A 116,877-nucleotide genomic window follows, 5' to 3' on the forward strand; every position below is an offset into this window, starting at 1 on the left:
CTGGCCGGGGAACCCGAGAGCGCACGGCGCCCCAAGCTGGCAGGCGCCGCGGGACCCCCCACCCTCGCCGGCTGCCCTTCCCCGGGCGCCCCTACCCTCCTCGCCCGCAGGAGACCCTGGGCTTCACCGGAGGAGCTCACCCCAAGGGGCCAGGACTCCCGCGGGCCCGCCACCGTCCCCTCCAGTGCCGCCGCCACCGCCGCAGCCGCGGGAGCAGCACGGTCCAGCTGGGGAAGCTGCTCCGCGCCCTGACTTTGATGAAGTTTCCCTGCTGCGTGCTGGAGGTGCTTCTGTGCGCGCTGGCGGCGGCGGCGCGCGGCCAGGAGATGTACGCCCCGCACTCCATTCGGATCGAGGGGGACGTCACCCTCGGGGGGCTGTTCCCGGTGCACGCGAAGGGTCCCAGCGGAGTGCCCTGCGGCGACATCAAGAGGGAGAACGGGATCCACAGGCTGGAAGCGATGCTCTACGCCCTGGACCAGATCAACAGCGATCCCAACCTGCTGCCCAACGTGACGCTGGGAGCGCGGATCCTGGACACTCGTTCCAGGGACACTTATGCGCTCGAACAGTCGCTCACTTTCGTCCAGGCGCTCATCCAGAAGGACACCTCCGAAGTGCGCTGCACCAACGGCGAGCCTCCGGTTTTCGTCAAGCCCGAGAAAGTAGTTGGAGTGATTGGGGCTTCGGGGAGTTCGGTCTCCAGCATGGTAGCCAACATCCTGAGGCTTTTCCAGGTAGGGGGGCGCTCCCTCCGGGGCAGAGCGCGCCGTAGCTCCCCGCGCTCTTTATCCTGAAGGCTGGCTTGGACTCCAGGGGTGCGGGGTCTGGTCAGCCTTCGCTCATTTCCACCCTGGAGATCCTGCCGAATCCCTCCCACCTCACCCGAGGAGGTACTTTCCCTGCTTGATTCATTTCCCTTCCATCTCTCCCCTGTCCGCGCTCCACTCCATCCGGCTTGACATTCTGGATTTATGGCCCCATTTAGAAGAAACAGTCTCCGAAAAACAAGGCGATGATTTAAATGGGTTTGCATTCGAGTGAAATATGGTTCCAAAACAGGCTTGTAAAAGTGCCGGGCTCCTGTGAGAGCCACCTAGGCGCAAGGAATAGGAAAGATGAGAAGACGCCTAGAAACTAGGCATTTCTCAACTCCCCAGCTTCCCTGCCCCAAGCCGCCCGACAAGCTGCAGCTGCCTTGGAAAATTTCGAGAAGAGCTTAGGGAGGCAGTTCTTAAACCGAAGGCTAGGTCTTCACCTACATTTGGACGTGAATTGCCCATTTCGCTCGGGTTGGATTTCCCGACCTGTAACCTGTCTCTGCGAGGGCATGGGGCGGAAGGCGTGGGGACTGTCCTCAAGCGGGGAGAAGCCACCCGCAGACGTGCCCCCAGGTGATTTGCTCTGGGCAGTTGTTTGCACCGTCTAAACTGCCTTTGCGATCTGGCCACTGGCAGGAGCCGGGCGATCAGCTTTCTACTCCTGCTAACTGCGAAGCACAATCGCTTTCTCTGCACCCACCCTGTGCCCATCCTTTCCCACGACCTCCCTAACGCAGCCCCCAGCCCCAGTCCTGGGTTTTGAGGACGATTCTCAGAGCCAGACAAGAAGGCGCCTGGAGGGAGGCAGTAGGGTGCGCTGAGCAAGGCCGGGCGGTCCTCTAGCTCCGGGTGCAGGCGGGCAACGGCGGAAGATGCGAGGACGGCGGATCGGGCCAGCTGAGCCGTGGGCGGTGCTGCAGTGCTCTCTCACCGCCTGCTCCCGCAGCCTCGGCCCCACGGCTCCTGTGCCGCCCTGGGTATAGATGGATGGCTTCTGGATGAAGAAATTGAGTTTCAGGGTCTGCGTGACTATGGATTCTCTTGTTTCTCTGTCTTTCTTCCTGTGTGTCTCTCTCCTTGTGTCTCTTTCTCCCTGCTGTTTGTTTTTTTTTTTTTTTGTCTCTCTGTTTTTACGTTCTCCCTTTCAATTTCTGCCTCTCTTTTCCTTCTCTACCCCTATATCCAAGTTTTTTGTTCATCTCTGTCTTGAAGTGATCCTTTCCTAATGCATAGCTCTCTCCCTGCCTGGTAGGACCCAAGCTCAGTTAGTCCCTTCTCCAGATGTTCTGGCTGACCCTTATGCTCCCCGTAGCTAAAAAGTTGGCTCCCTCTCAAGTGCCTTTCCTGAAGCATGTTGGGTTTCTGGAGGGGACTCCTTGTGATTCAAGCTGTCACTACATCAGCACCCAGGAGTATGAAGCTTGTGTTTGTGCCAGAAGGAGGGGTGCCTGTCTAAAGCTGCAGCCTGGTATGGCCCCTCTGAGCCTCTGAGCATCTCTAGCACCTCTTGAGTATGCCACCATGGAGATCTCTAGATGTTTGCAAGGCCAAAAGTGCTTCTGGGCAGCCTTCACTTTGAGGTAATGCTTTCAGGAAGAGCCTGGGTTGTTGTAAGCAAAACCCAGAAGCACTTCCTTTACCTCTGAGCTTAAACTAGAGAACCTGAGGAGGCAGCGCTGCAGGGAGGATGAGGCCAGAGGTCACCTGAGAACCACAGGGGCAACTCACAGTAGTTTTACTGGAGCTCTGGGGGTTGAAGGCACATTTGCTGTTTGACATTTTTAAAATTATTTTGGTGCCTTCACTTGGAGCTTGGGCAGTACTGCAGATGGGCCTGCCTGTCGAAAAAAGAGTGAAATCTTAAAGTCAAGAGAGAGCTTGCCGACTAGGCTGAAGGATTGTGTTTGCTGAAAAAGATTCCAGGGGGAGCTGATTCCTTCTCTGGTGTGTGGATCTGAGGCACTTGCAAGAAAAGAGAACGCTTGCCTTATGCTTAGTTCCCCCGTTCCCTGGGCTGGGAAGGAAAGGAACTGAATGCCAACATTAGCAGTGTGGGTTGGGACCAAAACCATTCAGAGAAAACACTGTCATTTTCCTCTAATTTGCAAATTGCAGCTATTCATGTTGGATTGAACAGCTGAGGGAAAAGAGCCCCCAGTTTTCACCTGCATTTATTGAGAAGAGGCTGGTAGTAGGAGGGAATGCACCAACTTGTAGCTTGTGCTGCAAGCTGGATATAAGCTTGGTGTGAGCATCCTGGTTAACCACTGCCCATGTTCAAATATACAGAGATAGATTCCAACAATCTCTTCCCGTAGCCTTATTTTTGCGTGTGATCTTAGAAGCTCCTGGCATGTAAGTCCAGTCCCCAGTTTCCCAGCCTCTGTAAACCTGCAAAATGAATAGAGAGAATAGTGGAACACAGACCCATTGTTCAAAGACACAGTCACTTTAGGGAAAGAAGAAAAGAACGGGTAGGTGAATCTTCTCTGGGATTGCAGGGTTCAGCTCAATGAAGACTGTCCTGTATAAAAGAAACTCCTCTAAATGGTTGAATTCTTAGCTCTCCAGAGATCTGAGTTTTCTTTTCCCCAGTCCCTGTGGGTTGCTGTGGGGAATGTGCCAAACCTATCATTTGAGATAAAAATTTATGGTGAGGTAAGCTTCTAGGCTGGGGGAAGGAAGACTTAGTGACTGAAATGGGGGATGCTAAGCACTGGGGGGCAAGAAGGAACAAGGAGCTAGTAATGGATGTAACAAATGCTGCAGCTGCCAGCAAAGCCTGGATTGAAGTTCCTTCCTGAAAATGAGGACCCGGGCAAGAATGACCATTCAGATGTAAACAGTGTCTCTGACTGGGAATTCTCATCTGCCTGCCGGTGGGCCAGAGCTGAGCAAGTCCTTTCTCTCCTCTGTATGCACACTGAATTGGTTAGTAAGTGACATGTCAGAGGACAGGAATCATATTCAGTGGATCTTTCAAATCCAGGAGTTTGAGGCTAATGAAATTAGTGTGTGGCCAGGGCTCTGCCAACTAGAAGTAAGTCACTGCAGCCACCCTGCAATGCATTTTCAGCCTGAAGGGAGCATCAGGGAGGAATTTCGGGAGATTTGTTTCTGAGCCTGTACAAAATAATACTCTCCTAATGCTAAGAAAGATTAAATGTAAATTAATATTGACTACGAGTAACATATTTAAAAAATAATCGCCGAGTGGGGGATGGCTTAAAGTGGAGAGATTATATAATATGGTGTCCAAAGAATAAATCTCCCCTGACCACTGTTTCATGGGCTATAAGTAAGATATATTACAATGGAAATTAATGGGAACGTTTTTAGTCAAGGCTTCTCTGCTATTGACTTGAGAGCAAACACTCTGAGAGTATAAATTACTCTTGCTATGTGCTGACTCTGAATGAACAATATTTCATGTGCAGTGACATGGTCTAAGCTATAGACTTGGAATTGAATGGCATCTGTTTCAATTGTTTTGTTCTCTCAAGAGCAACTAGATAGAAAAAAGTGGTCAATTTGACCCTTGTGGGAGCGTGTTGCAAATCTAAACCTGTGTCCCTCATACCATAAATGAAATACATTTGTAAATTTGTAAGTGTTTTCCTTCTGTTCATTGATGCTTGAGTATAATCTCAAACTTTGGGAGCAACATTTTATACATAAGTACTTGGTTTTCTTCCTTTCTTCTTTCTCTTTCTCCTCTCTCTCTCTGTTTCTCTCTCTCTCTCTCTCTTTCTCCATCTTATGTAATTGGATAGAACTGGGCACCTAGGATGATGTGGTGTTACTATAGTGGGATTTTTTTTTTTTTTTTAAATCAACTCTAACTTACCCTTTTAAAAATTTCATAAATACAGGTGTCGGTGCCATTTGGAATAGTCTCTATAACAATTTCTGTCTCCACATTTACTGTGTTTCAGCAAATTTACCTAACAGATGGTGAGTGGGCAATTTTTAAAGGGGCATTTTTTTACAAGAGCGGAGAGGGAAGGAATTAGAGACAGGCACATACTATATTTGAAGTTACCTCCACGTGTATTTTATGTATGTATACCCATACAATTAAGAAGTCTTTGGATGTTTTATCTTCAAGAATAATTCAGATAATGGATTACTTGAATATCATAAACATTTAGGGTTTAACAGATTTGTTACATACAGACGTTGTATCATGGATTTAAAAGACCATAGCCAGCGGGCAGCGGCGGGCGGAACGACCGAGGGGCGGCGCGGGCTGGGCGGCGGGTGCGGCGGTCCGTGCTTCCTCGTGGTGGAGGGCTGGGGTTCGCCGGAGACGCCGGGTTGCTCCGCGTTGCCCGGTTACCGAGCGCGTGCCCCGCGCCCGCTCTTCCGCCCGGGCCGCCCTCGGCGCCGCCTGAGCCGTGGTGCGGGCTGCGCGGGGCGTCGGTTCCGCGGAAGCCTGGGTAGGGCGCTGCGTGCGGGACTCTCGTCGCTCGTGGACGGGGCGCGAGCGCGCGGGGGACGTAGGGCGCCGACCTGGGGTTCCCCGGCGCTCCGGCTCCGCTCAGGGCGCCCGCTCAGGGGCCTCCGGCGCGAGGCCCCTTTTCCGGTCAAGATGGCGGCGCCCAGGCGGGCCGCGCCGAGGTGAGCTGGAGCTGGGCCCGGAGAGGGACGAGTCTGCCACGCCCAGGACCTGGACCCCGCGCTGGTCTCCAGTCTCCCGGGGAGCGGCGGGTGAGTGGGTGCGGCCGCGCGTAGGTCCTTCTCGTGGGGTGGTCAGCTCTCCGTGCGTCCGCAGACTTCTTTCCTCTGATAGTCAGATCTGGGGTGGCCCAGGTTGGAGGCGAGGGTGCTTGATTGGGGAAACCTGAGGGGTTTAAGGACTCTGTTGGGATCGTTTCAGACCCCAGCAAGAAGCTGAGCAAGTTTTCTCCTGACTCTCTTCCCGGCTAAGTTTTCTCCCTTCTCTGAAGACGCTAGCTTTTCTGAATCACTTTGTTACCCGGGGGGGATACAGTTGGTGGTTCTGACCGTGGAACGTAGAACCCGGCGCGGGGAAGCCTGAGCTGGTTCTAGTTACTTTGTTTGCAAAGCACTTGTCTTGTCTTTGGAATCTTTGTGTATGTAACCAACGTTGGGAAGAGCCAGCGTTTTCTCCTCCAAAACACTGCGAGGGGTAACTTTATACGTAAGAAACAAGTGGGCGTTCACATCCATCTCTTTTCCAACCACTGAGCCTTGGTTGTGTTTCCTTTCTTTAAGTTTGTCTCGTTTTGAAGTGATAACAAAAGCAAACAAAAAAGACCATAGCCAATTACACAAAGTATACTCTAGTCTCAGTCCTGCCATTAATTAGCTATGTTACTTTAAGTCATTTAATTTTTCTAGGCCTCATTTTTCTCATGTGATGTTTTTTCTTTGAAAAAGTATAGTTTCTAGAAGCCTCTAATCTCTGTGTCATAGTTCAGCTTGGAGAAAACCTGTTCTTATCCAAACTCCATGACATTGTATTTCCAGCTCCAACTTTGGACTTTGAGTGAGTTGGGGGCAACTTTTTAAGGATATTTTCACACAGCTTTTTTAGTTAATATCAGTCTAGCTGACTTGTCATACTCAGACTTTCTCCCATATTCTTTTACCAGTGTGTTCCTTAGTCATAGATATAAAGACTGTTGTGGGAAAAATGACCTCCTGGGTCAGCTTACTGCATGGTCATCGACACAGGGCAGGGAGTAAGATTCTGTGGATTTTACAGAAGCAGATACAGGTTTCATTATCCATGTCCTCTCCCCTTTCATCTTACAAAAACAGCAGGCTTTTCTTGGAGAACTGCCAGATAATGCCATCCTGCCTCCTCACGGGCCCCGGGGATGAGTCGCCCAGGGACTGAACTCCAGTAAAGCAGGTGATTGGCTCATGGGTAGGCATCTGACCTCGGCTAAGTCTATCAGACTCCTTCCCAGGACTTTTCTCTCAGAGAAACGTGGAAGAATTGTCTTTTCTCTCTGGAATTTCTAAGCTGGGGAGATATGACTCTGGGACTCCCAGTTACCATCCAGCACAAGAAGAGACTTTCTGTAAAATAAAGTCTTGCAGAGGTAAGCAGGGCTGAGCGATGGAGAGAGAGCTGGAACCCTGCTGATACTCTGGAACTTCCAGATCCAACTGTATCTGAATATGGCTGCATCCCTGAATTTCTAGTACTTGTTTGTTGAGGTTGTTGTCGTTGTTTGGTTTTTGTTTTTAAATTTCCTTTGACTATTTTGAATTTGTTTTCAGCCATGTGCATTTGAAAGCATCGTAGCTAAAAGAGCTAATTTCCTACATTAATGTCAGGTTTGCTGAGTGGCATTCCTTAAGTGAAAAATAATATCCGCTATTTTCTTTAAATAAAATCCTTCTAGCTCAGGTTTGAGATATTCAAAACTCTGCCTCCTACCCCCCTCTTTTCCAACATTTACTATGTCACCTTGAAGCATTTGTGACCACATCTTTCCCATCTAGACGCAGTTGAGAGAGAGAGCAAAGACTTCTGATACAAACTGCAACCTATATGCCTCCTACCTGGAAGCTTTAGAACATACTTGATTCTTGTCATTAAAGCAAATCTTTTGTTGTTGTCTCCAGGGCACAGAAGCATTTTCATGGCATAATGGAGTACAAAGTACATTAAGCCTAACTCTACTTCTCACCCTCTTTTACTTTAAATAGGCAGAAAAGAACAATCTCAAACACATTTTCCCAACAAATAAAATACATATACGATTATGTTTAGAAGACGTTTATGCAGCATATAGTTAGACTGATTAATTAATGGACCTTTCGCCAATTGGCACAGTAAATATATATGTTCAATGTGCTTAATTAAAAAGAAGACAATAACATATTTTTACAGGTTAATTATCTGAGAAGAGTATTGTGCCAGCACACTTGATGCTACAGTATTTCATGTTTGACAGGTAATCTTCTTTCAATTATATTTACTGCTAAATGTTTCTTGGATCGAGCTATTAAATTATAAGGTCAAAAGTAAAATGATATGAAATTACAATGAAAAGGGACACATATCCCACTTTATGAGAATAGAAGTTCTAATTTCTTTTCAATGCTACTAGTAGTGACCACAGTACTAATTTGAGCCCTTACTATGAGCCACTGTGCCCATATACATTTAGTTCTTACCGTAGTTCTGCAAAGGGCATATAATAATCCACACTGTAAAGCTGAAGAAAGTGATTCTCATAGCTGAAAGTCACATAGCTGGTGAGTGGCAAAGTCTAGATTCAAACTTGGAGTCGTCTGACAATGCCCAGGTTGTTGACCACTATGTACACTGCTCAATTGTTGCACCAATAAAGAAGTGCTTGAAATAATTATAGATTTGCCTACCCTGAAACTGCAGTGATTTAAAGACATCAAAGTTGCCAGTTGCTTAACCACATCTACTTACAGTAAGAAATTACATTTTATTTCATTTCTCAAACAAGATTAATTCTGCAGGCCCATAGAAACTTGAGCACACAAATCCTACCTCCAAATGAAAGATGCTTGTTTTCCACTATTCAACAGATGGCCCTGTACAGAGGCAATAAATATATAGTAGAATTTTCATTCAAATAAATGAGAAGAGAGGTTTCTTCTTGTCCTGATTCAGTGCCCATCATTATGGATTATGATGGCTCTTCCCAAACTTTACTTCATTCACTCCACTCTTTCTACAAAACTCCAGTAATGGAATCCATCATTCAGATATATGTGCAAAGCGAAAGGACTGTATTAATACAGTTGCTGAAAGTCAAGTTGATAGAGCACAGGAAATACATCCTAATAAATGCAACATTAATGTTTGTGTGGGCCTTGGAGTGAGGGGTAGAAGAATTTTCAGTTTAATGGAATATTTTGCCTCTTGCTATGAAAGTGTGGCTTAATAGTCTTGTAATTGGTCATTTACAGAATCCTCCATCTCTGGGTTTCATGCTTTCTTTACTCTGCAGCTGTTGATTCCGTCTCTTGTTCTGGATGGAAGATAGCAACGAAGCCACTTCAAGGGGCTCAGCCTGCCTTTTTGTGTTATTGTTTAGATGAAGATATTTCCATTTATTAAAGCACACTATTTAAACATTTTTATCATGTTTCAAACTTGACTGTGTTCTGAAGGTATGAGCACAGGCAGACATAATGGGGGATGTTTTCCAGGAGAGAACATAGACCATACCCTTATCAAAGGAATTATCAGAATTTTCATGTATGGATTGAGAATCAAATTCTGGAGTTAGACCTGAATTTAAATTCATACTCACAACTTATTACCAGTCTCATCTTGATTAAATGGTTACCACACTTCTCATCAATTTCCTTATCTTTGAAAGCGGAATAAGAGAAGTATGCCTGGTGGAGTTACACATAAAGCTCATCTGATAGAATATTCATAAGGATTTTGCACAAAATATACATGGAAATATTTTAGCACCGAGTTTAGCATGCGATTCGTCTTCAATACATTTAAGAGCTATTATTTTATTATTATTATGCTATCATTAAATATCACTATTACTTAAATGTCATTATTGCTAAAATTGCTGTAAAACTACCGCAATAACCCATGATGAATTGCCCTCTTCTGTTTCCTTTGTTTAAATGGAAAATATATATATAAATCTAGACAGAGAACACTTTGGTGATCCTATTCAGTGGAGTGAGAATTTCCATGGCCCTGATTAAAACAAATCCTGAATTGCATGGACTTAAGATAGCAGAGAGGGGCTTCCCTGGTGGCGCAGTGGTTGAGAGTTCGTGACCCGATCCGGGAAGATCCCACATGCTGCGGAGCGGCTGGGCCTGTGAGCCATGGCTGCTGAGCCTGCGCATCCGGAGCCTGTGCTCCGCAACGGGAGAGGCTGCAATAGTGAGAGGCCCGCGTACCGCAAAGAAGAAAAAAAAGATGGCAGAGAGGCTAAGAGATTTGAAGTTAGACATCCCCAAGTGTGAATTCTACTGTGACCCTCTTCTAGCTCTAGAACCTTGAGGAAGTTACTTAAACTTTCTGAGCTTTACTACTAGTTTCCTCATCTGTATCTTTTTCAGGACTATTTATCAAGGATCTTCCTGTTCTCTATGCTTGGACGTATCAATGAATAAATCAGACAAGAGCCTTTGCCTGCTTGCTCCTTCTTGCACGCTTTCTCCCTCCTTACACTCTCGTGTGGAAACGGATGTTATAAATAAATTCTATGCTTTGTCACAAGTTGATGGACGCTACGGGATAAGGAAAAGGATGTGAAGCTCACTGAAGAGGCTTGGGTTGGGAGTGCTGGAGGAGTGTACAGGTAGGTTCTGATTTTAAATAGGGTAGTCAGGGTGGATTTTATAAGTTGACATTTGAGCAAAGACTTGAAGTGAGGGAGTTGTCAGAATGTATGATGGGGAGACCACTCGCTGGGAGCAAGAATAACCAGAATCCTCCATCTCTGCCAGAGTTTTCTGCCAAAACTCTAAGGCAGAAATATGCCGGGCAGCTTGGAGGAATATCAAGGAGGCCACCCTGGCTGACTTAGTCAGTGGGGAGGAAGAGACAGCAGGAGGGCTGGAGGTCGGCTATGTGATGGGATGGATTGGGTAAGTCCTGGGAGGCCATCACATGCATTGTGTCTTTTACTCTAAATGTAGGCAGCCAGGGGCAGGATTTTAGCCGAGGTGTGGCATGAACTGTCTCTTGTTTGAAAAGCACAACTCTATCTGTGGCCTTGAGGATGTGGGGAGAGAGTGGAGTCAGGGAGAATCTCGGGAGGCGACTACCGGATCCTCGGGGTCTATGTTGGTGGCCTGCACCAGGCTGCTAGCGGCTGGTAATTCTCAGAAGTGGCACATTGGGAAGGTTGTGACAGCATTTCGTGGTAGATTGAATGCAAGAATGGAAAGGAAGAGGGGGTCAAGGGTGAATTCGAGATTTAGGGTCTGGGGAACTGGAAAGGTGTGGTTACTGTCACCTAAGATGGAAAAAGTTTGGGGTAGAGCATGTTTGGGGGATTAAAGACCAGTTTTGGAGGTATAAGATTGGAGATGTTTTCGTGACGTCCAAGTAGAGATGCTGAGTACACAGTTGGATACACAAGTCTGCAGTTCTGAAGAAAGGTCTAAACTAGAGATACACTTTAATACAATGGAGATATTAAGAATAATTACATGGAAGCGCTATTTTAAAGATAAAATGAAGTAATGCAATTAGCACTCTGTCTTCTCAAAACATTTAATAACTGTTAGCTAAAATAATTACCTGAAATGAAAAAATACCTATAGTTTGTTTTGTTGTTTGCAGTAAAAGTGAATAAAATGTCACAATTATTTTAGTAGTATTTGTGACACAGTAGTTTTAGTTAAGACACCATGACTACAAACATTTACAATAAACCTTTCAGTCTCCTACTTTTCACTCTGATAGGGTACTTGGAACCATATTTTGTAAGGTTTAAGTTAGTTGTCATAGGGTACCTCTTTAATTAGAAGTAATTCTGAACTGTCTAGTTCCATGCAGTTTTATATACATATATGTATAATTATTATTTTATGATTTATCAAACTCAGTTGAAAATTTGCATCACTGATATACATTAGAATTTAAGCATTTACCCAGGTATTCAAGGAAAAAAATGTACTTGTCTTGTAATTTCCATAGGGGTACTTACTTTCACATCTTCCCTTCACTTTGCAATCGAAAACATGGCAGGGGAAATATTATCTTACTGGTCTTTGAGTTCCCCTTAGCTATCTGCAAGTCCTTAAACAGCCTTTGTGGCTTAACCAAAATTCTCTTCCATCTTCATTCCGCTAACAGATATTGGTCTAAGCATGTACTTATACTAAAAAATGCATGACCACGTTGTCTCTACACATCTATAATTTTATGTTAACACTATCATTATGTAAGCTATACTTTAATTGTAATTGTAACAGAGTTTATGTCAACACACATCCATTTCTAGTGTTCATCTGGTGTTCAAGGGGAGAGCAGCATCTCGTAAATGTTATCAAAATATAACATCTGAAGAATAGAACAGAGGGTAATTGTGTAATTCTGTATTCACTCTAATTAAGTTCAGTGGAGTTGGCATAATAGAATTAAGATGAAAAAAAAAAAAGACATCGAGGTACCATGGCTCCCTCTCCTAACACACCCTTTTCGTATCCGAGAGCAGAGGCTCAGCACCTTTCTGTACAGAAATGGAGACAGGAAGAGGCCAGAGGATGAATGACAGGCACGAATGAGGTGGAACTTTGAAGAGCAACATGGAAATGAAATACTTCTTTTGTATTTGGTAGGTGGGGAAAATGTACCAGCGTGTATGCCTACTGGGACCACGTTTTCCAGAACAGTTAAGCCCAGTGTCAACTATGCTGTCCCACCTTCCTCGTAAGTAGGAACGTACTGTTACTTGAATCTTTGCTTCCTGTTTCTTGATACCTGGTTGAGAAGATTATCACAGGACCTGCATCTTGTTAGCAAATACACTGTTTTGAAATGATTGACACTCACTGAAGAGTGGCAACTCCAAGCTTGCTCTCTCTTGATCTTGGACTATTTAAGTCTGGAGTGCAGGAGTGGGTTATGGGGAAAGACCATTGGAATTCTTATGTCTTCAGCATAATGGTTATAGCATAATGGTTAGGAGTGTAGGTGCTGGTTCAAATCTCTGCTTTCCACTTGCTAACCATATGAGCTTGGGCAATTTACCTGATTACCTGAACCTCAATACTCCTGCCTATAAAATGATGTTAATAATATTTCATCCCCATAGACTTGTTTTCAATGTTAAAATGAAGTCACTTACACCAAGCACTTAATACAATGCCTAGAGCATAGTAAAGTCTATTATTATTACTATTACTACTACTACTACTATTATTATTATTACTATCACGATGCCAGGTGCTATTTTTCCTATGCCTTATTCCATTATCTTCTGCCCTGTCCCCCCATTTCTGTCTTGTGACAAACCTACAAGGGTAGGTTTGTCACAGAGCATTTTCTTTCCCTAGTGTCTGACTCTTAGTCATCAAGGTGACTGGTCCACGACCCGGCATTCATTGCTGCTCATTGAAGCAACCCATTTTGAGAAGGGGAGTTGGATATTGATGCCAAGTTGGGTCAAGGAGAGAGAATTTTCTCTCTTCTGCACTCAGAGAGCTAAGTGAAATATTCAGCCCTCAGAAGGAGAATCAGGCAAAGGGCAACATGCTTAATTTCATACCTTAGTGATTAAGAACAAGTCAGACAGGCTGGATTTGAACTCATTTCCGTCATGTACTGACAACGGGATCTTAGGTGCTTTTGTAACCCGTCTGAGGCTCAGTCAACATCTGAAAGAGACGAATAACATTATCAGGACCTAGCGTATAGCCTCGTTGTAATAAGTGAGTAAATCCTTTTAAAACGTTCAGCACGTTGTTTGGCATATAAACACTTAATAAAATTTAGCTTCTTTGACTACTACCGCTGCTAATATTATTAAGTAGCTGAGCAGATCCGAGGCCCATTTTTTTCTTAGATTGCACATAATCATTTGGACAACCAGCTCACATTGATCAACCGTTGCTTATATATAAACCCCCATGAACCCAAAGGTGCTTTAACTCTCTCCCAGTCAGAGCCTGTTCTGGGGGCAGAAGCAACACCGGCACTACCCCCATCATCTTTGCCTTATTGTCACTACACTGGCCTGCCGTACTGAGCACTTTCTGTTTGCCAGGCACCAAATTTAGCCCTGCGTATGCACTATAGCATATAGTTCTCACACTCAGGTGGGAGACATTATCATCATCCCCAATTTTCAGATAAAGACGCCAAGGTGTTGGAAAGGTAAGAAACTTGACCCACAGCAAGAGATGGAGCCGGAGTATTCAAACCCTTCTCTCTGACCTCAAGAACCCTTAAATATTAGCATACTACTACATCCTGGTAAGAAAATCTGCTTCCAGCCACTCTGGTGAGAGTAGAAATGATTCTCAGTCCCCACATTCCTCTATTGCCCATGCCACCCTAGCCTCAGGACTAGGGGGGAAAGGAAGTGATCTCTTCAAAGAGCAGCCAAAGGGAACCTACTCCCTTCTGCCTTTTCGGAATCAACTAACCAATATTTTATTTCCTTCTTAAGAGTTCCCACATGTTCCTTTTGGTACTTAGCTTGGCCTTTTAGAATTCTGACATTCTGTGCATGGCTCATCCACTGTATTTCACGTTAATTTATTGAGGTCAAGTATAGGGTCTTACTCATCCTGAAGTCCAGTTATCCCCTGTCACATCTAACTCTGTTCTTTTCTTCTTGTAGGACATCTGCAGGTATTTATTTGAATTTTGTTGAATTGTTCTCATCAATAGTACATTAAAAGTTATACAGAAAGTGCTTTCTTATAAGGAAAACCATCTAAATAGATTTCTAGCTCTTTACTTTTTATAGCACTATTGTAGAGATTATAGATCTCCAGGTAATACTTTTTAGATTGAGTTCTTCATATCATCTTATTTTTACATATAATGATAAATCTGAATTTTCTCTATCAAACCTCCGAGACTTCACTGGCTTGTAACTTAGCTTGTTGATTATGTGTTGTTGACTTTTCCATTTACAATGATATTTGATCCTGGTAAGGATGGGGCTGGGTGGGAAGGTACATCTTAGGGCCATAAATTGGTTTTGTAGAGAACTAACATAAAGATCTAAAGTCTCATCATATTTCTGCAGAACTCATGAATCATTTTATTATAATTCCATTCATTCAGGGAGTATAAAACCATTTTCAAATTGTTATTCCTAATGTGTTCATCTTCTCTTCCTTAGTCGTAGTGAGAAGAGAGCAGGCTGAATGGAAGAAAGTCATTATGACCACTGGGGCCACTAGGGTAGGCATCAGTCCCAGAGTTTTGTTTTCATCTCTCCGCTATTAATATTGGCTAATGTCTTGAGTGCTTACTTGGTGCAAATTACTTAGCCGACCATGGCAAATGGATTGTGTCATTTCATCCCCTGATAGTCATACAATTAATGTATGTATTATTATGATATCCCATAATGCATACATGGAACAGAGCCTCAGAAGTAGTTATTTGCTCACGAAAATATGGTAGATGTGGAATTTGGACTCAGGTGTGATAGACTCCTAAATCACTCCTAGTGATTTTTACCACTAAATTAAAGTTGTATACCTCTGGAGAGTAGATAGTTTCTAAAATTTCCTCAGCTCTAACGTTTTATAATTAAATTTTTGTCTGATGGCAAGCTTAACAGTTAAGATGGGTAGGAAGGAATGCCAGCCTGTTGAATGGAATTTCCCTGAAATAAGCCTGTTTTATGACACCAGCTCACTCATTCATTCACTCAGCATGTATTGAATGTTTGCTCTGTGCAAAGGCATTTTAGGCATCACAGTGGAGTGAGCGCCCCTTCCATAGACTCTCCTGCAACACTCAGAGAAGTCTTGGACTGGTTTGCCTGTTATGGAATGGGGCTTGGTGATAGAAGCCTGGTTTGTCCTCCACTGATAAAACTAAGACATACTCATATGAGTTTATAGGCATCTTGAAGCCGTGGGATAGTAACACACATGAATCTTACCATTTTTGCCTGGGATTAATGATATAAAGGATTTGGATTTGGGTATGGAAAATGGGTGCAATTATGGGTGTGTTGGTTCTACATATATATGGACATCACGTGTCATCAACCTGCAGCTACCTGCCATTCCTCACTACTCCTTCTTTTCACAAACCAAACAAGTACCTTCTTATCTCTCCTGTGGATAAGCTCTTGACAGTGGCACTAGGGCCTCCCTCAATAAGTACATCATTGGCTAAACCAGTGGTTTCTCAGATATGCTCATTGAACAACCCTTAAGGTGGATTGACATTCCACTGCCTAGAATAGAATATGGTGTTCTTTAGAAATCGGGGGGAAAAAATAGGCCACCGGATGTACTTTCTTTAATTTAAATTGTGTGTGTGTGTATATATATATATATATATATATATATATATATATATATGAACAATTGTTATATATGTGTATGTATCCTTGTTCATATATATGAATGATTTAAAATTGAAGATATATATATACACACACACATATATATATGTATATTTAAATTTTGGCTTCTGTTAGCAAGTAGTAAATTAAATTATTAGCAGATCCATACTGCAGGGAAATAACCAATCAGATTTCATTCAATAGCTTGCTTTTTTGTAGATTTATGGTTATGATTTTATATCTGCAGGTATGTTTGCTGAAGAAAATATTTCTACCACTTTACACAAAATTAAATTCATTTAATACCAATGCGGCATGTCTCAAATGTCTTAATACAGTTTTAATCTTTAATCGCATCAGAAGTATGAAATTAGAAACATACCCCAAAATCATTTGAAGATATAATTACTTTCATTTCCCTTATACTTTTGAGACTTTTGAAAAATAAGTATTTAGTTGTACTTATCTGTTTCTGTCTCTCTAAGGGATAGCAAACACTGAAACACAATTCTTTTTAAAAGTCAATATTAAAAATATATTGTCCAAGATGATCAAAACTAAGGAAGTGGCAAAGAAATTCAAAAATTTAAACTTTCAAAGGGTACTTTTTTTGTGAATGTGTAGTACTTGTTCTTCTGAAGGAAGTAATCTCTTTAAAAATTTAATTAACTTATTTTTTATTGAAGTATACTTGGTTTACAGCGTTGTGTTAATTACTGCTGTACAGCAAAGTGACTCTGTTATACATATGTATATACATTCTTTTTCATATTCTTTTCCATTATGGTTTATCACAGGATATTGAATGTAGTTCCCTGTGCTATATAGTAGGACCTTGTTGTTTAGCCAATCTATATATACCAGTTTGCATCTGCTAATCCCAAACTCCCAGTTCATCCCTCTCCCACCTGCTTCCCCCTTGGCAGCCACCAGTCTATTCTCTATGTCTCTGATTCTGTTTCTGTTTCATAGATAGGTTCATTTGTGTCATATTTTAGATTCCACATATAAGTGGTATCATGGTATTTGTCTTTCTCTTTCTGACTTACTTTGCTTAGTATGATAATCTCTAGTTGCATCCATGTTGCTGCTGCAAATGGCATTATTTCATTCTTTTTTATGGCTGAGTAGTATTTCATTGTATATATGTACCACCTCGTCTTTATCTATTCATCTGTTGATGGACATTTAGGTTGTTTCCATGTCTTGGCTATTGTGAATATTGCTGCTGTGAAGATCAGGGTGAATGTGTCTTTTTGAATTATAGTTTGGTCTGGATATACGCCCAGGAGTGGGATTGCTGGATCATATGGTAGGTCTATTTTTAGTTTTCTGAGGAACCTCCATACTGTTTTCCACAGTGGCTGCACCAACTTACATTCCCACCAACAGTGTTGTAGGAGGGTTCCCTTTTCTCCACACCCTCTCCAGCATATGTTATTTGTAGACTTTTTAATGATGGCCATTCTGACTGGTGTGAGGTGGTACCTCATGGTAGTTTTGATTTACATTTCTTTAATAATTGGCAGTGTTGAGCATCTTTTCATGTGCCTATTGGCCATCTGTATTTCTTCTTTGGAGAAATGTCTCTTTAAGTCTTCTGCCTATTTTTTTTTGATTGGGTTGTTTGCTTTTATTGTCATCAAGTTGTATGAGCTGTTTGTATATTTTGGAAATTAAGCCCTTGCTGGTCGCATCATTTGCAAATATTTTCTCCCATTCTGTAGGTTGTCTTTTCATTTTGTTTATGGTTTCTTTTGCTGTGCAAAAGCTTGTAAGTTTGATTCGGTCCCCTTTGTTTATTTTCATTTTTATTTCTATTGTCTTGAGAGACTGACCTAAGAAAACATTGGTATGATTTATGTCAGAGAATATTTTGCCTCTGTTCTCTTCTAGACGTTTTATGGTGTCATGTCTTATGTTTAAGTCTTTAAGACATTTTGAGTTTATTTTTGTGTATGGTGAAAGGATGTGTTCTAACTTCACTGGTTTATATAAGGCTGTCGAACTTTACCAACACCACTTGCGGAAGAGCCTGTCTCTTTCCCATTATATATTCTTGCCTCCTTTGTCAAAGATTAATTGTCAAAGATTAACTGAGGTGTGTGGGTTTATTTCTGGGCTCTGTATTCTGTTCCATTGATCCATATGTCTGTTTTTGTGCCAATACCATGCTGTTTTGATTATGTGACTTTGGAGTACTGTCTGAGTCTGGGGTGGCTATGCCTCCAACGTTGTTCTTTTTCTTCAGGATTGCTTTGGCAATTCTGGGTCTTTTATGGTTCTGTATGAATTTTAGGATTATTTGTTCTAATTGCGTGAAAAATGTCATGGATAATTTGATAGGGATCGCATTAAATCTGTAGATTGCTTTGGGTAGTATGAGCATTTTAACAATGTTAATTCCTCCAACCCAAGAACATGAGATGTCTTTCCATTTCTTTGAATCATCTTCACTTTCCTTTATTAATGTCTTACAGTTCTCAGCGTATAAGTCTTTTGCCTTCTTGGTGAGGTTTATTCCTAAGTATTTTATTTTTGGGGTTGTGATTTTAAAAGGCATTGTTTTTTTACATTCCCTTTCCGATATTTCATTGTTGGTATAAAGAAATGCAACCAATTTCTGTATGTTAATCTTGTATTCTGCTACCTTGCTGAATTCGTTTATCAGTTGTAGTAGTTTTCATGTAGAGTCTTTAGGGTTTTCTATATATAGTATCATATCATCTGCATCTAATGACAATTTTACCTCTTCCTGAAGGAATTAATCTTGAAGTTCTACTAAGACTTTTGGGATACCTGTTTTAATGAGCCACTACTTCCTGCCTGAGATTGCACTATGCACCAGAGATTCTAGAATTAGCATAATAAAACTAATAATGCAAACAACAGCAACAAATCTTCACAAACCTTCCTTGTAAGGAAGTAAAGTCCACTGGAAAAACAGACAAGTGAAACACACATTCAAAATGGCAGTGATTCTCAAACATTTATGTGCTGAAAAATCATGACAAGCATGATAACCAGGGCAATTACTAGACCCCTTCTCCAGCTGGTCAGGTGTAAGGTCCTGTAACACTATTTTTGGTGAATGCCTCCAGGAGAGTCTGAGACAGATGTTCTCAGTTGTCGTCAACCTTTAGTGTGCATCAGATTTGCCTGAGAATATTGTTAAAACACAGATTGCTGGGCTCCAGTGCCAGGGTTCTAACCAGTTCCCAGGTGTGGCTGATATTGCTGGCCCAGGGACCACATTTTGAGAACCACCTTTCAAAACTCTGCAGTATGCGGTTGTGTGTGTTGTGAATGAGACGGGCCCAGAGAACCAAAGGAGGGCAAAGGGACTCTGCCCTAAATTAGTCAAAGGTAACAATAGCAGCTAGAATTGACTGACCCAAGAAAAAATTACAAGAACTTTACCTGCATTTGCTCATTTAATCCTTTCAGTAAGGTACATAGGTGCTACTTAGTGTTCCTCTTTTACAGGGGTGTCCAGAGAAGGTAACCACTTTGCCCATGTCCTAAACTGGTAAGTAACAGATTAAGAATTCAGGTCTAGGAAGTCTGATTCCAGAGCCCACACCTCTACCCTTTCTGCATGTAGAGAGGAGTAAAGGGTTGTCAGTGAAGCCTTCCTGGGGGCCCTGGCCTCTGAGTGTAGATAGAAGGATGAGTGGACATAAAGATCATTATTTGTGTGTGGTGGGGGTAGGGGAGGAAGTATGAGGGCTTCAAGAAGAGCCCACCCTCCCCATACATCTGCTATAAGCAAGTCTGATGATCAGGAGTCCGGAACATGAGTATGACTATGGGATACTGAGAAGGGTTCTAGAACCCTGAGGTTAGAGTTCTGGATCAGTTAGTAGGTAACAGAAAGTGAATGAGTGATTTACCTTACTTTCCACGGGTAGCAGGAAGTTTGGAGATAGTCCCTCTAGCGTTAGTCCAGCTGCTGAAGGGCATCACCAGGGGACTGGGTTGCTTCGCTCTTCCAGCTTCCACATCTCTAGCACGTCCACATAGCTTCAAAGTGACCCCAGAATCTCCAATAGTGTTCCAACAATTTGGGCAGGAAGAAAGAAAAGGAAAAAAAAAAAGAAAGTAAGAAAAAAAAGGCAGTGTCTAACTCAGAGAGCAAATTTTTTACCACAGATGGTCAGCAGACTTGCACTTAGATCTCATCAGCTCGGATTTTAAACTGGCCACCTTAGCCTTAAGGATAATGGGGTCTCCTAAACCAGGGCTCTGATAGTAAGGAATAAGGAGAGAGTGGTACTGATTAGCAGTGCCTGCTGTCCCAAACAAATATTATCCCCAAACTATTTTTTTTTATCCTATATTTTACTTTAAAGAATGGAGGGGAAACATTATGTATCTGTAAATAGCCTTTTAGAAAGGGTACAATTATATAGTTATACAACCCCCTGGAGGGCTCCTTTCTTCTAAAATCTCTTTAAAAACTGTTCAAGGTTAAGGACATTTTTATCTTAATTTAGTAACTCGCAGTCGATCATCTTGGAATGACATCCTCTCTCTGCAGATGTTCTGTCAGGCTTTAGAAAATTCTAGAAGTGGACAGAGAAGTGTTATGGTACGTGTATTTGCAATATGCACGTCTTTGAAATGAAATCCATTTAGGGACCAAAAGGCATTTCGTGTCTTTGCTATACATTTTCACATATATGCCTTTCCAGAATTCCTTTGAGCAAATCTGTTAGATGTAACCCATCCGTTTCTCCCATCTGAATTCTTTATTACTAAACATTCTTCAGTATGCTCTCACTCCCCTCTGTCAAAGGCGTTTCTCTGGGTCCTCACCCTTCTCATCTCATATGTGAATGCGTATCTTAAACTGAAGCAACAGTCTGCTATGACTTCTCCATCACTTGAAGAACCCGTCTTTGTGGGAAAAAAAGTAGACTTACTAACTTAGAAGGTAAAATGCACGCAATGTTTCTGAGAATTAAAAACTAAGATAAAAACATAAGCAATGGAAAAAACTTCCAGTGGATCCTTTTCAAAGACTTTATTTTACAGAGAAGGCAACTGAGGTTTAAAGAAAAAATGCGTTAGTTAAACACTAAATAATAAACCTTAAACCTCAGTGGAGCAACACATGGACAGTTCATTTCTCACTCACTCAGGAGTGTAGTATGGACTTTGGTGGTCTGAGGGTCAGTTTTCTGCTCAGTTATTCAGGGACCCACCACCTTCATCAAGTGGCTCTACGTTTGTCCTAAAAAGGAAAGGAGAGAGGAAGCTGCAAGCTACAATTATCAACTCGTTATCCTTCAGACATAAACTCTTCAGGTCACCTCTGGTCACGTTCTTTGGGATAGAACCATACCCAGATGCAAGCAGAGATGGAGAATGTTGTTCCTATCTTGGTCCTAGTGATGCCTCTACAGGCTGGAGGAGCTAATTAAAGTGTAGTCAACAGCTCGTTGTTTCTGCCACAATGAGTGATTAGCCTAAGACTGTGGATTAATTATGTGTGTGTGTCACATATACATATAATACACACAAACATATATATGTGTGTGTATATATACATTTTTTAGCATGAGTTGACACATGGGGCTTCTGCCGTATCAAAAGAGTACAAACTGCCTCTTGTTGCTTTTTCTTAATTGAAGTTGACTACTACTATCTATTTCCCTTCATTTTGCTACCTCCCCCCCGCCTTTCAGTATTATATGAAAATTCTGAAAGAAAGAATTTCAAAGTTTCCAGTGCTTTTAAAGGTAATAGAATACTCAGACCTTAACAATTTTCCTGTGTGAAACTTTTGCCAGACTAAAATAGTTAACTTATGAAAAGTAAATTTAGATTGATACAAAAGAGAAAATAAGCTGATTTTTTTTTTTTACACAAATGCCCTGAGTCAGGGTGGAAAATAAATGGAAAAGTGGAGGAATTTAGATCCTTTTGTTGTAAATTTAAATATTTTTAATTGTAAAAATAATACAGGCTCATTGCAGAAACTCCAAAATTGAAAGGATTTAAAGAAAAAAGGAAGAATAACTCAAAATCCCATTTCTGATAAATCATCTCTGTAACATTTTTGAGGGTATCTTTGGAAACTTTTTTGTGACGGGGTGCATATAAATACAATGCAAGTGTAAAATACCTTTAATTATTATATCAAACTACAAAACAGTTCTATAACATTTTTATTTAGTAATATAAGTATGATTACTCATCACCTAATAAAAATCTGCAGCATCATTTTTAATGGTTGAACAGCATTCTATTATTTATTTAACCAGTCCCTACTGTTCAACATTTAGATTATTCCTGTTTTGCTTTGCTAAGCAATGAGACAAGCATCCTTGTTCATGTCTTTGAGCATTTGTTTATTTCCTTAGAATGGACTTCTAGAACTTGAATGGCTGGTTGTCAGTTCTGGTACATACTGACATATTGTCTTCCAGAAAGGTTACCGTGCTTTTTATTTCTACCAAGAATTTAACATCCAGTGTGGTTTCTTACACACACTCATCAGTACCAGTATTATCAATATCAATACCGGTATTATCAAGTTTTTTAAAACTTTGTCATTCTAGTCAGTAAAATATGACACCTGAATTATTTTATTTGTATTTCTTTGATTAATAATAGCAAGGTTGAACATATTTTCATATCTTTATTGGCTGTTCATACTTTTTAGTTTGTGACTTTATGACATCCATTTTTCATCGATGTATAACAGCCTTTTATATATCAATGTGTTTATTTTGTTTGTTGTAAATGCAATTTTTTCTCTTCATTTATTAATTTTTATTTTGTGTGTGTTGAACTTCTTTAATACTGTCAAGTCTATTCAAAAACCCTTTAATGAACACAACAAATGTGGAAAATCAGTCATTCTCCTGCATTTTGTAATCAATTTATTTCCTTTTGGACAGTACAGAAATGTAAGTTCTTATTTCATCTTATGGTTGGAAAGAATCTATTCCCTCGGAAAGGGATTATAGTCTCCATGATGCAGTAATGGGAGATTTTATAGGGTAGGCAGGGTCTACAGAAGAAAAAACCCTAAATCACACTCCATTGGTGGTTGCCTTATTTATAAAAATGGCATTTGAGGTTGTGTGACTGCCATCAGGTAAGCAAAATTAATTTTTAGCATGAAGTACTCCTATCAGCAAGAACAGCCTAGGATAGGCTAGCAGTAAGAAGTGAGGGGTTATGGGATTGGGGCATAGCCTCTGTTTCCTCCAATGCAGCTGGAAATTTAAACTCTGGGGCTCCTGCTTGATCCAATCAGCCCAGGTAGTATGTGTTGCCAGGTAGGGTGAATAGACTCAGAAGTACAAGAGCTCATCCTTGGTCCCCTCTGGAAATGAGCAGAGAATACTGTGTCAAGCAGAGGTGATCAGTCCATGGTCTGGAGACTTGGATCTCCTCACATAGTCCTTAAAGTCAGGGTGAGACAAAATGCCAATACAAATTATATTGATGACAGTATCAATGAGGTGACATTGAGTCCTTTGACCCAACGTGTGTCTGCAGCGTGCCATCCATTAGTAAATGGGCAAAGCCATTTGACAGATCTATCTGATACAATGAATGAATCTGACACTCATATTTTGAAAAACTGAAACTGTATCCATTTGTCAAGAACAGTGGCTACTTGTTCTGCTTTATTCCCCCTGGTAGAACTAGGTAACATTGCAGGCAGTAAGACGTTCCGGCATTTCACCCTGGAGTAGCGCCAAAACTGAAGAAGCTGTCTTATCGGTAGTTAGCTCCTTGTCACCAAGAATGTTAAAGTAGATTTGTATGATTAGCAAATTAAAGAGACTGTAGTGCCTACCACTACTGTATTCACTAAGGCACCCAAGTTATTCTAAAGAAATCCTAATAATACATTAGGACCGTTCTGAATATTTTTATTTGATTAGCCGTAATCTTCTAGTTATAACATCCATCACCATTTTGACCACTGAAACTTGGCCTTCTTTTCTTACAGCCTAGCCCTGTGGTCTTGGGCTAATCACTAACCTGCTTAGATACAATTTTCTTCTCTATGAAATAGAAACAATATTATATACTTTGAAGGACTGCAGGAAGATGAGCTGTAATGTTTATCAAGTGCCTAGTAAGTAGCCTGGCCCATAACAAATACTTGGCTAATTGTAGATGTTAGTTTCATTTTTAGTTTTATTTCCAAACATTGCTCTTTACTTTTGGAACTCTAAAATTTGTTTTGAGAGTGGAGGACTTGTTGTTTGGATTCCTCCAACACTCTCTGTATATTCTGTACTTCTATCCCTACATCATTTATATTAATGGAATAAATGATCTTTGGTCTGGTGATTCCAAGGTGACGAGGAGCTAAGTGGAGGTTCAGTATACACCTGGAAGTATGGATTTTCATGCCCAGTGCAAATGTGGGAAAGGCATTATTCCCACATTATAAAGGGGGTAAAGACCTCCAACTTGAGGAGACTCTGGGTTGAGAGATGAGAGATTTACAGGTACTGTGTTTATCCTACAGGGTACCACAGGGGCTTTTATGTTCTGTAGCAAGAATTTGCACCTTATACCCTTGTAGTTAGATGTAAAGCATACCACATAACTAATATCTAGTAAGCATTAGAGTTAGAATAAATACCATTTATTTAACGTTTCCTTTGTGTTAAGCATTTTACAGTTACAACATATGGATGGATACTATATTGTAATGGTTAAGAGTGTAGTTTTTTGAGCTGGATAATCCTGGATTGGAGTCTCATCTTTATTACCTCTTTTTTTTCTGTTTTATTGAGGTATAATTGACAAAATTGTAAGATAGTCAAAGAGTATATCATGATGATTTGATATACATATCTGTTGTAAAAGGATCCTTCCCATCACGTTAATTAATACATCTAACAGCTCATGACACCTTTTTCCTTTTTTTTCTTTTTTTGGTGAGAACACTTAAGTTCTATTCTCTCAGAAAATGTTAGTTATACAATACAGTATTATTGACTGTAGTAACTATGTTATACAGTAGATCCTCAGACCTTATTCATCCTGCAGCTGAAAGTTTGTACCCTTTTACCAGTCTTCCCCCTTTTCCCCACCCACACCCCAGCCCCTGGCAACCAGTTTTCTACTCTGTTTCTATGAGTGTGGCTTTTTTTCTTTTTAGATTCCCTATATAAATGATATCATTCGTATTTATCCTGTCTGACTTATTTCATCAGCATAATGCACTCCTGTTTCATCTATATTGTCACAAATGAAAGGATCTCCTTCATTTTTTTTAAGGCTGAATAATATTCCATTACCTCTTAAATGAGTGACTTTTGGTACATTGTTTACACTTTCTAAGCCTCAGGGTTTCTTTTCTTCTGTAAAAAAAAAAAAAAATATATATATATATATATATATATATATATACACACTAACAGGTTATTTTCTGATATGTGGAATGTTTGTTGAATCAACAAATAATTAGTTGAGATCATAAATGTGACACTTAGCACTGTATTAACATTTATTAATACTCTCCCTGTTAATTTCTACAATAAATTGTATAATAAGTAACAATAATAATAGTACTACTAGTAGTTTTAGAAAATGCATAGGATGTGCCAGGCATCATATACTGTACTACCCTCCTTCATGTGTACCACAGGTTACATGTGGATATCATCTTCCACGTTGTTTCCTTTAAAGAAAATTGAAGCTCAGCAAGATTGAGTAGCTTGCTCCAGATGTGAACTCAGGTCTGAATCACTCCACATATAGGTTCTTAATGACTCCGTGTCTTTAATTCCACATCTGCATTTGTTTGTTGTTGTTGTTTTTAACTTTCCAAGCATCTGATCTGAAATTCCTTTCTCTTTGGGGAATTTTCCACTTTGTGGGTCTTGGTGTGAAACAGAGCCTTCCTCTCGTTATACAAGGTGAACATGTCAGATACACTGTTTACTCACATGCTCAGTCTCCCTTACAGATGGAAAACAGTCGGGCGACCTCAGGTTGGCCAACTGCACCCCTCTCTTGGATTTTGAATTACAAATAAATGATGTAAAGAAGCAAGGCCAGCAGTGCTGGGTCAACCTCCTGTTTCCTGTTCCTGCTTGGTAGCAAGGCCAGCTAGGACTTATAACATCACTTTGGCCTGATCCTATAATTGCAATAGCATAGCCTTGGCTTTCGGTTGTTTAGTCTGCTTCTAGTTACTGAGACCTAACCATAAACTTCCAAAAGTTTCCTTTTCTGCTCAAATTAGCCGTATCTGGTTCCTGATGATTACAAATAAGACCTTTCCTGATATACAATGGTGACCTACTTATCCAGGCAGATGTAACATCGTCCTGGCAGGGACAGAGGGCAGGCAAGTTCCTTGAACAGCTGAACAAGAAGAAAAAGACCTAAGAAGCAAGAATTGAAGCCAGTTCTGCTTGTGTTATAATTCTACCCGCAGCTGCCTCTGTTTCACAGACCACATGCTAAGGACCATGTCCCTTCCCCTGTAACAGACGAGCAAAGTAGACCCAGGCCTTCCAACCCAGAGACCAGCTGAGCTGTACCGTGGACAATCTAGGATGTGAAAGACTTCACTCAATGTCTTTGTCACTTGACACATTGTTCCTCTCTTTGGGAAGTAGCTTCTTTGTGTGACAAGAATATGCTAAACCAACACTTAAGTGGACAGAGGTGAAAGATGCCAAAATTAGCTACAGAAAAAAAGGCGTAAAGACTTGTATTTTCTGTTATTTGAAGGTGTTAAGACCCCACATAGAATATGAGTCCTTTAAAGGAAAGTTGTGAATGGCCCAGGGAATGTTGAATTTCCATGTGGCAATATGTTCTTGATCAGTCATGATGATGATGATGATGGTAGCATCAGTAGCATTTATCAGTGTTTCCTGGGTGAGAGGCACTTTATCCTAATGACCTTTTATCCCCATGACGACCCTGTGAAGTAGGAAATACTGTTTCAGCATCTCCAGGGTTTTTCTTTTTCTTTTTTTTTCCATCAGGAATTTACCCTAGATCACAGTTGGGTGGTAGAACGACCAGAACTGGACGCTAGCCTTTCCTGAATTCCCAGCGTGTGATCTTAGCAGTTGTATTGCCTGATGCAGAGCCATGTAAATGTTGCCAAAGCAATGAAACGTGTACCTATTTCTAACAGATTCTAACTCAGAAGCTCTGGGGTTAAGTGCAGAGCAGTTGAGTGTGATTGTCTTTACAGACAGTAGATAACTTAAGAGAAGTTGTTTAAAAGTATATTTGCATATTGCACTACACTGTCATATCTGTGATTGGTTAGCTATTGAGTAACTAACACAAATCCCAATCCCATCTCTAATCTCATTCATCTCTTGTATGATATTTGACCTAATTGAGGCAGGTTTTTTTTGTTCTTTCCCACAAACACACATCGAACATCCAAAACATGCTTACCATTTGTGAGCATATTCTCTTAGTTATTTAGGAGTTGAGTAAGAGTGAGAGAGAAGGGCTTCCCTGGTGGCGCAGTGGTTGAGTGCTCTGCCTGCCGATGCAGGGGACGCGGGTTCGTGCCCCGGTCCGGGAAGATCCCACATGCCGCAGAGCGGCTGGGCCCGTGAGCCATGGCCACTGAGCTTGCGCGTCCGGAGCCTGTGCTCCGCAACGGGAGAGGCCACAACAGTGAGAGGCCCGCGGACCGCAAAAAAAAAAAAAAGAGTGAGAGAGAAAAAGACACATAAATATGAAATACGGTCATCATTTTTTTAATATCCTTTATGTTGTTAATCCCTCTTAGCATTTACTGCCATTCACTCATTTGTATTATTTAGGGTATAGCAGTTTATTCACACAGCATTTTTACATATGGCTTATCATTTGTATTCTATTTTAATAACACTAATAATTATAGACTATTGACAAACTCATCAGACCCTACATATTCATTTCAAAATCATGAAAATAAGGTGGAAAATGAGGTGTAAAGTGGAAAACCTATGTGTATGTTTTCATTGGTGGAATGAGGAGCTACCTGAATACCACTCCTTTAGCTTTTCCTTCAAATGGTGCACTTTTTCCTCCATGCATAGGAGTCCCTTCCATTAGGTCAACAGTAGTCTTGAGGGCAAACCTCAGAAGTAGAAACAGGAGAACTTTTCAGTTATGGTAAAATCAAACATATTTTTCTTCAGTAGTGAAAAAAAAATTCTTCATGAGAAGTTCAACCACCGTGAGTTCCATGGTGAAAAACTTTCCACTTATAGATGCAACTTCCCCCAGAATTCTGAGAAATGTCGGTAGTAGAGAGGGGTGTTGCATACACCTGTTTCATTTCCCTCTGACTTTTCCTTCTCCTTTCTCTATTGACATTAAAATCTATAGTGAAAGCACATAGTAAGCAGTCTAGGACAATTGATATGACATTTGATCTAAATCTCCAAAGCCTATTTTAGATGGGGATGCTATGAGAGTCACAGGAGGGGAAAAAATCTAGAATTATTCTTATGTGATCAAATGTGCTAAAATAACAAAAGCAAATCTTATTTCTAGCTAATAAAATCACATTCCTTATATGATGTCATATTATGGCAGAAAAGAAATATATGCGTCTATTTTCTTCTATATTAAAACTGCTAAGGAGTGGGGACCAATGAACTAAATCAATTGTTTTGGGTTCAAGTTGTAGTTTTTAGTAGCCATCCTTCTTAGCAAGTTTTCAGAAGCAAATGTAGTTCGTTTACTATCACCACTAAATGTGCAATTGTGTAGATTTGTGGAAAAAAGTATTATCAAATATATATACTTCAAAATGATTTGTGTAAATTTATCTATTCATATTATTATTCTCCCCAAGTAAATCAAAATCTACTATATACTGTGTTTTTCTTCTATAGCTTAAAAGGGGAATGTATGTTGAAACTTATTCACATATTTATTAGGTGTCTACTAAGTGCCAGGCACTCTACTAGGCAGTAGAGATGTTGTATTAGAGGTGGAAAATGTCCTTGACCTCCAGAACTGATACTCTTGTAAGAGAAATACTGGGTCAAACTAAGTCAACAGTTTCTTTGCTACAGAGCTTTTTACGAGTCTTGTGAATTATGAGTCTCTGATAAGGAGATGTAGTGGACAACAGATCCCAAATTTATTTGAAATCTTTTCCTTCATGGACTGTCTCATAGGATTTATGATCCACTGAACACACCTTGAGAGACACTAGTATTCTGCAGTGGTTAGTTAATTGTTTTCTATTAAACAACTATATACTGAATCCATGATATTATTATCTGGATTTTTTGGAGGATACAATGATGTACATGGCCACTGTGATGATAAGGGGGTCCAGTTTAGTTAAGAAGAGAAACCACAGGAGTTATAACTTAATGTAACAAAGAAATACACACACATATACATATATTTATATGTAAATTACTATTTATATAGTATACAATGTCTTCTGAAGAAGATAGAGTTGTTTGTAACTTGGGATCTCACAGGAGGTTTCACAGAGAAGGTAGACCCTGAGCTGGGCAGAATTTCAGTAAGTTAATTTGGTTCTGACCGTACGATAAAATCGGGTATTTGCACTGGTCAATCTGACCTTGATGGAACAGCATTCCATTTGCAGGGAATAGTGTGATCAAACATGCAGTGGTGGAGATTGCCAGCTTGTAATATTCCAGTACCTGGAAAGTGTTGGAACATCTGCTTTCTCCACGGTCTAGAAAAGTGAATCTCGAGTGAAATGCAAGTATAATGGAGGCCAGTGCTCTTTGCTTTGTACACTGCTTTGATTCTACAACATGCAACGATGTAGTGATCTGTTTCAGATTGTCATTATTCGAGAGGGTTCTTAGTAACAGGAGTGGAAAAGGAAGACCTCTCTTCCTGTGTTTCTGCCCTATGCTCTTAAGCCAGAAAAGGTACCAACATCACTGACCTGACCTTGTCTCAGGTATCTATCAGGATCTACTAGAATCATTCTAGTGAAAGGTAAATAGACGTCCAAAGGACTTAAAAGATACACTATAACCTTTGTATACTTTATATACCTGGTGAAACAAAAATGTCACCTGAGCGGTCCCCTTCCCTAGAAATACCAGTATGTTTTTCCAGTGCATGGCAGAACTTTGCAGGTAAAACTGGGATAAAGGTGAAGAACAGTCTTAAAATTCTAGTCCTTGAACAGCACCTAACACACAACAGGTTTTCAATAATCTTAGCAACAGTATTCACAAATAATGACCATCAGCGTAACTGCTCTTTTGTGCCAAAATACATTACCATATTACTTTTTTTTCCTTCAGCTTTACAACTTGGGTTCTATTATTGTTTCCATTTTACAGATTAGGAAAGTGAGGCTCAGAGATGCTAAGTCACTTGGGCAAGGTCACAGAGCTTGTAAGAGATAAACCTGCACCCTTACTGTTGGATCCTACAAAGCAGACCATAATTTAAGTCCTTCAAAATATACCTCAGAACATTTGAGTAAATTAATGAATAAATCCTCCTAGTCAGACTGACCAGATCATTATATTAGGTTCAGCTCTAAGTGGAGGAAAGTCATAATCATAGTTGGACAGTTAATACAGTAATTTACTTGCTTTGAATTTTCTAAATGATGTTTAGCTGGTAGTTTCATGATGATGACCATCGAATAAAAACAGGCATATTTTGGTGTTTGGAATAAGATCTCATATTGAGTAAAATACATATTGATTCCTAGACCTATATGATGTGAGTAACAGATGACATTGAGATGTCATCTAGAAGTACTCCTGTGCAGTTCATCATGTCAACCCAGCTAATAATTTTAGAATGTTCAGAGTGAATAATATATGCAGCCATAAAGCATATTTCTAATCAATGCAAATAATATTTTTCCTATGCTAAACCCAGAGTTAAGTTATAACACGCATCATAAGATTAATGGGCCATTTTTTCTTCATCACTTTGCTAAATGACTTAGTCTGGAAACCATTCAGAAGGTTGCGAATTGGAGCTGAGCAGTAGTAGTGAGACTGTGCCTCTGATGATGAAACTATTTCCACCCCGACCCCTACCGCTCCCTTCTTGGGAAAGAAGGCAACATTTCTCCTAGAAAAAGTCACAGGTTCACAAGCTGCCTTGTATAATACGTTTGGAGGAATAGTGTGTCTTTTAAGTAGAGCCTATCTCGGCATATAAAATAATTTTTACCTACCATTTAATGAAATTAACACTCACTTTGAGGCTAGGTCTTTTGCCATTTGACTCCTGGATCACGTCTATGGATATATTTTTTTCTTGAGAATATATAGTATCCATCCAATATAGTATCCATCATTCAGTCTATCTAGCTGATGTACATCATCTGAAGCACAAGCTCCCTGAGGCCAGGCACTTTATCTGCTCCATCAGTGTAGCCCTGATGCCTAGTGTCTAGCTTTTGGAGATTCTTAATAAACATTTGTACTGAGTAAGGTATGTATATGGTGAGCAAAAGTTGGCTTCCCATTTTACAGTCAAGAGTATCCCACTCATGTTCTGTGAACACTGGATAGCAGAATCTTACTATGTTATTTTTCTGTTCCCTTTGCAAGTTTCCTGAAAGGGCATTCCTGTCCTTAGAATGTCCATCTCCTCCCATCTTCCTGGAGAATAACTCTTCTTTCTTAAATACTTAGCCCCATTATTGACTCTTTAAGATTGAATTTATTACCTCCTTACAAACAGGAAAATGCAGTGCTTTTTTTTTTCGACATTTATCACCAGAAAATTATTCTAACACCTGAAATTCTGGACCTAAAATGCCTGGACTAGTGGTTCTCAAAGTCTGGTAACCCAGACCAGCACATCAGCTGCACGTAGGAATTTTTAGAAGTGAAAGTCTTGGGCCCTGCTCCAGACCTACAGACTCGGACACTCTGGGGGTGGGGCCCACTACCTGTTTCAGCAAGGTCTCTTGGTGATGCTGATGCATACTCAAGTTTGAGACCCACTGCTTAGACCTAGAACTTAAGGTTTAGGCTTTGGACAGATCTGAGTCCTAAACACTACTGAGACACTGGAGTGACCATGAGCAAGTTACTTCTGGGAACCTCTTAGCATCTGTGTGCCTTGCTTAGCTAATAGTGATTTAAATTAATTAGAATAATGCACACGGTGTACTCAAGAGAGTAACCAAAGCATGCTTTATGTTCCATAAATTCTAGCTGTTTACCATTATCACCAATCAGAGCTTACTGACACATCCTGAAGACATTCTTCTAATAAGTGTAATAATGTGGTTTGTAAAATTAACAGCTTAGAAGAGCATATTACGAAGTTCATCAGACAGGGTCTCAGCAGGAAATCAGGGGTACATCAATAAGGATAAATGGAGCCCAATGTAGAGAATCAAGAGATAGTGTAGTGCCCTGGGTTCAGTAAAAGTGTGGCTACTTTATAGGAGATGAAAGAGAAAGGAAGGCTTGCTGGAGAGCGAGTCCTCCCCAAAGATGCTGTGACGCCCCACAGAGAAGCACTATATGTTAGCTGGGGGATGCAGCCAACTCCCAACAATTTGGCAAGAATTAATACCCTAACTTCACTCCCCTCCTTCGTTCCCTACAATCTTCTATTGGTACTCTTCATTGGTGAGCCAAACAGAAGCCAGAGCAAGGACACTTACTAAGATAGGCCATGCAAGCCATCCATATAGAGTTGGGTGGAGAAAGGATGTGGAAGGGCAAATAGGACATATTTCCCGCAGGTGGTGAGCGAGCTGTAAAATCACTCGCCCTTCTAACATCATTGCCATTGCAGGAGCACGGAGGAGCAAGTGGTTAGTTCTGACTTGGCAGATCCAGGAGACTGCAGGACAGAACTGGTATATGAGTTGGGCTTTAAAGGTAGATTTGAATTTTAATGGAGAGTATGGAGTAAGAAATGGTGAAGAACCAAGGGAAAGGGAGATTCATTGCAAATGGAGAAAAGAAAAGTGGCATAAAGACAAGAAAAGTCAAGACTTACGGAAGAGATAGCAAATACTCTGCGTGTGACTGGAGCAGAGAATGGGTAGACGAAGGCTGGAAGTTAAGATGAAGTCATCCTTGAATAACATTAAAGTTTCCTCCTTTAACCTCAATTTCCACCTTCTACTCCCTTCACTAACATTGGAAAATTAAAAGTGAATTTGACTGGGTTGGTGGCAATGGTAGTATGAAGCAAAGAGAGGAGAATAAGAGTAAAAAATTTAGTAGTACCTTGGTGAAGCTGGGTAAATGATGGGTGGTGGTGTCACGTCAAAGCATGGGCAAGTGATTGTGACAAATATAGGCTTATTTCTTGACTATATGACTTCAGTTAAGGTACTTAAGCCCTCTAGGCTGCAGTCTCCCAACCTGTAAAATGGGGATAAAACCTCGCTTCCTCCAAGGTTTCTGTGAGGATCTAATGAGAAATGGAAGTAAGAGTTGAGTCCAGTAATCAGTTTTTAATACATATCAACTAATGTGAGGATAAGGGTAAGAATACTTGCTATCATTTATTGAATACTTATTATGTGTCCAATATTGTGCTAGTCCCTTTACATATCTTTTCTCACTTAGCTTTCTTTTCTCTTATCTGCCTTTCTATAGGCAAGAGATAACTGATGGCTCAGTTATGAGGAAACGCAGTTGTGAGGAAAATGTCAGAGGGAAAATGTACCAGAAAGTTAATTCCTAATGGATCTGTCAGCCTTAAACAGAGCATGTCTGTGCTAAAATGTGTAAAATATCTGTGCTAAAACTACTCAATTGGACAAGTTTTGATAAAGTATTAACTTAATGAATAGGCATAAACAGCTTGGAGCTTTTTGGAGGGTATGTGATAATATTAGTATTGGTGTGATGACTTTTCAAAGTTCTATGGCGTATAGAAGTCAAAAAGAAGACCCGGAAAGGGGGAAAACTCTCTCTGAAAGTTATTGGGGAAGTGTGGCTAGGAAGACTCCAAAAGGGAGAATCAGTAAGAGGCCAGGTTATTCATAGGCCTTCTAAGAATGTGTCCATGAGAAATATTTACAATGATTGGATGCCGGAATAAAGGAGAACACTGGCTCCATAAATGGTAACTTATTTTATACAAACAGGCTAATGATAAAAATAATGAAAATCTGATGGATTTTTGAGAGTTTCATTGACCAAACTGAGACAAAAGTACATAACAGCTAGATGCTCATAGTTTTAATCAGTTCACTTTGGAGTCAAGCAAAGATAGCACCTGAAATGGTAAGGGACGTTTATGCAAGGTCACAAAGATTTTTGGTGGTGCATTTGGGATATAAACCCATTTCTGTAAGAATTCTTTCAGAAGTCAAATGTTTGCTTGTCAAAAATAGCATGAACTTACTTCCAGGAAAAGTTCCTAAGAAAAAATAATTTGAGTAATGAAGAACACTGATGTAACAGTTAATTTAAGAACCCAGAAATAGAGGTAAAGAGTAAAGCAATTATGGGTTAAGAGTCTGCATAGGCAGAAGGAGCGGAGTGGCTGCTGCTCAATGGCGGAAAAGCCGCCGGTGTTCTGACCGCTTCGTCCCCCTAGCAGTTGCGGGGGAGTTTCCTGCCGGCGCGGCTGGAGTCTCTGTTTCTCAGGGTTCGGTGGCTGGAAGATGCTCCAGAGAGACGAGGCTGCGGCGGAGGAGGTGGCGGCGGCCGAATCGGCAACGGCGCTAGGGTGGAGAGAAGGCGGCAGCGGCGGCGGCGTGCGGGGCCCAACGGTGTAAACAGCCCCGGAGGCGGCGGAGGCGGCGGCCAAGACCCCGAGGGGGAAGCGGCGGCCGAGCCAGGGTCGCGCCTCCTTTGGAAGCCTGGGCTGAGTGCAGCAGAGGGGTTCTGCGGCGGGCGCGAGCGGACGCCCTAGACCTCGCCTCCCTCCCTCGCCCCAGGTAAGGCCGCTGGGCGCCCCGCCGCAGGGGGAACGGCTCGCGGGCACCGCCGAGGCCCCGGACCGTTTTCGGGGTGCCGCCGAGCTGCGGCCGGGACCTCTCCCCGCTTAATCCTTGCCTCTTTCCCTCGGCCGCGGAGCCCAGAGGAGCGGGACGCCGGGCCTGGCTCCTGGCTAGGCCCCTTCCCCAGCCGCCGCCTCCGCGCTCGGCCGAGGCTGGGAGAGGCTCGGGGCAGGGAATTTTAGTTTGCTCCAAAGCCTGGAAGTAAACTGCTTGTCCCTGTTCTCTGCGAGCATCTCTTTCACCTGAAAGCACTGGGGCTACTCCAGGCGGTAACTCGTCCCTTCCTGGTGCATGCCCGTTTGAAAACACTACCTTTTCCCATTTGTTTCCTCATTAGCTTCTGCCTTCCTCTGCGCTCCATTTCACTTCTTCGTTAAATCTTCTTTCTCGCTCTTCTGTCTACGCGTCTCACCACCTCCTTCCTCCTTAGCGACTTTATTTAAGTCGTTTCTCTTTTTCTTCTCAGGAGACTCCGGTCTTCTCTTCCCTGTCTTCCCCAGCAGTCCTTTTCGGATGTCATTCTTTTTAGTGAAGTTCTTAAATCAAACTGCTATCGTCAGTATCCCAAAGCTACCAGAAGCCCATTAAGAATAGACTCACCAGCTTTAAGTGGCAGATCAGTTTCTGATTTCACCGAGCCTAACATCCTTTTTAAAAAATTGTATTATTAAATGTAGAGTGTGGAAATAGCCCTGAAGTTATTTTTAAAATGAAGGGCTCAATGAGTGTTGGAAATAGTTATTTCATTTTTTCAAGTTGCATGACCTCTAATGTCAGATTGAGCAGATCTAGAACATTTTTGCCCATCTTGTCTGGCAGAATGCTTCTTAAGCGTTTTGATAGCGGCTCACGTTCATCACTATTCAAGTTGGCTTAAAAACAGTTTGAAAACTTTAGAAAAAAGACATTATGAGAACAACTAGGAAGCTGTTTTGATGAAGTCACTGTTAAATACCTTTTAAAATAGGCTTCACATGTTTAATGTATCAAAATAAAGTTGGCGGGGGTCTTGTAAAAAGGATTATTTAGGAATTTGAGTAGTCTTAAGAGTTATGTAGCTATGTTGGGAAAAACATTCTTTTTCTGTTAACAAACGTTTACAACTCCTGTGATGTGAGGATTACCGAGGTTTACTGTGGGATTAACACAGGAACTCATTTTATTTGAGCTACTACATGGATGTAGAAGTGGTAAATTGCTCAGGTTAGCGTAAATCAGTATGTAGAAGGAAAAAAAAAAGAGTCTGCATAAATTCCCCTGGAAGGGGGGGATATGGTCAGAGATGGCAATTTGAAAACAGTGAATCACCAAAAGTAAAAGTAAATTACAAGCTGTTTTGGGGGTCTTCAAGAGAGATTTTATAGATTGAACAACAACAGCAGCAAGGATAAAATATAACGCTGTCATGTAGACTGCAGCCTGAAAAGAAAGCATCGCAGAAAAGCCACATCATCCTGAATTAATATTTCCGTGCATTTGAACAGATTGGAGAGCAGTAAAGTTGCTTTAAGAGCGAGTGATTTAAGTCAGCCAGCTTGTGAATAATACAAGATATTTTTGCATTTACATTAACTTATGTCCATAAATAACGAACTTTAACAATGAACAAAATCCATAATCCTGATAATGCTAAGAAAACTGGAAAGATACCTTTACCTTGAAAAGACAGGATAAAGAAGACAGCATAGAAATTTAGGGAGATTGCAGTTTTGGAAAAATTAATATTAACATTTATTAGCTGCTACAGCTTTGAAATGTGATGATTTAAAGAAAGAAGTAGACTGTTGATTTCTAAAAGGTAATGTGTTGGCTGAAAGAGAAGAGAATCTTGTTGAGACCTAAAGTGTTCTTTTAAGGATATATTTCAATGTCATTTCAAAAAATAAACACATTTCCCATAACAAAACAGTGAGGTTAATGGAATAATGCAGGTGAAAGCTTTTTGGCCCAAAGGAGTTCCATCCTTTGGAACAAAGTTTTATTGTTGAACACACCATGACCCGGGCCTGTGAGTGCCAGCACAGTGGCTGTTTTTACAAGATCTGGTACAATATTCACAGTAGTTCTGGCCTTAGCGCTAGGCAAGGATCATTCTTTTTGTATCTTCCTGATTGCTTCCTCTACAGAAATGGGATAATCCCTCCTCTTCTAAACTGGAAAGTAGTTTCTTCCCTCAATAAAACTAGTTTCTTCTCCAGGTTGAGCTTTTCCAACTCCTGGAGGTCTAAAATGAATGATATGAAACATACTATATTTGCATCTATTTTTATTTAAGAGTTATCTAAGGAGATTTATCTAATTAAATAGGAATTTCCTAACAGATGCCAAAATAAACAATCAACAAGTTTTCTTTAGAGATCATATATATTATATAACAAGATCCACCTAAGAGTTAAAATATAAGTAGGTATACAATTTAACTATTTGAAGATAATTTTTCTTCTTACCACTGAAGCAATAAGCAGGTGGTAGTACAGTTTGGGGAAAACAATATTTCTGGCTTTTGTTTTATTTTAATTTGTGATATTCATGAGATCTTTTGCGAATCTTTTGGGTATATAGTAAAATTAATGGGTTTTTAACTTTGTATTGACTCGTATTTTTGTAGGTTTAAAATTTTTCTTCTGGCTTTAACTTATACTATCTCCTTTTACTTTTTCATTTAGAAATAATGTATTTTTCTCAGAATTGCAATCTCAGTGCAGTCCTCTACTTTTCTATTTGTTGGACGTTCTCTTAGACGTCTACATTTTTGTCTAGTTAGTACATTTCTAGTTTTTTATACAATTGATAAGAACTCTTTAATCTTACGAATTCTTTATATTTTCTCTTTGGAGACAAGACTTATAGGGATTTCCTTGGGCTTAAACTAGAAAGAAAAACGAATTTGCATATGAAATGTTGAAGGCTTTGTTACAAAGTGGGTTAACATTATATGTATGTTTGAAATAAACTACTTCAACCAGAGCACCTAGCTGTTAACCTCCAGATTAATATCTATCATAAAATATGTGCATGCTTCCAACACATGGCATTGCCTCCTATCACTGCATGTCCAGGAGAAATTGTTTTGTCTTGTAGCAAAAGGCATTAGCTCTTTGCACATTTTTTTTTTTTTTTTTAATGACAGCTATCCAAAAATCAAGCTGAACCCTTGTATATGAGGACAGAAAAGGACAATTTTTGGACAGGTCTAATATCCAGTTGTACCTTTCAGTCACTTAGAGAGAAGGCTTAGACCCCTGAAGCCCAAAGTCACAGGTTTTTTAGGATTATGGTGGTATATACCTCCAGTTTATAGAAAAAAAATGCGTTGTAGAAAGTCCAAGTTAAATTAGGACTAAAATCCAAGTTAAATCTATAACTAAAGTTTTACTGCCCCAAATACTTGTAAACTCTAGGTTACTGCTCTGTTGTCCATTTCATCAGTTGCAAAATATTCAAGTTAGTCTTTCAATGCTAACAAGAACATAAAAATGCATTATATCTAAAAGCAGAACATGATTGCCAAGCCAGATCTGCGCATTACCTGAGAGTTTGGGGGGCCACCCAAGCGGCATCTACTTGTTTGCTACTGACCTTCAGTTAGACTTGCTCAAGAAGTGTTACAGTGTAATAACATACACCCTTATGTACTCTTGAGTTTATTGAAAACACACAGCAAATGTGCACACACACACACATACACACCAGCACACCAGCACGCACCTACTCTAGAGCCTAGAATTTTAAGAGTCAGAACTTTTTACTTGCTTCTGGATTAAGATGGACCCTGTATTTCCTCAGCATGCTAATTAGAAACTCTATAAACAATTCAAAACCAGCTTCTTAAAATTCTGTTTTAAAAAAATCGATGTTAAATAGTATCCTCAGAGAGTTCTACTCTGACTTTTCAAATTGTTTTTTTCTCCCTTCATGGGATAAACAGTTAGGGTTTCTTTTTGTTTGTTTTTTTATCTCATTGTAAAAAATTCTATCTTAAAAGCTGATTTATTATTTCTTCCTTAGCATGGATGACATGGGAACAAAGATGATATTTCATCAGTCTTGTTTTTGTTTAAGTTGAAAGGTTATATATTTCTACTATCTACTGCAATAATGCTAAATATTTTTATAGTGCTTGTAAATCTTATGACATTATTTTTTTAGTTTGTATTTAAGGCATTTACTCAAAAGGGACCATATGCCTCAGTTCACGTTACTCTATCATCAGTGTGTACGGTCACTCTATTTTCTAATACTTTTAGATTGGTTTTGGCCCCGACGTTCCTCTGCCAGATTTATTTCCTTTATTTTCCCCTATATAGCACCATTTGGGCCATTTAATATGTAATTTCCCAACTCACCTTTCATAGTTATTTTAAACGTGTATATATTTGAAACACCGAATTGTTTTGTATTTTCTAATTTTTGCAAAAGTAGTATCGACTAAAAATCACATCCTATTCTTTTATTTTTTCTACACAAAATTATTGTTTTAAAATTTGTCTGTGTTGCTCCATGGAAATGATTGCTTTTGGCCACTGTCTAATATTCCACCATATGTTAATACCACGTTTTGCTTATCCATTACCCTGGTGATACATACTTAGGCTATTTTCAACACTTTATGTCCACCATAAAGCATTAATACACTCTTTCCACATGTCCCCTTGAGTAACAGTGCAGAGTAACAGTGCAGCCGTGGAATGGCTGAGGTAGAAGTCATATATATGCCTTATTTCACAGATTCCTCCCCAGAATAGCTGTACCATTTTCCCCTCACCAGCAATACTTGGAATTTCTCTCTTGCCATATCCTTTGTCACCACACGCTGTTAATCTGCATTTTTTAAAATTAATTAATTAATTTATTTTTGGCTGCATTGGGTCTTCGTTGCTACACTCAGGCTCTCTCTAGTTGCAGCGAGAGGGGTCTACTCTTCGCTGCGGTGCGCAGGCTTCTCATTGCAGTGGCTTCTCTTGTTGCGGAGCACAGGCTCTAGGCACGCGGGCTCAGTAGTTGTGGCTCCCAGGCTCTAGAGCGCAGGCTCAGTAGTTGTGGTGCGCAGGCGTAGTTGCTCCACAGCATAATTTGCATTTTAACTTCTGGAAATTTGGCATGTGTGGATTCATAGGAAGTAAGGTGTTTTAATTCTGCATTGCTCTGATTCTAGAAAAGTTAGGTCTTCATATACTTTCTTGCTATTCATGTTTTCCATTCTATGAATTGCCTATCATGACCTTCGCTCATTTTTCTATTGAGTATTCTGTGTCTTCAGAGATGTAGAAGTTTTTGTATTCAGATGTTGAGTCCTTTATTGGGTTTTAGATAATGTATATGTCCTCTACCCATCAACTGTTTTTCAGTCTGACTTTGGTATCCTTTATTGTACATAAAATTCTAATTTTTTATTAAAGTATAATTGATTTACAATATTATGTTAATTTCAGGTGTACAACATGGTGATTCAATATTTTTATAGATTATGCTCCATTGAAAGTTATTATAAAATATTGGCTATATTCCCCATGCCCTACAATATATCCTTGTATCTCGTTTATTTTATACATAGTTGTCTGCACTTCCTAATTCCCAGTCTGTATCTTGCCCCTCTTGCTTCCCTCTTCCCACTGGTAACCACTAGATTGTTTTCTATATCTGTGAATCTGTTTCTGTTTTGTTGTATTCATTCATTTGTCTTATTTTTTAGATTCTACTTATAAGTGATATCATTACAGTATTTGTCTTTGTCTGACTTATTTCACTAAGCATAATACCCTCCAGGTCCATCTATGTTGTTGCAAATGGCACAATTTAATCATTTTTTATGGCTGAGCAGTGTTCCATTGTGTATACATGGCACGTATTCTTTGTTCATTCATCTGTTGATGGACACTTAGGTTGCTTCCATATCTTGGCTATTGTAAACAATGCTGTTATAAACACTGGATGTGGGTGCATGCATCTTTTCAAATCAGTGTTTTTGTATTCTTCAGATATGTACCCAGGAGTGGAATTACTGGATTATATGGTTGTTCTGTTTTTGTTTTTTTGTGTTTTTTTTTTTGTGGTACGCGGGCCTCTCACTGTTGTGGCCCCTCCCACTGCGGAGCACAGGCTCCGGGCGCGCAGGCCCAGCGGCCATGGCTCACGGGCCCAGCCGCTCCGCGGTATGTGGGATTCTCCCGGAGCGGGGCACGAACCCGTGTCCCCTGCATCGGCAGGCGGACTCTCAACCACTGCGCCACCGTGGAAGCCCCTGTTTTTGTTTTTATTAACATCTTTATTGGAGTATAGTTGCTTTACAATGGTGTGTTAGTTTCTGCTTTATAACAAAGTGAGTCAGCTATACATATACATATGTCCCCATATCTTCTTCCTCTTGTGTCTCCCTTGCACCCTCCCTACCCCACCCCTCTAGTGGCTACATCAGTTAACATCCCCACCAACAGTGTACCAGGGTTCCCTTTTCTCCACATCCTCGCCAAGGCTTGTTAGTTTTGTTCTTTTTTATCATAGCCATTCTGACATGTGTGAGGTGATCTCTCATTGTTGTTTTGATTTGCATTTCCCTGATGGCTAGTGAAGTTGAGCATCTTTTCATATGCCTGTTGGCCATCTGTATGTTTTCTTTGGAAAAATGTCTATTCAGCTCTTCTGCCCATTTTTTTAAATCAGATTTTTTATATTAATAAATTTATAATTTTAATATAATTAAATTCATCACCTTTGCTTCATACAATGTATGCGTCTTTATTTTTCAAAGATCTATTTCATCTCTTACCCTGAAATCACAAATATATTCCCTTGCAATTTCTTTTACTCTCTCTAGATTTTATTTTTCACATTTAAATATTAAAACTATTGTATTTTAGTTTTGTACATTAGGTGGAATTATATAACATAATGGTTAATAGAATGATTTCTGTGGGGTTTAAGTTCCAGCTCCACCATGTACTTCTTAGGCTAGTCATTTTATCTCTCATACCTCAGTTTTTCCACCTGTAAAATGAGGATAATAGTTTATGCCTTGTGGATTTTTTTGTGAAGATTAGGTGAGCTATATAGGACTGGGTACAACATAAGTGATATCACTAGGTTAAGATCCAGTCTCATATCTCTTTTGAAAATGAGACTGTTTCCCCAAAAGCTGTAATTCAACTTCCTCCATTGGACTATGATTCCATCTCTTTCATGTGCCAACTTTCTATCTGTATACAGCTCTATTTCTAGGCCACCTGTTTGATTTGTTTTCTTGTTTGCTGTTTCTTCCAAGGGCATCACACAGTTCTTATCTATCATGACTTCCCAATATATCTTAATGTATAGGGCACATTCTCCATTTTGAGCTTATTTTTCAAAACTACCTTAGCTGTATGGAGAACTTTATTCTTCCAGGTACATTTTATTTTACTTTATTTTATTTTAATTTTTTTATAGGAGATAGAGCAATGTGCTCTTTTTTTTTCCTTTTTTTTTTTTTTTTTTTTTTTTTGGCTGCATTGGGTCTTCATTGCTGCGTGTGAGCTTTGTCTAGTTGCAGCGAGGGGTGGGGCAGGAGGCTACTCTTTGTTGTGGTGCACAGGCTTCTCATTGCAGTGGCTTCCTTTGTTGTGGAGCACAGGCTCCAGGCTCGTGGGCTTCAGTAGTTGTGGCTCGTGGGCTCTAGAGTGCAGGCTCAGCAGTTGTGGCGCACCAGCTTAGTTGCTCCGTGGCATGTGGGATCTTCCTGGACCAGGGATTGAACCCGTGTTCCCTCCATTGGCAGGCGGATTCTCAACCACTGCGCCACCAGGGAAGTCCCCCAGATGCATTTTAGAATCACTTTTTTATGCTGTCCCTCAAAAAAAAAAAAAAGAGCTTGGCCTTTTATTACAGTTGCATTTAATTTTATAGATTAATATAAGGACATTTATATTATTATAGTAAGTCATCTCATCCATACCTGTGATATAAATTTCTTTTACTCATGTGTCCTCTAATAAAGTTTTCATTATGAAGATTTTCTGCATAATTTATTAGGTGAAACCCCATACTCTCTATAGGTTTTGTTACTATGGTAAATTCATCTTGTATTGTATCTAGATATTGATGCTATGGAGGAACACAATTGATTTTGGTGTATTAATTTTTTTCCAGCCCCTATGTTGAGCTCTTTTCTTAGATTTAATAGCTTATTGATTTTCCTGTGTTTCCAATGAAATACATAATCAAAACAATCTATAATTATGACATTTTTATCTATATTCTTCTAAACCTTCTCTCTCTTTCTATTTCTCTCAATACACAGCTCCAAAAAGGTCAGTTCCAATAGACCAGGAATGTTAGAAATCTTTATCTCAATTCTCTCCTTAAAGGAAATGCTAATTTTTAAAAAAAATTAGTAGTATAATAATTTTTGTTAGTGTATACATGTGCCATGTATTTTTGGTATATAGCCTTTATCAAGGAAAGATAGTTATTATTTGGATCTAGTTTTATAAAATTTACCCTACCCAATAGATTTTGAACCTCATGGGATGCTTTTTATCTCTTCTATCTAAAAAGAATGATGATATGATTTTCTCCTTTTATTTAACTAATACAGTGAATCACATGATTTGACTGGCTGATACTGAACCAACCTTGCATTCTCAAGGATAAACCCACTTGACCAAATCGTATTATAGTATAGATTAGCTTTCGCTGTATTACAAACCACCTCAAAACTTAGTGGCTTAGGGAGATCAGCTTGGTGCTTTGTGACCACCTAGAGGGGTGGGATAGGGAGGGTGGGAGGGAGGGAGACACAGGAGGGAGGAGATGTGGGAACATATGTATATGTATAACTGATTCACTTTGTTATAAAGCAGAAACTAACACACCATTGTAAAGAAATTATACTCCAATAAAGATATAAAAAACAAAACAACAGCAACAAAAAACTTAGTGGCTTAAAATAGCAATTACTTGGCAATTTGGGACTGGATTCATCTGGGTAGTGTTTTACTTTTGGTTTTATCTGGGCTTCTTCATGCAGTTTTAGTCAACTGATGGATCAGCTGAGTGAGAGCTTGTCTGAGACAGCCTCGCTCACAGGTTTGGTGGTTGGCATGGACAGTGGGAGCACCTGGTCTACTTGTCTTCAGAACCTAGTGGGCTAGTCCTTGGCAACTGAGCCATCAAGCTCTTTTGCTATTGTCTCATCATGTGGGTTGAGTATGCCAAAGCCCAGTCCTGCTGAAGTGGTGACTCAGGAATGAGGGTGTCAGAAGGGGATTGTACCATAATTTTTGAAACATCCTATCACAGTGTTTTTAATATACCTTAAAGCTCTGTGGAATAATATTGTATTTAGGTTTTTGACTTATATTTTTAATAAGGAAAATTTGATTGTAATGTTTTTTTATATTGCCCCTGTTTGGTATAATATTCTTCTTGCACCTCTAGCCCCATTATTCTAGCTTGGAGTACTTAAAATGTATTGAAGGGGATAGAAATGAGTATTGCATCTTAAATAAAATAGTCTTGGACAAGTGGTTCCCACTTATCGCTGAGGTTGTTCAAAAGGCTGCACTCTCACAGTGGACTATTGAACCCTTATGCACACCAAGCATTCCATCTCACTTATACCTTTCTAGCATTCTTGTGCTGGTTCCTTGATTTTAATTTAAAAAGTAATAAGTCCTTGAAAAAATACAAAGTAAGAAGCAAAAACCCTCCATCGCCCTAGTCTCTTTCCCTCACAAGGGAAGCAACTATAAAGTTAAGATGTCAATTAAAAAATATTTACAAGATGAAAATGATTCTTAAAAGTCCTTGGGGGCATTTAATCATTGAAGGGTATGCTGAAGAAGGTAAGTAACAGTTTGACCTCCAATCCAGACTATTGGCAATAAGTGTAAACAGTGCTCTAACAACATGGCCTAATAGAACTAAAGAAAAAGCTAGGATTAGGACTATTGGGCCCGAATTCACATTGTTCCTAATGAAGAACCTTAAAATCATGAAATATTGACTGATCTCTAATTCTAAGTCATTCCAGAATGCTATTTTCTATGTCGAGGAGTGGAGTTTGAGAGAGAAATAAGAAGGAATAAAGTCCAATTTGGTTTTAAAGAATCACGGAGAAATGAAGATTGTTTCTTTCATAATTTCCCTGTAGATAGAGCTCTTCTATGACTGGCTGTTTCACTAAAGCAGGGAAATACAGGGTGTTATCCAGAAAATCATATCAGTTTACTTCAAGTCAGTCCTCTTCTGGGCAAACACATCTTTAACTTCATTTGTATTATATAGTATTTTAAATTATGAATTGTTTTGTCTTCTCAGGTCAGTTTCTTTTAGCCACGTGGGTTTGTTCTCTGTTTATTCCTTCCTCCTTCCCTCTCTTCCTTCTTCTCTCCTGTACTCCCTTTTTTATTTGTGAATTGGAAAGACGATTTCCTTATATATGCCAAACTATGCAATAGCAAAACCCCAAAATATAACGAACATTTTATGAAGAAGACAATAGTGAAAAAAAATTATAGTGGAAAAATCTTAGGAAACTGGAAGGAATTTGGGGGTCTTTCTGTCTCGAAGTAGATTTGGAATGTGAATTTCAGGTTCTCTTTTTTAATGCAGGGTTGCTAGTTGAGCCTTTATTTTGTTTCCAGAAAAACAATCAGCTTACATATTTTTTTTTAACAAGGTTTTCTTCACCTTTGGAAATTAGTAATGATTAAAAAGAATATTATATAGTTAAGTGATGTCTAATTTTTTTCCTCATGGGTTCACCGTAGTTCAGGTTATAGCCCTGATCTGTTTAATCCTCCAACAATCCTGAGAGGGAGCAAAGGGGCAGATGTTCTTTCCTCATTTCACAGATGAGAAAACTGAGGTTCAAAGATTCAAAGTGAGGTTAAGTGCTTCTGCCAAGGTCATTCTCTGAGGTGAAGCCGGAGCCAGGAATAAGCACCTCGTCCTCTTGTTTTCTCTCATGTGATTCTCCATCCGCTGACCCACTCTCACTATAAAAACACACTGTACCAGGCCTCACACAATCCCTGAAACGTCCTTTTAGTAGGACACTATGGTAGTGACAAGGTTGAACAGATACAAAGAATGCTGTAAAAAAGGACCTTTTTTATTGACTCCATCCCCTAAACTTCCACAGCCACACTGCATGAGAAACATGAGACATCCATTAAGATCATGTTCCCATTAGTTCCCAAAATCTAGCTAGAACTAGATTTTGCAGAAATTGAAGACACATCTTGTGGCCTGACTGCTGAAAATGAGTGTCTCAGGAGTCAGAAGGGCATTGCTGCTCAACGAAGTCAAGAATGCCCTTTGCTAATTGTTTCTCCTCCATTTCTGAGGGAATTTAAATTCATGATCGGCACCATATATTATACTTCAATACTATTCATCATCCATCTTGTACATATTTGCAGGAAAGAATGTTGCCCAAGTCATTATATCTGGCCATGATTCACAGTCATATGACCTTAGGTGGCAGCTCAGCAGGAGCTTACCGGTGCCTTAAATCATCCCTGTTGTGGACATACAAGAGCGTGACCTCCGACTTCCCAAGCTGTCTCTTCATGAAATGAAAATGGAACTGAGAGTTTAGGGGAACGTTTTGAAAGTGTCTGGCTCTTGTAGTCATCTAATGAGGTCCTCATTTCTAGCTGCTAAACATGCCCTTTAATTGGTGGTCACTCGAAAATCAATGATAATATAACTGTCCAACTCTTTGGAGCTATTTTTCTCTCAGCTTTCTATCCTGCAAGTGCACGATAAAAGAAACCACCCATTCAGCCATTATCTTGTGTCACTTACTATTCAGAGATCAGTCTTCCTTTATGTGCTCCTTCAGGAAAGACCTGGGTTGTATTTTTCACTTGCCTTTCAGGCAGAGAGTAGAGTCCTTGGCACAGATTAAGTCCTCAGAAATGTTAGATGGGTGGATGGGTGGGCAGTGGATTGCAGCACATGAGCAACTACAGTAACATTGTGATCTTTCACTGTACATGACAAGGAAATGACCTCAGTTGGGGAAATAAATGCCTAGCACATATGCCACCACTTTCCCCTTCCATCTTCATTACAGTCCTTACTAATCTATTATGACATTTTTTCCCATTGGGTCTAGACATGACCTCAGGATGCTTATAGAATATAAACAGTCCTGTGCAATGTAAACCTTGTATAATGTAAACAATGCTTTACTGTTTGATTTGAGTTGGGACACGAGAAGCATCCTATTTTCCATCCATAACATAGATGTTGGGAATAATAGCTAATGCTCATGTAAACATATAGATTCATAGGATAGAAAAAATAATTTTTAAGAAATGACCTAGTACAGACTCAGGGGGAAAATATATGTTAACTTGATTATAGAAATTTGGTTCAGTCACTCAGCTTCAACCTTCAAAAATCATGTCACTTTTTATTTTAAACCAACATATGAAACCAAGGTATAGCAAAATAAACCATAAACCTTGCAGAACAGGGCCCTTCTAGATACGATCTCATTAGGACCTGATCCTCCATGGTTGTATCTACACAGAGGGGTAATGCCAGGTCCCCTACTGGGAAGTTGAATTGGAGGAAGAGATAGACATAGAGGTACTATGGGTAATTCTAGACTGACATGGTCATCAAGAAGGCCTATGAAAAATAATTTCTGGTGAGTATAGAGTAAATCAGCAATGAGAAATGGAGAGGATTGGAATTAAGTAGACTCATCACTAGTCCGTGGTTATTACCAGTGTACCAGTTTAGCAATGAATTACTCAAGGTAATTGATGCTAGGTAGTCTAACAAACACTCCTGAAAGCCAAGTGTCTTAACTTAATAAATGTTTATTTCTCTTGTCAGAGACCAGTGTGAATTAGGTGGTTCATTCTTAGCAGATTGCTTTCAAGTAGTGAATCAGGAACCCATGCCCCCTCCACCTTGAGGTGTTGTCTTAAATGCATGACTACCTAAACTACAGCAGAAGGGAACATGGGCAATCATGCATAGTATCTCCTGGCCAGGCCTGAAAGTGGTAGACCCATACCCTTTCAACAAGAATGCAAAAACTTGACCTCTGCCTGGCTCCAAGGGAGGTTAGAAAAGGTCATTGTTCTGTGTGTCCAGGAAGAGGAGAATGAAATGCATCTCACTGTCTCATCCATAGCTAAAGGCAGGTAATCTGTAACAGAGAGCAATGTTTGCAGATGGTGATACATGAAGATTGAGGAAGATTGATTTCTCAATCATTGAGGAGTACTGTTCCATCTAACTGAGTTCTGAATGGTAATAAAGTCATCCACTGAAAACTTACCAATCTAGTTTGTGTGCAAGATATTATGAATTATAGTCTTACCGTTAATTTAGCAGACCCACAAATATTTACATCTACCAAGCACCGTGCTGGCAACTGCAGCTTACCAGTACTTCTTTCCTGGGCCCTGGATAATTTCCAGTAGTTGGTATCAGGATCTAAGCTATCCACTTGATGTGGACACTAGTCCCCTTGTAGCCCTCTCACAGGAGCCTTTAACCATTCGTGGCCACAAACAAAGGAAATGGGAAGAGTTACTGCTATGCTTATCAGAAAGTGTCTCCTAAAGTCTTGTCTCCTAAATCATTTTTCTGGCCCCTTTATAGTAATTCTTTCTTTATTCACATTTCTTGGCCTACTGAACACTATAATCAAATCCTCCCTCAATTTTCTTTTTTCTGAAGTATATAAAACTACGTTTTCTTCAGCCTTTTTTTAAAAAAATGATAATTATCTTGTTTATTTGTATTTGGAAAATCTAATGAGATCACATATTTAAAAATCACATACTATCAAAAGATAAATAGTAGTAGTAATTCCTTCTGGAATATTTTTCCCCCTCATCCAACCAACGTTAGGTCCCTTACCCCCTTTCTTAGCAACTTTTATTAATTTCTTTTGTGTCTGTCAGAAGTTTTTTGTGGCAAAGGTACACGTGTATGTTTCAGAGGTTACTGTTGTCATGAATTCACAGACGCCAGAGCCTGGAAAGCATTAAGTGGTCCTGAGCACCCCCATTTCCAATGAGAGAGCGTAGCAGTGCTCAAACGGCTGGGTGTCCTATAATTCAACTCAATTCTGGCACTATCTACCTGTAGATAGCATCAGATCTCACATGTTAAGGGCTCAGTCCAGCAGGAATGCACACACACACTTCAGGTGCCAGTCACCAAGTACATGTTGTCACCTGTGCTTCTGACCCTTGTACCACAGATCAGAGGTTCCAACGACCCCCTTCTTAGCTTTAATTAATTTGCTCAAGTGACTCATAGAACTCACAGAACTATTCTATTAACTAGATTAACCGGTGTATTATAAAATGATAAAACTCAGCAACAGCCAGAGAGAAAACATGTATAGGACGAGGTATGGGGAGAAAGCATGGAAGCCCACTCTCCCCAAATCTCCATGTGCTCACCAACTGGGAAGCTCCCTGAACCCTGTCGTTGGGGGTTTATGGAGGCTTCAGTACACAGGCGTGACTGAATGACTCATTGACCATGGGCGATTGAGCTCAATCTTGAGTGGCTCTTCCCTGCCCTGAGGTCAAGGGGGTGGGACTGAAAGTTCCAACCTCTAATCACAAGGTTGGCTCCACAGGCTGCCCGCTCCCATCCTTAGGTGCTTTCCAAAGATCACCTTGTTAACGTAACAAAAGACACCATTATCATCTCATCACTTAGGAAATCCCAAGGGTTTTAGAAACTGTGGCAGAAACTGGGACAGAGACCAAAAATATAATTCTTACTACTTCTAAATCACAGTTATCTAGGTAAATGTTTGTATTACCCCAAACAGGCAGTAGTCACCAGGGAAAATAAGTTAATTGCCAGTCTTTTTCATTAATTTTTAAAAATCAGATTTAAGAAGAGCATTTTTTTAATGGCCAGTGAAAATGTCTCTTACTTTAGCTCTTGCCTTTTTCTACTTATTATTTATTTTTTTCAATTTTTAGTTTAGTTTTGAAAAGTGTCTTTAAGTTATTTTAAGGTTAGAACTGAACCTTCCAGGGTTAAAAAAAATATTGCGCCTCTTGAAAGAGATTATTTTAGACTTAGTGAAATGGATTTGATGCTAGAGAACATGTGACATCATACATTTGACCTTTTTGAAATGATTTACATCATATCAGCTACATTTTAAGTCCAGCAACTGTAACCAAAAAAAAGAAAAAAAAAAACCCTACTAATTAAGGCAACTTTGCAGATTGATGGCATTAGATTATCAATTAAGATCTCAGTTTTAAACCAGATTTTTCCTCTAAATAGTGATCCAAAGAACACTAGTTTTATGGTCAGTCTAATTAGTCAGACAGCCTTCTGATTGTTTAGTGCCTTCACTTGAAGTTTGTTAAATATTTTGAATATCACCTATGCTCCCATGGGACATTAGTGAATGTGACGTCAACAAAAAAGAAAAAAAAGTAAGAAAAAGGATTTTGTAGTAAAATAAACTTGAGAAATCCTGGGTTCAGTAAATTTAAACATGCTTCGTGACTGGAGGACTTTTGAGATGTGGAATGAGCTATAATGTGCTCTGTGAATTTCACTGTTAAGTAGAGTTTGGTCTGAAGTGTTTTTAAACTTTATTTGGCTCTACAACCCTTTGTCAGTGGAACATTTTAAAGGACTCTTTGTTTCTAGCAACTTTGGAAAATGCTGTTCTGGTCTCAGTTAAGCCCTTGAAATCTTAGCATTTGGAAGGAGATCCACACACAAGCTCATCCAATTTCTGGTACAGAAATCTACCATGTATCCATGCTATAGGCTCACTCAGCTGTGGATGAGTATTTTGATAACAAAATGCTCACTACCCATAAATCAGCTGATTCTATAGTCGGAATGCTGGTCTGTTAGGAGGTTTTAACTTTTTAAGTGCCTTTTACTATTAGAAAATTTTAAGTTTTAAAATTTTGTCTATTGGACCTAGATCTGATCTCTGGATTAAGATAAGTCCTACTCAAGTAAAAGAATCCTTATTTTTCAAGGATGATTTGTACATGAAAAAAAAAAAATCGAGATACTTAAAATCATCTGTAAATAGTGACTGAAGAGTAATTGAAAATACATTTGAAAATAATTTTCATTTGAAATTTATGTCAAAATATGTTATTATATAAACGAATCCAGTATATTTTCTCTTATAGCCAGTAAAATTTAGGTTAAATTTTAATTAAGCACAAGTGCTACAGTTAAAAAAAAGAATTACATTCTGTTTCGAGTGATTATTTCAGCAAAACTGGTTTATGGGACAGTAAACTGTCCTTCACTGCATGTTCAATGTTAGCAGCTCAAACAGGCTAATTCTGGTAAAAATTCAACAGTTTTCCAAGGCCTTCTCTTAATTATTTGATACTCAATTGTTTTTTCTTTTACTTCTATTGTATCTCTGTTTTAAATTGTTAACTACACATCCTCATTTATCAGTGGCTTTGTATGTTTAACCCAGCAGATCTCTGGTATTATTTACAATGGCTTCATGATATTATATCTTTAAAATTCAGAATTTCACTTTAAAGTTGATTTGAATTTTATTTCTATTATACGGTATTATGTTTATGATATGAATCCATCAGTGAGTAATTTTCTGAAACAGGATGAGCAGTTTGCTGACTTAGAAGGGCTGGAATCTATAGACACCTTAAAATTAGGATGTAGATAACGAATAGTTGGATGACAAGAAACCCTGTTATATGAAAACAGGAATAATAATGAGTGTTCCAAATCTTATCTTTTCTGTTCTTTCTTTTCTCCAAAGGTTAGTTCTAGAGTCCTTCATTCTCCATTCAGTATTAAATGATTGACTATTTGCAGCCTTCCCACCATTCTCCCCACTTCTAGGTCTGAGTTTGATAAACCTTTTGGTTTCATCCTTTATTTGTGAAGTAGTGTTCCTAGTCAAGCCAGAAGGCTGTTGCATTGAAGGTTTAGCATTTTAGTGATTTTAGTAGTAAGGGTAAGGATAAGTGGTCTTCAGCCCATCACAGTCTTCCACCCAACCTTTCTTCATATGAATTTCCTGCAGTAGAAAAATTAGACAACCAGGCTGAATGATTGAGTCCCTGACTATGACTAGCAATGAACTACTCAGCCCTGGCTTCCTGGGCATGCCATCCTTCAAAAACAGCCTGCCAGGTGGAATCTCAATCCCCTAGCTTGGCATTCAAGATACTCATACTCTAATCCACCAAAATCCACTTCCAGTAGTTCTCCCCACTTCTTTCATACAGCAAATAATCCATTCACCCAACTGCATTCACTTATCTGGAGTGCAAGTTCTTTTCCTTATATTCCAATATATCCCTATTTCATCTGCCTAGGAAGTCTTTCAACTTCTTCACAATCTTAAATCCTACATGGTCTTTACTTTCCTACCTTTACAACTTGACCTTAAGAAAATTTTTGCTTTCCAAGATCTATAAGTCAATCAATCAGTAAACCATTAATAAGTTCATAGGCTGCTTCAATACAGTTCTCCTCAATACAAATATAGTTGTCAATCCTTAATAATAACAGCTTATATTTGATCACATAGAAATGTATTTTAACTCACATATTTGTTATCTAAAATGATAGTATAGCACTCTTCATTTTGTTGGTTATTTTCTCACATATTTTAATGTCAATATCACCTCTTTAAAGACTTAAAGTATATGTTGTCCATTTTTTCAGTATTTTCGTGTCCTGCCCTGTTTTACACTTAGTGGGTGTTCAATAAATGACTTCGACACTTCACAGAATGGAGAAAATTTTCCCAAAACCTACAAGCGTTGACCCTCTCTGACTTTGCACATCACTTGTTAATGGCAGCTGGGTAGTTGTGTTTGATAGAAATTCAAGAAAAAATTTCTGCATGTTTCAAGACCAAAGCCACAGTCGTATGAGGACCTTAGTCAGCATCATGAATATATTTGTAAACATATACAATGGAGAATTGCACTTTTATGATTTTGTGATGAATCACATGTAAAACAGTCATTCACATTTTATTTATTTATTTATTATTATTATTTTAAAATATCTTTATTGGAGTATAATTGCTTTACAATGGTGTGTTACTTTCTGCTTTATAACAAAGTGAATCAGCTATACATATACATATATCCCCACATCTCCTCCCTCTTGCATCTCCCTCCCACCCTCCCTATCCCACCCCTCTAGGTGGTCACCAAGCACTGAGCTGATCTCTCTGTGCTATGTGGCTACTTCCCACTAGCTGTCTATTTTACATTTGGTAGTGTATATATGTCCATGCCACTCTCTCTTTGTCCCAGCTTACCCTTCCCCCTTCCTATGTCCTCAAGTCCATTCGCTATGTCTGCGTATTTATTCCTGTCCTGCCCCTAGGTTCTTCAGAACCATTTTTTCTTTCTTTCTTTTCTTTTTTTTTTAGATTCCATATATATGTGTTAGCATATGGGATTTGTTTTTCTCTTTCTGACTTACTTCACTTTGTATGACAGACTCTAGGTCAATCCACCTCACTATGAATAACTCAATTTCGTTTCTCTTTACAGCTGAGTAATATTCCATTGTATATATGTGCCACATCTTCATTATCCATTCATCTGTCACTGGACACTTAGGATGCTTCCATGTCCTGGCTATTGTAAATAGAGCTTCAAAGAACATTCTGGTACATGTCTCTTTTTGAATGATGATTTTCTCAGGGTATATGCCCAGCAGTGGGATTGCTGGGTCGTATGGTAGTTCTATTTTTAGTTTTTTAAGGACCCGACATACGGTTCTCCATAGTGACTGTATCAATTTACATTCCCACCAACAGTACAAGAGTGTTCCCTTTTCTCCACACCCTCTCCAGCATTTATTGTTTGTAGATTTTTTTGATGATAGCCATTCTGACTCATTGCACTTTTGATTTGCATTTCTCTAATGATTAGTGATGTTGAACATCCTTTCATGGGTTTGTTGTCAATCTGTATATTTTCTTTGGAGAAATGTCTGTTTAGGGCTTCTGCCCATTTTGGGATTGGCTTGTTTGTTTTTTTGATGTTGAGCTGCATGAGCTGCTTGTATATTTTGAGATTAATCCTTTGTCAGTTTCTTCATTTGCAAATATTTTCTCCCATTCTCAGGATTGTCTTTTCATCTTGTTTATGGTTTCCTTTGCTGTGCAAAAGCTTTGACGTTTCATTAGGTCCCATTTGTTTAGTTTTGTGTTTATTTCCATTTCTCTAGGAGGTGGGTCAAAAAGGATCTTGCTGTGATTTATGTCATAGAGTATTCTGCCTATGTTTTCCTCTAAGAGTTTTATAGCGTCTGGTCTTACATTTAGGTCTTTAATCCATTTTGAGCTTATTTTTGTGTATGGTGTTAGGGAGTGTTCTAATTTCATTCTTTTAAATGTAGCTGTCCAGTTTTCCCAGCACCATTATTGAAGAGGCTGTCTTTTCTCCATTGTATATTCTTGCCTCCTTTATGAAAAATAAGGTGACCATATGTGCATGGGTTTCTCTCTGGGCTTTCTATCCTGTTCCATTGATGTATATTTCTGTCTTTGTGCCAGTACCATACTGTCTTGGTTACTGTACCTTTGTAATATCGTCTGAGGCCTGGGAGCGTAATTCCTCTAGCTCTGTTTTTCTTTCTCAAGATTGCTTTTGGTATTCAGGGTCTTTTGTGTTTCCATACAAATTGTGAAATTTTTTGTTCTCATTCTGTGAAAAATGCCGTTGGTAGTTGGATAGGTATTGCATTGAATCTGTAGATTGCTGTGGGTAGTATTGTCATTTTCACAATGTTGATTCTTCCAATCCAAGAACATGGTATATCTCTCCATCTGTTTGTATCATGTTTAATTTCTTTCCTCAGTGTCTTACCGTTTTCTGCATAAAGGTCTTTTGTCTCCTTAGGTAGGTTTATTCCTAGGTATTTTATTCTTTTTGTTGCAGTGGTAAATGGGAGTGTTTCCTTAATTTGTGTTTCAGATTTTTCATTATTAGTATATAGGAATGCAAGAGATTTCTGTTCATTTATTTTGTATCCTGTTATATAACCAAATTCATTTATTAGCTCTAGTAGTGTTCTGGTAGCATCTTTAGGATTCTCTATGTATAGTATCATGTCATCTGCAAACAGTGACAGCTTTACTTCTTCTTTTCCAATTCGGATTCCTTTTATTTCTTTTTCTTCTCTGATTTCTGTGGCTAGAACTTCCAAAACTATGTTGAATAATAGTGGTGAGAGTGAACAACCTTGTCTTTTTCCTCATCTTAGAGGAAATGGTTTCAGTTTTTCACCATTGAAAACGGTGTTGGCTGTGGGTTTGTCATACATGGCCTTTATTATGTTGAGGCAAGTTCCCTCTATGCCTACTTTCTGGAGGGTTTTTATCGTAAATGGGTGTTGAATTTTGTGGAAAGCTTTTCCTGCATCTATTGAGATGATCATATGGTTTTTCTCCTTCTATTTGTTAATATGGTTTATCACATTGATTGATTTGCATATATTGAAGAATGCTTTCATTCCTGGGATAAACCCCACTTGATCATGGTGTAGGATCCTTTTAATGTGCTGTTGGATTCTGTTTGCTAGTATTTTGTTGAGGATTTTTGCATCTATGTTCATCAGTGATATTGGTCTGTAGTTTTCTTTCTTTGTGACATCTTTGTCTGGTTTTGGTATCAGGGTGATGGTGGCCTCGTAGAATGAGTTTGGGAATGTTTCTCCCTCTGCTATATTTTGGAAGAGTTTGAGAAGGATAGGTGTTAGCTCTTCTCTAAATGTTTGCTAGAACTCGCCTGTGAAACCATCTGGTCCTGGGCTTTTGTTTGTTGGAAGATTTTTAATCACAGTCTCTATTTTGGTGCTTCTGATTGGTGTCTTCATATTTTCTATTTCTTCCTGGTTCAGTCTCAGAAGGTTGTGCATTTCTAAGAATTTGTGTGTTTCTTCCAGGTTGTCCATTTTGTTGGCATAGAGTTGCTTGTAGTGATCTCTCATGATCCATTGTATTTCTGCAGTGTCTGTTGTTACTTCTCCTTTTTCATTTCTAATTCTATTGATTTGAGTCTTCTTCCTTTTTTTCTTAATGAGTCTGGCTAATGGTTTATCAATTTTGTTTATCTTCTCAAAGAACCAGCTTTTAGTTTTATTGATTTTTGCTCTCGTTTCCTTCATTTGTTTTTCATTTATTTCTGATCTGATTTTTATGATTTCTTTCCTTCTGCTAACTTTGGGGGGTTTTTTGTTCTTCTTTCCCTATTTGCTTTAAGTGTAAGGTTAGATTGTTTATTTGAGTTGTTTCTTCCTTCTTGAGGTAGGCTTGTATTGCTATAAACTGCCCTCTTAACAACTGCTTTTGCAGCATCCCGTAGGTTTTGCGTCATCGTGTTTTCATTGTCATTCGTTTCTAGGTATTTTTTGATTTCTTCAGTGATCTCTTGGTAATTTAGTAACATATTGTTTAGCCTCCATGTGTTTGTATTTTTTACAGATCTTTTCCTGTAATTGATATCTAGTCTTGTAGCATTATGGTCAGAATAGGTACTTGATACGATTTTAATTTTCTTACATTTACCAGGGCTTGACTTGTGGCAAGTCAATATATGATCTATCCTGGAGAATGTTCCATGAGCACTTGAGAAGAAAGCGTATTCTGTTCTTTATGGATGGAACGTTCTATAAATATCAATTAAGTCCATCTTGTTTAATGTGTCATTTAAAGCTTGTGTTTCCTTATTTATTTTCATTTTGGATGATCTGTCCTTTGGTGAAAGTGGGGTGTTAAAGTCCCCTCCTATGATTGTGTTACTGTTGATTTCCCCTTCTATGGCTGTTAGCATTTGCCTTATGTATTGAGGTGCTCCTATTTTAGGTGCGTAAATATTTACAATTGTTCTATCTTCTTCTTGGATCGATCCCTTGATGATTATGTAGTGTCCTTCTTTGTCTCTTGTAACAGTCTTTATTTTAAAGTCTATTTTGTCTGATATGAGAATTGCTATTCCAGCTTTCTTTTGATATCCATTTGCATGGAATATCTTTTTCCATCCCCTCACTTTCAGTCTGTATGTGTCCCTAGTATGTGTCTGAAGTGGTTCCTTTGTAGACAGCATATATAGGGGTCTTGTTTTTGTGTCCATTCAGCCAGTCTGTGTCCTTTGGTTGGAGCATTTAATTCATTTACATTAAGGTAGTTATTGATATGTATGTTCCTATTCCCATTTTCTTAATTCTTTTGGGTTTGTTATTGGAGGTTTTTTCCTTCTCTTGTGTTTCCTATCTAGAGAATTTCCTTTAGCATTTGTAGTAAAGCTGGTTTTGTGGTGCTGAATTCTCTTAGCCTTGGCTTGTCTGTAAAGGTTTTAATTTCTCCGTCAAATCTGAATGAGATCCTTGCTGGGTAGAATTATCTTGGTTGTAGGTTTTTCCCTTTCATCACTTTGAATGTGTCTTGCCACTCCCATCTGGCTTGCAGAGTTTCTGCTGAAAGGTCAGTTGTTAACCTTATGGGGATTCCCTTGTATGTTATTTGTTGTTTTCCCTTGCTGCTCTTAATATGTTTTCTTTGTATTTAAGTTTTGATAGTTTGATTAATATGTGTCTTGGCATGTTTCTCCTTGGATATTTCCTGTATGGCACTGTCTGCGCTTCCTGGACTTGATTGCCTATTTCCTTTCCCATATAAGGGAAGTTTCCAACTGTATTCTCCTCAAATATTTTCTCAGTCGCTTTCTTTTTCTCTTCTTCTTCTGCGACCCCTATAATTCGAATGTTGGTGTGTTTAATGTTGTCCCAGAGGTCTCTGAGACTGTCCTCAATTCTTTTTATTCTTTTTTCTTTATTCTGCTCTGCAGTAGTTATTTCTACTATTTTATCTTCCAGGTCACTTTTCTGTTCTTCTGCCTCAGTTATTCTGCTGTTGATTCCTTACAGAGAATTTTTAATTTCATTTATCGTGTTCTTCATCATTGTTTGTTTGCTCCTTAGTTCTTCTAGGTCCTTGTTAAACGTTTATTGTATTTTCTCCATTCTATTTCCAAGCTTTTGGCTCATGTTTACTATGATTACTCTGAGTTCTTTTTCAGGTGGACTGCCTATTTCCTCCTCATTTGTTTGGTCTGGTGGGTTTTTTCCTTGTTCCTTCATCTGCTGTGTATTTCTCTGTATTCTCATTTTGCTTAACTTACTGTGTTTGGGGTCTCCTTTTTGCAGGCTGCAGGTTCGTATTTTCTGCTGTTTTTGGTGTCTGCCCCCAATGGCTAAGGTAGGTTCAGTGGGTTGTGTAGGCTTCCTGGTGGATGGGAGTGGTGCCTGTGTTCTGGTGGATGAGGCTGCATCTTGTCTTTCAGGTGGGCAGGACCGCATCCTGTGGTGTGTTTTGGGGTGTCTGTGACCTTATTATGATTTTAGGCAGCCTGTGTGCTAATGGGTGGGGTTATGTTCCTCTCTTGCTAGTTGTTTGGCATAGGGTTTCCAGCACTGTAGCTTGCTGGTCGTTGAGTGGAGCTGGGTGTTAGCGTTTAGATGGAGATCTCTGGGAGAGCTTTCGCCTTTTGCTATTACGTGGTGCCGGGGGGGGGGGTCTCTCGTGGACCAATGTCCTGAACTTGGCTCTCCTGCCTCAGAGGCACAGGCCTGACACCCTTCGAGCACCCAGACCCTGTCAGCCACACAGCTCAGAACAAAAGGGAGAAAAAAAGAAAGAAAGTAAAAAATAAATAAAATAAAGTTATAAAAATACTAAAAATTAAAAAAAAAATAAAAAGTAATTTAAAAAAAGAAAGAAAGAAAGAAGAGAGCAACCAAACCAAAAAAGAAATCCACCAATGATAACAAGCCCTATAAACTATACTAAAAAGCAAAGAAACAAAAGACGTACAGACAGAACCATAGGACAAATGGTATAAGCAAAGCTATACAGACAAAATCACAGAAAGTCCACCGCCTCAATTTTGGGATGATTCATTGTCTATTCAGGTATTCCACTGCTGGGATAGATTTCCCTTTTTCTTCTTTGTTCGCACAGCTCCTGGGGCTCAGCTTTGGATTTGGCCCCGCCTCTGCGTGTAGGTCACCTGAGGGCGTCTTTTCTTCACCCAGACAGTACAGGGTTAAAGGAGCAGCCGCTTCGGGGGCTCTGGCTCACTCAGGCCGGGGGGAGGGTGGGGTACGGAGTGCGGGGCGAGCCTGCCGCAGCAGAGGCCAGCGTGATGTTGCACCAGCCTGAGGCGCGCCGTGCGTTCTCCCGCGGAAGTTGTCCCTGGAATTCGGGACCCTGGCAATGGCGGACTGCAAAAGCTCCCGGGAGGGGAAGTGTGGACAGTGGCTTGTGCTTTCACACAGGAGTCTTGGTGGCTGCAGCAGCAGCCTTAGCATCTTATGCCTGTTTCTGGGGTCCGCGCTGATAGCCGCGGCTCGCGCCCATCTCTGGAGCTCGTTTCAGCAGTGCTTTATTAATCCCCTCTCCTTGTGCACCCTGAAACAGTGGTGTTGTGCCTCTTAGGCAGATCCAGACATTTTCCTGGACTCCCTCCCAGCTAGCTGTGGCACACTAGCCTCCTTCAGGCTGTGTTCACGCAGCCAACCCCAGTCCTCTACCTGGGATCTCACCTCTGAAGCCCGAGCCTCAGCTCCCAGCCCCCACCTGCCCTGGCAGGTGAGCAGAGAAGCCTCTGAGGCTGCACCGATCTGTGCAGGATGCTCTCCGCTTTGCCTTTCGCACCCCTGTTGCTGTGCTCTCCTCCGTGTCTCCAAAGCTTCCCCCCACCCACTGCTCCCTGTCTCTACCAGTGAAGGGGCTTCATAGTGTGTGGAAACTTTTCCTCCTTCACAGCTCCCTCCCAAAGGTGCAGGTCCCATCCCTATTCTTTTGTCTCTGTGTTTTCTTTTTTCTTTTGCCCTACCCAAGTACGTGGGGAGTTTCTTGCCTTTTGGGAAGTCTGAGGTCTTCTGCCAGTGTTCAGTAGGTGTTCTGTAGTTGTTCCACACGTAGATGTATTTCTGATGTATTTGTGGAGAGGAAGGTGATCTCCACGTCTTACTCCTCTGCCATCTTGAAGGTTCATTCATATTTTAAATACTCTTCAGAGCACAATTTTTAAACTTCTATTTCTCTAAACATAATTATTTAATAATTAAGAGGTGTCAAAATATTACAGTTGGTTTTTCTTGTCATTCTGTTTGTTTGTTTGATCCCATATTGTATCTTGGAGATTTGGGGGCAACTTATATTCTGTAGCAGTATACAGTATATATGCACAATGTTTTAAAAATCTGATGTATAAATATTGAGTTTTACTGTCACCTAGATGGCAGATATGCAAAAAATAAATTCATTAAAATATTTCTAATGTCCTGGTTTTAAAATAGGGAGCACTTTGTCAATGTTCATCTCCTCGCATAGTCATAAAGTTTCCTACTTTAACAAAAGTCACTTGGTTCTCTGCGCGCCAATGAACTTGAATGTTAAATTTACAAGTTCATGCTAATGTGTTCTCTGCTAAATTTGGGAAAGTTTCTTTCTGTGTATCCATTGATATTTCACTATTTATCATGGTGGTGTAAATGCTTGGGTTAGCTTGACCTAAAGGCATCCAAATTCATGGAAATGAATGTGGAAATGGGACGATATAATTAAATATCACAATTAATGGGCTTGATGCTCCTATTTCATTCTTCACACAAACATATTAAAAGTAGATTTTTTTTTATTACGTAAGACTTGGTTCTATATATAGTTCAGCCAGAAGTAAAATTATTCCTAAGTCACCCTGTCTCTCAACCTAATGCATCAGCTTCAGCCTGTACACATAATGACAGTCAGACCTTGATTGGCTTTTTTCTCTTCCAACTGGTGGTGTAGACAGCAAACAGGAACCCTGTCTGAGAAGAGTTTGTGTATAGACCCAGAGAAAAATTTTAACACGGCACTGTTGTTTATGTTATGATCAACCAAATTTATTGATCCAGTCATTTATTTATTTGTTCTTACAAAGTCCTGTATTCATCCATCCAGCACATTTCCTGAATACTTACCATGCACCAAATACTGAAACTACAGTAATAAGCAAAGCAGACATAGCCCACGTAGTCCCGGATTTCATAATTTGGAAAGCACAGCTGGACTAGAGTTACCCTTAGGAAAAATACGTTCAAATATAATTAATCACACAAATATGTGAAATGAATAATAAACATATGATGCTGTAAAAGCAACGAGACCCAGTATTTTCAGGAGGTCAAAGAAAGGCTTTGTTGTGTCAGTGCCATTTGAACTGAGATGGGAAGGACGCATTAACTAAACAATGGCGGTGATGGGGAAAGTAATCACTAGCTATCTGACCTCAGACAGGTTACTTAACCAGTTTATGCATCAGTTTTCTCATCTATCAAATAACAAGGTTAATAGTACCTACTTTATAGGGTCTGGTGAGGATTTGGTAAGAGTTTAGGACTATGTTCACTACATGGGCTCTATGTAAATATTACATATTGTTGTTACATGGCATTTTTACCCATAGTTTGCTAAGTTAGAAACATACTGAAGAAAATAAAAATAATTAAATAATACTGAATGTTGATTTCAGATTTATTCAAAGTAAGATGCAAGTGATAAATAAAACTTTCCATACAAAAAGTCACAATTCAGGTAGGGAGACAACATGGAAAATGTTGAAAGCGATGAAAATGATGATGTGAACTGCTTACAATATATGCATTATGAAATGACACCTAGGAAAACTGGAAATCAATGAAGTTGTGTTAATTGCTATTTTTTCTGGAAAGGGAAGATGGATGCTTGCAATAAACTTAAATGAAAGATTTTTAGAAATGGTGCCCTGGGAACAGAGAGGCACAAAAGCATGCTCATAATTTTGTGGCTTGGGCTGAAGCATTTCTCAAATGTCCTTGAAAGTTTCCAAAGACAGTCTTTCCTCAGGAAAGTATTTCTCCTGTGAGTAAATAGTGTTCTTGCCTAGAAATGAAATGCAGTAATATATTACATTGCAAGTGAACTGTTAGCAAGACTGGCAGCAGCAGTTCAGAAACAAATGTCGCATTGCAATCTAGAGTTTGAGGCTCTGTATCTGAACTTCCATAACTTCTAAAGGGATGCCCTTTGTATGAAATCAAAATAGTCCAGAGAAGAATTTTGACTTCTCTTTACTTAACTATTAGAAGGATTTATTTGGAATTATTATTGTGTCATGCATGTCCTGCCTTAAATTTTCTGTGGTTGAGTTGCACAATTGATAAGCTAAGGTTTCTTTTCACCATAAAAAGGCTCCTTTTAAGGAGTCCTATAATAATGACATTTAAAATACTTGCTTGCTTTTGAAGAAAGCTTCATGCTTGGGCTTCCCTGGTGGTGCAGTGGTTGAGAGTCCGCCTGCCGATGCAGGGCACACAGGGTCGTGCCCTGGTCCGGGAAGATCCCACATGCCGTGGAGCAGCTGGGCCCGTGAGCCATGGCTGCTGAGCCTGCGCATCCGGAGCCTGTGCTCCGCAACAGGAGAGGCCACAACAGTGAGAGGCCCACGTACCGAAAAAAAAAAAAAAGAAAAGAAAGCTTCATGCTTTCCAAAGTGCTTTATAAATGCATTTCTATGAGGCAGGTGGAACATGTCCTGTCAACAGTATTTTACAGAAAAGAAAATGGAGGCTGTAAAGGAAAGCTGCTTGGTCAAGGTCATTCAGTGCGTTAGGCGAGTTTTCATCACAGGAGTACTCACAGTTGAGCAGGGAATCCAGCAGGGAAAGCTTAAGGCTTTAGTCTATCTTTACACACGTATTTTTGCATAAATGAAAAATTTACCCAAAATGAAGTGCATTAGGTACCTAGTACTGCCTTCTTGTTCCTTAGAGTCTGGTGAGGGATATAGACTGAGCATATTCTATCCCAATGAAGATAACTTAGATTATTCTGAGGATGATCACTTGGGCTTCAGAATCTGAATTCCAGCTTGACCCCTTACATGAAGGAAGTTACTTAATCTTTCAGAGCCTGTTTCTCCATCCCTTAAATGGCAATTTGAATGCTCTCTTATATGTTTATTAACTCATTCACTTAACAAAGCACCTGCTAGATCTCAAGTACTCTGCTAAGAATGGTGAAGCTTTTCTAGGAAGCCAGAAGGCATCCTTCAGTGGATAGCGGAGGTCAAGAGAGGTTAGAGTTAACACTTGAATTTGACAGTGGGAGAAGATGAAAGGTTCACACGGCAAGGAAAAGAGAAAAAGACTATTATACAGGTTAAAGAGCTAGACCTGGAGATATTTGGAGTGACAAAATTTCTGAATTTTGATGTACCATACTTCCTGCCTCAGTTTCCACATCTTGGAAGTGGGAATAATGATTAAACATGTTTCACAGTATTCATTTGGTAGAGATTAAATGAGGATTAAATAAGCATGGAAAGTGGCATAGGACAAATTTGATAAATTATTATGTATGAAAGTGTGTATAAATAAAATCAACTGCCATGACCCCTCTTCGTACCGAGTGATCACAGCACGCTTTAATTTTCTAGCTGAGTCTGGATATGGATTCGTAACTTTATTCAAACAGTGTATCAGGCACCACTTAACCTTTGGATTGGCTGGAAATTTTTGCTCCTCTGCTCTAATACAATTTAATTTTAATTTTGGTTTTTAAGGTACATGGGTATAAATAAGAAGAGTGTTAAAGAAATGTATTTCAGATTTTAAATTAAAAAATGTAGAAAAACTTTCTTTTACTATTTTTCATTTTACCTTTGGGTGCACTGATCAGCTACGTTTTCTTCTGCACCCAGGCAAAAGGGATTCTGAAGAAAACACTTAAAAATTTTGATTTCATATATAAGATAGTGGGAGCCTCTGCCTGCTTGATTTACATTTGTGCTCACCTTCCACTTTATGTGGGAAGGGGCATACGAGTAAAGGAAATTTTTATATGATTTCAAGTTATTTAATTCCTGATATTATATTTAGCCATGATAGAGTGTTATGATTTGCCTACAACATCCATCCTTCCTTTTCTGGTACCTTACCTTGTTCAGAGAGGACTTGTGCCTGTTCTGCTTTGAATTTCTCAACCAGTTCAGCTGCTAAAAATCACAGGTGAAGCTTAGTTTCTGCTGATTTAACCCACCCAATCGAGATAGAGTTTCTCATTTTATTCAGCAAATATTTACTATGCCTTAAAAAAAGATTTTTAAAAAAATGCATGGTCTTATTCGCTAATGCTGCTGGGAATTAATTAATTAAGTTTTAGGTTCACAGTAAAATTGAGCACAAGGTACAGAGATTTCCCACACATTCCTCTGGTGGGAATGTAATAAATTGGTACAGCCACTGTGGAAAACAGTACGGAGGTTCCTCAAAAGCTAAAAATAGAATTACCATATGATCCAGCAATCCCACTCCTGGGCATATATCCAGACAAAACTATAATTCAAAAAGATACATGCACCCCAATGTTCGCAGCATCATAGAGGCGTTATTTACGATTGCCAAGACGTGGAAACAACCTGAGTGTCCATCAACAGATCAATGGATAAAGAAGATTATATATATATATATATATATATATAAAATTTAAATTTATATATTTGCATACATATATATATAAATACTACTCAGCCATAAAAAAGAATGAAATTAATTTTGCCATTTGCAGCAACATGGATGGACTTGGAGGGCATTATTCTAAGAGAAACAAGTCAGACAGAGAAAGATAAATACTGTATGATATCGCTTATATGTGGAATCTAAGAAATAAAACAAACTGGTGAATATAACATAAAAGAAGCAGACTCACAGATATAGAGAACAAACTAGTAATTGCCAGTGGGGGAGGGGGGAAAGGCAATTTAAGAGTTGGAATTGGGAAGTGGGAAGTACAAACTATTTGGTGTAAAGTAGGCTCCAGGATGTATTATACAACAGGGGGAATATAGCCAATATTTTGTAATAAATGGAAAGTAGTCTTTAAAATTGTATAAAAATATTTTCTTTTTTAAAAAAGATACTTCTTAGCTGATAGAAGCTTTAGAAGTCTACAGAGGCAGATAATTTTTAAATTGCAGCATATAACTTCTGGAGCCTGGCTGACATTCTCATAGAAAGCCGCATGAAAATTACTTTCAAAGGCATTCATCACCTTAGCTTGCAGGAGTCTGTTCCTTCAGTGTGTATGAGTCCATGGTGCATCCTTACTTTGACTTATCTGTGAGGTTCACTTCTCGCCCCCAGGAGCAAAGCCTGCAGAGGGGCAACTTGTTTGGCTTGGGAGCCTGCCCAATATGAAAAGTTTGCAGGCAAAATCAGAAAGAACAGCTGCAGGAGGAGAGATGAGGGTTGCCGACAGCTAATGATTCAGAAAGCAATTTGCATGAGAGCCTTCTGCTTAACAGGAGGCAGCATGTGCTGGGCAGTGGTTTACCATCCACTGCCAAGCTGGTTTCTACACCCGGAGTCCTCATTCCATCAAAACACGTGTCCTGAGGGAATGCCCAGCCACCAGCTTCCACTTACCTGAGTTAGCATGACCTGCCATCTAGAATTTCAGAGAGCTTTTCATTTATTAACTCACATGAATCTACTTTATCCTGAGGCTCTGGATACTAGTCCCATGCAAACTGACTTAATAACAAACATTTAAGTGCAAATCCAAGGTCATCTAGATAATATTCTTTGACAGCTTATTGCATATGAGGCACTGTACTGTGCACTTTTTATACCATATCGGACTTCATAACAGGCCTCTGAAGTGGGTGGTTAAGTTTCCTGCCAAGGGATCCATACACAAGAAACGATAATCAGAAAAGACCAAAGTATTATTTATTACTAGTGAGCTAGCCGCTGTTACTTCATTTTGGAATTCTAATTGAGGCTTTCCTTCTCTCTTTCTCTTGCCCCCAAATCACAGATGACTAGGTCATGGGACAAGCTTAAGCTAACATGCCTTATTCTGTGAATCATAAGCTGAGCTACGGGGACAGAACCATGTGACACGTTTGTCACTTTCAAATGTAATAATTCTACCCATTGCTCCATAGATGTTCTGGTTACTGACCAATAACATTAACAATTCCTCTTCCAAGAATAGGATGGAGGAGAAAGGCACTGGATCTCCTATGCCTCCCAAACATGTGAAGGCCGAAGCATGGTGGGAGGAGAAGCATATCTCTTTGTAATATGTTTTATTCCCTGTTTTATAGATGTGCATATGGAAGATTAGAAAGGCTGAGTAACTTGTCCATGTCATGTAGCCCATGCTTTTAACTTTTTTATTATACCACTTATCCTTCTCACCTATCAATTTGCCTTTTATACTGATGTCCTGAGAAACAGACCACTGTATGGTATAGAAATGAACAACCATAAATAAGCTGGAAATGCATTTCTATTTACATTAACTAAGATAGTCACTTGTTTCTTTTAAGTGAGGTCCTCCACCTTTTTAGGGACCTGAGTAAACTAATGATGTGCTTCCATTGATTAAACAAGAATTCTCCAATATTCCGTAGAAGAATCATACATTTCTTTAAGCCCTGTGTATGCTTCTAGGGTTTAGATTCTAAATCAAATAGGTTTCTGTTTTTCATTAAAAAAAAACGAACACAGGACTTCACTTGTAAATTTATTAACTTTTTTTTTTCTGTCTAGCAACAAGCAGTGACTATTGTTGGGTTGGTGGACATAATAAAGATGGCCATTCAGAAAATCACAAATTTTAGGAACTCTAGCATTCATGTAGCTCAGAACTGTAAGAAGAGACCAGAGGAAGATCAACATGCTTTAAAGTATATTACAAATCAATATTGAAATAGAGCTTAACATATAATTCATCTGGAAAGAAGCTCAGAACATGATTGCCAGTTATTTAATATTCTGGTCAAAGACAATGGAAGCACTATTAAAGTATGGCATTTTGACTGCCATTGGAAAGGTCAGGTTTCAAATAGCAGTGCACTAGTTGTGCTCAAAATGACTAAAGAATGATGAATAATTAAGTGAAGAGGAAATGGGAGACCTGCATTCTAATCTTGTTTTGGCCACTGATGGGAATCACGTGGACTGTAAGCCCATCACACAGTCATTTACCACCTTGGTTTTCTCACCTGTAAAATGAGGGCGTGACTATAGTTCTTTAATAATCCTTGATGATCTTTAGCGCTATGATTCTAGAAGCATCTTGATTTAATGCAGTTTGAGGATTTATGTCTAAACTCTAGCAAGCAGAAAAATGTTCTTTTATTTCTAAAATGGACTTGACATTGCGTTAACAGAGCAAATGAAATCTTTTGAAGATTGTTCAAAGAATCACCAACTTAAAATTCATCTCCATTGTTGGTTTTTATTGTCTGTTTAACTCTTACTAGATCTATAATAGTTTTATTTATTTTCCTTTGCACCTGGACTGGCAGCCTGTGTGGTTGGAGAAACACATCACCATTTATTTTAGATACTTTGTTATCAGAGCCAACTCTGTAATCTTTGCTCTGCCCGTGAATTATTTATTTAATTTGATGTGTTTTTTCCTGGATTCATAGTACATGTGTAAATGTACGTAGTACATTTCCTTTTGTCATGATGCTTCTTTCCATTTATGGGACTGTAAATACAGCTGACTAAACCTCTCTAGTGGCCGAATACATATCAGGTCTTTTGTGTGAAGGATGCTAGCTAATCTTCCCGTTCATAGGCTGACTACATTTTTATTCATTTGCTTTTTTTCTACTCACCCCTGACAGTAGTGTCTGTGGAATAAATAAAATAATGATACCTACTACTTATTTAACTCGGATCAGAAAACTTGACCTTTTCCTAATTTTTTACATTTGCTAGCGTTGTGGCAATATGCACCCCTATTTTTCTCTGAATCTCAGTTCACCCTCTACATGGGAATAATTATGCCTACCATACAACGTGGTGATCATAAAAGAAATTCTACCCATCTACTACCATATTGGGGAAAAATATTTGGATTGACTTTGACCAGACTTGGAGGCACATGTTTGCAGTGGCCTGTTTGAAAATACTGACTACATGGGGTACAGTGGGATACTCTGAAGGCACCTTACAGAGGTAGATAATATCTCTCCCAGGGCATCAGCGCTAAAAGTGAGAAGCATTTTGATTTCTCATCAAGAAAGAAATGTTCTATGATGTTAATGGTTCTTAACTTTTGGTGATTCATTGAAATCTCCTGGGGAGCTTTTGATACTCTTAAAGCCCAGCCTGTAATTTATACCAATTAAATATGAATTTCTGGGGGTTGGACTGAGGCATTGGTATATTTTAAGGTTTGCAGAATGTAATGGTTAATTTTAAGTGTCAACTCTCAACTGTATCCTGAGATACACAGATATTTTGCTAAACATTATTTCTGGGTGGGTCTGTGAGGGTGTTCCCAGATGAGATTAGCGTTTGAATTGGTAGATGGAGTAAAGCAGATTTCCCTCTCCAGTGTAGGTGGGCCTCATCCAATCTCTTGAGGGCCCCAAGAGAATAAAAAGTCAGAGGAAAGGAGAATTTGCTCTCTCTGCCTGAGTGTTTGATCTGATCCCCTGCCCTCTGACTGTGGCTTACGTCAGTTCCGAAAACTACACCCCTGGATTTCCTAGTTTCCAGCTTATATTTAATATACAATATATTTAATATGTTAATATCAATTACATATGTTAAAGCAGTTACATATATTACATTATATTTATTATATATCTCCTATTGGTTCTGTTTCTCTGGAGTACCCTGACTAATATGGTGCTTCCAATACACTGTGAATATTGAGAACTACTATATATGTTAAAATACTATGGCTAAGGTATTACAAAAGTGGATGCCCTGACAGTGCAGTTCTGCTTCTTAAATGGGCAACTCAATGAGGATAAGTAGCAATGTAAATTATTTTTTTCATTTTAAATGGTGGCCAGTCATATATATATATAAACACTTTGGGAGGCTATAAGACACTAATTAAAAGAACTTATAGGATATAAGCACTAAAACCACATCGACTCGCCACTCAGTAGAAGGAATTCTAAGCCCCAGTTATAGAAACCTCCATACCTGAATCATTGGAAAAGATGTAGAAAAGACTCTAAAACGATTGAAATTTTCAGAGATCCCTTGTGACCCTTTTGGAGGTCATGATATCAGGACTCACTGTCCCCTGAGTCTTGTTTTGTAATACAGAGAGGGACCCACAGTTACATAGTAAATTGACACCTGAGACTTGTTTTTTTTTCAGCTAGAAGTGGAAAGGAGAAATATCTTTCACTGAAGCAGAGAGTAGAGGTATAAGTGGGGAAGACAAGGTAAAGAAAGAGAAAAGAAAAGAATCCATTTAGAGAAGACGTGCTCTTGGGGCAAGCCCTGGACATACAGTCATTTATATATCCTATTTCAGGATACATTGCATGCTTTACTGTAAGTAAGCATTTAATGATTTGTCTTCCACATACTTTGCTTCATTAGAGAGATTCACTTCTGCTGGCATTTTGTTTCATGGGATCCCAGGCCCTTAGCATAGTCCCTTAGTAAAGTATCTGTGGAATGAATCAGTCAATATGTCCTCAAACTCAGTACCCTTCTCAAATCAGTTACCTGCTTTATACCATAACTGAGATTATATTATCATAGTGTTAGGACTCAAAGGGAAATATGATCTCGATTTTAGAAGTTGACGTCATCTGTTTTATCACCTCATCCAATGTAAGAATTCATGCTATAAAAGTACTGGTAATCTGGCCTCTGTTTGAGCACTCCTCGTATCTTGAATGCTCTACTTGGTGAGTTAAGTCATCCAGCATACGAACAGCTATAATTTCTACAAAGTACTTCCTTATAGTTGCCTTCCTGAAGCATGTCACCCATTGGTCTTAGCTTGACCTGATGGAACTACAGAGAAAAACATTTGAGTTTCAAATACCCATGTTTGCACTTCACATCTTTGTAGTCCATTATCACACAACTGAAGTCTACTTTTCTTCAGGAAAACATCTAATGTTTTTTCCTAAAAATCCTGTGAAAGTATGTCTAGGCCCTTCCCCATCTTGTTTATTGATGTTTGTACTTGCTTTTGTTTTCTAAAATACTCCCAAAAAGGCAATGCTCAGAACTGGATCTAGTGCTTCTGACACGGTCCTTTTGAGACAGAATGAGACAACATAGGCAAAAAAGGAAATCTATATTTCTATTAAGTATAATTGTCTAATTCTTATATCATAAAATCTGCATGTGTTTGTTTCCAAAATAAAAATACAGAATAGTATAAATATACAATATTTTATATAATAGAATATAGATATAGAGTAGTATGGAAAAAACCCCCTGAAGTCATTCAAAATAACCCATTACCCAAAGAAAAGTACTTTCAGATCCATTCATCTCTGCTTTTTATCTCCCTATATTGTGTGTATGTTCATTTGTGTGAACATCACACAAACATACTAATATATACACATAGTTTAACGTAAATAAAAACATAATGTTTTAAACCCGTTTTAAAATTTAATGTAAGCATTGGACATTATTACATAGTTATAAATTTAATTCTGCATCAAAGTTTGCAAACTCTTGGCTGACTAGTTAAATTCAGCCCGTAGACATTTTATTTCCCACCCCCCCAGTCCCACCCCCGGGCCTGCACAACATCCGAAAAGCCTAGGCATGTTGCAGCTTCTCCTGAAAAGTGGACAGTCTGGTGATACTTGGTGTGCAGCCTTACCTGGATGTGGGGGAAGTTGAAGCGCAGGTACATCTGATGCCCTGGGAGGTGTTCTCCAACGAGAGCTTCATCGTCAGCGTTTCCTGTTTGATGCAAACAGCCTGCAAGAACAGCCCCTCCTGGGTGAATTTGTGTTCCCGGAACATGATCATTTTAATGGCTGTAGCTCTAGGCAGTGGTTGTATACCACCATTCATTTCATAAATCCCCTTTCGGTAGACCTTAATGTTGGTTCCTTGTTTCTCCTATTATAAATAGTGTTGCAGCAAATATCTTTTTCACCCAGTTGCTTGATAGTCTTATGATGAGCTCCCAGACTAAATGTGGAATTGTGTGGCCAAAGTAGACTTCGAGGTCTCAGAACTTGTTTTAGTCTTTTACACATCATGAGAACCACAAAAACAGCCTTTATTTTTCACTTGCACTCCGTTAAGCAAACACGTGACCACTCTATATGTAAAAACAATTTTAAAAAATAGAGTTGTTCAAAAATACATAGTAATTAAATTAATATTTTATGGTAGAAAAATTATAAAATACAGAAAAATGTAAAGGAAAAATATAAATACACTTGCAGAACTCTGAGATAAATATTATCTTTTCCATTTTTGCATTTTCCCACTTATATATGCATATGTATTTATATAAACATATATATTTACATATATTTTATACATACATTATTTAATAAGGATAAGCTATACTGTTTATATAATTTTTATTTCTAGTACCTTTTCACCTAATGTTATCAGGACAATTTCCCACATGATCTAATATTCCTCATTTAGAAAATTTAAAAATTATTTAATATTTCAACATATGATATCACTTATTTAAACAATACCCTATTGTTGGAAACAGATTATTTCCAAGTTTTTCTTTTTTACAAATAGTATTCCAGTTAATGCCATGGTACCTAGATTTCTGTGAAATCCTTAGAATAAATTTCTACACATGTACTCACTAGGTCAAATATCCAACTCGTGCAGACAATTTTTAAAAAATCTATATTCAGACCTTGACATTCACAACTATATTAAGTATATTGATTTCATTTGTTTTGCTCTTTTGTTTTCACCCTGTTGATAGATAGGTAGGCAGATAGAGAGAGAGAGAGGCATTTCTTTTAATTTAATACGTCTCTCATTGATCTTGTTGCCTCATGTCTCTGCCTCTTCTAAATATTTTTGCACAGTTTTGGCATTAACTGGGTGTTTTGCCAAAAAGTCAGTTCAGTGTTCCTCAGATAGTTGTTCAATACTGCCCACCTCTTCAGGTGCTGAAAAAGGAAATTCTAATGATTTGTTAACACTTGTTAATATAGATAAGATTAAGGCCCCAATTTTCTTATGAAAGCTTACTACTTGGGGCTGGTTTCACAGAAATATCATAACATTATATGCAGTCAAGTTGCACTGATATTCCATATGAGGAAACAAAATCTGTGAAAGGATTTAAATATGAAAATAATTATGTAAATGATAAGTATTATTTATTATTAAGTATAATTAGTAGTTGTCAAGCAGATCCTTTTCTCCCAAAGAGCCACAAATCTTTGAAAATGAATGCTTGCAATTAATAATATTTAGATAGGGGAAAAATGAGTTTTTCTCAGCTTTTCCATCATAGCCTAGATACTGCCAGGCAAACAACTTGATAGAATCAGTGGAAGCTTAAACAGGTGATAATCTCCTCTTGCTCTCCAATTTATCACTAAATGGCTTTTCTGTGGATTGCAATCATTGAAAGGTTGTAATTGTAGCCTTCTGCTATATTTACCATTAGAAAATTTCTTTTTACATGGAGCGTGCTGTTCTAATAAGCAGTGGGTTTTTCACAAACTGGTTTATCATTCACAATGATTAGGTTCCCCCTTATTTGAACTGGTGCATAAAATGCCACTTATGTTTTTTTTTTAACTTAATTTTATTTATTACTTTATGCAGCAGGTTCTCATTAGTTATCCATTTTATACATATTAGTGTATATATGTCAATCCCAATCTCCCAATTCATCCCACCACCACCCTCCCCTCGCCACTTTCCCCCCTTGGTGTCCATACATTTGTTCTCTACATCTGTGTTCTCTACATCATGTTTTTAAATGATTTTTTCTCTTTGCCTTTCCTGTTAGTGTAACCGGAGGTGGGGTCTAGGTGCTCGCCGCTCAAAAGCAAGTAAAGAGGCAAGGTTGGTGGAAAGGAAAGTTTACTTTGTTTTGGGTGCCGGCGACCAGGGGGTGTGGGAGGGAGGACGCCTGTCCGAAGGCCAACTCCCCGCACCCACCCAATGAGGGGGCAAGAGCTTTTATAGACGGAGGGAGGGGGGCTACACGCAGAAACAGCACAGTCAGCTCTGACCGTCATCTTGAAATTGGTCATCGGTGGTCTGACCAGTGTCATCTTGATTGTTTTAAGTACAGTTAGTCTTCAGTTCCAGGGTCGGTTCGTTCTCATTTCTTTGAGGCCAGTTCTCAGAATTGTGAATTGTGGCAGCTTATGTCATGCCTACAGTCTGGTCATCATGTACTTAACTTCTTCACCTAGTGGGGTTTCACACAGCTCACAGGATATGGCTCAGAATATTATCTATAGCCATTGAGGAGGAACTAAAGGTCCTTAACTTTGCTTACTGATAAATTATTATTGTTTTGTCCTGTTTGACTGCTTTTATTTTTTGCTTCTGCATTTTCTCACTTCTCTGATTAAACTTAATTTTGGGCTAAAGTTTTTCCACAGACAAAAAGCAGGCAGAGGACATGGTTAGGGGAAAGGATCATAGGGTCCTGCTCTGTCTCATTAGGAGTCTCATTTAGGTGCATAGTTAATGTCTGCATCGCTTGGCCTCTGCTAGAAGAGGAGTGAGGTGCACAGGACGCCCACGGCCTGCTCAGAAAGCCTACAAACATTGGAAAGGGATGGCGGTATCTGCCACACTGTCAACCTGTTCTACTCGGTGTGCTACTGCTGTTATAGCACATGCTGAGCTGTCAGTAAAAGTCAGTCAAAGCATTCTGTGTAGCGTAGGGAGGTGTGGGAAAAGGGGTCATTCCAGTTGCATAAAGATGATGCATCTGGTTGGCAAGAGGGCCCATATTCATGTTTAATCATGTATGGAGCCTCTGTCCTCCTTCCTGGTCCCCGTTACTCATCTGTTCAGGTCTCCCTGCCTCCCTGACCGCCTCCCCCATCTTCCCAGCTGCTCATCTCTGTACTTGATTCAGAGTATCTATGAGAGTCGGCCCTGAGCTGCAGGGCCCGATCTCTGCAAAAATGGATTGGTCTGTCGTGAGCCGCACAAAACAAAACGAAAATCAGGAAACGAGTGAAAGCATCTGTGAGCTAAAGTGGAATAATTATACCTCGGTACCCTGTTTATAAAGATATATAGCAGACTTCCTGCCATATTATCACCCAGTAAGCGTACTTTTTTTTTTTCCTTTTAGTGAAGAGAGAATGCTTTTATGTCAATCTATTCATGCTTAAGACTCACAGTGCCTATTGTGTATAACTGTGAGATACAACTCGGGAAGGATATAGATGGAGTATTTGGCTTCAATAAAGTGGGTGGAGCAGGAAATGGGCCCTACACCTGGCCCTGTTTACAACGAGTGACTTGTTAAAAATGAGCATCTATACCAGGAAAAATTAATCAGCATATGTAACCATAAGGAAGGTGGAAAGTGCTGATCACATACATTGCTCAGGTGCTGTCAGAGAGATTCCGGGGCTGATGGAGGCTATACAAGCCCTAGCATCAGATGGGAACAACTCTCTCCCCCACAAGCTAGCCCGCTTTCCCCCTTCCTAAAGGCAGGCCCTTACAAATGTGGTGTCTGGGGTGGTCCTCTAATTTTCCCTAATCTGTGTGTGCCTGTGGAATGAGATAGAGCTAACGTGCAAACAAAGGGTAGTGAAAATGACATGAGCTCTGGAGTGAGACAGAACTGCATCCAGATCCCATCCCTATCATGGATTTAGTTACGTAAATTGAACAAGTTCCTTAAATTCTCTGAACTGCAGTTGCCTTGTCTGTGAGGTAGAAATCAGGTCAGTCTTTACTGGGTTATTGTATGCCTTATAAATAATATATATAAAAGGCCTAGCACGGCACTGACGTAACACAGACACTCAAAGTGGTAACTGTTACTATAACTCAGGAAAACTACTCTGCCCAACATAGGCAGTTCTAAAGTGAAACAATATATAATAAAATCTTATTCAGAAGAACTTACAAGTAGGCAGTGGATTGGGTAGCTGTATCCTATGGCTAGGTCTCAGTGCATCAATTCATATCCAAGGAGATTCTCAACATGTAGTAGATGCAACGTATTTCCAATTAATATCATCATAAGAACTAAACCTCTGTATTTCTTTGGTTTCTAAGAAATTTTCAACCTTAATAATATGTTAGAGTACTTCTGGGTTTAGCTCTTACTAAATTATAAATAAATGCTATCATTTTATACCTAAGATGCATGGTTCACTCAGTGCAGGTGGGGGAAAACTGAATGTTTTAGACTGGCTAACTCTGGCTTGCTGAAGTTCTGGTACACGGGCTAAGTGGTGAAGTCAGTAAAGCTGATGAGGTTTCATTTCTAAATGTACTAGGACTAGGTCAAGATGCTAGTTTCCAACTGCATATATCCTTTCTGATGATGATCTTTTTTTTTTTTTTTTTTTTGCTTGAGTGTAAAGATACTCTTTTCTCTGTATTTTTGAGAAAATGTTAGCTTCGCTGTCCCAAGCTAACATATGACGTTATGTTAGCTAAAAACTATGACGTTATGAAAGAGTGACTTCAGTGACTCAGTGCTTCCCACTTGGTAATTTCTCTCACCCTCAGGAGTAGCCTCAAATGCTAGCTCCCATCAATTACTGGATGCCCCATATTTTCCCAGCATCATTATAATCACTCCTATCAGTTCAGCACCCGTAATGAGCCAGGCTGCTTATCCATTTACAACCTTCACTGCTTTATATATATTAGCTCAGTTTGCTACCTCTTGTCCCCCTCAAGCCAATATCAAATGTTTATTAATTAGGTAAAAATGGTATTAACCGCTTACATCAGGAAGGGCAAAAGGGTATCATCTTGAGTGCCCATTTTGAATGAGTGGTAATGGTTGGCAGAAGCACTGAATTAAGAAACAAATTTAAGCTCTGTCCAGCCTTAGGGGGGAAGAATGCCGTGATTGATTAGCAATGTCTGCCTTGGTTAAAAGAAAAAAGAATAGAAATAGGTTGAGTGACTTGCAGGACGGAAAGGATGGGGATTCTCGGGCTCAATTTCCTTGCTGTTTATAAGCTTCTTAGAGACACAGGTAATGTTTCAACTTTCCATCATGTTGCCACAGTGTTCATTTCCAAATCATTTATTTCTTCACTCCTCCATTTATTCCTGCTGAATTCTCCTGGACTCAGAAACTTCACACACTCTATTCCCTTATGTTGAGCCTCACATACTTCCAAGTGGCTTCCAAGTGGCCTCCAAGGGTGGCCTTGTCCTGTTTATCCCGAGAAATTCCCCCAGGTTAATATGTGTCGCAACGTCTTTCTCTTTTATACTATAGAACTTGTATGAATTTGTAATTATTTGTTAGAATGTTTTCTTGTTAATTTACTGTTTCCCTCACTGAACTCTAAATTCCATGAGCCCAAGGACCGCATCTCTTTTTTTGACAAGCCACCTTATTTATACCCGGCACACACATCTGGGAAAGAGTAGACATTTAATAAATATTTGTTGAAACAGCAAATCCACTAAACTTTGGAGATTCAAACTTAATAAAACATGGATCCTGGCTTCACAGAACTCATATTGTAGTGAAGCAGAAAGTTGATTAAGTAAATGATTATGATGCAATGTGATAAAAGAAACATAGACGTAAGGAAATATCACTGCCTGCCTGGATCAGGGGGCAGGTGTTGGGGACGCATTCTAAAAGTGATGTCAAGATTGAAGAGTAAGGAGTAAAAATGGACCTTTTAAGAAAAATCAAGCGCTGCAACTTGTGCGATTTGAATTTGATATGTTCCACCATTAAAGTTTTTTTTAAATCAAGCAGGGTATATTAACATGCATCTGTAGTATTGCCCTAAAAGCATTTTAAAAGAAATATGGATGTCTTACCTACAGAGGCACACAATTAGGCTTTTCCCTCAAGGTATTCTTAGTGTTAACCCTTTATATTGCTTTTTACTTGATGTACCCACTAATTGTTCTGATCCAGTGACCTTGATGAAATTTTTGGTCATTTGCAACAGTGTCAGTGGGGGTTATGTGAGCACGAGTCTTTCAGAATTTTAAGTAGAAAATGGCTCAAGCATCTCCTACAGTTAGGGTACATGTGGTTACAGTAGAATAATTTAGAGAAGTGAAATTGGGTTTGTCTCTTTAGGTTTAAATATATGACTTGGGGATAATAAAGGAAAATCATTACTAGCACAACAAGGGATATTTAAAATAAAAGATGGTTTTAGGTACACCACTAACTTTCTTACAGCGTCAATGATAAATTGTTAGGTATTATATTGATGGTAGCAGGCGGTAACATGTCCCTTTGTAGTTGAAGCTTTTTTTAAAGCTTATTTTTATTTTTTTTAACACCTTTATTGGAGTATAATTGCTTTACAATGGTGTGTTAGTTTCTGCTTTATAACAAAGTGAATCAGCTATACACATACATATATCCCCATATCTCCTCCCTCTTGCGTCTTCCTCCCTCCCACCCTCCCTATCCCACCCCTCTAAGTGGTCACAAAGCACCGAGCTGATCTCCCTGTGCTATGCAGCTGCTTCCCACTAGCTATCTATTTTACATTTGGTAGTGTATATATGTCCATGCCACTCTCTCACTACGTCCCAGCTTACCCTTCCCCCTCCCCGTGTCCTCAAGTCCATTCTCTACATCTGCGTCTTTATTCCTGTCCTGCCCCTAGGTTCTTCAGAGCCTTTTTTTTTTTTTTAGATTCCATATATATGTGTTAGCATACAGTATTTGTTTTTCTCTTTCTGACTTACTTCACTCTGTATGACAGACTCTAGGTCCATCCACCTCACTACAAATAACGCAATTTCATTTCTTTTTATGGCTGAGTAATATTCCATTGCATATATGTGCCACATCTTTATCCATTCATCTGTCGATGGACACTTAGGTTGCTAGTTGAAGCTTTTTTGTACAAATAAGCTGGAGGGGGGTTTTTTTGGCTCGATTATATATTTATTCTTTATATATTTATTCTCTGCCTTATTCTAAGGCAGAGAGGAAGAAAGGGAGGGATAGACTAAGAAAGTATGGAGCAAAACATTTCCTTAAATCACATTTAAAATAAGGTAGAGTGTAGTAAAATACAGGAAGGTAGACTGAAAGGCAACAGTAAATTTTTTTTAAAGAACTTTTATAATTATATTACATCACTTGACAGAGCTGTAGTGCTTTGTGTAGGCCTTTAAAACTTCCCCCAAACATGTTCATTCACCTTGATTCAGTCATGTGCACAGAAGGTCCTTGTTGGGTTGGTAAAGCAGAATCATATCCAGGCTCTAGCTAGATCCAAACACTATTGCAGTTCTGTACAAACCTGTGTGGTATGTACAGTTAGAAACAATAATATGTAAACCTGTTCCCCTTTGGTACATTGATCATTTCCTAAACTTATTTCACCTGTACCCACCACCCCTCCCCCCACACACACAAAGCACTAATACCCCTGTAAGATATATGAAATGTGTTGATTTGGATAACTAGAATTTGATGGACAGAATTCCTCCAGCAAGAGGGAGTTTTAGGTAGAATGGAAGAGAAACTCATGGAAACGCTTGAATGGTCCTTTCCTTGATTCCACAAAATGAGTAAGACTGATCGGGTCCCTATAATATGCAGCATCCATATTGCATTTGTTCTTACATTTTATGCTGTAATTAAATAGAGTAAAAGTTATTGAGTGAATATTAAGTTTATTGGGTAGCTGAGTTGATAATTGTATTTTATTTTTGTGCATTGGAAATCTATGTACATTTATATTGTAGGAATATGGCAATGCTCCAAGAAAAATGAGAAATTCACTGGTAATTTCCCACCCAAAGAGAGCCATTGTTAACGTTTTAATATTATACTCTTTGTGTCAGTTTGTGTTTTAGTCAAAAATGGCATCTTATTGCTTGAATTTGCATTTCACCGATTATGTGATAAAAACTCCTTTTTAGAGCTTCCCTGGTGGCGCAGTGGTTGAGAGTCTGCCTGCCGATGCAGGGGACGCGGATTCGTGCCCCGGTCCGGGAAGATCCCACATGCCGCGGAGCGGCTGGGCCCGCGAGCCATGGCCGCTGAGCCTGCGCGTCCGGAGCCTGTGCTCCGCAACGGGAGAGGCCACAACAGTGAGAGGCCCGTGTACCGGAAAAAAAAAAAACAAACAAAACTCCGTTTTAATTTAATTTTTCTTAAGGTAACATTGGTTACCGCCTCTCAGCTCGAAATTCACTCTTTTGTTACTTGCTCTGTGAAAAGTGCTATGGGTCCTTTAAATAGTTTTTCCTTGGCCAGCTCGTGTGATGTTAGGCTTTCCTAATTGATGGCACCTGAGGAAGGTGTTGCTTCGTGATGCCCCGGTGCTTGCTGGGAAGGCTCTTGGTGGCGTCTTCAGCACCCACTCACTCCTGCAGCTCCGAGGGCGTCGTCAGCCCTGCTCCCGGGGCTCACAACTTCTCCGGTAGTCGGCTTCAGCAGTGCGCAGAGAGAGCAGTGGACGACAGCTTCCGTCGGCATCTTCTATCAAGCAGTTTTGGAGTAGCGCCTCAGGTGAGAAATCTCCCCGTGCATAGTTTTACTGGAACCCTAGAATGTGGATTTCCAGCAACTTACAGAGGGCATATTTCCAGAAAGTTCCACCATGAGACACCACAGCAGCTTCTTTACCATCCAGTGAGCCACAGTCATGCTCTTTTCAACCGGGTCTGGACCTCAGTCCTGTGGGCAGGGAGGAGGAGGTCTTCTTTTCAACTGGAGGGTTAGCAGCTCTCCTTATTTCTGCTAACTGTGTGTTTTGGCATTCTCTTTACTTGTCGCTGGCCATTCCTTCCTTACTCTAATCCTCTTTCATAATTAATAGTTTTTTCATTACACTTTCCATGCTCAAATTACTGTTTGTTTTTCTTCTGGTTTGACCCAGAATAATAACTAAATAATCTAATATTAGTGTGTTATTGTTTTATTTTAAAACCCATTTTTCACATTTTTTTGTTTCTACATCATTATTTTAATGGTTTCATAGTAGTCCATGTAGTAGTAAATACTTCATGCCTATTGTTATACAGTTTATAATATATGTTTTCATTTTCACAATTGTAGACAATGCTTTAGTGAACATCTTGGTACACATCCTTTGCTCCTATCCATAATGATTTTCATTAGTTCTCAGTCATTTGGACATTTTAGTCAGAGGCAAATGATGAACACACCACGTAAAGTGCTTTATATATATCCAGGGGAATACTGAACATATTATTTAGTGCCATAGCAAAACATCAGAAAAAAGTGAGAAATCATGATTTTTATTGTCTTCTGCCAAACTCTCATAGCAAGAATCTGAAAAATCTCTGGTGAAACACAACTGAAACTAGATTTGAGATTGAGCCATTAAATCCCAGTTATCACCAATCACTTCTGGCTGCTTCTGATTAAACACTTTCTTTGTGTTTACGATTGGGGAATCCACCTCATGAAAAGAATGGCAAATGGGAAAGAAGTAAATGATTCAGAATATCTTGGTCGTTCCTGGGAGAGAGTGCTCTGACAAAGCAAACGGTTTACCTGAATGTCTTAAGCAAACTGACCTTGGCTGATTTCCTGTGCTTACAGAAAAGAACTGCTGTAGCTTCAGCTGGAAACCCTAAGCCAGTGGCTCAGTGGTGGTTTTTTTGACGTGCCTGCGTCACAGGTATAAACAATCTGCGATGTTGAGCTAAACATACCTAAACTGCTGAGGATCTTTCAGGTTAATTTAAACCAACAGGGAATGATCCTGACTGGCAACAATAGAAGATTCTCTCCCAGCAGGAAGTGCATGGGGGCATCCCTTCTAGATCAGACATGCTTCAGAGACTGCTTCTGGAAGCGGTCGTCTTAATTGAATGTTTGTGTCTGAATGTTTGTTGCTCACAGATGTTTCTCACCAATACTGTTGAGCCTTTTGGTGGTTTCTAAAAGAGGCTATGTTAATCTCAGAACAAGGAGATACAACATATATGACGTGTAATCACACTATAATGATAAAAATAGACACATGCCATCATTGTTGTCATGGGCATTATCAACAACACAACACAATCACTGTAACTTATTGGGCACCTGTTATGTAGACAACATGTCTCTTGTCCATGGATTAGTGTAGTTAATCCTCACAAAGCTCTTAAGAAGTAAGTACCAATAATATCCCCATTTTACAGATGAAGACACTGAGGAAGAGAAAAGTTAAGAATTTGCCTATGATCAGTTATCCATCTGTTCAGCCAGTGCACAAATTACACTGCCCAACTCCAAGATCAGGTGAGTACAATGGCCTGAACACCATGCTTTACTGCTTCCCACATATTTAGGAGCTAAAAGAAATCAAGTAGTGGACCTTAAAGAAAATCTTCCTCTACCTTCGTTCAACTCTTTTCGCTTTCATTGTGGTGGAGTCTGTGAGAGACTTAATGTATCATGTAGAATTATCAAGTTAAATGACTGCATTTTTCCCCTTAATTGACCATTTTGAATTGAATTGCTTGGATTTATCAGAGTTTTTGTAATGCAGTGTGGTCTACAATAGCTATTACCAGCCTCTTTCCCACCATCACTACACCTGAAAGATAAAGTTCACACATATGACATTCTATCATGTGCTTATCCAGAATTAATGCACAAAGCTGCATAAGTAAAAATCTGTGGTTTATGCACAGTTTCTTCCAGGCCAGCTGCTGTGTCTCCCAGTCACCCTAGGGTCTGCAGTTAAGGACCTGCAAGTCTAGAGAAACTGAGAGAGACGTGTTGGCTTGGCCAATAGATCTTGAGCACCTATAAAGTGCAAGGAGCTGCTGGATCACTGTGGTGGACTTGTCGGGGATTTAAAAATAATAAGACAGCCTAGGAGACAGGCTTTGACACCACTGACAAAAATACACTTCAATTACCAGGCAGTGAGAAAAGGAGGGACGTGGGTAGAGGAACATGTCAGCAGGGTGTGCTGCGTGTGGCCCATCTTCAAGTCTCAGTTGAATCCTACTGTTCAAATGTGGGCCACTTGTGGGAAATTCTGTACCATGAGGGTTTTGCTTAATGTTTAAAAAGTCTTACAAAAAGATGAATAGGAGACATAGCAGGTGGCAAATCAGAAAGTTGTGTCTTGTAAACAGGGGGAGGTCAATCCAACCTCCAAATCCCAAAATATATCAATATCCCATAATAGAGAATCACTATCAGGGAACTTGCTGTTTGTTTATTAGTGGCAGCATGGCATAAAATCAGGATAATTCAGCGTTTAAAATCCCTACTTTGTTTGAATTTATAACTAGTATAAATACTTCTGAGATTATATACATTTAAATTTTTTCTGCAACAAGTTAGACAGGATCACAAATTCACATGATGCTCAAAAGAACACTCAGAAATATTTAATGAAAACCTTCATTCTAGTGATGAGGAAACTCTAGCTCAAATAAGAAGCAAAAAACCATACTCAAGCAAACAAATCTGTAAAAGAGTTGTAATCAGAAATATCCAGTTGTCCTACCTCCTAATTTTGTGATCCATCTGCTTCACCATCAGTCAAAAAATCTGATTCTTCGAAGAAAGAACTTCGGCTTGGCTTTAGAGAGTAAGATTAAAAAAAAAAAGAAAAAACCAAACACTTAGGCAAAGGAACAAACAGCCAAAATTAAGTAAATCTGGGATTTTTTTTAAACCAGCGTTGTCTGCATTGTTATTTTGGGCTCAGAGCGATAGCTTGATGCCAAATTTAAATGGAAAGCATTATCTACTCCATATTTATAAATCTTTAGATTCTGCATGTGTCATGAAAAATGTAAGTAAATTTTATAATAGTAAGGTGTGTGGGATTAATTTGTATTCTATGTTGAAAAGCTCCAGGGTAGGCAATTAATTCATGAAACACCAGCGATTGCTGCCTTAAGGGCTACATTGCTAGTTAAAATTACAGACCTCAAATCTTATTATTACACTGGTATCTATTTTTTGTGTGGTCTAGGGAATATATCATCTTAAATTGAATATTTACCTAATCAGTAGGCTAAGGGTATCTTCTGGGTTCTGCCCCCTTCGACTCTAGAACACATTGTCTAGTTGTGAATATTAATATGCTGCTTATATAGGTAGGTACTACTGCTTACTGTTTTCACTTCATGGCACACTTATTAAATGATACTTGTATGCTATACTAGAATAAACTAGAGGGGATCTAAATGGAGCTTGGTAAAAATTGTATAGCCTTTATATTAAACAATGATAAAGTAAAACAACTAATGTAAATAAAAATTTAAAATAACAAGCCATAATAAAGTATAAAGTATTGGGAAAGATATCAAATACTTAATTTACATAATTTTCAAGTAATGCTTTTCAGGATTTTTACTGAGAAACTTGTAGTTGCTTCCACAAACATAAGTGTTTTTTGGTTTTTTTGTTTGTTTTGTTTTGTTTACCAGATCTTACTCTTGAAGTTGTGACTGTAATTCTAATCAATGTTTTAATAACATCTCTCTATTTTTGATCGTCACATTAGACAAGAAAATTTTAATCATTTTTACGATCAAAAATTTTCAAGCCAGTGTTTTTCAAAGAATCTAGTTTCTTCTTTCTTTGGCACACAAAAACTCATTGCAGTATCATCTGATGATGTGTATGAGACTGATTTCGTTCCAAGTTGGTGGTTGCTTTTGTAAGGTATGTCCCAATAATGATGGTAGAAGGCACAGACTGTGGTAGAGCCTTCACATCCTCTAGGCGGTCATATCATCTTTACATGAAGACAGAGATGGGCGGGTAACCACCTAAACCCACGCTGACAAGGTCTCCTGGGACTCCCGCCCCTGACCTGCTGTATCTTTGCTCTGGATCATTAGTTCTTGTAGCAATCCTAGCAATCTCTTGTTCACCATCAGCACTGGCATACTCGCCGCTGGCTGTTGCACAAGCTGATGCCCACTGGTTGAATGGCGAGAGAACTTTGATGGACCCATGGGTGTGGCGTTTCTCACTGTGTCTGCCATCCGAGACCACTTTTGACCTTTTGTCTGACTCTCTCTCTCTCTCGGGTAACCTTCCTGGGAGACCCTAGAGAGGCTATTTGTGGCTGAATGTGAATAGTTGCAGGGTTCTGGGTAACCCAGGCTGTACCAGGCAGCCCCAAGGGTTGAGGGGATCATTATCTCATGTCCCACTTACAAACATTAGATTCAGAACTGTATACCTAAGCAGACTGCTTGGTACCCTCTGATTCAGGTGTGTGACTTAAAACAGCCTTGAAGAACTTTGAAAGTCATATAAAAAATGGCAAACTTCTCTATTTTACCCTTTCTTTACCTAGACTAAACCTGCAGCCTCACAGGAGCTGAGAACATATTTATTCTTTATCTTTTACTTAAGACACTCAGCAGGAAGGTAACACACTTTCAATGAAAAAGGACAATTCAAGTTAGGTTGGTGCTTTGCCTAAGCCAGAAAGGTTTAGGGAGAGAAATTGAGGATGAAGAACAAAAGAGACAAGCTTTTTTCTTGTCTTTTTTTTAACCTCTCATGGTTTGACTTAATTCTATTATTTGAATGATTTTGAATTGATTTGGACACACCCACATTTAAATATAAGTTCCAAAATGCATTCTAAAGTCAAATGGAAAGTAATTTGTGTGGTCTTGTTATGAAAATAATTGTTTTATTCTCTGTATACTCCAGTCTCTTCACTCATTTATTCATACTTGTATTCATCTATTTACACATCATTCATATATTCACAAAATATTTGTTACTGTGGATACTATACCTGGTATTGATCTAGGTGCTGAGCTGGAAAGGTGAAAAAGTCATTATCATTACCTTGGAGGGTCTCCCAGTCTTGAGGGGAGTCATAGAGGTTAACACATAATTATTGTACAGTTGGACAAGTATCATTATAGTCTTATGAACAGAATATCAGGAGAAAAATATTTTATTTAGTCTTATTATGTATTTGAGTATTCACCTGCCCAAGATGGAAATCTATCTAATAGAGTTTCTGCTTTTAAGGACATAATCCAACATGATATTTTTTATTTGCTGAGATCTTTTCTCCATGAAGTGAATTAGGAGCCCAGGCTTCTTCTGTGTCCTGACTCTATTTCCTAGGGCCTCAAAGCCTTTGGAATGTAGTTGGAAGACAGAGGAGAAAAGGGTGTAGAGGCTCTGCTCTTAATCACTCCATCCCAGAAGTGACATTCATTACCTTTGCTCACATTCCATTGACAGGGTATACATGCAGGAGGTGGTGGGTCCTGCAGCCCTGGCAAGTTAACGTCTAGCAATAGTTTTACACAGACGAAGGCTAGGAGCTCTTTGCTGAATTGCTCACATTCTCTGGACAAAAAGTAAGGAAGTCTGTGGCTGTTTATCCCCTTCTCAAATATATGCTTCAAAAATATATATATATTTTTTTCCATCCCTCTAACTCTAATCATGGGCAGCAATATTTCTTCAATATTTTATCCACTCACACTGTCCAGGGAGGTTTCTTCGGCACAACAAGCAAGGCACACTGGGTTTATTTTTATAGCACATTTCCCACAGTCGTATCAGATAAAATGCTTTACATCTCACCAGGTGACTGCTGAATAATCTCACAACTGTGGCTTCCATGTGAAAGGCAGAGATGATTAGCTTCCAAGGTGTTTGTGGGCCAGAATTGCTCTGCTTCCCTTAACTAGATAGGTTAGCACCTGTTCGAGTTCTTTGAGCTTTGTATACTGTTCCCTTGGTTCACAGGAAGAAATCATAGACTTAATAGTCTGGTTGTGAGGATTAAATGAGATATTTTATATAAATTGCTAAGCTTGGCTTTAGGCACATATAGAAAGCAATCCATAATTGAGGCTCTTGTCATTGCTAATTAAGGATAGGATATTAAGCGAAAATGGAAGTGTCCTTTTTGTGGAGGAGGATGATATACTGAAACATTTAAACGTATTATTTCCTGTAACTAATTTCTAATGAGATTTCAATGTGTGCTTGCTGTCTGATTCCCCAAGAGAATGGATTTTCTCCCTCACTTTATCACATAGATATTGCCTGAATAAGGTCCTAATACCTGTAACTGAATTCACTTTTAGGATTGCACTATCCTTTAAGAGGCAGCAAAATACATTAATAAAGAGTGTTAGTTCTAAACTCAGATTTCAAGTTCTAGCTGGGTTACTTATCAGCTGTGTGACCTTGATCAACCTGTTTCTGAATCTGTGAATGTTAGCCAGTGATATTCCTTTCTAGGGACATTATGCTGGGAATGAGATGATTTATATAAAATACTTAGCAGAGAAGATGGCATAGAGCAAGTACCTAATACATGTTACTTTAATCATGATGATTACACAGACTATTGGGATTGGGGTCAGATGACCTGAGTTTATATCTGTGTTCTGTTGCTTTTAATCTTACTGAGCCTCGGTCTCCTCATCCATAAAATTGGGCTAATAATATTCTCTTCACACAGTTGTTATGGTGATTTTAACGTATGTGAAAGTTCATAGAATATTGCCTAGAACCTGTAAAATATTAAATACGTGTTAAAATTATTTTCTTTTATTTGCGGTATCTGTGGCCCTAGGCAAGTTGATCTGCCTCTCATATTGGTTATGCCTCCTACTTGGCCTGTTATAGTTAACATCAAAAAAAAAAAAACAGGGTTTCCCTGGTGGCGCAGTGGTTGAGAGTCCGCCTGCGGATGCAGGGGACACGGGTTCGTGCCCTGGTCCGGGAAGATCCCACATGCCGCGGAGCGGCTGGGCCCGTGAGCCATGGCCGCTGAGCCTGCGCGTCCGGAGCCTGTGCTCCGCAACGGGAGAGGCCACGACAGTGAGAGGCCCGCGTACCGCAAAAAAAAAAAAAAAATGACTTCCCCTGATGACACAGCTTTCCTTACTGTCTCCTCAGAGAAGGACAACTCTCTGTTGTAGAGCTTAGAGACTAGATTGTCATTCTCTTCCCCCCCACAGTGCTGCTTCTAAGACATTTCTCCTAATTAAAAAAAAACAAAAACAAAACAACAACAAAAAAAACCAAAGCCTCAGCTTGTATGAAGTATGTGCCAACAAACTGTACTATCCTGGCTGTCATAATCATCTATTAAATCTCATTCATTTCTCCTCATTTCCTGAATGTTTTTGCTTGCAGCCTCCTATTTTTCTGTCACTATTCTTGTCATTATTTTTGGAGATTTGAAAAGTCCCATAGCTCATCTGCCCGAATCCCAATTAGGGAAAAAATCTGCTTTATGGTGATAAATCCCTCTTGATCATAATGACTTTTTAAAAATACGTTGCTGGAATCTATTTGCTAATATGAGGTAGAACTTAAGATCTTAAAAGAAATGTGCTTCTAGTTACTTTTGGGTAAATTTTCCATATCTGATTTTTGTATTAGGACTCTTCTAATTTTTTAATACATTGGAAAATAACTGATGTCTTTCTAAGGTGTATATCTTTGATTATATTTTCTATTTTCATAAAGCTACTTGTATTCTCTACTCAAAACAGGAGTAAATAATGGCTGCACATAACTAATCAATAATCAGCCATTTTGTCCAGATTTTCAAATGTGTTGGTATAAAGCTACCATGGTATTCTTTTGTAATTAAAAAAAAAAACCTCTGTTTTATAGCTAGTCCCATCACTATCATATTTGCCAAATATTGCTTATTTTATTGGTCTTTCTAAAGAACAAGCTTTTTGTTTTATTTGTCAAGTTTACTGCTTTTCTTCTCTATTTTTGACTTTTCTCTTGATTAATTTTGTCCTTCCACTCTTTGGGATTTACCTTGTTCTTTTTCTATGTCTACTGTTCATTTCCTGTAGCTTCAAGAGCCATTTTCAACAACTCAACAAGCTCTGCCAGCTGTGTCATGGCCACTTCATCATATGCCATTAAAACTTAATCTCATACACTGGGTGAAGACTCAGCAGTCTTATTTTGCTTTCAAAATTGTTCTATGGCCTTGGATCCTCCTTCTCCTAAATTAGCACTATCATCAGGGAAGATTCTAGTGGGCCTAGAATTCTAGGCTTGCCTTTCCTGCAGTTTCATAATAAAAGAAAAAACATTTCCACCCTGTTTTTGATGTTGATCGAAAATTTAGCAACACTTCTTTGCACTATATTCAAATCCCAAAATATAAGCAAGCCTTCATGCACACAGGCTCACTAAAATGTCATAATTTTAAACTATGTATGACCTTGAACAATGACCTTTCCAAATACTCCACACTCTTCTTAGGTGTTCAGACTTTTTCATTCCTACAACATCTTTTACACATGGTCGATTTGTGTCATAAGTTCTTCCTCACTCCCACTTCTGAGTATATATCCAAAGGAAACATCATCATTATTAGAAGGGATATCTGTACTCCCATGTTCATTGTAGCATTATTCACAAGAGCCAAGGTATGGAAACAACACAAGTGTCCATAGTAGATTAATGGATAAAGGAAATATGGTATATGTATACACAATGGAATATTATTCAACCTTAAAAAAGAAAATCCTATCATTTAAGTCAACATGGATAAAACTGGAGGACACTATGCTAAGTGAAATAAGACAAAGACAAATAGTGCATGATGTCACTTATATGTGGACTCTAAAAAAGTAATGAAATAAATCAACTCTTCCCTCCCTGGACATTTTCCTCAGCAGAATCTAGCAGCCTCTACTATGAGTCTTATCTTTTTTTTTTTAGTGTTTGTACCAGATCACAACCCCAGGGAACCTATGTATTTACCGATGTATATCTAGATTAAACTTTACCATTGTTCTTTTTCTTTGCAATTCATTCCATCCACTTCTGGCATCAGAACCTCATTTTTCCTTTGGAGAAGTCCTTGTGATTCAGGTAGGCTGTGTGTCTCCTCCCTAGGCTGTGTGACTTGGGGCTGGCTAGACACAGTGTTTTATATATACTCTATATGTCTTAAGTACTTATTTCTCTGTTTTCTATCATTTTCCCTCCACATTTTAGTGTAGTTATTTTTTAATTGACATTTGTAATCCTTTCTTTTGTTTGACTAAAGTACTGTTCAACCGATCTTCTGAGTGCTTAATTTCAGCATTTTTAATTCCAGAAGTTTCTTTTGGTTGCATTTCACAGACAATTTTTGCTTAAATTGTACATGTTGTCCTTTTTTTAATACATTAATCATAATTTTAAATAATAGTTTCATTGAGATATAATTTACTTTCCATATTATTTAAAGTGTACAATTTAATGTGTTATGCATCTACCACCACAATCAATTTTAGAACTTTCATCCACACCCACAAAAGAAAAAGAATCTATTATAGGTCACTCACTCCCCCATTTCTCCAAACCCTAGGCAGCCACTAATATACTTTGTCTCTACAGATTTGTCTAGACTGGACATTGCATACAAATGGAATCATACAATTACTTAGTATGTTTTCAAGGTTCATCCATGTTGTAGCATGCATCAGTACTTGATTTCTTTTTATGGTTGAATAATATTCCATGGTGTAGATATTACTATGTTTCATCTATCCATTCACAGTAAATGGCCATTTGGGGTATTTCCACTTTGGGGCTCTTATGAATAATGCTTCTGTGGTTGGATTTACGTGCAAGTTTTGTATGCAGGTCTAGATTTGTTTTTTAAATTAACAGACTATTTCGGAGCCGTTTCTGGTTTACAGAAAAATTAAGCAGAAAGGACAGAGTTCTCATACCTCCTTACCTCTCTACCCAGTTTCCCCTATTATTAATATCTTACATTAGCGTAATACATTTGTTATAGTTAATGAACCAATATTGACACATTATTACTAACGTCCATGGTTTACTTTAGACTTCACTCTTTGTTTTGTACATTATATGATTTTTGACAAATGTGCAATAGCCTGTATCCACCATTACAGAACCATACACAGGAGTTTCTCTGCCTTTAAAATTCCGGGCTTCACCCATCCTTTTCTCCCTCCCCACAACCTCTGGCAACCACTGATCTTTTGACTGTCTCCACACTTTTGCCTTTTCCTAAATTTCATATAGCTGCAATCATATAATATGCATGTAGCCTTTGCAGATTGGCTTTTTTTTCACTTAGCAATATGCATTTAAGCTTCTTCCATGTCTTTTCATGGCTACATAGCCTTTTCTCTTTATTGCTGAACGCTATTCCTTTGTACCGATATACCATAGTTCGTTTATCCATTCACCTATTGAAAAACATCTTGGTTGATTTCAAGTTTTGGCAATTATGAAAGAGGCTGTTATAAACATCCACGTGCAGGTTTTTATGTGGATGTAACTTTTCAGTTCCTATGGGTAAATACCAAATAGCATGATTACTAGATCATTGTATGGTAAAAGTATGTTTAGTTTTGTAAGAAATTGCCAAGTATCCTCTTAGCAACAAATGAGAGTTCCAGTTGTTCTGCATCGTCAACCACTTTGGTATTTCAGTATTTGGATTTTAGACATTTGAATAGGTGTGTAGTGGTATCTCATTATTGTTCTAATTTAAAATTCCCTGATGACGTGGAATGTGTAGCATCTTTTCATATGCTTATTTGCCGTGTGCCTATTTTCTTTGTTTAATCATAGTTGTTTTGTTTTTTAACCAAGGCCTACTAACTCTTGTCCTCCTGTGTCTATTTATATTTTCTTTTTTCCTTCTTTCTTTCTTTTTTTTTTTTTATCTTTTGATCATTTAGTCTTTTTCCTGGTATGTCCAATTATTTTTATATTAAAATTGGGCTTAACTTATTTTAGGAAACTATAAAGATATTCAGGATGTTGTTATCGTTCAGGATGTTGTTATCGTTCAGGATGTTGTTCAGGATGTTGTTATCGTTCTCTTGAAAAGATTTCCTTTTGCCCATGGCAGACAGTTACTATAGGGACTGGAAATCTTAGTCCATTCTCAGTTTGAGCTCATTCAAAGCCGTTTTTCACTCTGTGTGAAGGTTGCTCTATTTCTGTCTTGTCCTTCCTCTACGGGTGTTGCCCTTTGGGATTACCATGTGAACGTTTAGATTCTCCCTATTCCCAACTACCCTTATATTTGTTAGGCTTTAAATGTAATGATTCCCCCAGCCCTGTGAGACTAAGGATACGTGTAGCTTGTCATTCCATTAGTTGTTGCCTTTAGCTTGAGCTCTTGCCGTTTGGCTTCTGTGGTTAGAGTCTTTTGAACTCCTTGGCTTTTCAGCTCCTAGGCTGTATGAGTTGAATCAGCAAATGCCCCAAGGAGAAAAGCTGCACCAAATGTCAAGCTTGCGTCTGTGTTTCCCTTCTCTCCAGAACTTGGCCCACATGTCTCGGTGTGTGTCTAACATTCGGATGCTGGCGAAGAGATGTTTTCTTACTTTATCCGGGTTTTCTAAAATTTCTTTAGACTTCACCTGATCTTATGTTATTATTGAAGTATCATCTCAATTATCCCTAGGAAGAAAATTTACAATTTTATGTTTTATTTTTTTATTTTCTATATTACCTCAGTTTCTGTAGAGACCTTTTACCTGATTCTTCAGTCTATTTCCTGTGTTACCAGTAAGATGGAGATAGGTGGAGGCTAAGAATATTGGGGGGGAAATCACTGATGAATGATATGTCTCGCTCTTTTTGCTTTTCCTCTCCTTATTTACTCTGGCAGCCTACATTTGCCCTTCTTGATTTGACCCAGTTGCCCAAATACGCAACCCACTCTGGCAAAGACCTGACTTTACTCTCATAAATGTCTGCATGTTAGGATTAGCTAGATGATGAACACCATGCCAAAGTTTTTTGTGTGACCAGTCAGAATGGCCATCATTAAAAAATCTACAAACAATAAATGCTGCAGAGGGTGTGGAGAAAAGGGAACCCTCTTGCACTGTTGGTGGGAATGTACATTGATACAGCCACTATGGAGTACAGTATGGAGGTTCCCTAAAAAACTAAAAATAAAACTACCATACGACCCAGCAATCCCACTACTGGGCATATACCCTAAAAAAACCATAATTCGAAAAGAGACATGTACCACCATGTTCACTGCAGCACTATTTACAATCGCCAGGACATGGAAGCAACCTAAGTGTCCATCGACAGATGAATGATGAAGAAGATGTGGCACGTATATACAATGGAATATTACTCAGCCATAAAAAGAAATGAAATTGAGTTATTTGCAGTGAGGTGGATGGGCCTAGAGACTGTCATACAGAGTGAAATAAGTCAGAAAGAGAAAAACAAATACCGTACGCTATCGCAGATATATGGAATCTAAAAAAAAAAAAAAATTGTTCTGAAGAACCTAGGGGCAGGACAGGACTAAAGACGCAGACATAGAGAACGGACTTGAGGACACGGGGAGGGGGAAGGGTAGGCTGGGATGAAGTGACAGAGTGGCTTGGACATATATACACTACCAAATGTAAAATAGATACTAGTGGGAAGCAGCCACATAGCACAGGGAGATCAGCTCCATGCTCTGTGACCACCTAGAGGGGTGGGGTAGGGAGGGTGGGAGGGAGGGAGACGCAAGAGGGAAGAGATATGGGGATATATGTATATGTATAGCTGATTCACTTTGTTATAAGCAGAAACTAACACAGCACTGTAAAGCAATTATACTCCAATAAAGATGTTAAAAAACCAAAAAGTTAGATAGTAAAAAATTCAAAAGAATTGCCCACACTCCTCCAACAGATTCTCTAACATTTAGCAGAACAGAATTCACACTGAATCTGGTTTATGAGTAAAAGACAAGTCAACTTTAAAGTGGTTCACAGATGACAACATTTCTTTTCCATGTGCCTGCTTTGGAGCCATATTTCTGCTGACCACTCAAAACTTTCCTCTTGAGTATTCTGTGATATATTAGAACCAGGAATAAGGGATGTTAGTGCTGGAAGGGTCAGCCAGTGGTCTGGGATTTAATTCACATATCCTTTCTGCACCAGGCTCTTTAAGATCATTGAGTTAGCCTAAGAATTTTGAAGCTGTAGAATTCAAGACAGTGCATTACAATATGCCAATATTACTATTCTCCTGCTCTGACATTCTCCACTGGTGGACAGATGAAGGAGAAGGAAGGGCAGTCACCAGTAACTGAGAGTAAATGAAACTGGAATATTATAATTCAGTATCATTTGAGTGACTGAATTGGCTGGCAGAGTGTTCTGCAGTTAAGGGTGAGGAAAGATTAATTCTGCACATGACACCACTACTGTATTTATACAGGTCTACTGGGACAGTTGTTTACCTTGAATTGTTTTCTTCATTCATTTCAGTCAGACAGTTGTGTTGACTGATTTTCCTTTTTGATGTATGAAATGACTGACTGAATTTACCATTTAATTTCCACTAATGCACTGTAAAAACAATACATTACTTAAATTGGATTGGAAGGTATGAAAATGTTTACCCCAGAACTAGAAAGGCCAGATAAATCATACGAAACATTTGACTGTGAGTGTTAGAAAGCTACTGAGGTAGCCATGACCTAGAAAAGTAAAATAGAGAAAGAAACTCACTGAAGTGAGAACAATATTCTGCACATGCGTTTCTAGCCCAGTCATTTAGAAACTACTGATGAAGAGCAAAAGTCTGAGAAACCAAATATGGCTCCTAAGAGGTAGAAAAGCCAGTAGGTCTTAGGACAATGTCATAGGACTAAGGAAACCAGAGTTGGAATTGAGAAATAACAAGGCAGCTAGAATTTTAAGGACCAAAATCACAGAGGGAGTAAAGATTCAGAGAACGGAGCTGGATTCAGCAACAGTGTTCCCTTGCAGTATTTTCCATGTATAATAGGTAGACAAGACAAGATGCTAAGAAGTCAAACAAAAGCTAACTGAAGTCAAAGCAAAGACTTAGTTGGCTCATAATGCTGAAGAGACAAAATTGGGGTTCAGAACCTATGAAAGATTTGTGGCCCAATGGAAAACTAATGATATGCATTAGGACATTGGAAGTCTCTACATATGTGTGTGTGTGTGTGTGTGTGTGTCTGTGTGTGTCTGTGTGTCTATGTGTTAGGAAGGTTGATGCAACATCTACATTGAACCTCATAAAGAAGGAAAATGAGTATGAAGTTGGTCCAGTGACTGAGGTGATCTTCCCCTCTGCTCCCTACCTAAGAATAGGAAATTCTCTCCTCAAGAAAATACAGTTGACCCTGGAACAATGTAGGGGTTAGAGACGCTGACTCCCTGTGCAGTCAAAAATCCCCATATAACTTTATGGTCGGCCCTTCTTATCTGTGGTTCTGAATCTGAGGATTCAACCAACCACAGATCGTGTAGTACTGTATTACTTATTGAAAAAAAATCCATGCATAAGTGGATCTGTGCAGTTCAAACCCAGGTTGTTCAAAGGACAACTGTAAAGTCATTCAGATTCTCTACAACTTGTCATATCCCAAGTCTGGTATTCACTGAAGAACCACCAAGACTACCAAGAAAAGAAGAACTAGAATAAAAAACAAAGAAGAATCAGAATCATAGATGACCTAAACGTTCAAGTTCATACATATTTTGGTAAATATTATCAAGTTCAAGAAAATAGATGACAAGGTGAAGAATTTAACTTGACAACTAGAAACTATAAACTGATTGAAGTTGAACTGATAGAATTAAAAATTATACGAAATTTAAAACTCGGTAGTGGATTGGACACAGGTAAACAGAGGTAAGTGAACTGGAAGATAGAGTAGTAACAATATTAAGACTAAAGCATGGGAAACGAAAAGAATAAAAAGTACACAAAAGCGCATTTGAGACATATGGGCCACAATAAACATTTTTATCATATGTGTAAACTGGAGTCCAAAGAAAAAAGGAGAGAGAGATTGGGATGAAAACAATATTAACAGCTGAGAGTTCTCTAAAACTAAAAAGAATATATGGAGCCTTAAATTCAATAAGCACTAAAAAAAAAAGCAACAAGAACAAATACAAAGAAAACCACACCTAAGATCACCACAGTACAATTCATGAACAGCAAAGAAAAACATGACATCTTAAAAGCAGCCTGAGGAAAAAGATTACTTTCAAAGGAACAATAGGATTGAGATTACAGCTTACTTCTCAGCGAAACTGACTGGATACTAGAAAATAATGGAATAACATTTTTAAGTGCTAAAGAAAAGAACTGCGCATTGGGAATTCTAGAGGCAGAGAAAATGTTGTTTGGAAGGAAAGATGAAATAAGGAAATTTGCAAACAAAATTTAGAAAATATGTTCTCATCAGAACTGACTGAATTAAATTCTAAAGGGAGACCTGCAGGCAGAAGGAAGATTATCACAGATGAAAATAAGGACTTTATAAAGAATTATGTATAACAGAAAGCATAAATAAGTGGATAAACCTAAATAAAATCTAACAGCAAAAAAGAGTAATAATAAAATATATCAAACATTAGAATGCATTACAACAAAAGGAAGAGGAAAAAGTAGTAAAAGAAATTTAAGATCTCAGCATTGCTTGAGAAGAAGTAAAAGAGCTAATAAGTCATGGTACATGTGTAACTGCTACTTATGTAAAAATAAGCTAATACAAGGGAAAATGGAATTTGAAGAAATCTCAAAGGAAGAAAGAAGAGCAAAAGGAACATAACAAGGTGGGACAAATAGTAAGCAAGGAGTAAACGGTCTATAAGAAAATACATTAACTGTAAATACTGAAATTAAAGGACAAGGATTATTGAAACAAACCAAAAACCTAATTCTATGCCACCTACAAGAGACAAGAGTCAGATTGAAAATGAAAGGATTCAAAAATTATGTCATAACAACAATAAGTAAAATTGCAGAAGATTTTTTAATGTTAACATAGATTTGGAAGCAAAAAGTATCACTGGCGATAAGGCAGGATAATAAAACCCACTGTTACTTTACAAGGAATATATTATAAGTCTAAACTTCAATGCAATATATGAAGGGAAATTCCAAAAATCTAAGTAGAAATAGAAAAATCTAAATTACCTAGATCAGTAACATAGAACCACAACAACAAATCAGCAGATTATAGAAGATCTGAATACCATCATTAAAAACTTTGGCCTAAATTTACATAAAACACTGCACCGACAATGATGGAATATATATATTATGCAGAAATTTTTAGGTGCACATGGCACATTTATAAAATTGACTATATTCTGGTTATAAAACAAGGCTCTGAATAAGCAAGAAATTTAAACCTGTATAACCAATATTTTACCAAATAGTTGGATATTAAAAACATACTTCTGATCATTATGTAGGTCAAAGATAAAGTCGCAATGGGAATTAGAATTTTATTAATTGAATGATAATGAAAATATGCCATAACAAAACCTGTGGGTTGCAAATAAAGCTGTGGTCACAGAGAAGTTTATGTATTCCAATTATACTCTCTAAATGTAAAACGGAAAGGAATAAAGCAACTAGAAGATAACCTATCACCCTGAGGTAGGCAGCTCCTGAACTGTACCTGGTGGGGAAGGCAGGGCAGAACTTCAGGAGGCCAGCTGAGAGCACGGTGAACACCATGTCAGGAGCAGTCTCCAAGAAAGAGAATTTAATGTACAAAGGGATGACTAAAATATATTTAAGAGCTAGCACCCTGACCCCTCTTAAGGATGACTTATGTTGCTGGGGAAAAAATAAGAAGTGCTCGATGTAGAAGGTGAATAGCTTTATAATTCCCAGGAGAATCTTGGTACCAGGACCACACAATGAAGAACTTGGAGTCCCCGTGGCTAGTCCAGCAGAGAGAAAAGGAGAAACAGAGATGCGAGAGAAAATAAAGGGAACTCTTGGTGCAATTTGGTGCTGCTGCAGGCCCAAGTCCAGGTATGTGCTCTCTATCTCCACATCTTAAATAAAAGCCACCATGTTCCTCAGTCTTTCAGATACTTAGAATTTCTCTTTAGAACCTGAAAATGGGGTCAGGTCTCCCGTCTGCATTGCTACAGTACAAAATAGAGGCAGGATGTTTGAAATAGTTCTCCATCTGGCAGAGGAGGCCTTGAAGCTGTGAGCCACTCGCTGCAAACCAGCAGGACATGAAGGATTCTTGAGCAGATCTGAAGCTACTGGGAGGCCTTTGAGGAGTTAAATCCCATAGTAAATACTGTACCTTCAATGGCCCCTTCTCCCTCTCTGTCCAGTCTTCCTCCACTCCCGTGGGGGCCCAAAGGGGTTAAATGAGCACTCTGATGTAATCAATATAGCAAATTACTGGTATCTTCTATGGATTATTGAGATCATAAATGCCCTATATACAGTATTATGTAGAAAGCAAGAGAGTTGATATAATACTTATATAAAACCGTGAAGGTGGAACTATCGTCCTTGGTCCTTACCATATAAACACACACACATAGACACACACACACTTAATGGAGATTGAAAATTTACTTATTTATTATTTTCCAAACCAATAGATGCACACCTAAATCTCCAATGGTAATGTCTATGATAAGCTTTTTTAGTCAGGGTATCATATGTAGACATAGCAGTTTCAATTCAAAATCAGGCTACCACCTGTTAAATATACAGGAGTCCATGTTTATGTGCCATGATCCATCACTGTTGTGCTAAAGCCATGTAAGCAAATTAAATGGGGATATCTAGGAATCACAACTACTACATTTTCCATATCTTTGACAGTAATACACATCTCTTCAATAATTCCAGAAATGCAGTATTGCTGTTGATTTCAAGCTTGTTGGAATGGGAGACAAGTTCAGTTCAGTTTCATTTGGCTTTCCTACACAAATTTGAAAAGCAAGACAAGGGGTGTTCTATCACTAACTGTGTTTTTTCCACTTATATATCAGGAACGGGATAAATATCCACAAATTTCATTATGAACCAGTGAGCACACTGTGAGTTGGGCTTGGGTCAGAACTCAGCTTATCACCTGGCCTCCATATCTCTCATGCTAACAACTTGAGAGGGTATCATTTCTGTTTAATAGATGGTATTGATACCTCAGACCACTTATCTAGATGTTTTTGAAGTGTCTGAATGTTACCCCAGGTCAGTGTCAGATTCAATAATTCAGTTGCTGATTCAAGACTCTTATAAGATACACATATGCATGTGCATGTGCACACACACACACATCCATTCATTCATCTATCTGTCATCTACCTATCTATATCTATAAATATTTTTTGACATAGCATTAAGTGAAAGAAGTGTGAGAACATTTCCCAGTTTGTGGATTTTCAATTTTCCCTTGTGAAGACTGAGTTGCTATATTTATAGAAGCTTGAGAAGCTGGAGTTACTAGGTCTTAATGATTCATACATTTTATCATAGTAAATATCTTTTAATCCCTGATAGTATTTTTGACTTCTTTTTCTGATATTATTATAACTAAATCCATTTCTTTTTGATCAGTATTCTCCCCTTAGATTCTTTGTCACTCATACTTCAGACTTTCTATGTCCTGTTAAATTGGGTATGTCATAAATAAATAATAATTGTCTATTTAGCTAAATTAAATCTTACGTTTAATGTATTTATTGTGGTTTTAATTAGCCCTTCAGATTCTTGGGTTTCGCGTCTGTGGATTCAATCAACTTGGATTGAAATTTCCATTCATTTTACTACTACATTTTATATGAGGGACTTGAGCATCAGCAGATTTTGGTATATGCAGGGGCTCCTGGGACCAATCCCCCTCAGGTACCAAGGGATGACTGTAATCTTCTGCTGTTGGATAAGTACTTTATAAATGTCAGTGAGATACAGTTGATAATGATGGTGGTTCAGTTCAACTGTATGCTCACTGATTTTCTGTAAGCAGAATCTGTCAATTACTGATAGAGGTCTGTTGAGGTCTCCAACTATAATAATAGAGCTGTTTATTTCATCTTGCCATTCTATCTGTTTTTGCCTCACTTATTTTGGTACTTTGCTGTTATGCACATACACATTAAGGATTAAGTCTTCTTAGAAAATTGACCCCCTTTTCGTTATGTAATGCTCTCTCTATCCCTGATAATTTTCCTTGTTTGAAGTCTGCTTTGCCTGACATTAATATAGCTACTCCAGCTTTCCCTTCATTAGTGTTAGTGTGGTATAGTTTTCTTCATCACTTTACTTATAATCTATGTCTTTCTTTTTAAAGTGGGTTTCTTGCAGACAACATATAGTCAGTTGTTTTTTTTATCCCCTCTGTCATTTTCTGTTTTTAATTTTTATAGTTGCATTTAATCCATTCACATTTAAAGTGATTATGTGTATAGTTGGATTAATCTCTCCCCTTTCTGTACTGTTCTCTATTCATTGCACTTCTTATTTTTTAATATTCTACCCTTTTCTGCCTTATCTGGTTTAATTAGGCATTTTATATGATTCTGTTTTCTCTCATTTCTTAACAAATCAGTTATACTTCTTTTTAAAAAATGATTTTAGTGGTTGCCCTAAGGATGGCAACATGTATTTACAACATGTATTTACAAGTCCACTTCTAAATAGGTCTATATTATTTTATGAGTGTGTAGGTACCTTAAAATATTTCGTATTCATCCCTTCTAACATTGATGTCACTCATTTCACTTATCAATAAGCTATACTCATCCAATATATTGTTGCTGTTGTTAGTTTGAACACTTATATTAAATCAAGTAAGAAAAAGAAAAGTAAAAGGGTTTATTTTACCTTTATGTGTTCCCTCTCTAATGCCCTTCATTTCTTTACATAGATCTCAGTTTCTAACCTGCATCATTTTCTTTCTCTAAACTTTAAAAAAATTAAACTTCTTTAAACATTTTTTGAAAGGCAGATCTACTGGTGAAAAATTCCTCATTTTTGTTCATTTGAGAAAGTCTTTATTTCTCCTTCATTTTTGAGGAACAATTTTCCTTAATACAGAATTCTAGCTTGGTGATTCCTTTATTTCAACATTTTAAATATTTCTCTCCACTCTCTTTTTGCTTGCATTGTTGATGACAAGAAGTCTGCTATAAATCTTATACTTCTTTCTTCATAGGTAAGGTGTTGTTTTTCTGTGTGTGTGTTTCAAGATTTTTTCTTTGATTTTCTGTAGTTTGAACACAACATGCCAGGTGAAAGTTTTTTTATTATTTATCCCACTTGGACTCCTCTGAGTCCTTGATCTATGGTTTGGTGTCTGTCATTATTTTTGAAAAATTCTTAGCTATTTTCACCTCACAAATTATATCAGTATTGTGAACTGAAATCCCATGTTTTTTATTACCAATTCATACTCTCCTCTAATAAGCCATTCATCATAGAAGACCTGCCACCTTACACTTCCTCTAGATCCACCTCTGCTGAGACCATTGCATCAAAGTGAGAACTAATCTCGAACTGATATTTCCAATTTTCTCTTTGCACAGTGCTGAGTAGTGGGAACTTTAATCGTAACTGATCGATTTTTGTATTTTATGTAGTGTGCAGAATGTTTATTTGCACAAAACATAAATAACGTGTGTATATATATGTGCATGTATATGTTATATATGTGTGTGTGTGTGTGTGTGTGTGTATGTATATATATATATATATATATATATATATAAATGTTATGATTCCTTGATTGGAAGGATGGAATCTAGGGCAACAAGAAAGGGGGGAGTGATACATGGTCTTCCTCTTAACTTTACCTTTTTTTCTCTCCTTTTCTTTTTTTACCTAAGTTATTTATTTAATTCATCTCCTGCTACAAGAAAAGTGATGCAAAATCAGTCTACTGGTCATCATTTGATACAAATAACGAACATGGGCTTAAGGTCCTATACATTTTACTGGTCCATGTGCAAGAATAGTCCAAATCTGAGCTGTGGTCCATGATGTAGAACAATGGTCCAGGTTTTCTTTATTCATCTTCATTGCAGGTCAGAAGTGGCTTCAAATGAGGGTTATAGAATAAAGAATGGTTACCATATCTCTAGGAAAAGGGCTTGGACCTGACGCAGAGATGGGGATAGACAAAAACTTGGGTTCTTATGTTTTCTCTGGTGCAAACAGGAAGGCGTTCAGCAAGCTGACTCCCACCCTGGGGAACATGACAAAGTAAATAGGGGCCTTCCAAGTGTGAGCTAAGCCCTCCTTGCTTGAGGCACCTCTAGACATGGGAAGCCCCAGATGTGGTTGGGACATACCTAGAACCCCAGAAACCCAGAGTCTAGCCACCACTCCATTTTCGACCTGATTGAAAGCTATCATTGCCTCTTTATTATTCTAGAGATTATAAAGAAATTATTATTCCTGATTAAAAACAGAATTATCAAATTTAAAATCATTGTGATAGCAGTAAGCAGCAAGTTATATTCCTTAGAAAATCAATGCAATGAAATACATACTCGGCATACATACATACTCAATTTTTCTCAGAATTCAGAAGAAAATAATAGAAACTAGGTGTGATGAGAAAAGAGTTAAGTGAAAGAAGGTGGAAAATAAAATCCAATCTACAGAAAATTGTAACTTCATGAAACAGTCACTTTTACAAATTACAAGATTTTTTTTAATCCAGAAAGTGACATAGTTATTTATCAGTTACTAGTTTCAGATTCCTTTCGACATTTCTGAAGACACAAGTCAAGATGAAGCTGATAATTGCCCAATATTTGATCTGATAAAAACATAATGCTGCAAACGAAGGAGAACTTTCCTCTGGTGAATGGTGGACTGAGGGGGGGGAAAATGAAGCACGTTTTCACCTCGTGGAACTGAGAATGCATGAAGAAACGTTGATAAAATATTTGATTAACTTAACCACAGATGTTCACAAACTGAGTTTTAAATAGATATTTATGGTTTTCCAAAGCAACCGAAGCAGCAGCCCATCTTCATGGGATCAGCTAGTGAGTATCAAAATTATTTAATACACTCTATCCCCTACTGTCAAAAGTGAATACACTCAAGTGCTTGGCATTCTGTAGAATAGTGGTTAAGGAGAAACTTGAAATGTGTTTTCTCTTGTCCAGCAAGTTAACATTTTCTGTTAGGTTTCTGTTTTCTCTCGAAGGACCTACTCTTCTCTTGATGGTAAGTTATTCTCTTTAAGGACACACTGTCCCCCCGCCCCTCACCTCAACTACAGTAGTATACTTTATTCAGAGATTTCTGTAGGGCACAAATATCATGATATGATAATGCAAAATACATATGTACATTTTAGTTAGCAGATGGTTGGTCTCCTTATATAGATTTTAAAATACAAATCAAAATAAAATTCAGATGGAATAAGGACTTAAATATATAGAGCATAAAATTACTGAAATAATACAGGAGATAACTGAAACTCTGAGTTACACAATAAAAGCAGACATAATGATTTGGTTAAACACCAAAAGCTTCAAAAAGTTTAAACAAATCTCAAAATAGAGAAATAACTTCTGCAATGCAAAATAATCAATATAGGGGCAAGAGATTTCATTAAAAAATAAAGGTAAATATTATATTGAATAAATGCCAGGAAGAAGAAATTCAGGAAAGCAAATGTAAAAAATGTGATAAATACAATGAAATGCTCAAACTAACCAGTGTTCAACAAAACAATTTAAAATAAAAATAATATGAATGTTTTGTCTATATGTTTAATTCATGAAATTTGTTAAATGTAAACTATTCAAATTGATGGAAATATAAACATTGGACTAATATTCTGTATTGTTTTGGATTTTGCTTTCTATTTGATGGTAAGATTTAGAGACTTTTTCATGTCTGTTTATAGATTTATAACTTTTTCAAAATACCTTCATAGCACATATTCTGGATCCTTCAGAATTTATTTGTCATTCTTATGGGGATTTCGAGTTGTCCTCACTTGGTTGCTATGCCAGCAATTCTATACGAGAAAACCTTATCCATACAATTTGGTTTCGATGTGTTTTCTTAGCACTCATTAATTCTCCTGAAGAAACCTGCTCCTTTTCCCAAACTTTAATTCAGGAAACACAAGGATAGTCACCTAATTTTAGAACTTTGTTTTGTGTTATTGAGATCTGTATTGTTAATCTTACGATCTCACGGTTCTTCCTCAGTTTGGTCATATTTCCTTATGCTAACAAAATCTTCTTTTGAGAGGTAAAAAAATATTTTTTATTCTTACTGAAGATGCACTTAAAATATTTTTCATTAATTTTTACTTTTGTTGTTGGCACCAAATTACTGAGAAAAGGGCAAAAGAAACAACTTTATTCAGCCATATATAATTACAAATCAGTTTGTTGATATTTAGTAATATTGGTTCTTATTATCCATTATCCTAAATTAAAATTTAGTATATTTACAGACGCTCAGAAACACTAGGAAGTTAAAATTACGTATTATTTCTTTGCTCTTGAAATTACATTTGATAAGCTTTTGTATTTTTTTAAGGAACAATCTGTGTCTTCAGCACTTTTTGATGTAGCATTACATGAAGAACATTTTCCATGTTATTAAATATTTTTTGAAAGCATGTTAATACCTACAAAACATTCCATCTTATGCAAGTACCACATAATTTATCTGTGCCTTTATTACTTGATATTAAATGTGTTTCTATCCCCAAACATTCTATAAAAGCATTCTTGCACATTAATCCTTGTTAATTGCTTTATTTCTTTAAAATAATTCTTATAATGCTATATAAGTAAAGTATGCTGTGGGCACTCAAAACCATAGAGAAAACAGTACATCTAAATGTATTAGTGTTTAAGAATCATAACACATCGAGGGGGATTTTAAGTGAATGAACCTAGTGATTAATTTTAAGAACATAAAACTTGAGACAACCAGCTATTATGTGCTCCCTAATGTGAAGAAATAAGAAGTGTAGCACATCAACTATGAAGAACTCTTACCAATCAAATCTGAATCAAAACTGTAGTTCCCAATCACTAATTTGTTAAAAAAGAAAAACATGAAAATCGGAGAAATATGTTAAAAATAAAACAGGAATACACACAGAAAAATGCAAAATTTTGTTAACTCTACAAGGCAAATGACCACCCACAAGGAAGAATAAACGTCATGGAAAAAAGAGAGAGGGACAACCTATAGATTTAAAGACAAGAGAATAATCAACCAAGCTATCAATATTCTGAGCCCTGTTGGGATTCTGATTTCAATAAAACAACTTTGGAAATAAATTATGATACATCATGCAGATATATACACTGACTAGATTTTTTTAATATTAAGGGTTTATTGTTAAATTTGTGGGTGGATAGCTGGAAAAGCTTTTGTCTTATTTTGTATTTTTTTAGTCCTTATGCTATTTTTTCCCCGATGAAATGTTATGCTTAGGATTTTCATCTATACTATTCAGGGGTTAAAGTAACTCTGAAGTAATCCTAAAGTAACCTTAAAGTAATCGTGTTTTGGGCAGAGCCAAAACACGATTGGACATGTGTTGATCATTATTGATCTTCTCTATATTCACATATTTTTTGAGAATTTAAAATGCCACAAAAGGGAGCAACAGGAAATGAGTTTACTATTTTGGTGGGGAATAGATAATACAGTCTTGTTATATATATATATATGGTTTATCCTGAAGAGATTTGGGAAAGGAAGTGATATGATGGGATTCACAAGTGAGAGTGCACTCTTACGAACGTGGACATGAATTCATCCAGGAGCAAGGAGACCATTAATACCTTCCTCAATTTCTATAATTCCAGTCCCCTCTCTGTCACACTCTTATGGGCTATAATTTCTCTACAGAATGATAATAGAATGATAAAGAAAATAAGAATGAATTAAAAATGAGATGTGAAAGCCAAAGGGACTCCTTGGTAGAGGCAAAGAAGCCCTCGTTTTGCAGCAGGAGTGCAGAGAAAGCCAAACACGAGGCCTGAGATTTATTAGTCTGTGCGACTAACTTCAAAGGAGGTTAAACTTGGCAGATTTGTTATACCAAGGGCATTGCCCCCATTGGGAAAATCTGAAGCTTTAACACACAGAATCTAGACATGCGGATGATTGCTTCTGAAGATTTTGATTCTTTTGATTCCTCTGACTCTTCTAAGCCTGCAGAAGTGTTCCATTCCTTTTTGCTAAGAGCAGTCATCTCAATAATCCTGAAAGGCAGCAGATATACCACTCAAGATCTGCCCTCACTTTCCCTCCTGGCCACTTGGCTTATACCTAGGTTTTAAGTCAGAATATCAAGCAACTGAGGATGCACTTGGCTTCATAAACAAAGTACTGTAATTTAAAGATGCTGCAAATCTATCTGACATGTATCAGTAGCCATCTGGGATGTATGAGTGGCACTGTGTTAGAAGATTCTTTATCAAAGGGACTGGAACATAGAATTGGAAAGGGAAGAATTTATTTACCTGAGAATATTCTTTGGAGATAAAGGATTTAGTGTCCTGGAAAGAACCTCAGGAGATTGTACAAACTAATAAGGTGGCTCCCAGTACATGGCATGGTACACACAGTGGCCAAGCTGAGCAAAACTGAAATGCATGAACTGCAATGTCAGATGATGGATAAAGAAATTAAAAAGTTCAGACAAGTAGACATGCTAGAATGGATGTAATATGTACAGTCAGAAGATAAGCATGATGGTTATGTTCCTTGGGAAGGCCCAAGGACACAAAATTTATCAAGGCCATATGAATGGCCTGGTGAGACAGGAAGCAGCATCATTAAAAAGTTCAGGGGCTTCCCTGGTGGCACAGTGGTTGAGAGTCCGCCTGCCGATGCAGGGGACGCGGGTTCGTGCCCCGGTCCGGGAGGATCCCACATGCCGCGGAGCAGCTGGGCCTGTGCGTCCAGAGCCTGTGCTCCGCAACGGGAGAGGCCACAACAGTGAGAGCCCCGTTTACAGGAAAAAAAATAAATAAATTCAGTAGTGTCTCCACTTTTCATTTTAGGGCTGGAGATAGAAAATACTGTTACAGAATTTATCTAGCTGGAAACAATGTCCATGAATGGACTTTAAAATAGTAGAGTCTAGGTGGCAGCAGTTAACTGTCAGTAACCAGGTGGTACTTAACCACATATGTTGTGATCACTAGCAAAGTTGGAGTAATAGCCCTGGGAACCAGATACACAGGGACTTACAAGGATGGTTAATAGAATATGACCTCCCTAGGGGCAAAATAGATTGGTGTCTGACAAAGTCACTACTCAGCTTGAACCAGCAGAAGAAATCAAGGTCTGGTGATTGGGCGTCTGAGGATAGCCACCCTAATAAATATGTCATGATTCCTTGCACAGGTTTCAGACTGGGGACCATTGTTCAGAATCAGAGCCCACTAAACAGTGGTTCCAAGTGGAACAATTGCAGTACCATAGCATGTATACAAAGCAATGATTTGCTGCATTTTTCCTGAAGAAAATTATGGCCATTTACTCACTTGACTATAAATTGCGAGATGGGGATTACTCATATTTTTAGCACTGTTGGTATAGGTTATAGGGTTTCTGTGATATTGAACTACGAATACTTTGAAACATTATTGTGGCCTTCCTATATGTATGGGGGCATATGGGAGACAGGTAATAAATCACTTACATAGACCACCTGATGGTCATTTCCCTGGACCCTGAATTAATTGGTATTAACATACTTGGAAGTTAGTACAACTTCCAGATTGGGTCCTTGGTTGTAGATAACTACCAAAATAGGGAAAGCCACATGGAAGCCTCTGAAACTGTTCCTGTCATGAGAAAGTAAGTGAAAATATATAAATAAAAATTGTATCATATATGTATTATATAGAGTTTAGGAGATTTATATCAGCTATGAGTTTCTAACAGAAGCAAGGATGGTGGTCCTTATCACATCCCCAGTTAAGTTACCTAGCAATGATCTTGCAAAAACCAGATGGATCCTGGAAGGTGACTGTAGACCGCTGCAAGCTCAACCCAGTAGTTGCCCTGATTGAAGTTTCCATGATGGATGTGGTAACTTTGTTAGAACAGATAGAGCCTCAGGTTCTGGTATATGGACATTGTTTTGGCATATGCATTCTTTTCTATTTCAGTAAGAAAAGAGGATCAGGGAGAGTTTTTGCTCACTTCAAATGTGTAATAAACACTTGCAAATTTTGCTGTTGAGCTGTAATTCCTTTTCCTCTGCTATAATGTAGTCCAAAGGGATCTCGGACTATCTAAACATTGCAGAGCGCAGCACATGAATCCATTGCTTTCAGGATAGCATGTTAATCTCTTCAAATAGTTAGTACTATGAAGGCCTTCATGAGACACTGTTTAGAGGATGGAGTGGTCATGATGGCAGAGAGAGAGACCAACAGCATGGATTCCCACTAACTAAGGCTAATCTAGCTACTGCTACTGCCAAATGTCCAACCTGTAAGAAAAAGAGACCAAAACCAAGCTCCAAAATTACATAATTTCTTGAGATTTACTATCTACCTGGTAACAAGTTAACTATTTTGAATAGCTTCCATCCTGAGAATATCACTGGTCTTGTCACTAGAATAAATTATTATTATATATTTCTGCCAGTGTATATGGGTTTCAAAAACATTCCTGTTCTGCTAATTGTTTTTCAAAGAAATGAGTTTTATGGAAGGTGTGATGGTTTATTTTATGCCTCAACTTGACTGGGCCACAGGGTGGCCAGATATTTGGTCAAACATTACTCTGGGTGTATCTGTGAGGATGTTTCTTTTGTTTGTTTGTTTTTTTCTTTTTAACATCTTTATTGGAGTATAATTGCTTACAAAGGTGTGTTAGTTTCTCCTTTATAACAAAGTGAATCAGCTATACATATACATTTATCCCCATATCTCCTCCTCCTTGAGTCTCCTTCGCACCCTCCCTATCCCAGCCCTCTAGGTGGACACAAAGCACCGAGCTGATGTCCCTGTGCTATGCAGCTGCTTTCCCCACTAGCTAGCTATTTTATATTTGGTGGTGTATATATGTCCATGCCACTCTCACTTCGCCCCAACTTACCCTTTCCCCCTCCCCATGTCCTCAAGTCCATTATCTACGTTTGCGTCTTTATTCCTGTCCTGCCCCTAAGTTCTTCAGAACCATATTTTTTTTTAGATTCCATATAAATGTGTTAGCATATGGTATTTGTTTTTCTCTTTCTGACTTACTTCACTCTGTATGACAGTCTCTAGGTCCATCCACCTCACTACAAATAACTCAATTTTGTTTCTTTTTATGGCTGAGTAATATTCCATTGTATGTATGTGCCACATCTTCTTTATCCATTCATCTGTCGATGGACACTTAGGTTGCTTCCGTGTCCTGGCTATTGTAAATAGAGATGCAGTGAACATTGTGGTACATGACTCTTTCTGAATTATGGTTTTCTCAGGGTATATGCCCAGTAGTGGGATTGCTGGGTCGTATGGTAGTTCCAGTTTTACTTTTTTAAGGAAGCTCCATATTGTTCCCCATAGTGGCTGTATCAATTTACATTCCCACCAACAGTGCAAGAGGGTTCCCTTTTCTCCACACCCTCTCCAGCATTTGTTGTTTGTAGATTTTTTGATGATGGCCATTCTGACCAGTGTGAAGTGATACCTCATTGTAGTTTTGATTTGCATTTCTCTAATGATTAGTGATGTTGAGCATCCTTTCATATGTTTATTGGAAATCTGTATATTTTCTTTGGAGAAATGTCTCTTTAGGTCTTCTGCCCATTTTGGGGTTGGGTTGTTTGTTTAATTGGTATTGAGCTGCATGAGCTGCTTGTAAATTTTGGAGATTACTCCTTTGTCAGTTGCTTCAATTGCACATATTTTCTCCCATTCTCAGGGTTGTCTTTTCATCTTCTTTACGGTTTCTTTTGCTGTGCAAAATATTTTAAGTTTCATTAGATCCCATTTGTTTATTTTTCTTTTTATTTCCATTACTCTAGGAGGTGGGTCTAAAAGGATCTTGCTGTGATTTATGTCATAGACTGTTCTCCCTATGTTTACCTCTAAGGGTTTTATAGTGTCTGGCCTTACATTTAGGTCTTTAATCCATTTTGAGTTTATTTTTGTGTATGGTTTAAGGTAGTTTTCTAATTTCATTCTTTTACATGTAGCTGTCCAGTTTTCCCAGCACTACTTATTGAAGAGGCTGTCTTTTCTCCATTGTGTATCCTTGCCTCCTTTATCAGAAATAAGGTGACCATATGTGCGTGGGTCACCTCTGGGCTTTCTATCCTGTTCCATTGATCTTGATTTCTGTTTTTGTGCCAGTACCATACTGTCTTGACTACTGTAACTTTGAGTGTAGTCTGAAGAAGGGAGCCTGATTCCTCCAGCTCCATTTTTCTTTCTCAAGGTTGCTTTGGCTATTTGGGGTCTTTTGTGTTTCCATATAAATTGTGAAATTTTTTGTTCTAGTTCTGTGAAAAATACCATTGGTAGTTTGATAGGGATTGCATTGAATCTGTAGATTGCTTTGGGTAGTAGAGTCATTTTTGCAATGTTGATTCTTCCAATCTAAGAACATGGTTTATCTCTCCAACAGTTTGTATCATCTTTAATTTCTTTCATCAGTGTCTTATAGTTTTCTGCATACAACTCTTTTGTTTCCTTAGGTTTTTTCCTAGGTATTTTATTCTTTTTGTTGCAATGGTAAATGGGAGTGTTTCCTTCATTTCACTTTCAGATTTTATATCATTAGTGTATAGGAATGCAAGAGGTTTCTGAGCATTAATTTTGTATCCTGCTACTTTACCAAATTCATTGATTAGCTCTAGTAGTTTTCTGGTAGCATCTTTAGGATTCTCTGTGTATAGTGTAATGTCATCTGCAAACAGTGACAGTTTTACTGCTTCTTTTCCAATTTGGATTCCTTTTAGTTCTTTTTCTTCTTAGATTGCTCTGGTTAAAACTTCCAAAACTATGTTGAATAATAGTGGTGAGAGTGGGCAACCTTGTCTTTTTCCTGATCTTAGTGGAAATGATTTCAGTTTTTCACCATTGAGAACGATGTTGGCTGTGGGTTTTTCATATATGGCCTTTATTATGTTGAGGTAAGTTCCCTCTATGCCTACTTTCTGCCGGGTTTTTTTCATAAATGGGTGTTGAATTTTGCCAAAGGCTTTTCTGCATCTATTGAGATGATCCTACGGTTTTTCTCCTTCATTTTGTTAATATGATTTATCACATTGATTGATTTGCGTATATTGAAGAATCCTTGCACCCCACTCGATCATGCTTTATGATCCTTTTAATATGCTGTTGGATTCTGATTGCTAGTATTTTGTAGAGGATTTTTGCATCTAAATTTCTTAGTGGTATTGGCCTGTAGTTTTCTTTTTTTGTGAAATCTTTGTCTGGTTTTGGTATCAGGGTGATGGTGGCCTCATAGAATGAGTTTAGGAGTGTTCCTCCTTCTGCTATATTTTGGAAGAGTTTGAGAAGGACAGGTGTTAATTCTTCTCTAAATGTTTGATAGAATTCGCCTCTGAAGCCATCTGGTCTTGGGCTTTTGTTTGTTGGAAGATTTTTAATCACAGTTTCAATTTCAGTATTTGTGATTGGTCTGTTTATATTTTCTATTTCTTCCTGGTTCAGTCTCGGAAGGTTGTGCTTTTCTAAGAATTTGTCCATTTCTTCCAGGTTGTCCATTTTATTGGCATAGAGTAGCTTCTAGTAATCTCTCATGATCCTTTATATTTCTGCAGTGTCAGTTGTTACTTCTCCTTTTTCATTTCTAATTCTATATTTTGAATCTTTTCCCTTTTTTTCTTCATGAGTCTGGCTATTGTTTATCAATTTTGTTTATCTTCACAAAGAACAAGGTTTTCGTTTTATTGATCTTTGCTATTGTTTCCTTCATTTTTTTTCCATTTATTTCTGATTTGATCTTTATGATTTCTTTCCTTCTGCTAACTTTGGGGTTTTTTTGGTTCTTTGTCTAATTTCTTTAGGTGTAAGGTTAGGTTTCTTATTTGAGATGTTTCTTCTTTCTTGTGGTAGGATTGTATCGCTATATACTTCCCTCTTAGAGCTGCTTTTGCTACATCCCATAGGTTTTGGGTCATCGTGTTTTCATTGTCATTTGTTTCTAGGTATTTTTTGATTTCCTCTTTGATTTCTTCAGTGATCTATTGGTTATTTAGTAGTGTATTGTTTAGCCTCCATGTGTTTGTATTTTTTATAGATTTTTTCCCTGTAATTGATACTAGTCTCATAGCATTGTGGTTAGAAAAGATACTTGATATGATTTCAATTTTCTTAAATTTACAAATGCTTGATTTGTGACCCAAGATATAATCTATCCTGGAGAATGTTCCATGAGCATTTGAGAAGAAAGTGTATTCTGTGGTTTCTGGATGGAATGTCCTATAAATATCAATTAAGTCCATCCTGTTTAATGTATCATTTAAGGCTTGTGTTTCCTTCATTATTTATTTTCATTTTGGATCATCTGTCCATTTGTAAAAGTGGGGTGTTAAAGTGCCCTACTATTATTGTGTTACTGTCGATTTTCCCTTTTATGGCTGTTTGCATTTGCCTTATGTATTGAGGTGCTCCTATGTTGGATGCATAAATATTTACAATTTTTATATCTTCCTGTTAGATTCATCCCTTGCTCATTTGTAGTGTCCTTCTTTCTCTCTTGTAATAGTCTTTATTTTAAAGTCTATTTTGTCTGATATGAGAATTGCTACTCCAGCTTTCTTTTGATTTCCATTTGCATGGAATATCTTTTTCCATCCCCTCACTTTCAGTCTGTATGTGTCCCTCAGTCTGAAGTGGGTCTCTTGTAGACAGCATATATGGGTCCTGTTTTTGTATACATTCAGCCAGTCTAAGTCTTTTGGTTGGAGCATCTAAACCATTTACATTTAAGGTAGTTATCGATATGTATGTTCCTATTACCAGTTTCTTAATTGTTTGGGGTTTGTTATTGTAGGTATTTTCCTTCTCTTGTGTTTCTTGCCTAGAGAAGTTCCTTTCGCATTTTTTGTAAAGCTGGTTTGTTGTTGCTGAATTCTCTTAGCTTTTGGTTGTCTGTAAAGGTTTTAATTTCTCTATCAAATCTGAATGAGATCCTTGCTGGGTAGAGTAATCTTCGTTGTATGTTTTTCCCTTTCATCACTTTAAATGTCATACCATTCCCATCTGGCCTGCAGAGTTTCTGCTGAAAGATCAGCTGTTAACCTTTTGGGGATTCCCTTGTATTTATTTGTTGCTTTTCCCTTCCTGCTTTTAATATATTTTCTTTGTATTTAATTTTTGATAGTTTGATTAATATGTGTCTTGGCGTGTTTCTCTGATAGTATCCTATTGGACTCTCTGTGCTTCCTGGACTTGATTGACTCTCTGTGGAATCAGGAGGTGTTGCTTTCCTGGTATCCTTGTGTGACAGTACCCTAAGGTTTCAGCACTATGAACCAGGGAAGCTCACCCCAGTATTCAGCTTCAGTATTCAGTCGCTACTGGGGTTCCACTTGCCCCCTGGTTGATCTCAGTCTCCATTTCAAGTGATATTGTATGACCCAAAGCCCTACTCTGTATCACATTGTTGGTCTTTCTATCCTGGTCAACCCCTACCTTAATCTGGTGTGGTCAGACCCCTATACAAAGATGCTCCTGTCAGGCATGACCTTCCAAAGGATATATCTCCCTGAGAGCAAAGGCAAAGGCCAGACCTCTTTAGGGTAAAGTTAAATTCCCTACAAGTACATTTATCAAAGTCACATTTATGCTATCATTTTAAGGATTTGCAATAGTGATTCCAAAGTTCAGACAACATTGTAAAGTTTCTTGTCCTTTTATTCTGTTGAAATAATGACACCTGCTTACTAGGAATATGAAAAAGCTCCAACCAAGGTGACACTTGGACACAATTTCACTTATATGCCAGCTCTAAGATGTCACTTGCCTGTTCACTATCCTTAATTTATCACAGAGTTAATTAAATTTTATGCTCTTCTTGTATAATCATTTGTACACCTTCTATGATTAACCTTACACAGTCATTTTTCCACAATAATTTAAACAAAATTTTAGTGTATTTAGCTCATTTTTATTGTATGTGTTCTGTGATATTAGGAAAATGTCACTTAATTTACGAAATTAAATCTAAATATTTTTATTATCCATAAATCTTATATTTATTTAGTATAGGTCTTGCCATCGTGGAATGTTTTTCTATTAGAAACTTTGATAAATGTGTTGTAACCATAGGAATGATTTGCAAGACAGCAGGAGTAGTCAAAATAGACTAAATTAATGTGTTAGGTTTAGTGTTCACACGGCATGCTTTACTTTAATTGATTACTCTATAGCCAAACTTAAATTACTAGTATCAGTGCTGATAGAAGAAAATGAATATTTAATAAAACACCCTTTGTATCATAGTAGCAGATTAATCTAAGTAAAAAAGCTATCATTTGTAATAAGTTTTTAAGGCTACTTTGATATCTTGAGTACATGCAATATTAAAGAGCTTATAAATACAAAGAGCAAGATACGTTGGGATAATTTAACAAAAAGTCTCTGCAATTAACTTTGAATTATGATGCATTTGGATTTAAAAATTAAGTAATACACTTACATTGAGAAGAAGTGGCAATACGTTTTTTCTAGCTTTGAAATTGCAACAGATTCATTTATCAATAGAATTATATCAACAAAAATAACATAATGAGTAAACGGTAAATGATTAATTTATGAACTTCATAACTAACTCTTAGAGTCATTGATGTTTACATATAGATAATCTTAAGACAAATAATTCATGGATAAAGTACATTTTATTCCCCCATCATCAATCACCATCATTGTCATCAATGCAACAGAGTTTTTGGAATAAAACTCAAATGAATAACAATAAGGAACATCACATTACTAAAATGTAAAAAATTATATAACTAAGAAAAAACCTTGTAAGTTAATATTGAGAGTAAAAATAGAATAAAATTACAGATAAGGATAAAAGGCAAATTTTATGCATTCTTAAATATATTCTTTAAATCCCAAACATAATTTTGACTATTAAATTATTTAAATTCCTTAATCTGGAGATGCGTTACAAAAAAATAATCCTGTATACACTATAAAATCAGAAGTATATAATACCTTAGTGGTTTATTATGACTGCTGAACTTCAACTGTGTCTTTAGCTCCATGGATTTTATTCCATTCTATGTTAAAATTGAAAATCAGTGATTGCAAGAAAAAAATTAATTCCTGTTTTTTCCCCCATGTTTCTCCCAAAGTGGCTGAAGTAGGAGATGGAAACATTACCATTGAAAAAGAAGGTACAAGAAGAGCCAGATTTATGGGCATGCACCTAGTGCATCCACTCAGACCCAGACAGAAGGACTACACACTTGGTTTAATGCTCTATTGTTGCCATCTTGAAATTCTGAAGAATTTTTGAATAAGCAGCACTGCATTTTCATTTTTCACTGAGTATGCATAGCCATAAATAAAGTCAAACCTGTTGGTGATGTCAATCTGGAAAACTCCTATCTGGGTCAAGGAGAGACTGACTGGGCATGGCTGCCAGGCATGTGCTTAAATGAATACTTGGAGAGACCATATATAAAATAGATAAACAACAAAGATGTACTGTCTAGCATAGGGAAATATATTCAGTATCACATAATAACCTATCCATTAACCATTCCATTAACCTATAATGGAAAAGAACTGAGAAAAAAGAATATATATTAATTTATTCATACAAATGTATAACCGAATCACTTTGCTGTACACCTGAAACTAACACAATATTGTAAATCAAATACACTTCAATTAAAGAAAAGAATACTTGGAGAGAACATGACTATTCTCTGAAACTTGGAATAAGCCTATGACCCTGGGTTTTATTCCTTTCCAGTACAGCTTGTGTGTTCTGAAGAGATTTTGACTGGCAAATAGTGAAGAGACCCTTCTTTACTTGATAAAAGCAAACAAATAAATACCAACAATAACCAGAAAAAAGGAGGATGGGCAATATCAATATTAAAATGGACAAATTCATGATCCACAAAGAATATATAATAATATGAATAGCAAACACTTTTAGAATAATGAGAAGATGATTAATATTGGTCTTATAATGTAAGTGGAAATCTTTGACTCATCTCTCAAAATGATTTTAAGCAAGTCCATAGAAAACTTTAAAAATGGTATCGATTTTGAAGAGTATAAGTACAAGTCTGAATTAATAGGTTTATACTGAAATTTAAAATTAGACTAAATAGACATGCAAAGAGCTCCCAAATATCTGAAAAACATTCAAAATTTATGTTCTCAAAGCAATAAACTTTAATCAGTTATTAAAAATAGAAAAAAACCACAGTTTCTGGCCTCAGTGCAATAACTTGAGAAATTAATAAGCTTAATAACACAATAACAAGTAGGAAATTATAATATAGAACTCATTTAAATAGCTCTAATTACTCTGAAAGAAAGCAAAATTACAATGCCTATTTAGAAATTAAGTACTTAGAGAACCAAACATAACAAAGTATATAAAATATACTAAACCTTTACTCAAAGAGAACATGAAAAGCTATAAATCCTTTCATTATTAAGAGAGAGTATATATATATATATATATATATATATATATAACATAATTATTAAATTTCAGTGGATTTATTGTGAAAATGGACATGAAATTAGATGAAGCTAGAAACAGATAACACTCCATGAGAGCTTAATATATGACAAGACTTTTCTATAAATATTGCTGGGATTATCAATCTCAGTCTTGAATGATACTATTATGAGCCTTATTTCACCTATGAAGAAACTCAGGCACAGAGATGTTAAGTAACCTTTCCAAGTAACTTGCCCAAGGTCACACAGATGTGTAAATGGAAGAGCTAGTTTATGAATAAAGTCAGTGTAGAACCATAACCTGGGCTCTTAACCTCTATGCTCCACCCCTTTGTATAATAAAATAGCTCATACTGACATATGATTACTACTCACCAAGCCCTACTCTGAGTGTTTTACATGTTTTAATGAAAGACAAAATAGGTCAAAAAAATATGAAATCAAAGTGCATTTGACTGTTATGCTGTACCCACATGGACAGAAATTCTGTTCTTTTTATCTTAATTTCACTCTTTGGGGACATAAACTATTGTTCAATAAGTTTTATTTTAAGCTGTGAAGGACATTTGAGCTGTTCTTTCTGACCCTAGCTGTGTGTGTTTGTTTGTTTGTGTTTTGGCAGGTGGGAGAGGGAGATACATTAGGAGTAGATATAAATTAAAGCCTCATAGAATCAATGAGAGACAGCAATACTGCAATTATAACAAGGCACATGTCCATGGATGCTGGAAAGCAGAAATTAAGGGTAAGGACATGCAACAGCTTTATACTATTCAAGATGTCACCAGCAGTCCCTCTGCCAAGATCACAGGTGCCATGCTAGAGCTACCAGGGCAATTACTGCTGTCATGATAGTAATGACACAACAAAACAAAACTCTCCCAATTCTTGAGCCAAATGTCCCACTTTGAAAAGCCACATAGGAAGGGTGAATGTGCATTTGGTTAAGCTTGAGTCACATGTCTGACCATAGCCCGCAAAGAAGGATCTGCCCTCTCTACTTCATATGAGGCACTAAGGTGAGAAATATATAATGGGCATGGGAATCCTCCTCTGTCAGCACCACAAACAGGGTAATAGAGGACTGTCTGGCAAGCAGGCCATCCTGACAGCACACATACAAAAAAAACTCACATTCACATGATTGCTTGTTTGCTTCTCTTGCTTTTCCATGAGTTTCACAAAAGTAGAAACTATTCCACAGTTTTCATCATCTGTTACCTAAATCATTTCTTTCTTGAATTTATTAGGCATTTAATATAAGCACTTTGACAGAATTGATGAGTATTTAAAAGAATGAATGAATGAATAAATAAATAATCAAAAGTATGTTTCTTTCTAGAAGTTTAGAGTCTACCTCTACCAAACAAACAAGGCACAGCAATTAGAGATACCAAAGCATAACAACATATACAATTTAATACATATCTTCTTCTTTACAACCCATAGTTGACCAGAACAATGTAGTTTGCCTTGACTGTCATCAAAATTAAGAGAAAAATCTATTCACGCCGAAAGACAGCAAAACATGTTAATATATTGCTCATGTGTTGTTTACATCATGAACCATTTCCTGCAAAATGAAGAATGACAAATTACAAATTACATGACCTTTGAAATACACTATCATTCATGGCAAGCCTTCCTTCAAGGATTTTAAATAGTAGGATAAATAGGTTGTCAAAAAAAAAAAGAAGCGACTTATAAAACTGTCATCTAGTTGAGTGGCAGGTTTTTGTATGAACACTTTTTT

The 116,877-nt window shown here is 38.3% G+C and overlaps 1 protein-coding gene across 1 annotated transcript; it reads left to right on the forward strand.

Annotated features, from left to right (window-relative positions):
- Positions 1–5,421: 5,421 nt before the first annotated feature.
- Positions 5,422–114,316, forward strand: LOC309829215 (uncharacterized protein). Its single transcript, XM_082665013.1, has 5 exons — positions 5,422–5,531; positions 12,114–12,204; positions 79,077–79,212; positions 80,859–80,958; positions 113,771–114,316. Exons 2-5 carry the CDS (start codon positions 12,137–12,139, stop codon positions 113,932–113,934), a joined length of 468 nt encoding a protein of 155 aa, XP_082521139.1. The 5' UTR covers positions 5,422–5,531; positions 12,114–12,136; the 3' UTR covers positions 113,935–114,316.
- The last annotated feature ends 2,561 nt before the right edge of the window (positions 114,317–116,877 follow it).

Source organism: Grampus griseus (assembly GCF_964374135.1).
Source record: "Grampus griseus genome assembly, chromosome: 11".
In the NCBI taxonomy this organism is placed as follows: domain Eukaryota; kingdom Metazoa; phylum Chordata; class Mammalia; order Artiodactyla; family Delphinidae; genus Grampus; species Grampus griseus.

Excerpts from the sequence above, each read along its gene's own strand:
- LOC309829215 (XM_082665013.1), top strand. The coding sequence starts at position 12,137 with ATGCCTACTGGGACCACGTTTTCCAGAACAGTTAAGCCCAGTGTCAAC. Across the intron at positions 79,213-80,858 it reads GTTTTGGAGTAGCGCCTCAG|ATGAAGACACTGAGGAAGAG; the intron begins GTGAGAAATCTC and ends CCCATTTTACAG. Across the intron at positions 80,959-113,770 it reads CTGCCCAACTCCAAGATCAG|TGGCTGAAGTAGGAGATGGA; the intron begins GTGAGTACAATG and ends TTTCTCCCAAAG.